The following is a 130,781-nucleotide window of genomic DNA, read 5'->3' as shown; positions in this document are numbered from 1 at the left end:
GCGTTTCCTGACTGTACAACAGAGTCACGCACTGAAAATAGACGATCTACGGCGGATGTTTACTCTGAACATACCTTCTTAAAGGAGTAGTTCACCCCCAAAAACACTTTGTTTCTATCGACTTTGTTTTTATTACTCATACCATGGAGACTTGAGTTCAATAATATTTCTAGTTTTTTGTTGTATTCTTAAGACAATAATTTGATTAAAATAAATTCACCCCCATTGATTCCGGATGGATCCCTATCCGAAATCAATTGGGGGTGAATTTAGTCTTAGGAATGCGACAAATACACAATAATAGGCTATTATTGAACTCAAGTCTCCATGGCATGAGTAATCAATAGGTAGAAAGTAATTCTGGGGGTGAACTACTCCTTTAAGTAAAAGTATCAATACTGCAATGCAGAAATACTCAATTACGAGTGCCGCGCTGCGAGCGCTTTCACGACTTTTCAAAAATAGCAGATCTACAAGCTGTAGATCTGCTATTTTTGAAAAGTCGTGAAAATGGGTGGAAATCTTTGAATATATGTATTTTTTAAGCGAACATTTGTACTAAAATGTTAGTGTATTTTTTTGTAATAACAATCAAAACCTACAAAGTAACTTACTAAGTAAAGTTTTCAAATAATTGTAGTGGAGTCAAAGTACAATATTTGCCTCTGAGATGTAGTGGAGTAGGAGTAAACGTACTGAAAATTGGGAATACTCCAGTAAAGTAAAAAAAAATGCCTAAAAATGTTTGTTAAAGGAGTAGTTCGCCCCCAAAATGACTTTTTTTCTATTGATTAGTCACGCCATGGACACTTGAGTTCAATAATATATTTTTGTATTTGTTGCATTCCTAAGACAACAAAAATTACTATTGTAAATTTACCCCCATTGATTCCGGATGGGGACCCGAATGCATGTGGGTCCCCATCCGGAATCAATGGGGGTACATTTATTGTAATCAAATTACTGTCTTAGGATTAATGCAACAAAAAAACAAGAATATTATTGGACTTAAGTCTCCATGGCGTGAGTAACAGAAAAAAATGCATTTTGGGGGTGAACTACTCCTTTAAGCGCAGTATGTGGTTGTACTTTGAGCTGCTTTCAATGCTGTGCTATAACATGATAGTTACAGAAACACGTGTGTGTGTGTGTGTGTGTGTGTGTGTGTGTGTGTGTGTGTGTGTGTGTGTGTGTGTGTGTGTGTGTGTGTGTGTGTGTGTGTGTGTGTGTGTGTTGTATGTGGTTGGGTTGTATGTTCAGCTGTCAATCGTTTTTCAAACCCCGGGCTCCAGTCCAGTAGCTGTGAATTCTGACCCTGCTACGTTGTGAGCTTTTAATGTATAGGTCAGGGGCAGGGGGGGGGGGGGGACTGAGTTACCAGGGTCCAAGGTGGATGGGGACCTTAATTATTTTATACTTTAGCTATTGAAAAATAGCAGATATACAAGCTCACAGCGGCGCTGCGAGCTTGTAGATCTGCTATTTTTGAAAAGTAGCGAAAATGTGTGCAAATCTTTGAATATAATGTATTTTTTAAGCGAACATTTTGTAACTCAAATTTTGCTACCGGGGGGGTCCCTGGAACTGAATATTTGTGACTCAGCATGACTGAGGGGCAGTCATTTCGGAAGGCAGGGTTTTTCACTACTGCTAATATGACTTTTCTTTTTCTTTTTCTTTTTTTTTAATGAAAAAAGCCACAAATGCATCTCAAAATATCTAGGCTACATTTCACTTAAACGCCAGAGCTTAACTCTGCATGTATATAAGACTTTTTTTTAATTAATGTGAGAGATCGTCAGGTCATTTGCAGGTTAGACATTTATTTCGAATTTAAATATCTCAAAAGTAGTATTTCAGCATGGCATCATTCTATAAGCCATATCTTCAAAACTGTTGGGTCAATCTCCACAACCAATTTATCATTTTGTAGCTATGATCCCCAGCTTTCAAATGAAATGAAAAAATGAAAATGAGAAAAAATGCAATGACTAACCATCAGCTGCGCCGGGACACATTTGGAGATGGGGGTCCGTGGCCAAATACATATCATTAATGGGGGTCCTTGACATGAAAAGGTTTGAGCACCACTGACATAGAAACATAGGTTAAAAAAAAAAAAAAAAAAAACTTGAAGGATTTGAAATATTCAAAGACTTGCACAAATTTTCCAGATTTTTCAAAAATAGCAGATCTACAAGTCACAGCGCGGCACCGTAGATCTGCTATTTTTCAATAGTTAAAGCACAAAATAATGCGTTGTGAATCCTTGTACCCAGGGCCCAGAATTTGGTACGACAACCCTTGGTCAGAGGGTTTTAAACAAGGGGCCCGGGACCCCTAGCGGGTCCTCGGGGCTACAACAAAAACTTTTTTTTTTTTTTTTTTTTTTTTTACACCAACCACTTCAACTCTAGAATCCCTATTCTGAGGGGAACACTTGCCAAAAAATAGCAGATCAACAAGTGCAAGGCGTTGAGAGCTTGTAGATCAGCTATTTTTGCAAATAGGTTTGGTGTAGAGGGAAGAAAAAAGAGCAGACCAAGTACAGAGTGAAAGGTCAAGTTTTAAGGCGCCGTTCACACTGCGTTTTGGCAACGTGAATAACGCAAAAGGAAAAGTCAGATAGGCCTTCCGTTCAGACGACAACGGCATTTTCGGGGGTTAAAAACGGAACGATCTGGATCCGTAGATTAGGGTGGAAAAGCTGACTCCTCTCTCCCCTCGCGTCACCGAGTGAACGGCATAAACGCAATAAGCAACCACGCATGTTAGGCTTTTTGTCTCCTACAAATAGATACAGAATACCATCTTCAGTGTTGTGTTTCGGTGGCCGAGTGGTTAACGCATAGTGTTTTCGATCCACGGGTCCCTGGTTCGCGTCCCGCTTATGTCACTTCTTTTCACCACCACGAACAACTTTTTTTTGCGGCCGTAAAGTTATTATTATTATCCATGACGGAGGCGATGAGCCGACTCAGCGCCGTTATCGAGTTATGTGAATAATGTAATAATAATAATAATAACTTTATCGCCAAAGAAAAAAAAAAAAAAAAAAAGACGTCTGCGTTGGGCAAGCGGGGACGCGAACCCCGGGCTCACGGACCAAAAGCACATTTCCTTAACTGCTCGGCCACCGACACAACACTGAGGATGGTATTCTGTATTTATTTGTAGGAAAGAAAAAGCCTAACGTGCGTTGTTGCGTTTTGCGTTTCTGCCGTTCACTCGTGACATGGACACTACATCATTTCGGCTTCATATGAACGCTTGATAAAAAGGCAAAACGCAACGGCAATATCCCGGGACCTCACCGTTTTCTCTACAGAGCGTTGCCGTATGTACGGGGCCTAAGTATTGAGGGTTATTCATTCACTGACTGATACGATCAAAAATCAACTTTCCCAGTTGCCTGCCATGAGCTTCATACAGTATGTCTATTAGCCTGGGCCAGAGCTATTGTACAAGCTAACAAAATAGCACAACATGATAGGATGCGGACTGACAGGGAAATGAATCAGCGAAAAGCAGTGGTGTAAAGTCACTTTACTTAAAGGGGCACTCCACCACTTTTCAACCTATGTTCATATAATTGGTCCTCACTCAAAAATAGCTTTTTTCTTTTTTCTTTTTTTCTTTTTTTTTCTCAGAGGAGGGCTGTGGGCAGGTCAGAAACCCATCTTCCATTTTCAAAAATAATGATAATTTTTTAATTTCTTTGGAAAATGATGATGTCACAAGACGATGGATTCTGAACTTCCCACAGCTCTCCTAGGAGACTTGGACTGAGTTGAAAAGAATTGTGATATTTCATCATGAACATTAGTGAGGACCTATTATATGAAGACAGGTTGAAAAGTGGTGAACTACTCCTTTAAGTACTGTACTTAAAGGAGGACCAGATAACTTTAGTTACTAGTTACTTTGCAGATATATGAAAAATAGCAGATCTACAAGCTCACAGCGCAGCACCGAGTGCCGCGCTGCAAGCTAGATCTGCTATTTTTGAAAAGGCATGAAAATGTGTGCAAATCTTTGAATATATGTACCGGTACTTTTTCAAGCGAATATTTGTAACTCAAATGTTGCTTCTGGGGGGTCCCCGGAACTAAATATATTGAGATGGGGGTCCGTGGCGAATACATAACATTTTGGGGGTCCTTGACATGAAAAGGTTTGAGCACCACTGACATAGGTTTTTCAAAAAACCTTAGAAGGATTTGAAATATTCAAAGATTTTCAAGATTTCTCAAAAACAACAGATCTACAAGCTTGCCACGCTGCAAGCTTGTATATCTGCTATTTTTCAATAGTTAAAGCACAAAATGTGAGTGAATCCTTGTACCCAGGGCCCAGACTTTGGTGCGACACCCCTGATCAGGAGCATGTCTCGTGTTTCTATTGCGAGAGGAAGCGTGACTCAGCGGTGCGTCCCATATATAATAGGGGTTAGTGACAGGACAGGCAGTGCTGTACAGGGACGTGCAGAGAATGTTAGAGAGGCAGGGGCTGACGTTTCTAAATATTGAACCAATGGAAATTATTAACAAGAGCGATATTTACAGTATATTTCAGTTATTGTGTGTTAGACCAGTGGTTCTCAAACCTTTTTAGGCCGTGACCCCCAAAATAAACACATTTGAACTGGGGACCCCCATCCTGACAAGCACTTGGAATTGTAGGTATAACGTTTAATGTGACTCGGTTCCACAGATAAATATTGTGAAAATAGCAGATCTACATGCTCACAACACCTCGCAAAAGGGCCTTTTGGTGGAAGCACCGAAAATAGCAGACCTCCAAGCTCACAACGCGTCGCAGACAACGCGTCGCACTGCGACGCGTTGTGAGCTTGGCTGTTTTCGGTGTGTGAAAACACAGTGAACTAAGCATAACCAAGTCAATACTGGAGATGTGGCGTAACGGCATGGATTTCTACACAGAGATGGCAATTCTTTCAACATAAGATTCTGCATTCAAGTTCAGGAGCGTTTTAACAAGGCAATTCTATTGAATGCTGCCTTCAGGTATGGCATGGACAGAGGGCATTTACTTCACCATAGTAAAAATTACATTTATGGTCTGGAAAGGGCAGTTTTTACAGACTTAAAAGGCCAGGGCCTCAAGCCCCCTTTGATGTCTATAGTTATGTTTCCATAAACTTATTTGAAAATAGGAAGAGAATTATCAGAAATTTCCATTAAGACAAAGCAAATTTAGCCTGTTTCCATTTGCGGGTGTCATTCGAATTAGCGACGGTCACATGAGCCGACTCAGTGCGGTCCAGCTGAACACAGTGAAGCGCTCCCTACCTCCTTGCCCACCACTGGTTCTGTCGGAGGTTGTCTTTGCACAAAAGAGCTACAGCTGGAAAACGAAAACTGGAGGAATTTGCACACGGTCCGTGTCACTCTGTGTGTAACAAACAACCGATTTGTTTTGTTGGCTAAAATTATTTTGGGGGGTTCCCAGATGATAACCAAATGTGCAATATTGTTTTCTCACTCAACAGTTAACAAACCAGCATAAAGATTAAAGGACCACTTCACCTCTGGGACAACCAGATCTTATTTTATTGTTGTTTGGGACACGATCAACACAATCGTATGTTATTCTTTGTGTTCAATCTGTGTTTTTAGATATTTTAGTATTTCAGCATGCTACAAAGCATCATATGATGCTTTGTAGCATGATATTGCATCATCTAATGCATCGTATGATGCAGAATGCATGATGCTTTGTAGCATGCTGAAATACTAAAACATCTAAAAACACAGATTGAACACAAAGAATAACTCAGGATTGTGTTGATCGTTTCCCCAAACAACAATACAATAAGATCTGGTTGTCCCAGAAGTGAAGTGGTCCTTTAAGTGTATAGAGGGTATCTACACATTTCTGAAGTGGCAATTTAAGGACTTTTTAATACCACTACATTGTCAAATATTAGACGCAGAAATTGTGAAAATAGCAGATCTACATGCTCACAACGTCTCGCAGCCCGAGGCGTTGTGAGCATGTAGATGTTCTATATGTTTCACAATAGAACCGTGTTATACAAAATGTATTTCCTCAACTCTTAGTGCTCGTCAGGGTGGGGGGGTCCCCAGTTAAGATATCATTATTTGGGGTGTCGCGGCCTGAAAAGGTTGAGAACCACTGACTTAGAAGACCTTTGTAGAATCGGCCTCATGTCTTAAAGATGCGGTGCCATGATTTCCCCCCCCCTCTAAAACATGATTATCAGGTATTATGATTATACTAGGAGGAAGATTTTTTCCAAAAAAGTGTAATAAAATTAGGTGTTTATGTGGCCACACCCACCCAGTTCATTAAGTATGCCTGGTTGTCATGGTGGGTGGTGACCCAGCTGAAGTTAGCCACACCCACAGTGTTGGGTGAATGGTAATTAGGGGAGGGGTTGATTATATGATATAATTGTATCTGCGTTTTTGGACCGTCACTTTTGACCCACAAGGTGGCAGCCTCCAGATAGAAACATCAAGAGAGAATACATAATTGCTCATAACAACCACACCAGGGGGTCTAATGAAGTACTGTCAACCTCCTAGACACATGAAAACCAGAAAAAGTACAAAACTATGGCACCACCTCTTTAAAGGGTCAAAGTGCAACAGTTCACACGATGAACAACAGGGCTAACAGCCACACACAAAGAGGTGTGAGGAGAAAGAGAGACCGCTGAGCAGTTGTCACAAAGGACTTTACATGTAATAACTACAACAAAAGGAACAAAAACAAAGGCAAACAGGGATACAGTAGCCTCCAGGGACGTGCAGAGAATGTTAGAGAGGCAGGGGCTGAACTAGGCATAATCAAGTCAATACTGGAAGACGTGGCGTGACGCTAACAGCATGGATTTCTACACAGAGAGGGCAATTCTTTCAACATAAGATGCTGCAAGTTCAGGAGAGTTTGGACAATTCTGGCAATTCTTTTGAATGCTGCATGCCTATATGGCATGGAAGAATTATAGAATTATATCCTATACTTCGTCATGCTATTGAGTCACACAAAAGTGCAAAAAAAAAACAGCTTGCGATGCGTTTTGAGTTGCAGATGTGTAAAAATAATGAAAGTACATTAACTCAAGGAGGCTACTGTACTAAAGTACACAATGTGAGACGCTTATAGAGTTTATAGATCAGACGTAACTTTCGCAGCACTTCCACCACTTCCGGTGTCTACAGGTTCATGCCATTCACATCGCCTGTTGTGGCCAGGGTGGGCATATGTTGGCTTGTGTGTGTGTGTGTGTGTGTGTGTGGGGGGGGGGGGCTCTGAGCAAACAGACTATGTAACATGCGGAATGATTGACAGCTGCAAGTGGCCCTTCAACCTCCCCCTCCCCCGCCCTGCTATTTTGGGTCCAAACACTTCAAAGCCTTGAAGATAAACAACACACACGTGGGACGCATGCACACGCACGCACGCACACGCACGCGCACGCGCACACGCACACGCACACACACACGCACACACACACACACACACACACACACACACACACACACACACACACATGTACACACAGACACACAAGCGTCTCTCCACAGTGCGTCCAACCAAAGCATTCTGTTTCTCTCTTGTGGGAAACTGTACACTGTGTGTGTGTGTGTGTGTGTGTGTGTGTGTGTGTGTGTGTGTGTGTGTGTGTGTGTGCGTGTGCGTGCGTGCGTGCGTGCATGTGTAACAGTAGAAGAAGTCTTCAGATGGCTGTGCACATTCCAGGAATAACAGCCGGAATACAGAGTTGTGTCACACGTTCATTTTCAACGTTTAACATTTACAGTAGACTGCACTATAGCTTCCCGGACTCTGTGTGTGTGTGTGTGTGTGTGTGTGTGTGTGTGTGTGTGTGTGTGTGTGTGTGTGTGTGTGTGTGTGTGTGTGTGTGTGTGTGTGTGTGTGTGTGTGTGTTCTGCCAAAATAAACAAGCTATAGTTCATAATATTAATAATACAACTTTATTTGTATAGCACCTTTCATGACATGAAATGCAGCTCAAAGTGCTTTACAGAGCAGAAATGAAGCACAAGTGCTTAACAGAAAAGGTTTACATGATTACAATAAAGCAGAAGAGAAAAGTAAAAATATATAAAAAAAAGAATATATATATATTTATATCAACATTTTCAGAAAAGTGCGGACATGGATAACAGCACAAGAGCACGCTTGCTTTCTTGGGTTTAAATCCTTGGGTTTAAGACCTTGTGTCTGAACTGTACTGTCCCGTCTTTTTCTCCTATGCAAACTGCTAATAAAGTGTTCAATCAATCAATCAATCAATCAATCAATCAATAAATCAATCAATCAATCAATCAATCAATCAATCAATCAATCAAGTAAACAATCAAACAAACAAAAATAACTGCCAAAGTGTCAAAGCCATTCTTCCCCATTGTTTCAGATTCCTGTGATTTGCACTGTGATTACAACTTTCGCAAGTGAGACAGATTTTTGACTGAATGAACCACGCTCACCTCATATTGATCTCTCGTCTCGAATCTGGTGATTAATCAGTAACCAACAGGATTTAATATTGTCCGTCTTTTGCTGTCTGTTTGATGTGCGAGGCGCGGTATGAATATGAAAGACATACTGTAAAACCTGAAACCCCATTCTTACCCCGACGATGCCGTAAGCCCCCGATTTAGAGAGAATGAACGTCTTTGAATGAATGTCTTTTTGCTGTCAAATAATAGTAAAAAACCCAATTTTGAACAACACGTTTGTTTGATTTAGCATACGACAATATTGTGCTACTGTAGACCAGCTGCAAAGTGACTTTGGGTACTTAATCACAGCACTTCCGCCACTTCCGTTTATGCAACGCACAGTGCATATCGTGCCCAGGGTGCCTATACCCTTAGATTACTGAGTGACATGCCCATTGTATCATGAAAACGTATGCCATGATTTTGTGAATGTATTCTTGCTGCACCAATTATACGTGTGTCCCTCAGGCATGTGCACACATAGACATCAAAGGGGGCTTGAGCCCCTGCCCTTTTATCCTGTCTGTAAAAAGTGCCCTCTCCAGACCATGAATGCTGTTTTTACTATTATATGGTGAAAGAAATGCAAATGCCTTCTTTCCATGCCATACCTGAAGGCAGCATTCAAGAGCATTGCCTTGTCCAACTTGAATGCAGCATCTTATGTTGAAAGAATTGCCCTCTCTGTGTAGAAATCCATGCTGTACACCACATCTCCAGTATTCAACTTGATTATGCTTAGTTCAATATGGTATCAAGCACCAAAAATAGCCGACCTCTAAACGTGTCGCAGCTATATTTTCACCAAAAGACCCCTTTAACCCATTTAGGCCTAGAATTATTGACTGCTTTAACCAGTGAAAAATAGCAGATATACAAGCTCACAGCGCGGCACCGAGTGCCGCGCTGCGAGCTTGTAGATCTGCTATTTTTGAAAAAGTCGTGAAAATGTGTGCAAATCTTTGAATATATGTATTTTCAAAGCGAACGTTTGTAACTCAAATTTTGCTTCTGGGTGGTCCCTGGAACTAGATATTTTGAAATGGGGGTCCGTGGCCAAATAAATATCATTTTGGGGGTCCTTCACATGAAAAGGTTTGAGAACCACTGACATAGTAGTCTCTCAAGAACAGACTAACTGAGCTCCAGTTGAGTGAAAAGGACCTTTTCTTTGACGATGGCTGGCCAGATTGTTGACATACTGTACAAACATCGGTTTTTAAAAAAATCTTAGAAGGATTCAAAAGACACTTATGTAATCAGGTCAAAAATCTAATTAAAAAATAGCAGATCTACAAGCTCGCAGCGCGGCACTCGGTGCCGCGCTGTGAGCTTGTATATCTGCTATTTTTCAATAGTTAAAGCATAAAATATTGCTTCATAATGTGTTCAGGCCTAAATGGGTTAAAAATGTCAGCCCCTGCCTCTCTAACATTCTCTGCACGTCCCTGGTGTCCCTGTATGTTTCTCCCTTATATGGGCATAAAGGAATGGTTCTAATGTGTGTGTGTTCTAACAGGTCTGTGTTCAGAAGATGAGAGTCGCTTGGTGAAGACTCTGTTCACGGGCTACAACAAGGTGGTCCGACCCGTGGAGCACTTCAAAGACCCCGTCGTCGTCACAGTGGGACTGCAGCTCATACAGCTCATCAGCGTGGTAAGACTGTGTGTGTGTGTGTGTGTGTGTGTGTGTGTGTGTGTGTGTGTGTGTGTGTGTGTGTGTGTGCAGGCCCGGATTTATATGACATGAGGCTGGGCAAGGGGAAATAAAGAGGCCCCCATGCGCGCGCAAAAATGTCACCACCGTGACCTCACCTCCGGACCGGCCCGTGCATAATCTGACTGTGTATCCTCATTGGCTCATTGGAAGTGTCTAAAGCGGATACAGAAGTGGGGTTTGTGTGCATGTGTGTAGCCTATGTGTGTGGAAAGTACCGGATACATAGAGTGGGCGGGCTTTAGACTGCACTAAGCTTTCAGAGCAGCTACATGCAGTGCGGCCAGCAGAGCAGAAGCTCTCAATGTTATTACCATAATAAAACAAAATGTACTGTAACTAAACACAAATATCACTTTATTTGGATTGCAATACTTTAAAATTTCATCATTAAATTAACTAATTCAGGGTCTTTTCAAATGGCTTCAAAGTTCCACACCGCCTCCCTCTCCAGACTTCCATGTAATTCATAGTGCAGTACGGATCATGCACGCCCATGCCTAGATCATGCACCACGTGTGTGCACACTGTTAACAGCTTTCAAACAAAGAAATGTAAACAAACATGGCTGCCATTTTTGAAAGATGGGGTTGGTATGGGGGTTAAACATGGAATTTCGTGATTGCGATCATGCCTACTACATTTTTTGGGGTCCAAATTCTTTTTTTGATTTTTTTTGGAGGCCCCCCTTCCCCTGAGGCCCCTGGGCACGTGCCCACCCTTGCCCAATGGTAAGTCCGGCCCTGTGTGTGTGTGTGTGTGTGTGTGTGTGTGTGTGTGTGTGTGTGTGTGTGTGTGTGTGTTAGACCAGTGGTTCTCAACCTTTTCAGAACGCGACTCCCAAAACAATCATATTTGAACTGGGGACCCCCCAGTTCAAGTTGAGTTGAGGCATTACATTTTGTATAACACGGTTCTATTGTGAAAATAGCAGATCTACATGCTCACAATAGGGCATTCACCAAATATTCGAATATTCGAATATCAAAGTCACTATTCGACGTTGTTCACCGAAGTCGAATATTTGCTTATTTTTATTTTTTTATTGTTTTCTCTTTAAAAAATGAAAACAATGTTGCACACTGAGTAAATCATCTGGGGACCCCCCCCAAAATAATTTGGGGACCCCCCTGGGGGTCCCGAACCACAGGTTGAGAACCACTGTGTTAGGGCATTGACCAAAAGTCGAAAGTTGAAAAAAGTAAAAAATAAAATGTCAGCTGTGCGTGCGCTCTCCACTCTGTCACACTGACAGGCTGGACAGATCAGTGCAGCGACTGCAGTCAGAAGTGGTAACAGTAGCCACCAACTTTACCCTGTTGGATCCAAACATTAGATAGGAATGAAGATTATTATCATTCAATGCTGGTTGCAGTGGAATTTATAATATTAACGTCACAACAAAAGCCATATTAAAGGGGAAGACCACCCATTTTCAACATATTAATATACCTTAGAGGAGTTGAGTAGAAATTAAAAAAAAAGGTTCCCCCTCTTCTGGGTTGCCTAGAACTGGAGGATTGTTTTGGTGGTTTGTATTGTAAAGTACAACGGGGTGATGTCATCACGTTGTGAGCCTGATAGTTGTTAACCCAAATTATACCAATTAACTGGGATGTGTTTGAATGTTGTTTGAATGTAAGTTATTGACATGAAAACTGGACTGAAATGTTACGGCAAAGTGTTGAAAATAAATCTGTTCAGGAGGCACCGTTTGAAACTCTCACTGCCTTTCTTATTTGTGATGTTATATATTGAAAAGGGGGGTTATCATAGCATCATATACTACTAGTGATGGTATTAATAGCAGTTTTATAAGGGAAATGTTGTTGTCGGGTAAAGGGGTTACTTGGATAAAAAAATCTGGGAAAGGGGGTACTCAAGCCAAAAAAGATTGAGAAACACTGTGCTAGGGCATTAACGACTGTGATTTTTGCAAGTCGACTCGACTCAGTAAACTTTTCAATACCTCTAACATGTCAAATTAAACATTGTCCAAATTGTCAAATATATAGAGGCAGAAATTGTGAAAATAGTCGATCTACATGCTCACAACACCTTTTTCTTTTTCTTACCATTTTATACGTTTGAAAAAGTGTGACACAATGAGTACTTTCTGCTTTTGGGTACTTTAAGTACATTTTGATACCAATGCTTTTGTACGTTTTACTCATTAGTATTTCTAAATTGCAGTATTGATACTTTTACATTTTTCATCTCCAGGACGAGGTGAACCAGATCGTCACCAGCAACGTCCGTCTCAAGCAGGTGAGATTATATCACTGAAAATGACATTACAATAAGATATCGTCGTGGTCGGGTGGAAACCTTGTAACTCCAAAACCGTTCGTTTTGTATTTATTTATTATAAAAATGATTTAAACTAGTGAAAACAGCAGATCTACAAGCACACAACTGTGTGCTTGCAGATCTGCTGTTTTCACTACTTTTGTGCGACGGCCTTGTATGATGAAGCAGGGCTTTACTTTGCGAAAGAACGTAACAAATGTGAAACTTACGAGGTTTACACCCGACAACGACGATATGACAGATTTATTGTAGCATTTGATTGATCGATTGATTGATTGATTGATTGATTGATTGATTGATTGATTGATTGATTGATTGATTGATTGGTTGATTTAAAAGCTGTGAGCCATTAGAGACGCTATTTTTGGAATGATTTCTTAACAAAGACTGAAATTAAAGGAGGATTCCGTGTTTTCTTACCGTAATCTATCCCAGAACAAGTGGTACAATTTAAAAAATATATATTATTATTTTCTATTATGCCAAGTCCACCGTAGCTCTGATCGCGAGCGGTGGGGTTTATCAGTAAATCACTTATTTAACACTGTGGATAGTATTTAGTCAATATGAACAACAGATATTGAAACATAAAAATACAAATCTGAGCGATACCACTCGTTGTGCAATATTATAACATTGGATTACGGTAAGAAAATGGGTAGTCTGGGATTACTTCACTTTTCGGGGCGTCATAGCTCAGGGGTAGAGAAACCATTATTAGAGCAGAGTTAATGTCGAAGAGTCCTTTAGCAAGACTCTGAACTCCTAGTTGCTCCCAGTGAGCAGGTTGGTGCCTTGCATGGTTTCCTCCACATGGTTTCCAAAAGCGCTACATAAATGTACCATTTACCATGATTCTTTTGGGGTGGCGGCCTGAAAAGGTTGAGAACCAGTGCCGTACTGAGCTGCAACGTGTGTGATTTGACTCTATAGAAATGGCTGGACGTCAACCTGAAGTGGAATCCTGACGATTACGGTGGAATCAAGAAGATCAGAGTTCCTTCAACGGACATCTGGAGACCTGACCTGGTCCTCTATAATAAGTAAACACACACTCATTCCTTTCAATTCAACATGACTTATTGTCTCTGTGCAGGGGTGTCACACCAAATTCTGGGCCCTGGGTACAAGGATTCACTCATTTTTTGTGCTTTAACTATTGGAAAAATAGCAGATATACAAGCTCACAGCGCGGCACCAAGTGCCGCACTCAGAGCTTGTAGATCTGCTATTTTGTTTTTTTAAATCGTGAACATTTGTGCGGACATTTGTTTCTATGTCAGTGGTGCTCAGATGTTTTCATGTGAAGGACCCCCAAAATAATATGTATTTGGCCACGGACCCCCATCTCAAAATATTTAGTTCCAGGGACCACCCAGAAGCAACATTTTAGTTAACAATGTTCGCTTAAAAAGTACATATATTCAAAGATGTGCACACATTTTCACCACTTTTCAAAAAATAGCAGATCTATCTACAAGCTTGCAGTGCCACACTGCGAGCTTGTAGATAGATCTGCTATTTTTCAATAGCCAAAGTATAAAATAATGAAGGCCCCTCCACTTATGGGCCCTAGTAACTCAGTCTCACTTTCCGCTCCTTGTGACACCCCTGGGTATTAGGGTATTAACGAAAAAGTCGAAAAGTCGACTGAGTCGACTTCATTACACAAGTCGACTCCCACCAGAGAAAGTCGAAAGTCAAAGTTAAAAAAAAAAAATCCTTTGTATTGTATCTATCATTATTTTTGCTCCATGTGTGTGTCTGTACAGCATTCAAACAGTAGGATTGCTTATTGTCAAGGACGGAATGATCCAATGTTACAGTGCTACATTACATTTGGTATAACATGGTTCTATTGTGAAAATAGCAGATCTACATGCTAACAACGCCTCGCGGTGCGAGGCGTTGTGAGCATGTAGATCAGCTATTTTCACAATTTCTGCCTCTATAAATTTGACAATTTGGACAATGTTTAACTTGTCATTTTAGAGGTATTAAAAAGTCCTTAAATTGGCACTTTAGAAATGTGCAGATACCCTCTATACACTTAAACTTTATGTTGGTTGGTTTACAGTTGAGTGAGAAAACAATGTCTCACATTAAGTTAATCATCTGGGGACCCCCCAAAATAATTGGGGGGTCGTGTATGATGTGATGACGTCATCAAACAATAAAGTCGACTTCAACTCAACTTTTTACTGAGTCGAGTCGACTGATAATTTTTTCTCTCCTCTATCTTCCTCCTCAGTGCGGACGGAGACTTTGCCATCATCCATGAGACCAAGGTCCTCCTGGAGCACACAGGGATGATCACCTGGACTCCTCCGGCCATCTTCAAGAGCTACTGTGAGATCATCGTGCTCCACTTCCCCTTTGACCTCCAGAACTGCAGCATGAAGCTGGGAACCTGGACCTACGACGGTCTGCTGGTGGTTATCAACCCGGTGAGTGAAGTGACCACTCATTGCTTATACCATACACTGGGCAACTGGCGGCCCCCACCTTCACCTTCTTTTCAATTAACCCATTGAGACCGGGTACGCATTATTGCGTATTATTATGTAATGCTTTAACTACAGAAAAATAGCAAATAATTATACAAGCTCACAGCGCGGCACCAAGTGCCGTGCTGCGAGCTTGTAGATCGGCTATTTTTGAAAAGTCATGAAAAATTGAATTCTTACACAATTTTGACCCGATTCTTTTGACGTTTTTTTGAAAAGCCTATGTTTCTATGTCCGTTTTTCTCAATTTTTTTCATGTGAAGGACCCCCAAAATGATTTGTATTTGGCCACGGACCCCCATCTCAAAATATTTCGTTCCAGGGACCCCCCAGAAGCAGAATTTGAGTTACAAATGTTCGTTTAATACATTGATTTTGATACAATGAACTCGGCACTGGCGCTTTGGTCAGCCTTCATAACCCGCCAAATTCGTCACGTGGCAGTGGGTGAGTTAATACATTGCAATGCATCATTTGGGTGACCATAGCTGAGTGGTTAGGGAGCCTGCCTGGTTGTCCCTGGTTCGATTCCCGGTCAGGCAGCAATGTGTCAATGTGTCCCTGAGCAAGACCTTAACCCAAAATTGCTCCCCGAGCGCCTATGTATGGCTGCTCACTGCTCCTTAGTTGTTATAGGATGGGTAAAATGCAGAGATAAATCTCACGTATGTGCAAATGTACGCGACAAAAAACGTCCCGAAGGCGCGGGACCATATTCTATTCTATTCTATCTATATTCTATTCTATTCTATTTCATTTCAGACATTTAACCACTTAAACCCTCAATATGTGACTCGACCTTTGCCTCGCTACTTGGTCAGCTCTTTTTTCCTCCCTACACCAAACCTCTTTGTCGGAAATAGCCGATCTTCAAGCTCACAATGCGTCCCAGCGACATGCGTTGTAAGCTTTTAGATCTGCTATTTTTTGGCGATTTCCCCCCCCAGGATGCTATAGGCAGTAATGGGCAAGCTACTTGGAAAATGTAGTTACCTAAGCTACAAGTTACACTCGATTCAATATAGCTAAAGCTACAGTACAGCGAAGCTATCCCCAAAGAAATGTAGTTACCTAAGTGACAAGCTACATGGCAAAAGTAGCTAGCCAAATCGACACTAATGTTTAGGTATTAAAAAGTCTTAAGTCCTTAAATTGTCACTTCGCTGTCACCTGGGGATCCCCCTTGGGAGGGGGGGGGGGGGTCAAACATCTTGAATGTCCCCTCACAATTGGGGACACTATTGCAATTGACCAAGCGTGATCGGCAAGATATTTGGACAATGTACTAAGCTACATTACTAGTTACTCTGATTAAATATAGCTAAACTACATTAAAATCTATGCCCAGAGAAATGTAGCAAATTTCCGTTACGCTACTTAGAAATGTAGTTCAGCTATGTAGCTTAGCTATTTGTAGCTAGCTACTGCCCACCACTGGCTATAGGGCAATGGGTAATGAGAAAATAAATACTAATAATTTATATACCGGTATATAAAATACAAATAAAAACGTTGCTGACCCGCTTGTTTGCTTCTGGAAAGATCTTGAACAACATACAGGAATTGAAAACACTGGGAAGTGTGTACATCTCGCCTCAATGGAATCTCATTCTATTTCTGTACCGTCTCCGTCTGTCTGTCTATCTGTCTGTCCATCGGTGTCAGCTCAGCAAAAAGCTAAGGTATGGCAACATGACTGGTGGCATGCACTTTGCGCGCATGCATGCCACCAGTCATATTGCCATACCTTAGAACAGTGGTTCTCAGCCTGTGGGTCGGGACCCCCTGGGGGAGTCCCCAAATTATTTTGGGGGGTCCCAAGATGATTACCTTAATGTGCAACATTGTTCTCTCACTCAACAGTAAACAAACCAACATAAAGTTTAAGTGTATAGAGGGTATCTGCACACTTCTAAAGTGACAATTTAAGGACGGTTTAATACCTCCAAATTGTCAAATATTAGAGGCCGAAATTGTGAAAATAGCCGATCTACATGAGCATGTAGATCTGCTATTTTCACAATAGAACCGTGTTATACAAAATGTAATTCCTCAACTCTTAGTGCTCGTCAGGGTGGGGGGTCCCCAGTTGAAATATGATTATTTTGGGGGTCGCGGCCTGACAAGGTTCAGAACCACTGCTTTAGAAATAGGTAATTAGTAGATAGTAAGAAGTAGATCATATTATTTTACAGCAGGCACAAGTAAACAACTGTCTGCCACACTGACAGGCAAACAATTGCCTTAATACATCGCACATGTGCTGACCTGCTGAACTGGGGAATAAACCGGTATTTTGTTCTAATTTGCATTGTAGTTAGTATAAGTGATTTAACAACAGAATAATGAAAGCGGATAGTCATAGAGATATTCGTGAATTTATTTTGAAGAAGTACATTTACCGTATTGGACCGAATATAGGACAACTCTGATTATAAGATGACCCCTATTTTTCAAATATAATTTTGGGAAAAAAATATGTATATCTAACCCTAACCCCGGATGTGTAATGACAATGGAAAATGTCTAGTCCTCGATTATAATACAACCCCATATTTTGAGATATGTTTTCTAGAATAAAATGTCGTCCTATGTTCGGGCCAAAACGGTATTTTGCCATATACCCGATTGACACCTCTGTGTCCGTCTGTCCCTCCAGGACAGTGACCGTCCGGACCTGTCTAACTTCATGGAGTCGGGGGAGTGGACGCTGAAGGACTACCGTGGCTGGAAGCACTGGGTTTACTACACCTGCTGCCCCGACACCCCCTACCTGGACATCACCTACCACTTCCTCATGCTGCGCCTGCCGCTCTACTTCATCGTCAACGTCATCATCCCCTGCATGCTGTTCAGCTTCCTGACCGGACTGGTCTTCTACCTGCCCACTGACTCTGGTGAGCAGGGGCGTCACAAGCAGTGACGTTTTTGACAGCAAATTTTGATTTAGTTTTAGTGAGTCTTTTGAATAAAAGGTCATTTAGTTGTAGTCATAATTTAGTCACCTGAAACGTTTTCGTTTTAGTCTAGTTTTAGTTCACTGAATATCATAAGACTTTAGGCGACTAAATTTACCGTTTATTTAGTCAACTAAAATGTATTTTGGCAGGCCTTGATGGCATCGTAATGACTGATTTTACACATGGTTGTGTGCTGAAAATAGCCGATCTACAAGCTCACAACACGGCACGCAACACCTGTGAGCATCCAAACATAAAATGATCTCTTCTAGTCCCTCCCTAACGTTTTAGTCTAGTTTTTATTTTGTTGACGAAATTGTCAATATATTTAGTCTTTGTTTTAGTCATCACAGCTTAGTTTTATTTAGCTTTTATTTAGTTATCGTCAGTGAAAAAAACACGGTCGACAAACATTTCTCGTCATAGTATTAGTCGAGGAAATCAACGCTGCTGTGTCTTTGAGACCCAGTGAGATTGATACTAATCTCTCTCTCTCTCTCTCTCTCCCTCCCTCCCCTCCAGGTGAGAAGATGACTCTGTCCATCAGCGTCCTGCTGTCTCTCACAGTGTTCCTGCTGGTGATCGTGGAGCTCATCCCGTCCACCTCGTCGGCCGTGCCGCTCATCGGGAAGTACATGCTGTTCACCATGGTGTTCGTCATCGCCTCCATCATCATCACCGTCATCGTCATCAACACGCACCACCGCTCGCCCAGCACGCACACCATGCCCGCGTGGGTCCGACAGGTACGCGCACACGCACACACACACACACACACGCACACACACACACACCAACCCAGTCTCCAGACAAAAACGTCAGTACACACACACACACACACACACACACACACACACACACACACACACACACACACACACACACGCATCAATCCACTATGCCCACCCATCTTAAAGGAGTAGTTCACCCCCAAAATGACCTTTTTTTCCTATTGATAGTGGGAGAAATATGTAACAAAAATAGGCTAATGTGTTCACTTCCGGCAGAAAGCGTGAAAATTTTCACCGAAAAACATTCCTTGGGCTAAAAATGGACCCTACAAAACTGTGAAAAGTGATGACTCATCACTAAACCATACTAAACCATTGGGGTCCATTTTTAGCCCAAGGAATGTTTTTCGTACAAAAAAAAAATGCTTGCAATGATTCAGAACCTTGAAAAACCCCTAGTTAGACCTCTCAGATTCTACTTAAAGAAGATTTTTTTGGGAGGTCTTTTTTCCCTGTATAGTAAGTGAATTAGAGCCATTTTTAATTCTCATGTTACGACCAGATCCCATGGGAAAAGTGCTTGGATCCAGCAATTTTTGAATTCAGTGCACACAAATACCTCTAGGTGCAAATGTTCACGCTTTCTGCCGGAAGTGAACACCTTTTTCACATATTTCTCCCACTATACTCAGTCACGCCATGGAGAATTTACTGTAGAATATCAACGTTCTGCTCTCACCCTGTCTGTCTGTCTGTCTGTCTGTCTCTCTCCCTCTCTCTCTCCCCCCCTTCCTTTTCCCTCTCTCTCTCTCTCTCTCTCTCTCTCTCTCTCTCTCTCTCTCTCTCTCTCTCTCTCTCAGGTGTTCATCAACACCATTCCCAACCTGATGTTCTTCAGCACCATGAAGAGACCTGGCCAGGAGATCCAGGAGAAGCTCATGTTCCCCGTGGACCGAGACATCTCGGACATCTCTGGTACGCACGCACGCACGCACGCACGCACGCACGCACGCACGCACGCACGCACAGGGGGCTAGCGCCTGTAACGGATTGCCTCAGCTGATACCGACAATAAGCCTCTCCTCTCCTCCTCTCCGCACTTCAGGGTGACATGCAATTCTTTGGCCATCTGGCCAGTGATGTATATGGGACCAGTTACTCATGGAGACCCCTTCGTGATAGTCAACAATGTTATGTCAAAACATGCCCATATATGTCCTTAATATTGATAACATAATATCCTTAATAATGTCCTTAACCCATTCAGGCCGGGTACACATTTTAGTGTATGGGAGGGGCTTACAGTACATGTACAGTATGTTGCAACATATTTGTTTTTAGGAGGAATATGGGTATGAAATGTATGTTAATTAGTAAATCCAAGCAGGGCCTTGGCGAGTTAGGGCCTGGGTTTGATGCCTGGGGATCTCCATATATGGGCTTAAGGGGGTACCCTAACAGGGCATCATCTGGGAATGCCCATACTGTAACTTATACTTACTTACTCATTACTTACTTACTCACTCACTCACTCGCTCGCTCGCTCGCTCGCTCGCTCACTCACTCACTCACTACAATGATACAATGGTGAAGGATAACACAAAAAATCCCCTAAAAGGCTTGTTTACATTTTGTCCTTTGTATTCAGATCATCAAGAAGGTTGTGTCGGCCAGAAATTGCAGGCACACGCACGTGCGCACGCACACACGCATGCTAGTGCATTCACAAATAGTGATTTTTAGTATTCTAATTATTCGACCTCAAAGTATTTGAATATTCAACAGGACTGTCCAAACTGTCAAATATTAAGTAAGCAAGAGGCGAACATTGTGAACATAGCAGATCTACTGTACATGCTATTTTCACAATAGTTATCTGTGGAACCGAGTCACATTAAATGTAATACCTACAATTCCAAGTGCTTGTCAGGGTGGGGGGTCCCCAGTTCAAATATGTTTATTCTGGGGGTCACGGCCTAAAAAGGTTTGAGAACCCCTGGTATAGAGCATTAACAAATTCATCCACCAGGGGCATTGACAACTCATTTTTATGACTTCTAGCCTAGCTTTATAAACTATATATATTTTTAAAGAGAAAACTATAAAAAATATATATATAATGAGCGAATATTCGACTTTGAATAGTGACTTTGATTTTTGAATATTCGAATAGTCCTATATGGTGAATGCCCTAACGCACACACACACGCACGCACGCACGCACGCACGCACGCACGCACGCACGCACGCACGCACGCACGCACGCACGCACGCACGCACGCACGCACACACACACACACACACACACATACGTGTAGATGTGGTTTAGGAGGACACTTTGTCCGGTGTATGTGTATTAACAGGACATCTAAAAAAAAAAGTGGATTTGGGCTCTCTAGACCAATAGAAACACTTCTGCTATTTCAGAATTTCCATGAATTAGCAGGACACCAGTCCTGTCCTGCTAATCCAAAATGTCCTGTTAATGAGGTGAGTATTCAGGCCAATTGTCCCGTTAAACCACATTTACCAACACACACACACACACACACACACACGCACATACGATACCATGCATACATCACATTCTGTGCACAGCTTCATAATGACCTACTGTACGTCCTTGCTTCCTCACGTCGGTAGGTAAGCCGCGCCCCGCCAGCGTGACCTACCAGTCCGCCATCACCAAGAACCCAGACGTCCGCAACGCCATCGAAGGCGTCAAATACATCGCAGAGACCATGAAGTCTGACGTGGAGTCCAACAATGTAAGACCACAAACCAACGCATTACATGTCACACACAGTGCCACTGTGATTGTGAGCTTATATGTCGGCTATTTTTGGTGCGCGGCATGCTTGCGAATAACTGAAATCAGTCATGGCAACATGAGCACTTTAAACACTAATAGAACACGCACACTGGGGTGTCACAAGGGCGAGGGGGGGGGGGGGGGGGGGGGGGGGAGTGGGAGTGAGTGTTACCAGGGCCCAAGGTGGAGGGGCCTGGAATTATTTTATACTTTAGCTATTGAAAAATAGCAGATATACAAGCTCACAGCGCGGCACTCGGTGCCGCGCTGTGAGCTTGTATATCTGCTATGTTTCAATAGTTAAAGCTATACTGTGTAAGTTGCTCAACTAGTGGTCTGTAGCAGTAGACCACCGCGTCCGCCTCGCCTCGCCGAGACGCATCCATAGAGATCTCTTGTGTCCCTCTACGAGCAGCGGTTGGGGAGTTACCATAGGGAGTTACATGCTAGACTTCTAGACCAGCGTAAACAAAGCTGTGGAAGCAAGCTATTTCCTGAAGAGACGCAAGATGCACTGTAATTGGCCCGTAGTGTATCATGTGTCGGTGTGTATGATCCGCAATGTGATTGGCCAACGTGTACACAACGTATATACGGATGATGCAGGTGACGTCATTTTTCCGCGAAATCCGGACCCCGGCAAGGATCATAGAAAACATATAAAGAGAAGGCTTTAGAAGCTGAAAATAATGGAGTGGGTGTTCTAAAACTTTAGCGATTTAACAGTTAGGACAATTTTAAGATTTGTTTTATAAAAAAAGTTACATGGTATAACTTTAAATCACAAAATGTGAGTGAATCCTTGTACCCAGGGCCCAGAATTTGGTGTGACACCCGTGCACGCACATTACTTGGTTGAGGGGCTGGTTTGGGTTGTAACATGAAGAAAACCAATAGACCTGCACACTCCGGTCTAATTTATTGCCAATGTTTCGAGCCAAGGCTCTTCGTTGGGTCACCCACATAAATAGACACCTACAGGTCATGTTATCAATCATAGTACAGGTATTATGGGAATTAATTGCAAATCAAACTCTTTCAACTTTTTTCGTTTCATAAATATGTTAGTAATATATCAAAAAGTCCTAATAAATCCAAGTGGTGTAACATTTGGGTGAAAAAAACAAAGAACAAACCCTAGTTTGACCCCTCACTTGCTACTTAAATCTTTAGAAAAATATATAAATAATCGGTTAACTTAAACTTGGGCACAATGGTGTTTTAGGTCCTAAAGGAATGATCTAAACTGACTGAAGTTATTTGGGTTAAAGTAGCAAAGTATAATTAATTACTAGGGTGCAATGATACATTTTAACAGCGATCACGATACATGGTTAAAGATACGATACATGGACGATATTGGTTCATTCATGGTGATACGATACGATTCGATTCAATGATTTAAAATCTATATAATAACTATTTAGCAAAGAAATGTAATCTGTGTGAAACGTGTCAAAATCTATTATTATGGAAGTAAACGCTGTGATTATCTAGCAAATACATGGACATTATATTTCAACACATAATTATGAACAAACCCACCTTGACATGAACACAGAGATTACACACATTTTCGATAGACCAAGAGTAGCTATATGGAATGGAAAGGTAATTTTCCCCCTTAAAATTGCTAAATAGAAGGCACAAATACTTAGTTCCCATACAATCAATTATTTGCATAGCAAAACGATTCGATACAGATTACCACATTTTAAAACGATATGATACCAAAGCCAAAACGTTACGATATTTTGCTTTTTCAAACGATAATGTCGATCATTGCAAATTAAAATAGATTTTTCGATTCAGTTACTATATCGTTAGTACTCATTATTAGGGGTGTAACAATATAGTAACTGTATCGAAATATCGTTTTTAACTTAACAAATCGAAGTAGGCCTATATCGAAATGAAAACAGCTAAAATCGAATTGCATTGTTTTATTTTGTATCGTATCGAATCGGCAGTGCAAAGAATCGATTGTATCGATACTACCTACTTGTGCATTGTATTTTGCATTTTTAAGAAGAAAAAATGAAAAGGAGGGGTTTCATTACTTTTCCTTTCCATATAGCTACCTATCGATAAATGTGTGTAATCTCTGGGTTCATGTCAACGTGCATTTTTGTCAATATACAATGTCCATGTATTTCGCAGATAATCACTGTGTTTATTTATTTGTATCCATAATAATACATGTTTCCCTTAAAAACCTGCACTATCCACACCTTTCACACAGATTTAATCTCTTTGCTAAATAGTTACTATATCGATTTGAAATCATTGAATCGAATCGTATCGTATCGCCATGAATGAACCAATATCGTCCATGTATCGTATCGTCAACCATGTATCGTGGTATGTATCGAATTGCTATTAAAATGTATCGCCACACCCCTACTCATTATGCATGGTTTCTTCTCTCCAGGCAGCAGAGGAGTGGAAGTTCGTGGCCATGGTGTTGGACCACATCCTGCTGTGTGTGTTCATGGCTGTGTGCATCATAGGGACGCTGGCCGTGTTCGCCGGGAGACTGCTGGAGCTGAGCAGACTGTAACACACGCTCGCTCACTCGCACACAACACACACACACACACACACACACACACACACACACACACACACACACACACACACACACACACACACACACACACACATTTTAACAACGTATGTATGTCCACACCAAAGGAAATGTATACAAGGACAAATATGTTTTGGTGCAAACAAGGTTACATCCCCAAAGTCAAGCCACATGTTCTCATGATACAACAAGCATGTCACGGCACCCAGTCCACCCATATGGGCACAGGCAGCAGTGTCTCCGCATGGCGGACTGACAATCACAGCAGAGAAAGCACAGCACTCTTGCCAACCACTCCTGCCTCATTTCTGGGCATCCCAAGTTGTGGAACAACCCCGTCAAACAACCAGTCCCCAGGCATATCCCAGGCCGGATCACCACAGGAAACAAAGTTCCCAGTCCACCCCTGCACTGCCGCCCGGTGTCAAAGCACTCCGTATCTGCTCCCACGAGACCGAAAGTCCGTCCATCGTTGTTTCCCGCAGTGACATGCAGAGAATGTTAGAGAGGCAGGGTCTGAAACTGTCTTTTGGTGAAAATATTGGAAATAGCTATTTTCTGCTATTTTCGGTGCTTGATACCATACTGAACTAACCATTGTCAAGTCAACACTGGAGATGTGGCGTGACGGCATGGATTTCTACACAGAGAGGGCAATTCTTTCAACATAAGAAGCTGCGTTCAAGTTCAGGAGAGTTTGGACAAGGCAATTCTCTTGAACGCTGCCTTCAGGTATGGAAAGAGGGGAAATTTGCATTTCTTTCACCATAGTAAAAACTGCATTCATGGTCTGGAGAGGGCACTTTTTACAAACAGGTAAAAGGGCATGGGGCTCAAGCCCCCTTTGATGTCTATGTGTGCACGTGCCTGTTCTGTACACAGCTTCAGAATGACTTATCTCTGTCTGTAAGTTAGCCCTACCAGTCTATCATAATATGGTTGTGACAGTATCAGATCATATTTATGAATTATTACTGAACACCACCCTCTACAGGCTGATTCCACACCCTGCTGCTTTTCAAGAGACTGTCTTCAGTTTTGGGCATTTTTCAAATGTGTTTTAGCCTTACATATTATCTTTTTTTTTATTCAGAAGATTGACTTTCTATAAAAAAAACCTCAACCTTCACTTGGATACAAGGTCTGAAATGAATTGCGGGAACATTTTTTTAATTTCTTTCCAGGTCACCTGCTGCATGTGGGAACCGTGTAGGCCAGGGGTTCCCAAACTTTTTTTGTCTCAGGGCACCCCATAAATATTTGTTTTAATCCGAGGCACCCCTACATTATAATTTTCACTCCCAGCACCTTATATTTAGCCTATAGCATATTGTCGTTGTTGGGTGGAAACCTTGTATGTCCAAAACTGTTCGTTTTGTATTTATCATCTATAAAATGTACTAAACTAGTGAAAACAGCAGATCTACAAGCACACATCGCGAGGCGTTGTGTGCTTGTAGATCGGCTGTTTTCACTAGTTTTGTGCGACAGTCTTTTATGATGAAGCAGGGCTTTGCTTTACCAAAAGACGTACACATTTGAAACTTGGAGATACAAGGTTTCTGCCCGACAGTGACCATATTTTAGTGATTATGTTGCGAGGAAAACATTGAGATAATAGCCATTTTGGTTAGAACTGACTGAAAATAACTTCAAGTTTAAAATGATACTAAATATTTTTTCAAGTGTCCAAATAAATCCCGAATATTATCAAATTATCTCGCGGCACCCCTGGACTGCAGTCGCGGCACCCCAGGGTGCCCCGTCACCCACTTTGAAAACCCCTGGTGTAGGCCTATGTCCAAAACAGTTCCTCTTTTTTATTATTAGACCTAAATGATATGTGTGGCACTTGTATGATGGAGTAGTATAGGACATTAATTTACCCCAAAAATAAATAAACAAAAAGGAAAATGTGAAGATACTGCACAAGGTTGCTGTCTGACTGTGACAATGTCTGGACCATGAGTCTTCAACAGGGGGTCCGGGACCCCTAGGGGGTCCTCAGAGTTACTACAGGGGGTCCTCCAAATCTTTGTGTGAAAGAAGCTTTTTCCCAACTTTTTTATATTAACCACTTGAACCCTAGTGTTCATATTCTGAGAAATTCTGAGCCAAAAATAGCAGATCTACAAGCTCACAACGCCTCGCTTTGCGAGGTGTTGTGAGCTTGCAGATCGGCTATTTTTTGGCAAAGAGCGTTGGTTTAGAGGGGAAAAGAGTAGACTAAGTACAGAGTGAAAGGTCAAGTTTATTAAAGTTGTACTATGTAACTTTTTTTATAAAACAAATCTTAAAATTCTCCTAACTATTAAATCACAAAAGTTTTAGAAGATCCGCGCCGTGAATTTCAGCCTGTAAAGCCTTCTCTGTATGTAAACTGAGATCCTTGCCGTGGACCGGATCTCGCGCCAAAATTGCGTCATCACACTACCGGCCAATCACAGCGAGGGTTATACAACTGCCGGCCAATCACAGCGCATCTTGAAGTGGGGTCGCTATGGCAGCCATATTTGTTGTCGCCCGTTTGTACCATCCCTTCTCTAGGTAATTTCGCCTACCAGGCAGGGTGAAGGAGTCCGTATCTCTGGAATTACTGAACGCACAGGAACAAGGGACCCCTTAAAAGATAGATCTCAGCGAGGTGGAGGCAGACGCGGGGGTCTGAAGGTACGAAAAACGTCCGAAAGACGCGGACGCGACCGCGGTTTGCTATAGGGCTAATGACCACTAGTTGGGCATCTTACACAGTATGGCTTTAAGTATTGACGGTTCAAGTGGTTAAATATCTGAAAACCCATATCAACATAAATCCAAAATACACTGATGATTATGCTGTCAAACGAAGAAACTATATGGAATCTGGGGGTCCCTGCTTCAACTAAGGGGTCCTTGGCCTGAAAACATTGAAGATCCCTGGTCTGGACACAATGACGAGTTGTGTAGTGTACCGTACATGTTTATTTGTATGTATATTTTTACGGAGGGGACCGTGTACATGGTCCGCCAGTATAGACACAGACGTTTGATTTTCATTTGTTTTGTGTGTTTTATACTTTTTGAAATATTTTACTTAATTTGTTCCACTACATCAGGGATCCAAATATTGTACTTTAACTCATATAAATTATAATATTATAAAACATACATGAACCACTTTAGCTCTATTTTATACCTTGGCTATTTGAAAATAGACAATTTACAAGTAGATTATAGATCTGCTATTTGGTACTTTAAGTACATTGTGATGCCAACTAGAGGGTAGCACGGGTCTTCCAGGACCCGATTACCCGAGACCCGAACCGAGAACCGAGACGTTTTGGGTCTAAAATATTGACTTGTCCCTCGGGGCAGGGTAGGGTAGGGTCTAATTGCCATGGGTCCAGGGTAGGGTAGGGTCTAATTGCCTCGGGTCCGTTCGGGGCATTCAGAAATAATGCATTTACCCATAAGGATCCGAGAGGACCCGAGCTTTAAAATATTGTGTGTTTACCCTTCAAATTAAAAATATATATTGTTTTTAATGAAACATGCATTGTAAATATGCTCCCAAATCCATATTATTGTCTGTTCTTGCATATTGAATCGATTACCCGAGACCCGAACCGAGAACCGAGCCAGTTCGGGTCTAAAATATTGACTTGTCCCTCGGGTCAGGGTAGGGTAGGGTCTAATTGCCATGGGTCCGTTCGGGTATCAGATCTCATATTCCCAATAATAGGCGGGTCCATTCGGGTCTGGGTACATTTCTCACGGGTCCATTTGGGTCCGGGTAGGTAAAATTGGACCCGTGCTACCCTCTAATGCCAACCCTTTCATACTTTTACTAAAGTACGTTTTGAATTCTGGACTTTACTTGTAACTGAGTATTTTTATATTGCAGTATTGATACTTTTACTTCTTATGCAAAATATGTGAGTACTTTTTCCTCCACTGCATTGACCCCTGAATGAAAGTCAACGGGGCTGTGGTCATTTTTTAACCTTCAGCCCATGCACATTTGGAGTCAAATACCATCTAGATATGCCATTAGTGAAGCCACATTTATCAGTGGTTCTCAATGAGAGGTCCGGGGACCCCCAGGGGTCCTTAAGGGGATTCCAAGAGGTCCAGAGCCAAATGGACTTAGAGCTTATACAGGTCTGTAAAGCCCCTATCATAGGCACCGCAGTGTAGTCTTTTTAAGTCATAAAACTACAACATTGCGTCATTACTCGCGGTGAAGAGCTATCCACCGCGAACCCCGACACATCTCTCTGTTTTTACAATCAGACAGATCGGCCCATCACCCCGTTCACTGATTGGTCGATCTAGACCAGTCAGTCACAGTGATAGGACTTCACCGTGACTGACTACGATGGCCTCCACTTGTTTTCTTACTTTAGGTGGATAGCTTTACACCTAACATTTACGGTGATAGGCTCTTCACCGCAGACTCTGATAAGGGCTTAACTCTGAGAGTGTGCAAATGGAACCACATTTGGTTCATTTGGTTCCATTATTTCATTTGTATATTTCAATTTCACATTATTTAATTTCCATACAAACCCTTGAAATAGAAAAGTTAGAGGAGCAGTATGGACTGACGTCACAAGCTGGACCCATGAAGTTTGAGATCCACAATGGATCAGGATCCACTCTGATCCCATGTGAATCCTGAGATCTACATGATTCCATTTTTTATTCATTTAGACAATATAATAGGTTAGCATGATTGAAATCCTTGATAGTCACAAGTCTTGCCCTGTTTTTAAGCTTTTATTTTTTCATGTTTTTTTTTTTATCATTCACCTTATTTCAATGTTGGGTTGAAATGAACACTTCTCATGTTTAAAGGATCAATAGGCAATATGTTTACGGAAATTAATAATAATAATAAATGTCAAAAAAAAAAACAAAGAGGAAAAAAAGAAAGGATTCTAATTGGATTGCAATCAGTTACGGACCATAAATGTTTACATTCTACTGATATGCTCATCAACAACGTTGATTTGTGATTAATTTGGCATTGCAGCTTTGTCTACATTTTGGTGTAATTGAGCATAGTTCACCTTCTAGTGGCTGAACGTTGCATTGATTCTTTAATGTGTAGTGCTTTTAGGGGATGTTGTCTTCATAAGAGAAGATTTTTTCTGTTTTTTTTTTGTTTTGTTTTTTTTGCTACTACTGTTCACTTTTAACCCTCTCATCTCTGTTTTGGAGATTGATTCAGTTTTTCCCCCAGTTTATGTCGGGTTGGCTTTAAAGCTGCAGGCGTAGAATTCACCATTTGTCAGCCTTCTGGTTGTTCCTGACTGACCAACCAGCAGGCTCTATCTGCCTTGTCCCGCCCTGGTTCCGCCTTTTTTCATGTTGAATTTGCTAAAACATATTTTTTGGAGAAATAAAAACATTTAAAAAACAAGCTGAGTCACTATACTGCCACTGAGCAGCTCCATTTTACTGAAACCAAGTTTGAAATTAGAATTTATCACAGAATAAATAACAATATGAAGCAACTGAATTAAAATGGGAGTGGATGGAGTGTCCCACCGAGTGTCCCACCAAGACACAGCAACCAATGGGTGTGAAGAGGGGCGGGACAACGGGCGGGACTGCGGGACATGACAAAGGGTGAATTGTCAGATTGCTTGGGAGCCAATTAAATGGAACAGTTCAGTTCATGTTGCATGGACAGTTAATTATATTCACAATTTACAATGTTTGGTTGAGCGCTCATTTGCATAGTAATATACAGTGGCGTCAGTTGAGCAAAAGCAAAGGTATGGCAACATGACTGGTGTCTTGCCCAGTCATGTTGCCATACCTTAGCAACAGGCATGATTAGTTGTTTGCCCCTGGCAATATAAAACATTTGACGACAGCTCTTCACCCATTTCCCCAATGGTCATTTTAAGATGACAGCACCATTTCTGTCCACTCACTCTGTGCCTCATTGGTAGTTCAGAAACCTGCCGATCAATTAAATGATTGGTGGGCAGGTTTGGTCTTTTCAGTGGGGTGGCATAGCTCAGGGGTAGAGAAACCTTTATTAGAGCACGAAGGGTTCCCGAAGGGTTCCCAGTTCGAATCCGGGCTCCCCCTGAGTTAAAGGGTCAGTTCAGGATTGTGTTGATCGTGTCCCAAACAACAATAAAATAAGATCTGGTTGTCCCAGAGGTGAACTGGCCCTTTAATGTCGAAGGGTCCTTGGGCAAGACTCTGAACCCCACATTGCTCCCGATGAGCTGGTTGGTGCCTTGCATGGTTTTCTCTGCCACCGGTGTATGAATGTGTGCGTGAATGGGTGAATGTAATGCACAATCTCTGTAAAGCGCTTTGGATAAAAGCGCTATATAAATGCACCATTTTCAAGATTTCAACTTTTTTCTTTTACTGTATTAACACAAGAACCATGAATGTTTCCTCAACCTTTCTACGAATAATATTAATGGTTTATGATTATCATGTATTTATTTATTTGCTGCTGCATTGTTGCTGCTAAAAGCAACTTGATTTATTTTGCAGCCAGTAATTCCTTGGTATGACACAATAAGTGTATTTAAGTAAATGTATTAAATAAGTAAAAAGTATTTTTACTTGAGGTATTTCTGTTTTTCAATGAATTCATTGTATATATATATATATATATATATATATATGTATATATATATATATATATATATATATATATATTATTTGACAGGCTATTTTTCAAGTTCCCTTGTAGATTTATTACAAAACCCACATTAATCACTATTTGCATTTTGTTTATTTGGAAATCAAAAAGTGATGCTTTGTGAGCTTGTTTGAGAAATGTTTAGAACATAAATGTGGCCATTCATAATGAGTACTTTTATTAGGTACTTAGTAAGTATGTTTTGATGCCAATACTTTTGTACTTTTACTCTAGTAAAATTTTGAATAATGAACCTTTATTTCTACATTGTGGAATTGATACTTTGACTGCACATTGACTGTTATTTCAATTAAATGACCATGCAGTGTAATTACACAGTTCTTCCTCTGAGTGTCACTGTGGAATTATTCATCACATAGGAGTCAATCTCAAGTGAATGGTACCTGTCTGTCTGTCTGTCTGTCTGTCTGTCTGTCTGTCTGTCTGTCTGTCTGTCTGTCTGTCTGTCTGTCTGTCTGTCTGTCCGTCCGTCCTGGCCTGGGCAAAATTCAGGCACCGTGCGATTAACCGCAAACCTGGCGTGTGCTTCTCAGTGGTTCTCAAACAAACTTCAGTAAGTCGAGGAGTCGAGGACCCCAAGTAATGTTTGTATTTGCCCGCGGAACCATATCTGAAAATATTTGGTGCTAGGGACCCATATTGCGACTGACTGGTCTATTTATTTATTTAAGCTCACAGCGCAGCACAAAGTGACGCACTGTGAGTTATCAAAACCTCCACCGGCTGTCTGTCCGTCAGTCCGTCAGTCAGTCTGTACGTAGCATCACACTTTTCCCCTTCTCATATCTCCGCCACCGTTGTCCCGATCCATGCCAAACTTTGCACACACACTCCTTGGCTGCCAAACCACAACCTCCACCCTCCAACCTCATTTCTCACATGGCCCTCTTCTAGTGCCACCATGAGGCCAATTCTTACAAGACACATTTTTGGACACTGTTCCTACAGATTTTGCCCTAAAACCACGCAAAGCCGTACACTGTATTAACACATTTGCTTGCGTACCCCCTGGAACTCCCCCAAGGACCTCTGGGGGTCCCCGGACCCCACTTTGGGAACTACACTCCCAGATGACCCGAGCAGAGAGCCAATCCGAGGGGGCACGGTGGGCGCCTGCTGCTGTAACTTGTCTGTCGAGCTTGGGCGGCCAATCGCGTTCCATCAGGAAACATTCAGGATTTACAAATATCCAGAAGATTACTGACATTAATTCCAATCTATATGCATCAGTGGCGTCAGTTCAGAAAGAGCTAAGGTATGGCAACATGACTGGTGTCTTGCACGCGCGCACACCAGTCATGTTGCCATACCTTAGCAACAGGCATGATACATTTATTTTAGGAAGTACATTCTATTTCCCCCCCGTTTCTATGGTTTCTTGGTCTGGATATGGCAGCCTGGAACAGTTGTTCAAGTGCAGCTAAACTTGGCATGTTAGTAAACGTGCCACAATTAACAATAATGCATTGCACCTGTGCAGCTGACTAGAACCTGGGAATATACCATTCTGTCAAGATGGGGAGAATATAATTATAATACCTTGTTAAAGTGACCATTTTGTTAAATTTTGCATTTGTAGTTATTTTACTGTAATTTAACAACATAATAATCAGAACAGGTAGACAAAGAGACACTCATGGATTTATATTTAAAAGTAACTTGTATTTCCCCCCCTGGACCCAGGGTATGGCAGCTGCATACACCTGCCATACCCAATTGACGCCCATGGTAACATGCATGTCTATTAGGGAGACAGCACTTCCCGGTCACGTGATCTCGCGCTGCATTTCGGGAAATGGAGTGTTTTTCATCACCGCGGTAGCCTCGTACAGAAGCTATAGTACAGTATAGTTTACTGTACAAAGCGTCGAACGCGTCAAAGGGACATCAAGTTTGGCGTGTTGACACGTTGTGGACCTCTAATGAGTTAAACAAAAGCGTCTTGACTCTGTGATGATGCGGTTCATTTGTAATAACATAAATCAATACATCATATATTATCATAAATCAGTATAATAACATCTATTATCATAACATCATATAATATCTTCATAAACAGTAAAATATCATAATCTATTTTCATAACATATTATTATAAAACAGTAGAATAACCTTATTAACATAACAACATAATATCATAAAACTGTCCTCTTGTAATCTTTACTGTCCATATATGGAGCAGTTTAACACAGTGGATCTCAAAGTGTGGTTCGGGGACCCTCGGCATCACAACGCCCCACAATGCGAGGCGTTGTGATCAAGTAGATCGGCAATTATCTTTTTTAGAAATGTGCAGATACCCTCTATACACTTAAACGTTAGGTTGGTTTGTTTACTGTTGAGTGAGAAAACAATGTTGCACATTTAGTTAATCATCTGGGGACCCCCCCCAAAATAATTTGGGGTCCCGACCCACAGGTTGCGAACCACTGCCCTACAGGAGGCCTAAATATACATTGGATCATAGCAATCATTTGAAAATAGCAGATCTACAAGATGTGTTGCTTTGAATGTATGTCTGTTTGTATATATGCAGGTATACCATACACATCTTGTTTGTGTGTTTGTTGGATGTAACTTTTCCATAGATGTCATAGCTGTTCTGAGAGCTCTATCATCAGCGTCCCCCCCCCCCCCCCCCCCCCCCCCCCCAACTCTGAGGACCCCCTGGCCCTAGGGGTCCCGGACCACCTGCTCTACCGTATATAGACCCTATTATAGTGTCTATTGTACACATCCTAAAAAGTATTTCTGCATGAATTAAATCAGTGTCATACAATACTCTAAAGACACCTGGAGACCTGGAAATCAATAAAAAAAAAAAAAATTAGAATGTAATTATAATTATATAAAAGCTAAATCTATTATTTGCCAACAATGACCCTTGGGTCAGAGGTCAGACTCAACAATGACCCATAGGTCAGAGGTCAAGTACAAGTACAGTAGTTGTACTGCAGAAAGGCACTTTGAAAACAAACTGAGTTATGTTCTTATCAAAAGCTTTGGCTTGCGGCTGCGGCCATGCTGGATACAGCATGACCATATAGGCTATGGTGTTGTGTAGGAAACAACATGACCATATATGGTATTGTGTTGGAAACAACATGACCATATAGGTATGGTGTTGTGTTGGATACATAGTGACCATATATGGTGTTGTGTTGGATACAACGTGACCATATATGGTGTGGCGTTCTCAGGACTAATTTACATATCGTTGCTGTCGAGCAGAAACCTTGTATCTCCCATATATGCTTGCTCGGCGGTATCTCGCGTGGCTCAAGGTCGCCTCCGCCATGGTCAATAGAAAAGGAGCGAGCGCTCCTGGTCTCAAAGACACAGTGACAAATCTTAGATCACATGATACAAGAACTGACTTCCAAAAATAAACAAACTACCCTGGAGATTTTACTCATATGGATATGAACAGGGGCGTCGCACCAAATTCTGGGCCCTGGGTACAAGGATTCACTGCGGGCCCCCCATGAATGTTCTTCATAGGGGGAGGGGGGTTAACCCATTTAGCCTGGGAACGCATTATTTTGTGCTTTAACTACTGAAAAAATAGCAGATCTACAAGCTCGCAGCGCGGCACTCTGTGTCTGCTATTTTTGAAAAAAATAACTCTTTTGGTCAGTGGTGCTCAAACATTTTCATGTGAAGGACCCCCAAAATGACATGTATTTGGCCACGGACCCCCATCTCAAAATATTCAGTTCCAGGGACCAACCCCAGAAGCAAAATTTGAGTTACAAATGTTCGCTTAAAAAAATCATATTCAAAGATTTGCCCACATTTTCACGACTTTTCAAAAATAGCAGATCTACAAGCTCCCAGCGCGGCACTCGGTGCAGCGCTGTGAGCTTGTATATCTGCTATTTTTCAATAGCTAAAGTATAAAATAATTAAGGCCCCTCCACCTTGGGCCCTAGTAACTCAGTCCCACTCCCCCCCCTTGTGACACCCCTGGATATGAAGCATCAACTGGTCCGGTTCCGTCCGGTTTGGGATCCCAACCCTACGGCTGAGTCAATCCGATGATTGACAGCTGTGGTCACCAACGGCTGCTCTGAGCGGCAGCCTCCATGTCCAGGATTGGAGGAAGTCTCCCGCTGGCCCCGCCCTCTAGGTAGGCGGGCTTCATGGTGGCCGTGTCCGAGCTACGCCTCTGGTTCAGGTCTGCACACAGAATGGTATTTGATAGATTTTAGGCATGCCACGATTCACTCAACTCACGATACGATTCGAATCACGATTCAAGGTTCGCGATTTCACAATTTTATTAACACAAAATTATTTTCCACAGAAATTACTTTTTTTTTTCAATTATTATTTCTCATAAACCACCCCGCCACCCGCCCCAAGCTATTAGAGAAGCACTTCCGTGTGGTCTCGGCTCAGCTCCGATAGGAAAAACGTCCTTGCGGTTGAGGCGAAGTTTTAGACTTAAAGGGATATTCCACTTTCAAATACACTTTTGGTCATTTTATCGTCTAATCAGGCTTTTATGAACACCCTGAACAGTTTTTAATTTGTTTGATTCAATATTTAGATATTTGATGTAAATGTTACCAGGCCCTCCTCCTCCAGGGCCTCTCCCCATACACACCCATTGTAACTTCAAACTCCATACCATGATAGCCATGATAACCATGATTCATTAAAAACACCCATTATTTTTTCTGGTGACTCTTAATACCCTCCTATTACATGAGCAGGCGTGTTTTGTTTTAGTTTTTGTTTTTTGTTTTGTGTTTTGTTTTAGTTTTTGTTTTTTGTTTTTTTAATATAACTTTTTTTTTCGTTTATTTTGTAATAATTCTTTGGGAAAATGGAAAAATTTAATACAAAGAAGAAGAAAAAAATATATAAAAAAAACATGGCCTTCTCATGTATTAGGAGGGTAGTAGAAAAGTTAATGGGTGTTTGTAATGAATCTATCATGGTGCCACTGAGCTCTACCACACACAATGGGTGTGTATGGGGAGAGGCCCTGGGCCTGGAGGGCCTGATAACATTTACATCAAATGAGCTGTTCAGGGTGTTCATAAAAGCCTGATTAGACAATACAATTACCAAAAGTGTTTTTGGAAAGTGAAATAACCCTTTAACCATCAAAATAAAATGACCGAAAAAGCCATTGCACCCAGACTTTAATCTTATATAATTGTATACATCTTAAATGTTGTCATAAGCCATGTTTCCATAAGCTTATTCGAAAATAGGAAGCGAATTATCATAAATTCGCATTAAGACAAAGCGAATTTAGCCTGTTAACATTTGCGGGTGTCATTCAAATTAGCGACGGTCTGATTTTTTTCAGACCGAACCGAGGCGTGAGCACTGCACGTCTGACTGCTGTGTCTCGATCGCTGCACAGTGCACACTCATCCTGCAAGTGTCAGTGTCCTCTGGAAGTGGCCGATCTGCAAGCTAGGGTTAGGGTTAGGGTAGATCGGCCACTTTTGGCACGCAACACTGTGTGATGAGGAAGGGTTAGCCACGGATGGCTTGACTCCTGGGGGTGAAAACGGGAGGATTTTACACACGGTCCGTGTCACTCTGTGTGTAAGAAACACCCAGTTTGTTTTGTGGGTTAACGCTATACAATGGACGTTAAGCGGCAAGGGAAAGTGTTAAGTTGGAGGACGATATGGACCCAGTATATTCGCATTTATTGTCTGACCCGTTTCCATTCACAAATGCACATTTAGTTTATTCGATAAAGCCTCAAAATCCACGTCCAAGCGGATAAAAGTTTTTGCGGATAATGAACGTTTTTTTGAATTTTGAAGTGTTTCCATAAAAAGATTTAAGCGAAAAAGGCTTAATGCGCATTAAGTGGCTTTATGGAAATAGCACTAGTGTGACAGTCCTATTTGTTTGTTGAAACTATTTTGTGTATGTTATGACATTATCAGTATGACATCACTATGTTATGACATCATCGTTCTCACCATATATGGCCAGCAGCATCTTGCGTCTGGCTCCGAACGTGGCCACGCCCACTTCCTTCAGGTCTTCATCAGACAGAGTGAGAAACGTCTGGAAGTCAATCTGTCACATAGACACTCATTATACAATGTAGACAATGTTAACTACACACTGTCACATAGACACTCATTATACAATGTGCACAATATGAACTACACACTCCCCCTCCTGTTGAGTGTGATTGAAGACTGAATTCCTTTGGGTTTCTGATCCGGTCAGGAGCGGATACAGCCTACGTCATTTTCTAGTCAAAACAGTCTATACACTTTGGCGGAACAACCAAACCAAAATCAATTTTAACCCAAAACAATTCCCCGCGCCCAAGGACACATTTTTAGGGCCTACCCCATAAAACCCTTGATGCGGAGTAGTTTTGGGAGTGTACGTACCTCTTGTTGTGTGAACACGTCAGTGTATTTGGCCACGCCCAGCTGCTTGAGCAGCTCAGCCAATTGGTCGCAGTCCTGCTGGGGGGAGGGGCTTCGCTGGCTGCAGGTCGACGCCCTCCTGGACGAGGACACGCCCCCACTGCTCAGAAAGCTCTCCGCTGGAAGACAAAGGCCAAAGAATGTTGATGTTAATGAAACATGCTAACATGTTAAAGCTATACTGTGTAAGTTGCTCAACTAGTGGTCAGTTGCGGTATAGCAAACCGCGGTCGCGTCTGCTTTTTTCGGCTGTTTTTCGCCACGGACCGGGCCTTCAGACCACCGCGTCCGCCTCGCCTCGCCGAGATGCATCCATAGAGGTCTTTCGTGTCCCTCTACGAGCAGCGGTTGGGGACTTACATGCTAAACTCCTAGACCAGTGTAAACACTGCAGTGTACTTCCTGAAGAGCTCGGCAGTGTATGATCTGGGCTGTGATTGGCCGGTAGGGAGACATGTGTACAGAATGATGCATATGACGTAATTTTGCCGGGAAAAACAGCCCCGGTCACGGCCACCAGGGCTCAGTAGAACACATTTTTGGGAGCTGAAATTAACAGAGTGGGTGTTCTAAAACTTTAGCGATTTAATAATTAGGACAATTTTAAGATTTATTTTATTAAAAGAGTTACATAGTATAGCTTTAACTTGCTAACATATTCAGCAGTGTTTGAAATCTTAGCTAATACGCTAACATATCTACCAGTGTCTGTCACGGCAACCACACTTACATACTGTAAATGGAGATACCTGATGTCATCAATATTAAGCCCATATCTGGGAATGGCCATATATGGACTTATTGTGTCAGTCTGTTGTTTCAGCAGGTCGCTTCCCGCCCTTAGGGCGCCTTACTGGTCTAGTATCAGAGTGACAACCCTAGTGGGGGTGTGTCCATTCCGAAACATCCCCATTCCGAAACCAGGTTAGCATTTACCAGCGTCGGCAGCTTAGCATTCACCAGGTTAGCATTCACCGGCGTTAGTTTTGACGTGTTTGACGTGTGACGCGTTATTATGATTCACATCACAGCTCCAGGCAAACCCCTCCCACGGAAGCTTTTGATTGGCTGAACCGGAGCTAGGGAGCGCTTCTTTTGCACCGTGCAGAGGTGCCGGGTGGGAGGACCACCTAAACCTAACCTTAACCTATCCTCAGTAAAACTATGCCTAAACCCAATCCTAACCCTAACCTTAACCTCAATAAAACTATGCCTAAACTTAACCCTAATCCTAACCCTAACCTCAGTAAAACTATGCCTAAACCTAACCCTAACCCTAACCTTAACCTCAGTAAAACTATGCCTAACCCTAACCCTAACCCTAACCTTAACCTCAGTAAAACTATGCCTAAACCTCACCCTAATCCTAACCTTAACCTCAGCTGGTGCTAACCTGGAGCACCAGCTGTCCCTGCTGCAAGTGCCTGCCTCCACTCGCAAGTGGATTACGGACTTTTTAACCAACAGGTCGCAGCGGGTGAAGCTGGGGAAGAACATTTCCAGCTCCAGGTCCACCAGCACCGGTTCCCCGCAGGGCTGTGTCCTGTCCCCACTACTGTTTTCCCTGTACACCAACAGCTGTGTTTCCCTCCACCCGTCGGTCAAGCTCCTCAAGTTTGCTGACGACACCACCTTGGTGGGCCTCATCTCCAAGGGGGACGAGTCGGCCTACAGGGGGGAGATCGAGCGGCTGCGAAGCTGGTGTGAAATTAACAACCTGGAGCTAAATGCCCTTAAGACAGTGGAGATGGTGGTGGACTTCCGGAAGGACCCAGCCCCGCCCCTTCCCATCATGCTGGGTGGCACTCAGGTGGACTATGTTGAGTCCTGCAAGTTCCTGGGGATGATCATCTCCAGGGACCTGAAGTGGGAACTCAATATCACTGCCCTCCTGAGAAAGGCCCAGCAAAGGATGTACTTTCTTCGGCAGCTGCGTAAATACAGACTGTCGAGGGCCATGATGACGCAGTTCTACACGGCCATCATAGAGTCCATCCTCACTCACTCCATCATCACTTGGTTCCCCGCTGCATGCGAAAAAGACCTGGTCAAGCTGCAGCGGGTGATACGCTCTGCAGAGAGGGTGATTGGCCGTCCCCTGCCCTCCCTCAAGTCCCTGCACGACTCCAGGGCGCTGAGGAGGGCAAGAAAGATCATGGCCGACCCCTCCCACCCTGGTCACGGCCTCCTCACCCTGCTCCCCTCTGGGAGAAGGATGCGGCACCTAGGGGCCAAGACAGAGCGCCACAAAAACAGTTTTTTCCCCTCAGCTGCCAGGCTGCTGGATGACGCTGGTTTCCCTTTTTCCCTTGCCCCTTAGGGACATCAGCAATATGTTGCACTATTGAACACTACTGCACTTTATTTATATTATTTATTATTTATTTCTGCACGGTGTTGTTTTGTGTTTGTTGTTTTTCATGTTATCTGTGAAAAAAATATTGAATGCACACTGGTATGTTACCAAAGCAAATTCCTATGTGTGATACACAATGGTAAATAAAGGAATCTGAATCTGAATCTGAAGTAAAACTATGCCTAAACCTAACCCTAATCCTAACCTTAACCTCAGTAAAACTATGCCTAAACCTAACCCTACCTGCCGATGCTGGTGAAACGAAACGAGCGGCTCCGCCTGGAGCTGTGGTGTGAATCATAATAACGCGTCAAGGACATAGTTCCAGACAGAACGAGCAGTGAGATCAAAGCATGTCGCAACTCTCGTCTTCGGCGGCTCTGGCTTAGCTAACATGCTAACATGCTATCATGTCCATCAGTATTTGGAAGCTCACAGGAAGTGTCGTGTCGCCCCCTGCTGGCGGAAGACGTAAACACAGGGAAGGAGTTGTGTTCTGGTGAGGACGAGGAGGGTGAGGAGGGTGAGACGGGTGAGGATGAAGATGTGGAGCCGCGTCTGTCCCTCCAGTTCTCTGAGTTACTGCCCACGATCGGACACGCCCACTGACACACGGACAGGTAGGGAGACAGACAGACAGACAGACAGACAGACAGACAGACACACACGTGAGTTACAGTTAATAGTTCTTCATTATGTCAAAAGGAAACAAAAATAACCCTATAATATGAATTATTTTGACCATGTCATTATGGGCTCAAATAAAATATTTTCCCGATATTTGTTTTGTCTAAAATGTTAAATGTATTAAGGAGTAGTTCACCCCCAAAATTACTTTTTTCTATGGATTACTCACTCCATGGAGACTTTAATATAAGTAAATCATTTGTTTTTGTCGCATTCCTAAGCCAATATTTTGAGGAGACTCTTTGTAGGCCCATCAATTAAGGTCTCCATCCAGAATCAATGGGAGTCAATTTATTATGATCAAATTGTTGTCTTAGGAATGCGACAACTAAAAAATATTATTGAACTCAAGTCTCCATGGGGTGATTAATCGATAAAAAAAGTTATTTTGAGGGTGAACTACTCCCGTGAACGTTTAAATATATTAACGGTAATAATTAGCAAGTAGCTATGCCCCTCCCCTAAAAGCTTTTGTCCAATGCTAGTTTTGCAAACCTTGGCAAGCAGGAAGTTATTCTAAGCTAGCATTGGACAAAAGCTTTTTGGGAGGGGCATAGCTACTGGCCAATTAAATATATTTGTATTGAATGTTATACCTGCACCTGTCCCTGGGTGGCGCTGTTGCTCAGGTAGGGCTTGTATGAACTGCGTCGACCAATCAGCCGCAGTTCGTCGGCGGGCATGGAGCTTCGTCGGCCAATGAGACGCAGCTCCTCGGCGGGCATGGATTTGGAGAAACCCAGACCGCTCCACGTGTCTGTAGGGGTCCTGACCTCCGAGACCACCGGGTTCCTCTGCATGGCTGCATGGATATGTTACAGGGGCGTCACAAGGGGGGGGGGGGGGGGACTGAGTTACTAGGGCTCAAGGTGGAGGGGCCTTCATTATTTTATATACTTTAGCTATTGAAAAAAAGCAGATCTACAAGCTCACAGCGGGACACCTTTGAAAAGTCACGAAAATATTTGCAAATCTTTGAATATATGTATTTTTTAAGCGAACATTTGTAACTCGAATTCTGCGTCTGGGGGGTCTCTGGAACTAAATATTTTGAGTTGGGGGTCTGTGGCCAAATACATATAATTTTGGGGGTCCTTCACATGAAAAGGTTTGAGCACCACTGACATAGAAACAAAGGATTTTCAAAAAACTTTAGAAGGATTTGAAATATTCAAAAACTCACCTCGGGTCGCCAGCAGTTTCTTCTCCTCATAATCCTGAATGAAAAAAACAGGAAATGATGTCATAATCCTAAATAACACTAACATAAACTTTTCCATGTTTTGGCCTCATTACTTGTAGTGACAGTAAGGGGTTCATAAAGGCAGTGGTGTAAAGTAACTAAGTACATTTACTTAGGACTTAGGTAATGTACTTAAGTACAGTTTAGAGCAGTGTTTCTCAACCTTTTTTCTGCATGGGCACACTTTTCATGTCCCAAGAATCCATGGGCACACCAACATAATACGGGGGTGTAAATGTCGTCCCTGTCGGGAAGAATTTGTTTGTTTCTTCGCAAAGTAAAGCCCCGCTTCATCATACAAGGCCGTCAGACAACAGTAGTGAAAACAGCAGATCTACAAGCACACAACGCCTCACGGTGCGAGGCGTGTGCTTAATGTGTGTGCATAATGTCTGGCCTAGGCCTAAAACCTGTTTCCAGAAAGGGGTTCTAAATGCGATGGAAACCATTTCCACCAGATCCACCGGTTCTGGATCCCAAGCAGGGACGTACAGAGAATTTTAGAGAGGCAGGGGCTGACATTTCTAATAGGGCCTTTTGGTGAAAATAGTAGACCTCCAAGCTCAAAACGCATTGCACAGTGACGTGTTGTGAGCTTGGAGGTCGGCTATTTTCGATTCGCTTGATTTCTACACAGAGAGGGCAATTCTTTCAACATAAGATGCTGCGTTAAAGTGAGAGTTTGGACAAGGCAATTCTCTTGAATGCTGCCTTCAGGTATGGCATGGAAAGAGAGCATTTGCATTTCTTTCACCTTAGTAAAAACTGCATTCATGGTCTGGAGACTTTTTACAGATGGATAAAAGGGCATGGGGCTCAAGCCCCCTTTGATGTCTATGTGTGCAGGTGCCTGATCCCAGCCCTAGTTTACAACAGACACCCATGCCAGGTTTTCTCTCTCACCTCAGTCTGGAGAGGCAGCGTCTTTTCTCTCCTCAAACAGTTCCTCCTCTGGCCCCGCCCCTCCTCCATGCCCCTCCCCCCCTCCATGCCCCGCTCCATGTCTGCTAGTAACATTCTGAGATGCAAACACACACACACACACACACACACACACACACACACACACACACACACACACACACACACACACACACACACACACACACACACACTCATCATTAATGTCGGGCGGCCAGAAAACTTGTATATCCAATCCATGTTTCATGATGTTATGTCTACTGTATGATAGATACATTAATACATTAAAAAGATGAATGACCTACGTATATCATACAACATTATAAATAATATCCACCAGTAAGACTCCCTAATCGGGAGATAAGCGACCGTCACGTCGCATACACAAACTTTAGAAGGCAATGGTAGCCATTCAGGAGGGAATGTGGGAATTCACTAGTTTGCAAATCCCGCCCCATTCTGCCCTGTTACTAGGCTGGGACATTAACCCTGGGCAGATTGTTTTTATAGTGGCAGTGAATGGGATTTTTTATTTTTTCATAGCCTCATTACAGCTATATAAAGTACCAAAGGAAAAACATCTAGGTGATATTAAAAAAAGGGAAGACAAAGGTACAGTAGTTACATTGCAAAACAGGGGGTTTCCCCGAAAATATATGTTTTAATTTGTTTAATCCCAGTGGGACAGAATCACTATTGCAGATTCTTTTATAGTGGAAGTGGATGGGATTTTTTTTCCTTCATAGCCTCATTACAGCTATATAAAGTACCAAAAAAAACACATCTACGTGATATTAATAAAAAGGGAAGAAAAAGGTACAGTAATTACATAGCAAAACAGTAATTTTCCCCCGAAAATATATGTTTTAATTAGGGCTGTCAAATGATTAAAATTTTTAATCAGATTAATCACAGCTCAAAAATTAATTAATCATGATTAATCACGAATCGAACTATGTCCAAAATATGCCATTTCTTTATGTATATTGTTGCGGTAATGGCAAGCTAAAGGCAAAGATAGATTAATCATACAATATGTAGGCCTATATATATGTTTATTATCATTATTGTTATTATTATTACCCTTTATGCATTTTTTTACCTTACCATTTATTGTGTAGCAATAGCAAATATTTATACAATAGGCCCATGGCTACGTCTAAAACACTGGCTTACACATGACTTTTCAGGCTGACCCCCCAAAATAATCATATTTGAACTGGGGACCCCCCTCCCCCCCACACCACACACCCTGACGAGCACTTGGAATTGTAGGAGTTGGCATTACATTAGTTTTGACTGTTTGCTTGTGAAAATAGCAGATCTACATGCTTGTGAGCATGTAGATCCACAAGCATGTAGATCTGCTATTTTCAGAATATCTGCCTCTAATATTTGATAATTTGACTAATGTTTGACCAGAGGTATGGTATAGGCCTAGTAAAAAGCCCTTAATTTGTCAGTTTAGAAATGTGCAGATGCCACACCTATACTGTATGTTGGTCTGTTTATTGTTGAGTGAGAAAACAATGTTAACATTAAGCTTAACATCTGGGGACCCCCCAAAATAAAATTGGGGATCCCCCTAGGGTTCCCAACCCATAGGTTGAGAACCACTGCAATACAACACAGAATTATTTGACATCTAGGTTACAGATAAAACAGCTGACACACGTGCACAAGACAGAGAAAACAAGCGTTTGTAACAGCTGCCATTAATGTTGTGCTGTTGATTGCCTGGGTCAAATGCGCATTTTCAACGAGGCGATCGATCGTTAAGCTAATGTCATGCCTGGCAGTGCCGTGCGTCTTTCATCTGATCCAAGTAAGTTTGGAGCACCCAGGCCAGCAGCCCAGCACCCTAACAACATCGCGGATTTTAGGAACAGAGGTAGAAGTAGGCTAGACTATATATTTTTCAGATGTATTGTATGATGATGATCAGGTATTATTCCAGTGAACGATCTAAATCCTGCTTCACTTTGAAACCGTAGCTCTGAGCTCTCCTCCGTCTCTCGCTGCTGCAGTCAGAGTGACATGCTTGTGTGTAGAAAGGGGAGGGGGGAGGGGGGGGTGGAGGAGGAGCAGTGGCAGCGCTATAGGCTACAGTAAGACAGTGTTCCACCGCAGACAGTGTTCCACCGCAGGTCGTTCTGCTTTTGGATTAATTGCGTTAAAAATTTTAACGCAATTAATAAAAATAAATAATTACCGCAGTTAACGCGATAATTTTGACACCTTTAGTTTTAATTAGTTTAATCCTCTGGATCAGAGAGAGAATAGAAATCGCGCATTGCATCTTGGGTAGGAAGAGGAGAACTATAATCTGTTCTCCTCCAACATCTCCTCACATAATAGGCTGGCTTTTCGTAATTCTGCCCATTTAAAATATATGTACCCAAACGTAACAAGTTAGACCATTGATAAGGTCCATGTGAACTAGTCTGTTGAAGCTTATTCATTACAATGATCGCAAACGCTATGGTCGCGAGCGGCCTGGCCGTGCTCCGCAGTGCGGACAGCCGGTGAAAGACGGCTCCCACTTTCTCCGACTGCAGAACTCCACCCCCGCTTGCAAAAAGTGAATGTATTTTTCTGGTTGGCCAGTCAGGGAGTCTCATGGACCAATCAGAAGGCTGACAAACGGTGAATTAGGACAGATCCCTGTTGATGACATGACTTTAGAGATACTGTGTACCACTTTGTGTGATTTTAGGGCAACATCTGTAGGAGCAGTGCATTTATCTCCTATTCTAACTTTTAAATTACATTTAAAACGCGGCATCTCTACTGGCCGTTACAAAAGCGCTGATGCCCGTGATTGTTGTGTGAAAGAAAATAATATCGTGAAAATAAACAGGACATACTCGGATTACATTTATGCAGATGAATTTTTCGCTGGTAAATGGCAGGTTTCCATGGCAACATAATATAATAATCCTGGGCACCCGATGTGTTGAGGGATTTTGAGTGACGGACAGGATCTGGTGGCTTCCATACTAAGTAGCGACATACTGTGTGTGTGTGTGTGTGTGTGTGTGTGTGTGTGTGTGTGTGTGTGTGTGTGTGTGTGTGTGTGTGTGCGCGCGCGCACGTGCGTGCGTGCGTGCGTGTGCGTGTGTACCTGTACGACAGGGCCTGCCCTGTGGAGTGTCTTCTTGGTTGAGTGAAAACCGGGGGGGCATCAGGACCCTGGAGACTCCCCCGCCGGCCCAGAAGCCCCGCTCTCACCTCGCACCCCTCCGATGATGATGATGTCATCAGCATGGGACCAGAGCTCTCGTCCTCTGATTGGCCAGACTGGTCGTCATTCTCAAGGATCTGTTGAGAAGAGAGATTTGATTGGTGAGCGACTCTTATACGTGATCTGTTAGAATGAATAGGCCTGTATGATTTAAACATGTAATGTACATTTAACTACTAATAAATACATGATATCCATATTAAAATTAATTATTGTAAGCCAAAAGAAATCATAATTATATTATATTATATTATATACTATATTTTGAAAATACGCTTTTATACAGTTTATAAAAACAAAATGTTATTGTTTTACTGAAATATCACAACATAACAACAATATATTAACATAATGATATATGTAGAACCTTCTCCAGTGTTCGGCTGTCAGACGTCTTTAGCCCCGCCTCAGTGGGAGGAGTCAGATACTTTAGCCCCGCCTCGGTCGGAGGAGTCAGGCCTGGCGGTGGGGTGGGGCGGGGTTTGAGCTGACAGTGAGAACCAATCAGCATATCAGGAGTGGAGACAGGGGGCGGGACAGGACCTGATTGACAGGAACAACAATTTAGATGATCATGTTTTTTTTGTTATATTGACTGACAATGCTGACAAAATGTAAATGGATTAGTAATAATATTCATAAATAATAATCACAGCTACTAATTGACGCCGAGACCCATGGGGTCCCGAGTCCCATGGCAGGGGTCTGCCATTACTCTACGATGTACAGTTGTACGAAACAACTTATTTTAGTAGAACCGCTGATCCAAACCAATATGCCCATAAAAGGCACACACTGAATACAAAACACTGATGCTGACCTTCAAAGCAGCCAAAGGTATGGCCCCTCCATACTTCCAAAACCTGATTAACCACTACAATCCCATCCGTTCACTCAGATCAGCCAAGACAGGGATGCTGACAGAACCCTCGCTAAAAATTCCAGGACAAAAATCCACTTGTCCTAGACAATTTGTCCTCCTAACTGTGGAATAAACTCCCTGTCCACCTAAACCTCCACCTAGCACTACTGTAACACTCCCCTTCCCTCGATGACCACACGTGAAGCTAGATAGCATTTTTTAGGTTCTAGAAACGTTTTCTTTCTTTTTTTGTACTGATTAGGTGTGTGGTCTACCTATGTTATTGTTTTTCTAGATATTCCTATGCATTTGTTGTATTGTTGTTGATGTACTGACATATTATCTTGCTTTTTATGTTGATGATGTATTATTACCTGCTAATTGTAAGTCGCATTGGATTAAAAGCGTCTGCTAAATGCCTAAATTGTAAGTTGTAAAAGGGACAAGGACTGACGGATACATAGATCTCCATATATGGGCACATGTGCGATTTACGTCACACTGACACGCACAGACTTAGTCCTACTGATGTCATCAGGGATCTGACACACTGACACACCCTCTGGAATCCCTGATCATAACCTCAAGTTGAAAGTAGACGCACCAGTCATGCTGATTAGAAACCTTCAAGCAGGTCCCGAGTCCCGCACTCTCAAGAATGGCACCAGAATGGTGGTAATGAACAGAGGTGATGAGCTTCCCTTCACCGTCATTAGATGGCAGTTCCCTCTCCGCTTAGCTTTCTCTGTTACCATCAATTCATGGGTTGCATTCGTAGTCCTAAACCGGCCATATTGAGGACCAACACAGGTGTTCAATTTGTCTGATTGGCATAGAACCAATGTTCTACGTTAATCAAAACACCTGTGTTGGTCCTCAAAATGGCTGGTGTAGGAGGACCACAAATGCAACCCATGAATAAGGGTCAGGGCCAAGAGAATGAAGGAGTCGGCATGTACTTGCCTCAACCTGTGTTCGCTCATGGCCAACTCTACAGTCTACACAGCCTTCTCCAGGGGAAAGAGAGCCAGAGCAGTAAAATGTTTTCATTGTGGATAATGACGAGGGAAACACAAATAAAGAGGAAACAATTCACAGGAGGAAAGACGTGATCACCCCATGATGTGCACTGCAATGTCATTTCAAATGCACTGCTTTTTTGAGAGTAAAAAGAAAGAAAAAAAAGACCTGTGTGACATGTGTGATCTTGGCAGGTTGCCCCAGGAAATGTGCCAATCTCAACAGGAAACAACGGTAACTCACTACATGTACACAACAGTACAACGCAACTGTGAGGGCCGGGTAGCGGCATGAACTCTAGACGTGAGGCCCGAACTTCTAGTAATAATAATAATATGTACCTTGGTCAGACAGTGTCTTCAGCAACATGCTCAGCCAGTACTGAGCCAGGCCACTGGGGGGCGCCACACTGTTATCCGCAGCCATCTTGGTTGCCATGGAAACCTCCCTGGCATCCAGTCCCAGGAGCAAACACCTGGCTTCATAGAGACTGTGTATGTTCCTCTCTAGTCCTTTAATACACACTGACTACACATCACATAGACAACCATTATAACATGTACACAACGTTATCACATAAACAACCATCATAACATACACGTCATTCATTTTCCCATAGACTTTTACAAAAATATTTATAACAGTTATGTTAAGCCTAGAACCAAGCCATCCAGGATGGCAGTGAATCATGACCTACAACCTTTGTTTCTATGAAAAGAACATTTTGAAAATCGCTAAACAAAGGGTAGTTATTAAATGTAGTATCAAATAATTCAATATTAAAATATATATTTTTAATACATTCCTTTTTTTACAGGTCTTTCAGTCCGAGTGTATCCAAAAAGCACCTCGGTTAAGGCAAGACCCGCCCGCGGAGGCTTGTGATTGGCTGCGCGGATGTGCCAAAAGTCGGGGGGACGAAGATTTACTATTCTGGCCCCCTGGTTTATAAGTTCGAGCGGCACTGAGTTAGGCTCATGCGACCTTCGCAACGCTCGACACAGCGACTCGCTCGCTACCGCTCGCTCGGCGGTGTCTCACGTGGCTCAACGTCACCGGAGACGGAGCGCCTCCGTCGTCTTCACCTTAACCGAGGTGCTTTTTGGATACACTCGGACAGGGGTGTCACACCAATTCACTCACATTTTGTGTTTTAACTATTAAAAAATAGCACATATACAAGCTCACGAGTGCCGCACTGCGAGCTTGTAGATCTGCTATTTTTGAAAAAGAAAATGTAATTTGTGCGGAGTCTGAATAGTTCAACGTTTTTTGAGGAACCTGTTTCTAGGTGCTCGAACTTTTTTTATGTGAAGGACCCCCAAAATGATATGTATTTGCCCACGGACCCTCATGTCAAAATATTTAGTTCCAGGGACCCCCCCAGAAGCAAAATTTGGGTTACAAATGCTCGCATAAAAAATACATATATTCAAAGTTTTGCACACATTTTCACGACTTCTCAAAAATAGCAGATCTACAAGCTCGCAGTGTGAGCTTGTATATCTGCTATTTTTCCAATATAATTAGGGCCCCTCCACCTTGGGCCCTAGTAAGTCAGTCCCACTCCCCTTCCCCCCCCCTCCCCCCCCCCCCACCCCTTGTGACGCCCCTGCGTGTGTACCTTGGTGGTCTGCTTGGCTTTGGGTTTGACGCTGATGAAGACTCCCAGCTTCTGCATCATGTGACTGAGAGTCAGAGCGTCTGTCTGTCTGTCCTCACGCACATCAAACATGAGACACACTGGAAGACAGTCCTGATGCACACACACGCACACACACACACACACACACACACACACTTGGTACAATAACCAGTAAGACTCCCTAATCGGGAGATAAGCGACCGTTGGTCGCTTATTGCGACCGTCAGGGAGCAGTTTACTACCAGTAAGACTCCCTAATCGGGAGATAAGCGACCGTTGGTCGCTTATCTCCACAAATAGGCCAAAAAATTTGTTTTACCTATTATCAAGACATACGGGCAGTTGACAGTTTGCCATGGTTACTCATTGAAGTTGAATCTCCATATATGGAGATAACCTACGCATCACACTAAGTCTGACCTCACCAGCCCATATTTGGGCATGAGCAACTTATGTCTCCATATATGGAGATATGATGACATCACACAGTCCTCAGCCGATGATGTGGCGTGATGTCATACAATACACAAACGAGCCCTACAGTATAAAGGGGCAATTCTTGCCAGGAAAGAAGCATTTCTTCGACTCAGACCTTATCGCCAGGGTTGGCTTATAGCAGCTGTCGGTAGGACCATATATGGATTCTGTTAGTGTGGATCTCCTAACAGGGCATCATCTGGGATACAATCCCTTTTATGCCCATTTATGGAGATACCTAACAGAATCCCTTTCATGCCCATATATGGAGATCCCTAACAGAATCCCTTTTATGCCCATATATGGAGATCCCTAACAGAATCCCTTTTATGCCCATATATGGAGATCCCTAACAGAATCCCTTTTATGCCCATATATGGAGATCCCTAACAGAATCCCTTTTATGCCCATATATGGAGATCCCTAACAGAATCCCTTGTATGCCCATATATGGAGATCCCTAACAGAATCCCTTTTATGCCCATATATGGAGATCCCTAACAGAATCCCTTTTATGCCCATATATTATGGAGAAATCCCTGCTCTGAGTATCTGACATCAGTGTGATGTCACCTGTTTATGCCCATATATGGAGATCCCTGCTCTGCGTATCTGGTTGCTATGGTAAACAGTTGGTTGCTAGGGTAAAAAAAACATGGTTGCTATGGTAAACAGTTGGTTGCTAGGGTAAACAGTTGGTTGCTAGGGTAAAACCATGGTTGCTAAGGTGGTTGCTAACGTACACTAACAAACCAGCAACAACAGACTGTTGCCACAGCAACGTACACAAAGGTTTGTGTACACATGTGGTGTGATGTCATACTGATGCGGAGATATGAGCAGGGCAAAGGTGTGACGTGTGACGTGTGACGTGTGACCGACCGACCGACCGACGGACGGACGGCCGGTGGAGGTTTTCATAGTAAACTGCTCCCTGACGGTCGCAATGAGCAGGGCAAAGGTGTGACGTGTGACGTGTGACCGACGGACGGACGGACGGCCGGTGGAGGTTTTCATAGTAAACTGCGACCTGACGGCCGCAATCATCCTATCTACTGGACTCATACAGGTAGGATACCAGTAAGACTCCCTAATCGGGAGATAAGCGACCGTTGGTCGCTTATCTCCACAAATATCACAACCTCCACCTCTCACGTCATACGGGTAGCCATAGTTACACCTGGAATGTTGAATCTCCATATATGGAGATAACCTACGCATCACACAAAGTCTGACCTCACCAGCCCATACTTGGGCATGGACGACTTATATCTCCATATACGGAGATGGCCATATATGGAGATACGATGACATCACAGAGTCCACAGCTGATGATGTGGCGTGATGTCATACAATAAACAAACAAGCCCTATATACTGATGCGATACGATGACATCACAGAGTCCACAGCTGAGGATGTGGCGTGATGTCATACAATAAACAAACAAGCCCTATATACTGATGCGGAGATATGAGCAGGGCAAAGGTGTGACGTGTGACGTGTGACCGACCGACCGACCGACCGACCGACCGACCGACCGACCGACGGACGGCCGGTGGAGGTTTTCATAGTAAACTGCTCCCTGACGGTCGCAATCATCCTACTGGACTCATACAGGTAGGATACCAGTAAGACTCCCTAATCGGGAGATAAGCGACCGTTGGTCGCTTATCTCCACAAATATCACAACCTCCACCTCTCACGTCATACGGGTAGCCATAGTTACACCTGGAATGTTGAATCTCCATATATGGAGATAACCTACGCATCACACAAAGTCTGACCTCACCAGCCCATACTTGGGCATGGACGACTTATATCTCCATATACGGAGATGGCCATATATGGAGATACGATGACATCACAGAGTCCACAGCTGATGATGTGGCGTGATGTCATACAATACACAAACAAGCCCTATATAAAGGGGCAATTCTCACCAGGGAAGAGAGCATTGCCTGGAATGTTGAATCTCCATATATGGAGATAACCTACGCATCACACAAAGTCTGACCTCACCAGCCCATACTTGGGCATGGACGACTTATATCTCCATATACAGAGATGGCCATATATGGAGATACGATGACATCACAGAGTCCACAGCTGATGATGTGGCGTGATGTCATACAATAAACAAACAAGCCCTATATACTGATGCGATACGATGACATCACAGAGTCCACAGCTGAGGATGTGGCGTGATGTCATACAATAAACAAACAAGCCCTATATACTGATGCGGAGATATGAGCAGGGCAAAGGTGTGACGTGTGACGTGTGACCGACCGACCGACCGACCGACCGACCGACCGACCGACCGACGGCCGGTGGAGGTTTTCATAGTAAACTGCTCCCTGACGGTCGCAATCATCCTACTGGACTCATACAGGTAGGATACCAGTAAGACTCCCTAATCGGGAGATAAGCGACCGTTGGTCGCTTATCTCCACAAATATCACAACCTCCACCTCTCACGTCATACGGGTAGCCATAGTTACACCTGGAATGTTGAATCTCCATATATGGAGATAACCTACGCATCACACAAAGTCTGACCTCACCAGCCCATACTTGGGCATGGACGACTTATATCTCCATATACGGAGATGGCCATATATGGAGATACGATGACATCACAGAGTCCACAGCTGATGATGTGGCGTGATGTCATACAATACACAAACAAGCCCTATATAAAGGGGCAATTCTCACCAGGGAAGAGAGCATTGCCTGGAATGTTGAATCTCCATATATGGAGATAACCTACGCATCACACAAAGTCTGACCTCACCAGCCCATACTTGGGCATGGACGACTTATATCTCCATATACGGAGATGGCCATATATGGAGATACGATGACATCACAGAGTCCACAGCTGATGATGTGGCGTGATGTCATACAATAAACAAACAAGCCCTATATACTGATGCGATACAATGACATCACAGAGTCCACAGCTGAGGATGTGGCGTGATGTCATACAATAAACAAACAAGCCCTATATACTGATGCGGAGATATGAGCAGGGCAAAGGTGTGACGTGTGACGTGTGACCGACCGACCGACCGACCGACCGACGGACGGCCGGTGGAGGTTTTCATAGTAAACTGCTCCCTGACGGTCGCAACAACTTCTATTTCAGCTCAGGAAGAGAAAAGCTGTTGTTTCTATTGGCTTGGATCGATGACGTCACTCGCAGGCAGTAGGATCTTCCATATATGGGCATAAAAGGGATTCTATGACTGAATCCATTTCCAACATCATTGTGATGTCAGAACAGGCCAGCTGAGCTGGGATGAGGTGTCACGCACGGTGACGCACTCACAGGATCTGGGAGGTTTAGTAAATGCGACCTACGGTCCCAATTACCATTAGCTGCTGTTTAACGGAACACACTCTGTATTAGGGCATTAACGAAAAAGTCGACAAGTCGACTCAGTCGACTTCATTACACAAGTCGACTCCCACCAGAGAAAGTCGAAAGTTGAAGTTAAAAAAACAACAACAAAAAAACACTTTCTATTGTGAAAATCGCAGATCTACATGCTCACAACGCCTCGTAACTATTTTCACAAGTTCTGCCTCTATATATTTGACAATTTGGCCAATGTTTAATTTGTCATTTTAGAGGTATTAAAAAAGTCCTTAAATTGTCACTTTAGAAATGTGCAGATATCCTCTATACACTTAAACCTTATGTTGGTTTGTTTACAGTTGAGTGAGAAAACAATGTTGCACATTAAGTTAATCATCTGGGGACCCCCCAAAATAATTGGGGGGTCGTGTGTGATGTGATGACGTCATCAAACAATAAAGTCGACTTCAACTCAACTTTTTACTGAGTCGAGTCGACTTGCAAAAATCACAAGTCGTTAATGCCCTACTCCAGGGGTCTTCAACGTTTTCAGGCCAAGGACCCCTTAGTTGAGAGAGAGATGAAGCAGGGACCCCCACAACCTGTTCATAGATTCCATAGTTTCATCGTTTGACAGCACAATCATCAGTGTATTTTGGTTTCATGTCAATTTGTGTTTTCAGATATTTAACCACTTGAACCGTCAATACTTAATAAACTTGACCTTTCACTCTGTATTTAGTCTGCTCTTTTTTCCCCTCTACACCAAACCTCTTTGACAAAAATAGCCGATCTACAAGCTCACATCGGCTCACGCTGCGAGACGTTGTGAGCTTGTAGATCTGCTATTTTTGGTTAAAGTTCTCAGAATAAGGACATTAGGATTCAACTGGTTAATATAAAACAGGAGAATAAAGTTTCTATATCACACAAAGATTTGGAGGACCCCCTATAGTAACTCTGAGGACCCCCTAGGGGTCCCGGACCCCCTGTTGAAGACCCTTGCCCTACTCTGTATGTTAGCTAGAAAGATGCAATTAGAAATTGCAAGCATGGTTTCCCCTTGACTAATTAATAAACTACTATCATTAATATAATAATACAAACTAGAAATATTGTTCCTATGAAACAGTGTGGGCTCGCTCCAAGCTCTTATATACCAAACTCTGCTGACATCACCAGTGGCATCACCAAGAAGGCTCGCATGTAACACCATGTATGGGCACAAAGATCTACCCTTTGGCTGCACCTCATTGGCTAAGGGCCTTTGTACTGGAGAACTTGGTAGATAAATACATAATGAAGATAACATATTGCTATGTTTTAATAGCTAAAGCATAACATAATGTTTAAAATGATAATGTGTAAAAAAAAAGAATGCGTTCCCGGTCTAAATGGGTTAATTGTCTAGATGAACGGATGTTTGTTCGACAGTTCAAAGTACTTAAAATGTGTGGGAATGTTCTCAATGTGTATTTCTCATATCTGACAAATCTGGTGTACGGGCGAACCTCAATGCAGAGAATCTGTACAGTTGTACACAGTACAATTCTCAGTTATTGTATTCATTTGTACCATGAGAATGGCAGTGAAACCAGGCCGAAACCATGTCCAAATATGGAGTCATACATCACAGATACGTCATAGATAGACAACAGGTGTCATAGACTGGCTGCTTACAAACACACAAACTGACCTTCTAATCAGGGACGTGCTGGCCATTGGGAAAAGAAATAAAATAAAATGTCGGCCTTCGTTCCATTTTGGGGGCTGGGTGGCCAACAAAGTAAATCGTCACTGTCGGGCAGAAACCTCGTATCTCCAAGTTTCAAATTTGTAGATTTTTTTTTCGCAAAGCAAAGCCCTGCTTCATCATACAAGGCCGTCGCACAAAAGTAGTGAAAACAGCAGATCTACGGTACAAGCACACAACGCCTCGCAGTGCGAGGCGTTGTGTGCTTGTAGATCGGCTGTTTTCACTAGTTTAAATAATTTTTAAAATGATGATAAATACAAAACAAATGGTTTTGGACATACAAGGTTTCCACCCGACAATGACGAAATATAACTCATGTAATTGGCCCACTGGCTTGTCACTTGTCATGATCTGAAATGGCAAATCTTTGAGTAGCAGCAGCACTATAGAGAGAGATCTCTCTCTATAGCACGCAATGAGGGCCTCTCCAACTCTTTTTCCCAGGCTGAATCAGGGGCCCAGCACGTCCCTGCTTCCAATTGTGTGCTCGCTTTAAGGCGAGACCAGTATGTTCTCTCGAATCTTTAGAGACCAAGTTTATGGGGAAATCTCGCTCTTTCGAACGACCATCATTTCGACCGGAGGGTTAGCGACTCACCCCACGGAGGTTGGGGTGAGGGTGAGGGTTAGAGTTGGGTGTCGAAAAGATGACATGTAGAAACAGCGAAGCGCTCCCCAAGTTTATTCTCCTAAAAAAAAAAGACCGACAGTACAAAGGCAGGGCCTTTAGCCAATGAGGAGCAGTGTTCTTGGAGACATCCCCACCAACAAGTGCGACCTTAAACCGTAAATAACAACAACAAACAAACTACAGACAGCCCAAAACAAACTAAGAGTAGTTCTCTACCTGTCCCCAAGGACCCACATTGGTCCTAACCATTTTTACATTGGCTCCCTGTTGAGGGAAGGATACAACAAATTCGACTCACTATGGTCTATAAAGTTTTAAAAGAGCAAAGCCCAAATTATTTAAAAAAAAACTTCCAGTATGTCAGAGAGACACACAGTTTTTACACAAGAGCTAGTATACCGGTAGCTGACCTCAAAACACCCAAACTGACAAGCAAGGTAGGTAGATCATCGTTTCAATACACAGGTGTGGAGTAATGGAACAAAATCCCAAATAAAATAAAATTTGCTCAGTCCTTAAATGTTTTTAAAAAAGAGGTGAACAATTGGCTGATTCGCAAACTAGAATAGAGTAGGGTGGGTCTAACATGACCTTGTTGGTATGGTTTTTGTTTGGTGTTAAATGCAATGTTTTATTTATTTATTTAGTTTGTTTCCTGTAATGTCTTATGTTGTTTTTATTGAATGTTTTAGTATAGGGATTTTAGAATGACATATTAGCCAGTTACTATGATTTGTTATTTTGGATACGCAACGGAATTAAGTCCTTGGACTTTTTGTGCTGTCCAGATAATTCTATGTGAATTTATCAAATAAAATCAATCAATCAACACCCACCTGAAATCTTTTGTAGTATTTTGTAGTATGTTCTCCCAAATCTTTATATAATCTTTGTGATGTTGGAGTGCCCGTTGGGCAGATCTTTATGCCTATAGCATAGCTATATTTTTGGAGTGCCTGTTGGGTAGATATTTGTGCCCATACATGGTGTTCCATGTGAGCCCACACTGTTCCGGATATTTTTTGGGGACCGGATTTTGGGGGTCTCGAGATAACAGTGAAGTAACAATTAAATAAATAAAAAAAAATATATATATATGATATTAAAATAAAAATAGCTGGTGTCTTTTCAGGTGATCTAACCAACTGAGTTACATTGATAATGCCTGTGTTGGAGCTTCATGTCCATCCTTTGGCTAATGTGAGGACCGGCCGGTGTACGGGCGGACCACGCTGCTTACCAAAGGTTTTTCTCCAGTGTGGATGCGCCGGTGTTTGATCAGATTGCCTAACTCACTGAAACTCTTATTACACTGCTTACACTGGAAAGGTTTTTCTCCAGTGTGGACACGCTGGTGGATTTTCAGGTGACCTGACTGATTGAAACTCTTGTCACACTGTTTACAGATGAAGGGTCTTTCTCCAGTGTGGACACGCTGGTGTGTCTTCAGGTTCTCTAAACGAGCAAAGCTTTTGTCACACTGTTTGCAGTGGAAAGGTTTTTCCCCTGTGTGGACACGCTGGTGGTTTTTCAGGTCACTTGACTGACTGAAACTCTTGCCACACTGCGTACAATAGAAAGGTTTCTCTCCTGTGTGGATACGCTGGTGTCTCTTCAGGGTCTCTAAATGACTGAAACTCTTGCCACACTGTGTACAATAGAAAGGTTTCTCTCCTGTGTGGATACGCTGGTGTCTCTTCAGGGACGCTAAAAGACTGAAACTCTTGTCACAATGTTTACAGTGGAAAGGTTTTTCTCCCGTGTGGACACGCTGGTGTGACTTCAAGTGAGAAATGCAACTGCAACTCTTCTCACATTGTATACAGACGTGAGTCTTCTTTCCTGTGTCAGCCAGACGATGTCTCTTGACTTCCGATGGTGTTAAAGTCCTGGTAAACTGTTGACCACTGTAAGGTATTGATTCCTCTGTGTTTCCTTGCTGCTGGCTGGTTGGCGGGAACAGTGGGTGCATGGTCAAAGCTGCTGCCATACATTGGCTGCAAAGGTCCAAGAATGTAATTATTTGTGACCTTACGATCCAGGATTGGTCACAGGGAAATTAATTACCAGTTCCTGTTGTATGATGAAGGCTTCCTCGATGTCTGCAGACTGCCATTCACACTGTGCAGTCTGGTTTTAAGCCGAGCTCAAAGCTCACGTCATCATTACGTTGTTGTTACTATGTTGTCAGCCATGCCCAAATATGAACCGCCATGTCATTTACTCCCTTGGCCTTTATGCTCATATATGGAGACGCCTGATGTCCTCGGTACATGCAAAAAATTGCATGCCCCTTTTGCGAACCATACCGGGTATATGAAGCTGACTGATTTCTTTGCAGCTGATGCCATGACGACACAGTGAGGTTAGACAACACACTCCATATTTGGGCGTAGCTGCATTGGGAATTCCTTATATGGTTACGGCCGAATCAGAGGTCTGCCCGTCCACCCGCCGGCTATAAGATGGACACGAAGGCATCGACTGACTAACTAGAAATACCGTTCCTACGAAACAGTGTGGGCTCGCTCGTGACTATATTCTGCAGCGTGCTAACTGTCATGTGAAGCTCAACCAATACTCCAGCTGACACCACTCCCAGATGTTTTTCTGCACCTCAATTGCACCTCATTGGCTAAGGGCCCTTCAGGCGAGCCCACAATTAGGGGGGTTGCTGTAAGCAACACATAATAGTTTTAGCCCAGCTTACTTTTTAATGGTCTGGATAACATTTAGCCAATCAGGAAAAAAAAATCACAACATTTAAAAAAAATAGCAGATCTACAAGCTCACAGCGCGGCGTGAGCTTGTATATCTGCTATTTTTCACTGGTTAAAGCATTCAATAATTCTAGGCCTAAATGGAATTACAAAATGTGATTACTTGTTCCACCTCAGCCCAGAACTACTAATAGTACTTACCATCAGCTGCTGTCTGGCGCTACACACCCCTTTGTACTGTCAAGGAGAACTTGATAGATAAATAATGAAGATAACATACTAAAACGTACCATCAGCTGCTGTCTGGCGCTACACACCCCCTCCAGGGGTCCCTGGATGAGCAGGGCGGGGGGGCTGAGGGGGGCGCTGAGGTCAGGGATGACGATCTGAGTCCCGGTCTGATGCATCACGCCCAGGAAGTGAGAGCCGCTCCCGCCCAATAGGAACACGTGTTGCTGGGAGGTCACGTCCAATTGGCTGCTGACCACGACCCCCCCTTGGCCTCCTCCTCCTCCGACCTCTGAACCCAGGAGCAGGTCCACCAGGATGCACACTGCTTTCTGAGGAGAGGAGAGGAGAGGAGAGGAGAGGAGAGGAGAGGAGAGGAGAGGAGAGGAGAGGAGAGGAGAGTTACCAACTTCGCCCCGTGCCCCTCGCGAATAAATAATTTGAGAGCCGTTATTACATTAATTTATTACACGGCTTGGTTGAATGCTTGATTCTGATTGGTCAATCACTGAAATCAGCTATTATATCTATACTAGAGGATCACCACGTAGCGTCTATAGGATTATATATTCCTTGCAAACAGACCCTCAGTCACAGGGTGGCTTTGAGCAGATTCCATTACAATTGGCCACTTGTAGACAACCTGGCCTGGCAGAGATATGCACTGCTGTGCACAGCTCACCAGGCTAGCGCACAGCAACACTGACTGCCTCTGAATTTCACAGACCTGGGTAGAAAACCTGGCTTGGCAGGGATATTCCCCAGCAGTACACAGCTCACATAGGCTCTACAGCAGCACAACAGCAGCTGAAACAATTGACTTAACTGAGAAAAACATCAACTGCTTAAAGGTCCTACACCATGCATTTAAAAATAATTTATATAACACTGTTTGTGTCCCAAAAACGTTTTTGAAAAGGTTTGAGGCTAAATTACCACTCCTGAATACAGAGCCCCTGTCATTTCTGCCTGGCTTTCAGAGCATTTTCAGCTGCAGTACCACCTTGTCCTGAGTGGGAGGACTGCGCTATTGAGCCAGTTTTGGCCCCACACTCCTCCCCACCCCCTGCTCAGCAGGCCTGCCCACCCCTCCCCAACCCTCTCCCAGCTCCTCCTGCCTCCTTCTCAGGCCTGTCCACCCCTCCCCAACCCTCTCCCAACTCCTCCTGCCTCCTTCTCAGGCCTTGTGACATCACAAATCTGACATTTCACAATCAGGACCGTTCTGAGACATGCTAACATAGATCTGCCCATAAACTGAGAAAGACACAATGGTCAGAAATAGGACTTTGTGAGGATAGAAGTTACTGGTGGGACACCAAGAAAATACATAAAAATTGGAAAAATGAAAATTCATGGTGTAGGCCCTTTAACAATGTCAAACTGTCATAAATCTAGCAGTTGAAAATGTCCTATTTGGATCTTGTTTTAAAAAGTAACAAAAAAAGTTACCTTTAAATATAAATCCATGAATGTCTCTGTCAAAATGGTTAATATGATGTTAAATTACAGTAAACTAACAACAAATGCTAAATTTAACAAAATGGTCACTTTAACAAGGTATTATAATTATATTATCCACACTTGTATTCTCCCCATCTTGACAGAATGTTCAATGCATTATTGTTAATTGTGGCACGTTTACTAACATGCCAAGTTTAGCTGCACTTGACAACTGTTCTTGACAACTGTTCAAGGCTGCCATATCCAGCCCAAGAAACCGTAGAAACGGGGAACAAAATAAAATGTACTTCTTAAAATAAATGTATCATGCCTGTTGCTAAGACACCAGTCATGTTGCCATACCTTAGCTTTTTCTGAACTGACGCCACTGTTTTTAGTCAAATTATGAATGTATTAATTAAGTAGCCATGTAATAAGCTCTGCGTCTGTGCCATATCAGACTGTTGGTATTTTATTACTGGATAATGACCGCTGAGGCAGACGTTATCCCTTACATAGTTAGTTTAGTAAAAAAATATATACAATTTATTCAGTGTATTACTTGGTGCTGTCCTTGCTCACTGCACATCTCTCTGGATTTAGAGCGTCTGCTAAATGCCTAGATTGGAGCTCTAACCTTCACAGCGGTGGCGCAGCCCTGCAGGCCGCGGACGGTACAGCAGCTGCCGTACAGAGGGTGCGGCGCCCCCGCTGGCTGAGGAGGGGACTGCGCTCTGAAGCTCACGCTGACGCCCAGCGCTGCTGCCACCTGCTGGATGACCGGAGAGCCTGCGTCTGGGAGGGCCTGGGGAGCCAGGGTCACCGGGAGGTCAAAGGACAAGGCCAGCGGCTGCAGCTCCTGCAACAGGTGAGTACAAATATGAAATATACTTACAGTACAAAAGTACTCAATATGCTGATTGATTGATTGATTGATTGATTGATTGATTGATTGATTGATTGATTGATTGAATACGTTATTAACAAATTAATGATTGCAAACAGTACAGTAGTGCAATTATATCATGTTAAAGGTAGGTTATACGTGATTTCACTTAAAGGGGCCCCACCATGCTTTTCAAAATATTTATATAAATATTGGTCCATAATACGGTTTTATACAGGTTTTAGCCTAAACAACCACTTGGATATTTAAATGTCACGTTCTCACTGTCTCTGATTCCAAGCCATTTCAGATGCAATACCAAGATGCCCTTTGTTGGCATGTAGAGTAGGGATGGAGCCCTAAACAAGGGTAGCTTGATAACCTGATAACAGATTTATTGAGTACCCGGTATCAATAAGCTTTGAGCTTATCAAGCTTGTTATCGAGCATATCGCACAGTCACAATAACTGGCCAATAGAAAAATATACCAGTTCTGTTCAGAATTGTTGTCTCATATCTTTCCACGAAATATTAGAAAATATACAAGCTCACTGCGAGCTTGTAGATCTGCTATTTTTGAAAAATCTTGAAAATGTGTGCAAAACTTTGTATTTTAACTCATACAGTGCCATCCGGCCACAAGGGGTGCTAGAGTGCCAGAAATGTCTCCATAGACCTTCTTTATAGCTTCTGTCGACCCTCTCCCAACTGGCTTGTGTTTTCACTCCAGTCAATGCTATGGGTGTCGAGAGGAGGAAGCTAGCTGACACGTAGCCAAAATGCTAACCCATTTAGAAGCCCGATCTAAAGCTATTTCAGCCGCAAAAAACGTTCTCTTTGGGTCTGGGGACACAATCCGGAGAAAATCCTGTCTAAAGATGTGATTATTGGAGTGGGCGGCGCGATTTGGCCGTTAGCGCGAATACGGCCCGTGGATGGCCGAGTCTAAGTCCCGGCCAAGGATGGACAACTAGACCGGGGCTTCGTTGAGGCCTCCGATAAAATAATTCATTTTATTAAATATCCTGGACATGTTCGGGATAGGCACCCTGGAATACGTCGCGCCGCCTACAATGAACATTCGGTGAACATTGGGGGGGGTCTAAACTTTATTTTAAACCATTTTCAATGGAATAAATCGTCGGAGCATCTAGCGTCTCTCGTTGGTGAGCGCTGGGCGAGCCGGGACCACCCACGTTGCTCCAAGCAGCTCGGGGTAAGTAAAATAGCAAATAAAAAATTGTTTTTGATCCCGAATATCCCGAACATGTTCGGGATAGGCACTTAAAGGGTTAACATTTATAACTCAAATTTTGCTTCTGGGGGGTCCCTGGAACTAAATATTTTGAGATGGGGGGTCCGTGGCCAAATTCATATCATTTTGGGGGTCCTTCACATGAAAGGGTTTGAGCACCACAGACATAGAAACATAGGTTTTTCAAAAAACCTTAGAAGGATAATTTGAAGATTTTTCACAATTTTTCAAAAATAGCAGATCTACAAGCTCGCAGCGTGGCACTCGGTGCCGCGCTGTGAGCTTGTATATCTGCTATTCTTTTTAATAGTTAAAGTACAAAATAGTAGTTCAGAACATTCATGGGGGGCCCACAGTGAATCCTCGTACCCAGGGACCAGAATTTGGTGTGACACCCCTGACTGCAGGTACTAGTATGCCACATTCTGGTGGCATAATAGTAGAATGAATTCATTCCCATGTTTGTGCAGAATCTGGGAATGAGATCATTGTATAAACATCAACTCATTAAGGACACTTACCACCCCAGCCATGGCCTGTTCAAACCGCTGCGGAACCCTCGGCCAGGCAAGCGATACCGTAGCATAGGGAGCAGTACCACTAGACTCTGGAAGAGCTTTTATCCAGCAACAATGAGAATGCTGAATGAGAGCTAGGCTGAACTGGATCTGTTTTCATGCACTGACTAACTGATCTGATCGGTTTTATGTTTTTATTGGACTTTTAGAGATACATTTATAACTCTTAATTATTAAGCACATGAGCCACTTTCTTTTCTGCACTTTACTCCTATCCTTAATTGAGCTTGAAACTGCATTGATGGGCCTGCACAATTAAGAGTTTCACCCATGTTCTTGAATGTGATGTGACAATAAAGTTTGATTCTGATTCTGATTCTGATCTCACCCTGATCCTCCGTCTTGCTGCTTCCACTCCTTCTACTGGTCCTGCTATGGAAACCTGAAATATACATAGAAATATACATAATGAATACATATGAATATGCACAGAAACATAGATATGAATACATATGAATATGCACAGAAATATACGTATGAATACATATGAATATATATGTGAATATACATAGGAATATACCCAGTGGTGCAGTGGTGATTCAATGTTTGGGGGGTCGCGGACGTCGCTCGACACCTACTATACAGGTCTATTGATATGCAGATAGGCTAGTTTCTTTGTTAAACAGTTGTCGAGGTGTGAACTTCGGGGGGTGCGAGACCCTGGATCAGAAAAGGTTTGGGTCGTTGGGGGCGCGCGACCCAAGACCACTGCAACACTGAATATACCTATCAATACAATTCTGCATTATATACACACAATAATTGTCACAGATGTCCCTGCCTGGTTGGAAAAAATACATTGACTCAAGCAAGAGCTTATCCCCGTGGACTATGGAGTGACTATGGAGTGAGGGTTAATTCTACCTGGTGTCTGTTAGAACAGTGGTTCTCAACCTGTGGGTCGGGACCCCAGGGGGGTTCCCCAAATTATTTTGGGAAGTCCCCACATGATTACTGGTAACTTAATATGCAACATTGTTTTCTCACTCAACAGTAAACAAACCAACATAAAGTTTAAGTGTATAGAGGGGTTATGCACATTTCTAAAGTGACATTTTAAGGACTTTTTAATACCTCTAAAATGACAAATTAAACATTGGCCAAAGTGTCAAATATTAGAGGCAGAAATTGTGAAAGATGCGAGGCGTTGTGAGCATGTAGATCTGCTATTTTCACAATAGAACCGCGTTTTACAAAATGTACTGCCTCAACTCTTAGCGCTCCTCAGGGTGGGGGGTCCCCAGTTAAAATATGATTATTTTGGGGGTCACGGCCTAAAGAGGTTGAGGACGACTGTGTTAGGATCAGGTCAAAGGTCACCTGGCTGCTTCTCTCTCTCTCCTGGTGTCGGTTGGAGTCGGGGAAATGGACGTGACAGGAAGTGACCTCCATGACCCTCTTGATGTTCCCGCCTCCTTTACCGATCACATGACTGTGTTCAGTGTGAGGGACGTCCACCTTTAGAGTCACCTTGTTCACCTAATAGACACAAAATAGAATGTACAATACACACATATTAACACACACTATGTTAACCTAATAGACACACACACACACGCACGCACGCACGCACGCACACACACACACACACACACACACACACACACACACAATGTTTTCAATCACTAGTTTAAAGTCTTTTTTAAATCATCATGATATGTGTTGTGATCCCATACATTTTTTACTTAATGATAAAGTCGGGTTTATATGTTCCTAGGTAGAACCAGCCCTCGCTGCAGTTGCAGCCAATAGCATTCATTTCTGGTCACATTTCAGACCAGAAATAGACCTGATATAGAAAGATGGCGGATTTGAAATCGCTGAAAAATAGGCTTCATTTACGGTCTGTAAAAGAAATGTTGCGACGCTGTCCATATTTCTTTCCGGTCTATGATCTAGACTCTAGAGCAGGGTTCCCCAATTAGTTTTCCCCAAGGGCAGAATTATGTCTAGGGTACCAAGCCAAGGGCCACGACATTGAATTATGTCTAGGGTACCAAGTTGAGGGCCACAGCATTGCGGGGGGCGACGGCGGCGTTCCCGCTACTCCAGCGACTGTTCAGATATACTAGTGTTGTTGCTGCTCTATACCACCATTATTATAATTATTATGAGAAATGCACTCCCTTACAGTTGAAACAAAATAAGTTAAGAACCAATTAACCAGTCTGCTTGAAAAGTATGCATCTGTATAGCTGGACACAGACACACACACTTTCCTTCCTTCTGCTCTGTCTCAAAACCAAACCTGTAACTTTCACTACTCCCCAAAATATGATTGCTTTTTTTTCTTCTTTTTTTTTTTGACTGGGGTTGGTTGGAGCTGTACAGAACCCCCCGCGGGCCGCAAATGGCCCATGGGCCGCCTATTGGGGAACCCTGCTCTAGAGGATGGTTACCACTGATCTATCTAGATAGATAGATAGATAGATAGATAGATAGATAGATAGATGTACATGTTATACAATCAACTCACCTTGGTTTCCAGAACTTGTAGAATTTTCTTTTTCGCTTCCAGAACATCTGGTCTCTTTCCTTCTACCTTCACATGAGGATCTGGTGCAAACATAGCAAAGTTATTCACAGCAATTAACTAAGTAACTAAGTAAAGTAAAGTAACTAAGTAACTAACTAGCTAACTATCTAACTAAGTTGTCTTGTGTAGTCAGACAACTATTCCACAATCGCCGAATGCTATAGAGTCTGGAACTACAGTATACCTCCCAAAGCTGCCATTCCTATTCACGATAATACATTTTCAAATATTTTAAATAAATGTAATACATTTTATTTGTGTTATTTCTATCTCTGCTAAGCAGCAAGCTATCGGTGCCGCACTGTGAGCTTCTATATCTGCTATTTATTTCAATAGCTAAAGTATAAAATAATTAAGGCCCCTCCACCTTGGGCCCTAGTAACTCAGTCCCACTCCTCCCCCCCTTGTGACGCCCCTGGGGTCAGCCCTAAACCTAATATGGTTAGGCTCACTAACAGAACTAAGTGTCTAAAACACCTTTCTATGAAAACACTGTGAAATAAAGAGGTTGAAACCTTTCTTTGACTTGGCTCCAATCTTCAACTTGGACGGCCATTTAATCTGAGTGTGGGTTTCACTCATCACCTGAGGGGGGGGGGGGGGGGGTGGAGAGAGAGAGAGAGAGAGAGAGAGAGAGAGAGAGAGAGAGTGAGAGTGAGAGTGAGAGAGAGAGAGAGAGAGAGAGAGTGAGGGAAAGAGTGAGATTATTAGATTTTTAACAACATAAGAGTGAGCTTAGAAAACAACAGTGGGTGAGCTGAAAAATAGTTTTCTGCAAAGCACCATTGTACACACACACACACACACACACACACACACACACACACACACACACACACACACACACACACACACACACACAGTGCTAGAGTCAAAGCACTTGCATTTGAATTTAAAAGGATCAGTGACAACAATAGAACACTTTGTATTGTATTGTATTGTATTGTATTGTATTGTTAAAGAACTGTTTTTTTGGGGCTTTTTATGCCTTTATTCGATAGGACAGTAGACTGACAGGAAATGGGGAGAGAGATGGGGAATGACATGTGGCAAAGGTCATCCGGATCGGGAATCGAACCGGCGATGCCGTATCGTATTGTATTGTATTGTATTGTATTGTATTGTGGATTGGGGGCTGTGAGCCTGTGTGTGTGTGTGTGTGTGTGTGTGTGTGTGTGTGTGTGTGTGTGTGTGTGTGTGTGTGTGTGCGTGCGTGCGTGCGTGCGTGCGTGCGTGCGTGCGTGCGTGCGTGCGTGTTGTTTGTAAGTCTTACAGTACCATCTCATCCTAAATGAAATGCTACTTGTTATAAGGGCTGTGCAAGCAGATATTGCTTACTGTTTTACATTGCATCTGCTTTGAAGCTTTTAATCTACGTGTGCCAAAGCCAGACAGACAGACAGACAGACAGACAGACAGACAGACAGACAGACAGACAGACAGGTTTCTGAACCTATCCGTCAAGTTGTTTAGCCCCCTAATGAGTGGATATACAGGTTTTGGATCAATCTGCAAGGTTGCCAGAGTTGTCAGGGGCTGACTGTCTTAATTCAAGCTTTGACACTCAGCGACGTCAGCGTCAATCGACGGGTTTTGTTAGCGAGGTGCGAAAACTGTGAATGTTGCATGTGCATGTTTGCGTGCAGTTTCATCATAGCTAGTGGAGCGGCACTCCACATACCGGTACAGTAGCTCCACTGTCTGCTAGTGACAGATATATTTTATGGGTAATTTTTGGCTCAAGTTACAAGTTACAAGATGTTACAAGCGAAGTTATAATTTTACATTGAAGTTTTGTTAAGATTGATGATCAAATGTCCTCAACAGATCATACATTTCTTATTGTTTTAACTTTACATTAGGAACACAGATGTTTACTACAGAAAATGTCAACCTTTTTGAAATAAAACATAAAACTCAGTTGAGAGGCATATTTTTGCTGGCATGTGACTTTTTTGTAGGATATTATCAGTGATGGGCAGTAGCTAGCTACAAGTAGCTTAGTTACATAGCTTAACTACATTTCTAAGAAGCGTAACGGAAACTAGCTACATTTCTCTGGGTATAGCTTGTAGTGTAGTTGAGCTATATTTAATCAAGAGTAACTAGTAATGTAGCTTACTACATTTTCCAAGTAGCTTGCCCATCACTGGATATTATATTTTGTTTCATATACACAAAATGTACATTCTCAATTTAACACTGGAAAAAAAGTAACTCAAGTAACTTTTTTATGTAACCTGAAAATGTAAGTTACATTTCTCCAGGGGTATAACTTTAACTTGATCAAGTTACTGCCATGGTGAGTTACTTGTAACTGTACAAGTTACACTTTCAAAGTAACTTCCCCAACACTGTTTGTTCCATAGTGAGGGGTTTGTTCCAGTGGGGTTTGTTCCAAAGCGCTTTGTTCTGTGAGCCGTGGGAGTCTGGCCGGAGCAAGCGCAGTTGACGGCAATGAACGAGGTGAAATATCCATGTCCGCCTGTATGTTTGCACAAAACGATGATTTAAGTTACTGGATTTAAGTTGGGGCGGCAGTGGCTCAGGGGTAGAGAAACCGTCATCAGAACACGGAAGGTTCCCGAAGGGTTCCCGGGCTCCCCCAGAGTTAGTGTAGAAGAGTCCATGAGCAAGACTCTGAACCCTTAGTTGCTCCCGGTGAGCAGGTTGGTGCCTTGCATGGTTTCCTCCACCATCAGTGTATTAATGTGTGCAACAGGTTCTCACCCCTATTGCGTCATACAACTGACGCGATCTTAAATACCGAATGCTTCTCACCATAGACGCGGACGGATTGCCTAATGTCTCAAGGGTTAGACGCATTGGGTGGTCTAAGAAGAAAGAAAAAAAAGTAGTTCCTGATGCGGGATTCGATACCGCTCTGAAGGCTTCTTGGTTTACCAGCCACCCGTCGCTACCGTTCACGCCACTATAAACGACGGAGCGGCGCCGTCTCAGGCGCCGATGACCCCCGTGAGTCGCCACCGAGGCGAGCGATAGCGAGCCGAGTTGCCGCGACGAGCGGTGGGAACGGCGCATGAGCCGACTCAGCCGCGTTACCGAATTACGTGCCGTTATGGACAGAATAGTAAATCTTGACCAGGGGACTGCTTCCGCCTCCGAATGTGGCTCAAAGAAGGGACTACGTTATCATTCCACGTTTTGTCAAAGATAAAAGCACTAAAAAAAAGGAACTTCCCAGTCACTCTGGTTAGCTCAGTCGGTAGAGCGTGGAGATACAAATCCAGGGACCGGGGTTCGATTCCCCGTGACGGCCGTCAGTGAAAAATATTCCAGTAAACACATGTCGGCGCATGCGTACTAAGACTCTGTCTCGTCCAAAAACTCTCCGTCTCCGTCGCACCCTAGACGCAATAGTCACTCCCAAAACTTCACAGGGGTGAAGCAAAGGAAAGAAAGACACGGCCTCGGGAGGGTGAAGCAAAGGGAGTGAGAATGGGTTGATGTGTGTGTGAATGGGTGAATGTAGTGCACAATCTCTGTAAAGCGCCTTGGATAAAGGTGTTATACAAATGCACCATTTGTTGTCCTGTGCTCAAAAGTATGATATGATACGATTGCAGCCACCTCCCTGGAATGTGCTGCTGTGCTTATAGAATCGGATAAATGTGTCTGTGTTTTTTTTACCTGGCTGCATTTACATAGACACTTTTAAAAGGGTTAAAACTAGATAAAAACTAGAAAAGAAAATTTCTAAGAAATTTTAAGTGTGCCTGCAGCTCGCTAAGTCTGTGCAACCTTGTGTAGCGGTTGGTGTTAGCATTAGCGTTATTAACATTAGCATTTTCTTGCATAAACTTTAACATTATTGTTCTTCATATGACACCACCCACATGTCTGTACGACAAACGGTTCACGAGAAAACAGGTCACTTCCTGTTTGGTGAGGGGCACTTCCTGTTTGGCGAAATAGGCCCCAATTAAGTTTAAGGACTCTTAATCTTGTCATTTGACGCAACCCGCGTGTCTGTATGACAAACGGTTCACGAGATCAAGGGTCACTTCCTGTTTGGTGAGGGGCACTTCCTGTTTGGCGAAATAGGCCCCAATTAAGGTCATGGACGATTAATGAATTAAAGCTGCAAGCAGCGATGACCGGGCCCTCGCAGCTCTACCCACGTCACAAGGCCAGCAGCCAATCAGAAACCAAACAGGAAGTCAGCCATTTCGACTAATTAGTGGCGTTTTGGCGCATTTTTGGCCGTTATCACGGGTCGCACTTTAACGACAGTTTTGTGAGAAAAAAAAAGTTTTTTGAGAAAAAAAAGTTTTTTGAGAAAAAAAAATTGAGAAAAAAAAATTGAGAAAAATAAATTTTTGAGGAAAAAACATTTTGAGAAAAAAAAATTTGAGAAAAAAAAATTTGAGAAAAAAAAAATTTTTGAGAAAAAAAAAATTGAGAAAAAAAAATTTGAGAAAAAAAATTTTGAGAAAAAAAAATTGAGAAATTTTTTTTTTGAGAAAAACATTTTTTGAGAAAAAAAAATTGAGAAAAAAAAATTTTTGAGAAAAAAAAAATTTTTGAGAAAAAAAAATTTGAGAAAAAAAATTTTTGAGAAAAAAAAATTTGAGAAAAAAAAAATTTGAGAAAAAAAAATTTTGAGAAAAAAAAATTGAGGAAAAAAAATTGAGAAAAAAAAATCTTTCAGAAAATCGGAAAAAAAAAATGTATGACACCAGCCGCGAGTCTGTACGACAAACGGTTCATGAATTATAGAGGCACTTCCTGTTTGGTGAAGGGCACTTCCTGTTATAGAGGGGGCGGGGCTTAATCAATTACAGCTCATCCCTATTGGTCGGAAAAAGACCAAAGTTGTGTGAGCATTTTACATTTTAAATGACGTTGCTAGGCAAAAGTATGGCAGAGTTATTTCGCGCCAAAGTTTCTGGGTTTTTTTCGGAGTCCCCCATTCAAAGTCAATGGAGTTTTTGGGCGTCGTTTTTTGCGAATTACGTCGCAATGGTAACGCGGATCAGAAAGAAAAGTAATAGCACACCATTCCCGGTCGAGCCGCACGTTTTGATGTATATATTGCGGCGGTGGCGTAAATTGTGCGGCAGTTATTACGTGCTGAAGTTTCCCCCATTCTAAGTCAATGGGGTTTTTGGGCGTCGTTTTTTGCGAATTACGTCGCAATGGTAACGCGGATCGGAAAGAAAAGTAATAGCACACCATTCCCGGCCGAGCCGCACGTTTTGATGTATATATTGCGGCGGTGGCGTAAATTGTGCGGCAGTTATTACGTGCCGAAATTTGTGGGATCATTATTATCACTAGAAGAGAAAATTTCTAAGAAATTTTAAGTGTGCCTGCAGCTCGCTAAGTCTGTGCAACCTTGTGTAGCGGTTGGTGTTAGCATTAGCGTTATTTCATTTGACGCAACCCGCGTGTCTGTATGACAAACGGTTCACGAGATCAAGGGTCACTTCCTGTTTGGTGAGGGGCACTTCCTGTTTGGCGAAATAGGCCCCAATTAAGGTCATGGACGATTAATGAATTAAAGCTGCAAGCAGCGATGACCAGGCCCTCGCAGCTCTACCCACGTCACAAGGCCAGCAGCCAATCAGAAACCAAACAGGAAGTCAGCCATTTTGACTAATTAGTGGCGTTTTGGAGCATTTTTGTCCGTTATCACGGGTCGCACTTTAACGACAGTTTTTTGAGAAAAAATTGTTTTGTGAGAAAAAAAATTTGAGAAAAAAACTTTTTTGAGAAAAAGAAATTTTGAAAAAAAATTGAGAAAAAAAAATCTTGAGAAAAAAAAATGTGAGAAAAAAAAATGTTGAGAAAAAAATAATTTTGAGAAAACAATTTTGAGAAAAAAAAATTGAGAAAAAAAAAAATTTGAGAAAAAAAAAATTGAGAAAAAAATTTTTTGAGAAAAAAAAAAATTGAGAAAAAACATTTTTTGAGAAAAAAAAGTTTTTGAGAAAAAAAATTGAGAAAAAAAATTTGAGAAAAAAAAATTTGAGAAAAAAAAAATTTGAGAAAAAAAATTTGAGAAAAAAAAATTTGAGAAAAAAAAATTTGAGAAAAAAAAATTTGAGAAAAAAAAAAATTGAGAAAAAAAAATTGAGAAAAAAAAAATTGAGAAAAAAAAAATTGAGAAAAAAAGAAAAGGTATGACACCAGCCGCAAGTCTGTACGACAAACGGTTCATGAGTTATAGAGGCACTTCCTGTTTGGTGAAGGGCACTTCCTGTTAAAGAGGGGGCGAGGCTTAATCAATTACAGCTCATCCCTATTGGTCGGAAAAAGACCAAAGTTGTGTGAGCATTTTACATTTTAAATGACGTTGCTAGGCAAAAGTATGGCAGAGTTATGTGGCGCCAAAGTTTCTGGGTTTTTTTCGGAGTCCCCCATTCAAAGTCAATGGAGTTTTTGGGCGTTGTTTTTTGCGAATTACATCGCAATCGGAAAGCGGATCGGAAAGAAAAGTAGTAGCACACCATTCCCGGCCGAGCCGCACATTTTGATGTATATATTGCGGGGGTGGCGTAAATCGTGCGGCAGTTATTACGTGCCGAAGTTTCCCCCATTCTAAGTCAATGGGGTTTTTTGGCGTCGTTTTTTGCGAATTACGTCGCAATGGTAACGCGGATCGGAAAGAAAAGTGATAGCACACCATTCCCGGCCGAGCCGCACGTTTTGATGTATATATTGCGGCGGTGGCGTAATTGTGCGGCAGTTATTACGTGCAGAAATTCGTGGCGAAAGACTTAATTAATGACTTAAGTATGGCGGATTACAATAAGTGTTTTGCTATTGCATAGCAGGCACACTTAATTAAGTATGGCGGATTACAATAAGTGTTCTGCTATTGCATAGCAGGCACACTTAATAAACCTGATTAAAATTCTTCATGTATAAACCTAAATAAACCTGATCAAATTAAACCCGATCAAGCCCAATTCCCGGAATATTCTTCCATGTATACACCCAACCCGATTCAGGTTTTTCCCCATGTGCTGTGCTGTGCTGTGTGTGTGTGTGTGTGTGTGTGTGTGTGTGTGTGTGTGTGTGTGTGTGTGTGTGTGTGTGTGTGTGTGTGCGTGCGTGCGTGCGTGCGTGCGCTGCGCGCGCGCGTGCGTGGGTGTGTGCGTGGGTGTGTGTGTGTGTGTCTTACTCTGGCAAAGAATTCCTCTCCGGTCAACACATCTCCGTCCTTTGGAGCTGAAATAACACACACACACACACACACACACACACACACACACACACACACACACACACACACACACACACACACACACACACACACACAGACAATAATATTAGTAATGCTATAATCCATTTTCATTTGCTAGGATTCCTTGGGCAAAATTTCGGCCCCCTGAAACTGTGAAAAGTTTTGGGGGTCCATTCCTAAGGAATGTTTTTCATGCAAAACTAATGCTTGCAATGGATTCAGAATCATGAAGAACCCCGCAGATTTATTTTTTTGCATAGTGAAGTCGATGGGACAGTTTATTGCGACCGAATGTCGCAGTTTACCATGAGAAATGTCACAGCTTGTCCGTGTAGACGTGCATGTACACATTTGTACCCATATCTCTGTGGCTGGTTCAGATAGGGATCTCCATGTATGGGCATAAAAGATATGTTGGGATGTCATGGGAACCACTCTAACAGAATCCCTTTCATGCCCATATATGGACTCCATATTATGGAGATCCCTGATGTCATCAATATTAAGCCCATATCTAACAGGGAATGCCCATATATGGAGGAAGACAGCCCATATCTGTGCGGCTGGTTCAGACAGGGATCTCCATGTATGGGCATAAAAGGGATGTACTATTGATCTCCATATATGGGTAACTGTTCCGATATACATCATCACAAAGAATTGGCGCGACCTCGCGTCGCATGTTGCCCTGAGGCGTCTTATATTGTCAAAAGTAGACATGTATTCTTTGAAGTTATATTGTTCTAAACTTTAGATCCTGTAGTTTACTGAGACACTAGCACTGTCTCCCTGCATTCTATGATCCTGTAGTTTACTGAGACACTACACTGTCTCCCTGCATTCTATGATCCTGTAGTTTACTGAGACACTACACTGTCTCCCTGCATTCTATGATCCTGTAGTTTACTGAGACACTAGCACTGTCTCCCTGCATTCTATGATCCTGTAGTTTACTGAGACACTAGCACTGTCTCCCTGCATTCTATGATCCTGTAGTTTACTGAGACACTAGCACTGTCTCCCTGCATTCTATGATCCTGTAGTTTACTGAGACACTAGCACTGTCTCCCTGCATTCTATGATCCTGTAGTTTACTGAGACACTAGCACTGTCTCCCTGCATTCTATGATCCTGTAGTTTACTGAGACACTACACTGTCTCCCTGCATTCTATGATCCTGTAGTTTACTGAGACACTACACTGTCTCCCTGCATTCTATGATCCTGTAGTTTACTGAGACACTACACTGTCTCCCTGCATTCTATGATCCTGTAGTTTACTAAGACACTATGCTGACAGACAGACAGACAGACAGACAGACAGACAGACAGACAGACAGACAGACAGACAGACAGACAGACAGACAGACAGCTAGGGGGGGGATCCGGGAATGTAAATATTTCTTAAAGGCTGTTAGGGTTCCCATGGTGATATTTATGGTGTCCGAGGGTTTGGGGGGGGGGGGGGGGGGGGGGGGGGGGGGTGTCCATCACCATGGGTTACGCTGGCTGTGGCTTAAGAATGAGAGGAGAACAGAGAGGGGCGGAGAGAGACACACACACACACACACACACACACACACACACACACACACACACACACACACACACACACACACACACACACACACACAGGGAGGGGGAGGGGGAGGGGGGGGGGGGGGGGGTTCCTAGAGACAACTTATCGTGAAGGTATTTCACTGACGCAAAAACACCTCCTTTTTACTGGAAACCCCCAAGCAATGACTTCAATAACCCCCCAGCCAGGGGTGTCACACTGGGGGGGAAAGTGGGTACTGAGTTACTAGGGCCCAAGGTGGAGGGGCCTTAATTATTTTATACTTTAGCTACTGAATAATGGCAGATATACAAGCACCGAGTGCCGCGCTGTGAGCTTGTAGATCTGCTGTTTTTTAAAAGACGAGAAAATGTGTGCAAATCTTTGAATTATGTATCTTTTTAAGCGGAAAACTACGCTAACATTTTGAGACGGGGGTCTGTGGCCAAATACATATAATTTTGGGGGTCCTTCACATGAAAAGGTTTGAGCACCACTGACATAGAAACATTGTTTAAAAAGAAAAAAAAAAAAAAAAAAAAAAAAAAAACCCTTAGAAGGATTTTGAAGACATTAAATGTCTTCAAAATCCTTCTAAGGTTTTTTTTTGGGAGTTTGTAGATCTGCTATTTTTGAAAAATCATGAAAATGTGTGCAGGTCTTAGAATATTTTTGACACGATTCTATAAATTTTATAGAATCACCGAGTGCAGAAGCACCGAGTGCCGCGCTGTGAGCTTGTATATCTGCTATTTTTCAATAGTTAAAGCACAAAATCATGCGTAATAATGCGTTCCCATTCATGAGGGGCCCACAGTGAATCCTTGTACCCAGGGCCCAGAATTTGGTGTGACACCCCTGCACCCAGCAATGAGTTAAAGCAGTGGTTCTCAACCTGTGGGTCGGGACCCCAGTTCAAATATGATTATTTTGGGGGTTGCGGCCTGAAAAGGTTGAGAACCACTGAGTTAAAGGAGTATTTCTATAGTTTATCTACTAGTGATGTCATTGAGTCACACAGTTTGTAAAACATTCCTTAAAAGCTGAATCAAGAGAACAAATCCATGAATGGAATTAATCCCAGAACCAAGGTAACAAAAGCAAAACTCTGTCCATATGAAATCCATATTTCTACCGACGTCTATGGTGGCGTTTCCACAAAGCCTCTTAATGCGCATTAAGGGTTATTCGCTTAATTCCTTTTTATGGAAACACTTCAAAATTCGAATAAACTTTCATCCGCAAAAACTTCACATAAAAAGGAGCGATTTTTTTCAATAGTTAAAGCACAAAATAATGCGTTCCCAGTCTAAATGGGTTAAACGCCCTCCCCCTACGATGAACATTCATGGGGGGGCCCATAGTGAACCCTCGTACCCAGGGCCCAGAATTTGGTGCGACACCCCTAGGGTCAGGGGTCCGAGGCGACTCACCGTACAACATGAACTCCAGCTTCTTCCTGTCGATGCGGAAGCGCTCCTCCACCCACTCCGGGTCAGGGTCTGACCCTTGACCTTTGGTCTCCACCTGCCTCGAGCCTTCCTCCTCCTCCTCCTCCTCCTCCTCCTCTGGGCAGGCCTGTCACAATGATGACATCATCGTTTAATCGCAATTGTTTGACATGATTGCAGTTATTTTGTCACAATTGTCATAATCGTTTCCACGTCGAAAAACGATCATATATTTTCAAAAATGGTGGAAATGGCCGATCTACAAGCTCCACAACACGTCGCGGTGTGACGCGTTGTGAGCTTGTAGATCGGCTATTTCCCATGTTCTTTTCTAAGTACACGGTTGTCGAATGTGTCAGTCGTCTCTTTAGCCATGTTTCCATGAACTTATTCGAATTAGGGAAGCGAATTATCAGAATTGCGTATTAAGACAAAGCAAATTTAGCCTGTTTCCATTAAACTGATGAAATGACATTCTTGGGAGATCCTGCCTGGGTCCGTCTGACCGACCTGCTGTAAATACTTCCCGCGGGCTTGCACACAGTGCACAGAGCTGGGATGGGGCTGATTTTTTTCAGACCGAGAGACGTGAGCACTGCTGTGACTCGCTGCATCCTGCAGCGTTGCGGATGCGAGCTGCTGTGAGCTTGTAGATCGGCCACTTTTGGCACGCGCAACACGGTGTGATGACAAAGGGTCACTCCGTGTGTAACAACAGATCTGTTTTGTGGGCTAACGTTGCAATGGACGTTAATTAAGCGGCAGCGGAAAGTGTTATAGGAGGACGATATGGACCAGAACGTCATAATTTATTCGCATTTATTGTCTGACCCGTTTCCATTCACAAATGCGCATTTAGTTTATTCGATAAAGCCTCAAAATCCACCTCCTCCAAGCGGATAAAAGTGTTTGCGGATAATGAAAGTTTATTAGAATTTTGAAGTGTTTCCATAAAAAATGTATGCGAATAAGGCTTAATGCGCATTTGAGCTTTATGGAAACACCAATAATGCCTATTTAGGTTATGTGTCATATCTGCCATGTGCAACTTCAAAGCCTACAAGCCAAACAGAAATGTCATTGTCAACGACAAAAGACACAATTAAGTTGTTAATCGCAATTATTTGAGTGACAAATTCATCATCAAGTAAAATGATCTCCTCCCAATCCAAGCCCTGTACGACGAACGCTGTGTCAAAAAAGCCCAGGGAATCATCAAATACTACACCATCCCAACCACAGTCTGTTCAAGATGTTGCCGCATGGAAAACGACTACGCAGTCTCAAGGTTACTAGAAAAAGTCTGCGAAAAAGCTTCATTCCACAAACAATCAGTCACATGAACAAACTGTCAAATGCGAAAACGGTCCAGGGCAAAAAAAAAAAACGCTAGCCGCCCTGCCATCCCACTCATCCCTTCCCTGCACTATGCTCTCCTACAGTACATAGATAGATACAGTGAAGCTGAACTGCACCTACTGTACATAAATATACGTTTTTAAATATACCAACCTGTTGCACATAGAACACACTGTGAAGTTGTTTACAAGAAGTTAACCCATTTAGGCCTGAACACATTATGACGCAATATTTTATGCTTTAACTATTGAAAAATAGCAGATATACAAGCTCACAGCGCGGCACCGAGTGCCGCGCTGCGAGCTTGTAGATCTGCTATTTTTGAAAAATCGTGAAAATTAGATTTTTGACCCGATTACATAAGTGTCTTTTGAATCCTTCTAAGATTTTTTGAAAAACCGATGTTTGTATGTCAACAATCTGGCCAGCCATCGTCAAAGAAAAAGGTCCTTTTCACTTAACTGGAGCTCAGTTAGTCTGTCCTTGAGAGACTACTATGTCAGTGGTGCTCAAACCTTTTCATGTGAAGGACCCCCAAAATGATATTTATTTGGCCACGGACCCCATCTCAAAATATGTAGTTCCAGGGACCACCCAGAAGCAAAATTTGAGTTACAAACGTTCGCTTTGAAAAATACATATATTCAAAGATTTGCACACATTTTCATGACTTTTTCAAAAATAGCAGATCTACAAGCTCGCAGTGCGCCGCGGCACTCGGTGCTGCGCTGTGAGCTTGTATATCTGCTATTTTTCAATAGTTAAAGCAGTCAATATGCCCAGGCCTAAATGGGTTAAAGTACAGTAGCTACTACGGGAAAATAATGCCATTGGTGTACACAATATACCAAACTTTATGCACATGTACAACTGAGGATGCTTTTTTCGTTCTCTTTGCTCTTTTGTCTTTTGCACTCTTTCCTACGTCATTATTACTTATTATTCCTATCTTTAGATGTGTTGTTTTTTTGTTCAGCTGTTATTTTATTTTATATATACCACTACAATGTCTGAAAGGAAGCCATGCTAAAATAAGTTTTACTCTTATGTACCTGTAAAACCAAAATGTGGAACGCCCTACCGAAGGCCTTAAAGGAGTGTGGTTCCCTAGCATCCTTTAACATCGCCCTGAAAAACCACTTACAGGCGGAAACCATTTGCAACTGGCAATAACAAACCTAGCCCAGCCTCCTCTTTGTATTTACCTACTGTATATATTTTTTGCACTGTTTATTTTATTTTTATTTACTTATTTTTATTTTACTATATCTACTGCATAGTACTGTGTTCTATCCATCTGTCATTCAATGTTATATGAGATATACTTCAATGGTTTCCTATGGAAACAAGCTTAGTCTTTTCTAGGATCTCCTTTTAGTTGACCTTGTACCAGTGAACTGTACCGTCATGAAACTGTACCTTTTCCTTAGTCTAGGATCACTTCACTTTTCGAGGCTGTAACCGGTCTGGAGCGGAAACCACAACACGTCATGTTGTAGTACTCAAAGGACTACAATTTGCCGGAAAGATCAAAACGGATTCAGTTTTAACCCAAAATATTCCCCTGCGCTCAAGGACATACTTTTAGGGCCTACCTAATAAACTCCTTGATGTGGAGTAGTTTTGCTTTTGAAAAGTTCGTTTGGTATATGCATCTTTTAGTCCAACTGTTAGTGACTGGCAAGACTACACTAGGCTACTCAAGCATTTTAATAGGGATTGGGGAAACAAACAGAGGGAACCAAATCAAAGTGACACTGCTTCTTCTAGTGGTTTCCGCGCTTTAGGCGGAAACCAAACGGCCTGTTGTGAACGAACACCAGGCTTTCCCCCAGAAAGTCTGGTAGGCGAGGTTACCTTTTTCCTATGCAAACTTCTAATAAAGTCTTCAATCAATCAATAACAAGAAAAGACGTAACAAATAAAGTACAACCTTGAACCTTGATGGCATAATCGTGGCAGCCCTACCTCTGGGTTGGCGCTGGGATGCTCCTCCTGCGTCTCCCCTGGAACACGGAGAACATGGTTCTCCTCTGGAAGAAGGAGCATGGTCTGTTTCTCCTCTGGAAGGAGCAGGGAGGTCTGCTAATAGAACGTTTTAAAGACTCTTATCCCCAAATACATTAGACATGAGAGAATTTAAGCGGAGTGTATATTTGGAATGTACTATATATTTTGAGAGAGACAGACAAAAGTTGAACAGTACAGACAGGGGTGTCACACCAAATTCTGGGCCCTGGGTACAAGGATTCACTGTGGGGCCCCCATGAATGCATTATTATGCATTATTTTGTGCTTTAACTATTGAAAAATAGCAGATATACAAGCTCACAGCGCGGCACCGAGTGCCGCGCTGCGAGCATGTAGATCTGCTATTTTTTGAAAAATCATGAAAATGTGTGCAGGTCTTTGAATATTTTTGACCCGATTCCATAATGTCTTCTAAATCCTTCTAAGGTTTATTAAAAAAAATATATATATATGTTTCTATGTCAGTGGTGCTCAAACCTTTTCATGTGAAGGACCCCCAAGATATTATGTATTTGGCCACAGACCCCCATCTCAAAATATTTAGTTCCTGGGACACCCAGAAGCAAAATTTGAGTTTAGTTTTTCGCTTAAAAAATACATATATTCAAAGATTTGCACACATTTTCGCATCTTTTCAAAAAATAGCAGATCTACAAGGGGCTCAAATAGCAGATCTACAGATCTCGCTGCGCGGCACTCGGTGCCACGCTGAGAGCTTGTATATCTGCTATTTTTCAATAGATAAAGTATAAAATAATGAAGGCCCCTCCACCTTGGGCCCTAGTAACTCAGTCCCACTCTCCCCCCTGTGTGACGCCCCTGAGTACAGAAAACACCTCCAATCCGATCTCAGACAAGATTGTGGTCAGACATTCATTCGTATATAAAAGACAGACAGTTAGGCGTGGGACAGTTCATAGGTTCTCACATCATAACATGGCCTAGAAAGTCCTTTTTGGATGCCCTTGGTGCTTTTTAACCCTCTCTTGGTGATCACAATGTGCTTTTAAACTTTATCTGAGCTGTGTATAATAGGTGTGCACTGTTCCTAATTTTCTGATTTAACTGTTCTGTGCCATTTTAGTCCTTTTTATTCATCTTTTTGTCGGTTTTGCTTTGCTTTTGCTTCATTTATTTGCCATTTTAATGTCGCACTTTGAGATGTTGTTTCAAAATATAAAGTGTGTTACAAATAAAATGTATTATTATTATTATTATTATTATTAACAACAAGACAGAGACACGTAGGGTCCTGATAACCTTCCACCAGCAGTGCCAGTGACATACTATAAGCATGGAAACATGGCACTATAATATATACTGTATATTTATCGAATTCAAACACTATATTAACTACAACCAAAATGATCTATCACCTGCTTCTCGTTCTGGTTCTCCCCTGAGAGGAGGAGAGTGGTCTGGTGGTGGTTCTCCTGTTGAAGAAGGAGGACGCTGTGGTTCTGTCTGGACTCAGGGGTGTCCGGTGAGTCCTGTCCTAAACGGTCAGGCTGTGGAGAGGCCATGTCAGCTCTGAGCCCTCGTCTCTGTGTGTGTGTCGGTGTGTTTGTGGTGTGTGTGTGTGTGTGTGTGTGTGTGTGTGTGTGTGTGTGTGTGTGTGTGTGTGTGTGTGTGTGTGTGTGTGTGTGTGTGTGTGTGTGTGTGTGTTTAGAGGCGTGTGATGTGTGATGTGGTGTGTGTGTGAGTGAGGGTTTGACTGAAGACACAGAGGAACAAACCCCTATAACCCCGCCTCCTAAATGAATACCCCCCCACCCACCCACCCACCCCCCATCTCTCTCTCTCTCTCTCTCTCTCTCTCTCTCTCTCTCTCTCCCAGGGACGTGCAGAGAATGTTAGAGAGGCAGGGGCTATCATTTCTAAAAGGGCCTTTTGGTGAAAATATCAAAAATAGCAGACCTCCAAGCTCACAACGCATCGCAGTGCAACACGTTGTGAGCTTGGACTTGGAGGTCGGCTATTTCGGTGCTTGATACCACAGTGAACTAAATATAGGCTAATCAAGTCAATATTGGAGATGTGGCGTAACGGCATGGATTTCTACACAGAGAGGACAATTCTTTCAACGTGAGATGCTGCATTCAAGTTCAGGAGAGTTTGGACAAGGCAACTATCTTGAATTCTGCCTTCAGGTATGGCATGGAAAGAGGGGCATTCACATTTCTTTCACTATAGTAAAAACTGCATTGTCTTTTACAGACAGTTAAAAGGGCAGGGGCTCAAGCCCCCTTCGATGTCTATGTGTGCACGTGCCTCCCCCCTCTCTCTCTCTCATTGGCATGAGAAAACATATGTTAATGTTGCCAAAGAAAAGTGGAACAAAACAATCAGAGCAAAACAATGCATGAACAATTAAATGGGAGTAAATACATGTAAACAGAGCTGTGTTACTTTGTAACTTAGAGAGAAAACTATCTTACAGAAGCATAAGAATTGTGCTTTTTTTGGCAGAAATAGTTGGAAAGGTTAGCTTGGAAGTTGGAATCAAACTTTATAAATAGTTCTACACTGTTAAATATTACCAGGATCTCACAATACTTTACATTATTATTTCACAATATAATACTGTATTCTGAATATTACTGTGTAATCACACCATCATCTGTGATAACACAACAAATGACTGTACTCTAAATTGTTATCAGGATTACACAACACTTTACAATATATCTCACAATAAAATATTGTGTTCAGAATGTTACTGTGATATCACAACAAATTACTTGTACTGTGCTGCATTGTGGGATTACATTTCAAATTTATATCCATTGTGAGAGGGAAAGCAGTGAACTGATGGTGAAGATGGAATTATGAAATTATGAAGTCAATTTCAATTCAAAGGAACTTTCAGAAGTCATGTGAAGTTCATAACATTGCTCTGATAAGGTAAGTCACGCTCCTTTTTTACCCCCTCCACCTTAATGACAACTAGTTGTGCTTTCGCGTGTGGTTCAGTCTTGCTCCAGCAATGTATGTGTGCTGCAGGCTCTGAAGCAGCACTGCTTCCCTGCTGACGTGCGCCTGTCGAGCGGCAGAAGACACCCAAGCACACCGGTGAACCGGCACCGAGCGCCACTATGAGCTTGTATATCTGCTATTAGTTAAAGCGGTGTGTGAGGGAAACACACATTTAAACTGTCGAGTTAAATGTGTATTTCCCTTACAAACCACTTCAACTAAATAGCAGATATACAAGCTCATATTGGCGCGCGTCGCTCGGTGTATACGCCAAGCCATTTCACCAGTGTGCTTGTGTGGTTTCTGCCGCCGATAGGCTGCACGTCAGCGGGGCTTATTTATATCATGTCGGCTGCTTACTAGCTTGCGGACCGTGGTAGGGAACGTTCCCTGCCCGGTTCAATACGGCCGACGCGCGTGGAAGAACTCCCCGCGACGCACGAGTTACAGACCCACACGGGTCCATTTGGTTCCTATATCTATCATTTAGCTGTGGACCATCTGGAACTCCATCACTCGGACGCGATAATGACCGGACACTACTTTGAGAACCACAGACAATCCTTGTGTCAGTTGTACGTATCCTTACGCCGGGTCCATTTGGTTCTTCTCAACTATATCAATGATAATATTTGCACCGGGGGAGGTTTTATGCTCCAGTGTGGCTAAAAGTTGCTGTTGTAAAAGCAACCGATCCACAAGCCAAGCGTCACGACAAATGGGAGCCTGTAGATCATTGGTTTTCAAAGTGGGGTACGGGACCCCGCAGGAGTCCTTCAGGGAGTTCCAGGGTCCCTGGCTAAATTATAACAGGTCCATTTTGTTCCATTTGTACATTCTGAGAGTTAAATTAACATATATCATCTCAGAGATAGAAATACCATTACATATGTCCTGGGGGTCCTTGAAATTAAAATGGAATCACTACAGAGCCTTCAAAATCTTCTCTTATGGGGGTCCCTGGCGTATATCTTTTCAAATGGACGTCCACTGGCTGATAAGTGTTAAATTGGGGTTTGTGGAACCACAAGTTTTGAGAACCACTGCTGTAGAGATGGTCTATATTCGACGGGTGACACCATCAGATTAATGATTGATCATTAGCCTACCTGTGGTGTCCACTGCAGTAGGAGCTTAATTTCCGTCAAAAATCCCGTCATAAGTATAATGTCCTTAAATCTTTATGCATGGATTAAATGTATATATTTAATTGCCTACATTAAAACTTTGTTTTGACTTTGATGGAATCTCCTCGCCCAGTCGCCCCTCCCCTTTCCTCCACATGTGAGACATTATGGTCATTAGGGTGACATAGGGTGATTTTTTTCCCCTTAATATCATAATGTAAGCATACCTAGAAAATAATGTAAGTCAGAAAAATACTGGAATGTGTCTGAATAGAGATTTTATTTTTTATATTATCTTCATCAAATAATATTAAAGTAAAATAAACTGAACATTTTGGAAAGATTTCATTTATTTTAAACTGTACCAAAACAGTACATGCCACAGAGTGATAAGCCACTCTGTGGGCATAAATACATTGTGTGTGTGTGTGTGTGTGTGTGTGTGTGTGTGTGTGTGTGTGTGTGTGTGTGTGTGTGTGTGTGTGTGTGTGTGTGTGTGTGTGTGTGTATTGTGGAATGCATTTAGCATTTCACCTCTTAACAATATCACACAATGGGTATCTCTGTTCAGGTGATATAATGAAGGATGCTGTCCATTGAATAATAAGATGGGACCACGTGATGGCTACTGCAACTTCAATCTGCAGTATCCTTCCTGAGGATGGCACTTGTACTCTGGAGTTTATCCAAAGGTATTATACTTATAGGCTACTGAAAATGTATTATACTGAATTTAACATTGCTAATAGAATTTGGCATAGAATAATACAAAGTAGATCTAATGTGATTGACAGATTGATTGAGGTTCTAGATAAGGTTTTAGAGGTCCTGGAGAGAGTTTGGTGTCAGCTTGAGATCTCTTGGGCATGGTCAATCATTGAGGTGGTTGTTGTCTTGTCTTATTTATTTTACAGCTGTGTGCCACAGCCACAGATGTGCAGATGACGGAGAAATGACCAAGCACCCCCTGCTTGATTGTCCAAGGTAGATCAAAATAAAGTGAGTTGTGTCACAGTTTGTGATGTTGCTGATCATTGAAATTCTACTCTTGTTCAATTAGCATTTCACCTCTACAATATCACATAATGGGTATCTCTTTTCAGGTGATTTAATGAAGTCTATGGCCTGGATGCTGTCCATTGAAGAGCAAGTGTGATGGGACAACATGATGGGATCATTATTGGATAGCTGTGGTTTTCGCGATCTACTACAACTTCAATCTGCTCCTGAGGATGGTGTGTGTACTCTGGATTGGAGGTATTGTAACACTGAAATTGTACTGAAGCATTGTACTGGATTGCTTGCAACATTGATACTTGAATGTTACTTACTCTCAGTACTACTTTCTTTCTGTGGTGTAGGGCAGGGGTTTTCAAAGTGGGTGACAGGGTGCCGCGAGATCATTTGATAATATTTGAAATGTATTTATTTGGACAAATATTTAGTATCATTTAAACTTGAAGTACAGTTATTTTCAGTCAGTTCTAACCAAAATGGCTATTATCTCAACGTTTTCCTCTCAACCTAATCACTTTTCACTAGTTTAGTACATTTTATGGATGATAAATACAAAACTAACGGTTTTGGACATAAAAGGTTTCCACCCGACAACGATGATATGCTATAAATATAAGGTGCTGGGAGTGAAAATTATAATGTAGGGGTGCTTCGGATTAAAAAGATATTTATGGGGTACCCTGAGACAAAAAAATTTGGGAACCCGGTGTAGGGTTTACTTAAGGGAAAGGGGAACTGCTGCATGTACCTTGTATAAACGATGCAATATATGTTTATGTGAAAGTAAAAGTTGTTGTCTTGTCTTATTGTTTACAGGTGCTTCATGGGCATTAACCCTGAGAGAGGCTCCAAATCGAAGAAGCGTGGCGTATCAACCCACACGTGAGCACACTTTTGAGACAACTTGTGGACTTTGAATGGTCGATGGTATTCAGGACTCCAATATGAGACACACTCATACGCATTTGAGAAAACTTGTGGACTTTGAATGGTCGATGGTATTCAGGACTCGAATATGAGACACACTCATACGTGTTTCAGATGCCCTACTCTTGTTTGTCCAACTCCACCAGCCATTATTCTTATCTGGATATGTAAAATTGCCAATATTCTTTGCTGATGCCCTGTCACTTCATTCAGCAATGCTCGCCTCTTCTGTCTCGGCCTGCATTTTAGCAAGGTGCATACTGTAATCATTAGTTTGCTTTGTTCTTACCACTACTGTGTTGCTTTATACCTTCAGGACTTATGTGACTGAGTGCAAAGTTGAGGTGTACTTCACATACTTCGTGCCTGCTGAAGTGTGTTCATATAACACGCAGGAGGGTTGCCAGATTTCTCCCCAAGTTGTGAAGGCAACCTCCATTTGTGTTATATGGACACATTTCACCTCTGTTCCAGCTGGCATGAGGGTGAGTAGATGAGTTATTTTGCAGTTAAAGGAACAGTTCACTCAAAAGTGAAAATGTTGTATCTACTCACCACCATGCTGATACAAAGTCAGGTGAAGTTTTTTTAGTCCACAAAATCACTCCTGGAGTTTCACAGGAAAACAGTGTTGCAGCCTCCTAAATAACTAAAGTCTATGACAACCAGTTTTCAAACTGGCTTCCAGACACCAGACCAAACTCCAGGAGTGTTTGTAGACTTAACACTTCTACTGAGTAAAGGCTTCATGTGTGGTTCTTCTTTGTCCATTTGAAATGTTGCACTTTGTATTGGAATTGTACAATAAAAAGTTTAAATGAATGAAGTTGTTTTTCCTTTCTTTTTTTCTTTTAGCATGTTTGTGTATGTATGGTAAAATCACAGTTAAGGCCCATTCCCACTGAGCCAGATAACAGATAAAAAAATCTCTTTCTTCAGATATTTTTCCATTCAAAGTGGATGATAGATAGTTAGATACAGATAAAACAATATCTGTCACAGATAAAAGAAATATCTGTGGCAGATATTTTTTATCTGTATCTACCATCCACTTTGAATGGAAAAATATCTGGAGAAAGAGCTTTTTTTGTATCTGTTATCTGGCCCATTGGGAATGGGCCTATAAATTCAAATTTACAACATTTTACTGTATTAGATACAATTTACTGTAAATTTACAGTAAATTACTGCCTACTGAGCTGCCTTACATTCACAGTAATAGTGTAAAAATACAGGCAACTACTGTAATATCACAGTAAATAACTGCAATACATACTGCTAAATCACAGTAAATTACTAACATTTCACAGCTGTGAAATTACAGTAATTTACTGCGCAATATTTACTGTGAAAATTACTGTGAAAGTAATGCAATTATTAGCCAGTAATTTACTGTAAATTTACAGCGAATTATTTTACAGTGTACATCCACATACAATCCAAATGACGGTAGTATGTCAATGTTTTACATTCACTCACTCCCTCAAAATGGGAGAGGACCTGTGATGTTCTGCCGCACTTTTTATTTCTGTTTTATCTATTAGTTTGGTCATTAAGGTCCACAGATTGAGAGGCCTGCTCTGCCGGAAAAATCGCGAAAAAAAGTTATGGCCATTACGGAAAAGTGATGTTGGTCCGTTTTCAAGCCCAAGGAATGTTTTTCGTGCAAAACAAATGCTTGCAATGGATTCAGAATCATGAAAACCCCACAGGTTCAACCCTATTCCTTGAGCTTTTGGGCATGTGTTAGTTAAAATATCATCATAAAATATGATTATGTTGGGGTCCCCCCAGTTAAAATATTATCATTTTGGGGGTCGCAGCGTGAAAAAGTTGAGAACCACTGCCTTAGAATATATATAACGATTAGTATTTTTTTTTTTACATTGTACACCCAACACACCCAACACACACACGCACACACGCACACACACACACACACACACACGCACACACACACGCACACACGCACACACACACACACACACACACACACACACACACACACACGCACACACGCACACACGCGCGCACACACACACACACACACACACACACACACACACACACACAGTGAGAGAGAACAATGGTTGTGAAAGTAGAGTAGTCCCTGCAATAACTAATGCCCCCTCCCCACCATTGCCTGGCAACCCGTTTGTTTACGAACAAGCAGGTGGCGAGAAAGTACTACAAGAGAGGAGAGGAGAGGAGAGGAGGAGGGGGGGGGGGGGGGGGGGGGGGTCACCAGGGAGATTGACCTCTGGCTTAGAAATGTCATTTAGCAGAGCACGACGTGTTGATATTGACTGACAAATAACCCTTCTACTAGGCTACTGTATGTCTATGTAATGTGTGTCTGTACTGTATATCACATTCTCCCCATAGACCATACATGGGCAACTGGCGGCCCGGGGGCCACATGCGGTCCCCACCTTCACGTAATGAGGCCCACAGGTTAATACCGGAATACTGATATAATATTGATTTCAGCTGTTACAATTTCATTTCCAACCATGCAAACTGACTCGCTATAGTCTATATTAGTAGCTTAATGACTAGTGTAGTAGTATTACAATGTTTTTTTTATGTCCAATGTATTTGTATTAAGTTCATAAAGTTAAAATGAGTATGTAACTTAATGTGTTGAAATTGTGTGTGAAATTAAATCAAAATTAGGCGGTATTGCGTTAAAAGGAAAAGTGCTTAGAAAATGAATTTCGTTCCCACGTCTGGGCACTATTCATTCAATGCATTTTTGCATAGACAATACCCCTGTGGACTTTGGGTTAAAAGTTCTCTGCACGAAACCTGCACGACTTTTGTCACCAGACAGAATTGTATATAAAAGTGAATAACAAAAAAAAACGAACATTTTGTGCTGCTGTTTTTGCTTGTAAAATGTACTATATTGATTTTGGCAACCCAAAATCTTTCTCAAATGTCATAAATACATCTACTTAAGCCAATCACGAATATACTCGGGATATATTACCGCATTCCATAGTGCCAATCACGAGTATATTCAGGATTTAAAAAAAAAAAAAAAAAAAAAAAATTGAATTTTTTTTTAATTTTTTTTTTTTTTGACCCCATCAAATCTAGTGAACATGATTTCAATCGCGATTTTGCATGTTCCACCCCCATACAACCCCATCTAACATACAGGGCAGCCATGTTTGTTTACATAACATGTAAAACATAATGGCTATTATCTCAAGAATGCCTGAACGGATTTCCAATCGGATTTTTTTGTTTGAAAGCTGTGAACAAACTGCACAAATCCACTCCAATGCAATCCAGGATTGCATTGGATTTTTTAGAGCTCATTCTTCTCTGTTTTTTTCCCATGCATGAGGTGTGCAAGCAGTGGCGCTGAAGGGCCTAGGAAAGTTAGACTGAGGTAGGGGGGCCCAAGGTGCCAGGGCTCCCGAAAAGTCTGGAGTAAAACATTTTTTCCCCCCCAATTATAATAATAACTATTATCATTATCAGTTGTGTCTAAACTTAAAATTTCCGCCGCCGAAATAAAACCAATGAGCGACTGTTGTATTGGGTCTCTATATTGTGCACACCCCTATAGCCCAAAAATGGTTTCTCCTGCTTGTTGTTTTGAGTACTGTTTTTGGCCACTAGATGGTAGTCTTCCCTAAGGTATGAGTGACCAGTTTCTCCCTTGTCATATGCTTCAGTAGACAGCAAAAAGTACATTCCTATGTCAATTGATTGATTGATTGAAGACTTTATTAGAAGTTTGTATAGAAAAAGGTACAGTTTCATGACGGTACAGTTCAACTAAAAGGAGATCCTAGGAAAGTCCTACATTGCTGCAGTTATTTACACAGGAAACCATTGAAGTATCTCATATAACATTGAATGACAGATGGATAGAACACTTTGTCCGCCCCCCCCCCCCCCCCCCCCCCCGGGGGCCCATACAGATTTCTGTCCTAAGGGCCCAGAATTTGGTGCCACGCCCCTGTGTGCAAGGTTTAATCATGGCTAAGTTGACGAAAATAAGGCTTTTAAAATGCTTGGTAGCCAATAGCTAACTTCAAGCTAACTTCATCCTCTTCCTGTACATGCACAAAGGAAAGTGTTCAGGCAAGTCATGGCTGCAGGGCTTCTGCATATACCAGCATATCTCTATGGGATTTTCTATGGCACACTGGGCACCCTCTAGTGGTGAAAGGGTGGCATTAAATGAGTTAAAGCTATACTGTGTAAGTTCAACTAGTGGTCAGTAGCGGTATTGCTTTTTTCGGCCGTTTTTCGGCCGGAGTCGTCGCGGACCACCGCCGCGGACCACCGGAGCGGCGTCGCAAACCACCGCTACCGATAGTAATCCGTGGAGGGGTAGAACGCATGGTAGAACGTAATTTTCTGGCCAGGATTTGTGGATTAAGAGGTTAAAATCCTTCACCATGGTAAACACTGTAGCCAAGCGGAGGCGCTTCCTGGAGACCAGAGCAGATAAGCTGTGATTGGCCGGTAGTGTACTATGTGTGCATGATCGGCGATGTGATTGGGCAACGTATACACAACGTATACAGATGATGCAGATTACGTCATTTTGGCGCGAAATCCGGTCCACGGCCAGGATCATAGAAAACATATAAAGAGAAGGCTTCAGAAGCTGAAAATAACGGAGTGGGTGTTCTAAAACTTTAGCGATTTAACAGTTAGGACAATTTTAAGATTTGTTTTATAAAAAAAGTTACATGGTACAACTTTAACATCTGAAACAAGTATTGGTGCCTTTGTATTCTCATAAGTGAATTTAGATCGTGAAATATAGCAAATCTGTTGAAGAAAACGCCTCAATGTACAGTATGTGATTGGCACCCAGCAAAATGAAACATACACATAGTAAATTTAGCTAAAAGCTGGCCTCATACATAACACATCTCACAGCCAACTGTGTAATGAAAGGTACCTTGGCCAGAAAAGGATGAAAATCAATCAAACTGCTATCACACACCCTTAAATTGGAAAAAAAATCCCAAAATGGACAAGACTATAATAAATGCACAAAAGGTCATGTCAGGTATATGTCAGATGTGTCCCAACATCTGTCATTTGTAGGCTACATCAAGACACCCCCCAACTAGTCTCGCGAGGCCAGACTGTTGCCTCTGCGATTTGGGCAAATGCTCCCGGCATACAGTCTGGCAAACGGAAATAGAAACGATGAGTGCGAGATAAAGCGGATGTGATGCAACCATCCATGATGTTTTCAAACGTTTTCTTAAACTATACACCCATAACAAGAATAGGCCGCTCGAATGACTTTGTCTGAGCTATTGTGTTTCTGTTATGTTTCCAATGGGACTACAGTTCAGTGCAGCACTGGCTACTTCCGATACTCGCCGTTCGGGAGCTGCCGTTCCAGACTCCATATAGCATTCGGAGATTGTGGAATAGAGTCTACCCCCCAACCAAAACAAAAACGCATACAAATGTTGGCAGCATAAGTTAACGTAAGGCTGTGCTGTGACAAAATACAGCAAATGTTAAGCTTTTTCCTCCCACCTATGTATTTAGCTAATTTTACATGCTGACATGGTGCGTATACCGGTATTACTCATCCCTATCACGTTCATCCAGGGGTCATCAATATGTCTGTACTACGGACAAAATGTGTCAGTGGCTGATTTTATATCTTATAATGTTCTTGTTTTTGATCATTAGATCCAATTACTGAATTCGAAGTCGACAGGTTTTCTTCAGAATATCTATGACATTGTGACATTTTGGCATAGTAGGAGTCCAACCAGCACTAGTACGCCCTTAACTCTGAGATTGTACAAATGGAACCAAATGGTTCTCAGAGTTACACACATGTTATGGTAATTCAGGGCTTGCTCTTCTATGTGTTTCTGGTATATATTATTGTCCACTCATTTAGTATGTCCGTGGCAAAAAATAAATTTCAACATAAATCTCAACCAAAAGCCAGCATGGTGATGAATGACCCTTGCTTAATCAGAGTCATCATCCCATAAAGCTTGTTTCTTTTGAAACATTCTCACACTACACTACTGACATGGTGTGGGTTGGAGGGGTGGAGGTGGAGCATAGACTTGAGCTCTGCGGAGACAGGGCTGAGTGTAATGCCATCCAGACTGCTTGCTTCCTTGGCATCAGCATTATATGTCTGTTCCAGTACCATGTCAAAAGAAACACTACTGTTGTGGCTGCCATCTGCTCGTCTGCCAACAATACACCTGCCATCAGTGCTTCATGTACCTCTGAAGCTGTTTCCGGTAATTTCTTCATCTAAGGCAAATACAAAGGTAAAGATTGCTGCCCGTACTTGTAGTGGCCTACTAAAGTGAGGTAGGGTAGCATTCTTGCTGATTCACAGAGATGTCCTGTCCAGTCACCTTCCCTCTCGTAGTAGATAAACCTTTGGAGAATATCTGACATCTCCAGGAAGTTTGCCCAGAGGACTGCAGTTGATTGCCCATTGAATGATTCCTGAAAAGCAGCAGCTGATCTCCTAGGACTGCCATCTCTGGATGCCTCGTCATATCTAACTTCTGCCAGTTATCTCTTTTTCAAACAGGACTTTGAGGGCATGTAAAGTTTGGTAGTATTATGTCTTTTCAACAAACAATAGCCTTCATGTTCAGTAGTTGTGAGCTTGGTGGAAGCCTCCCAGCAACAGGACTACATTGCCAAACTCATCTTGGTGCTGTCTGATCTCCAGTGATAATGGTGTACTTATGTAGTGAAGAGTCGTTTCATCTCTTTTCTGAGGACAGAAGGATCAGTTGGCGATGCTGGGATGAGTGGAAGGTAGCCAATAATGCTAGCATGTGGGTGAAAGTTTACACAGAATGCTGAAAAGCCAGGTAAACCAGCTTCTGTATCTGGAGGAGCATTCAGCAACTGTGATGTTGGAAGCTATTCTACCTACAGTAGGTGCCACACAAGTAAAAGTTCTTCAGCCAAGCCATCTGATGAAGTCTCTAGAATCTCCAACTTCCCAGTGCTCAGGAGACCTGGACTTCTGTCTGTCTTTGCTTGCTGACAAGAAACACTTGGGAGTAGGTGGTTCAGCAATGTGATGAATTCAAAATGTCATCTTTAAGATACATTTAGCTGTATGTACGTTTTCTCCGATTTTTCTCCGCAATCATCCCCACAACTCTTGATAGAGGTAAACCTGACCAAATGTGTTCATATTGCATTTGTCATAACAGCCAGCTGTCACTGTAAAAGTGTAAAGCTGTTTCAGATGTTAGGTAGATGTATTTATGACATTTGAGAAAGATTTTGTGTTGCCAAAATCAATATATCAAAATTTACAAGCAAAAACAGAAGCACAAGATTTTAGTTTTTTTGTTATTCCCATTAAATACATTTCTGGCTGGTGACAAAGATTATGCAAGTGACACGCGGAGAACATTTTGTTTCTTACTTACTATCAATAGATCTTTCTAATGAAGCAAAGTTTATGTAGTGCCCATGGGGCGGGAACGAAACCGAACGATACCAGCCACGCAATACAGCCTAAATGATAATTTTCAGGATTCCAATTCAAAAATAACAAAAAAAGAATTCAGGATTCCAATTCAAAAGAAGCAAAAATAGCCGATCTACAAGCTCAAAACGCATCGCAGCGCGATGCGTTTTGAGCTTGTAGATCTGCTATTTTTGCTTCTTTTGTATCAGATACTAGAAAGACAAAGTAGGACGTAGCAATATGCAATGTGGCCCTCTGGATTAAAGGTGGAAATTAAAGGTGATGGCCCTCGCCATCATCAAAGTTGCCCACCCCTGCCATAGACAGTGCTGTAGTGTAGCCTTCCCGAATTGTACGACAAATATAGCCTATGGATCTCAACAAAATCAGCACATTTCAGCACTGATTCTCAAGTGCCAGTGGTGGAAAAAGTACTCAAATGTTTTACTCAAATGTTGTAAAAGTATCAATAAAGTACTCTGTTACAAGTAAAGAATTCAAAATGTACTTGAGTAAAAGTACAAAAGTATTGGCATCAAAATGTACTTAAAGTACCAAAAGTATATGTGACAATAGCCTATACTGAGTCTGAGAAGTATCAGAGCAAAAACCACGCTTAAAGTGACTACACATTCAGGAGTCATAGAATCACCTTACACTTACAGCTTCATTAGCAAGCCTAAAGGTATCAAATAGCAGAGCCAGAAAAAAAAACATGAGAACGATAAATGGTACGATAATGACTGTAGGGGAAAGTGGGGTAAACTGAGACACCGGGTAAACTGAGACACCCCCTGTATCTTGGCAATGGAACACATTTGTTGTCATGTGACCATTATATTTTCAAGCCCCTTAAATTTCCCACTTGCCATGAAGAGAGAGACCTGATAGTGCTGTAGAAAACATGCTTTTTCACAAAAAAGTAAATTTTCTTGCTGTCAACATAATCAGCTGTTGTGTCAAAGCAAAATGATGCAGGGAGAAAATGTTATATCATACATGTTGATGAACTGCTAACTTATAAATCCATGTGATAGATGCTATCTGAAGATTACCCTGAATTGATGAAAGATATCCCTATTCTCAAAATTAGGCTGTGGGGTAAAGTGAGACAATTGCTTCGGGGTAAAGTGAGACACTATCTCACATTATCCCAACTTGATAGACATGGAGAAAGCTGTAAAAACCTCATTAAAGGGTGTACCAAACTTTTCTCAGTTGATTCTTATGTATTTTCCCCTGTAGAATCCATTTCTGATATATATTTGTATGTATTGCGCATAATTAATTAGATAATTAGCATATTTTACTAAATTTTACTAAATATGCTAATTATCTCATTAGTTATGCACAATACAACAATATACTTTAAAGAAATTCATTCTACAGGAAGAATTACATAAGGATCAACTGAGGAAAGTTTGGTAAACCCTTCTATCAATTTTCTTTATGGTTTTTAGTTTTTTCTTTTCACATTATTTTACACATGGGTGGAAATGACAGGACAAACCCTATTAAAAGAATGTCTGCTATGTACATTTTTGTATTGTGCATATTTAACCAGTTTTTATGGTAGTTTTAAAGTGAAAAGAAGCGAGTGGATCAATTTTCCCCCGTTGATTTCTCTGGTCTCTCTCAGTTAAACTGAGACACAAGACCACGTTTTTTAAAACAATCATATTTTCTCTGCCTTTTGTCTTGAATATGTTCTGATAACTTCCATTGTTAGGAAACATCCCAAATTACTGGGAAATGTGTACTTTTTTACTGATATATCTTTTAGTTTGCCTAGAGGGGAGCAAATGTAAAAAGACCACCAGAACACACGTCTCCAATATGGGGAAACACTGAAACAATACAAGAACACAATAAGAGAAAAGTGAGATCAACACGTCAGAAACCAACTACAAGATATTGAGGACTCCATACAAACAGTTTCTGTGAAAACTGTAATAAACGTAACAAACTAAAACAGGACGAACTACCCATCCAAAATGGAGACACATGGGTGAACCACTTTTCCAGCCTCTTTGGCCCAATAGAGAAAAACAAAGAGCAAAAACAGATACAAGATAAACTGCAAAACCTAGAGTCAGCCATAATAGACTATCAGAACCCACTAGATTCCCAAATCACCCTAAAAGAACTCCAAGACAAAATAAAAACAATGAAAACAAAAAGGCCTGTGGGGTTGATGGCATTTTTAACGAGATGATAAAATTCACTGACCTCAAATTTCAACTGGCCATATTAAAACTCCTTAATATCGTGCTCAGCTCTGGGATTTTCCCCAATTTGTGGATCCAAGGGCTGATAATGCCACTCCATAAGAGTGGTGACAAATATGACCTAAATAACTACCGTGGGATCTGTCTAAACATCAACCTCGGTAAAATTCTCTGCATGATCATCAATCACAGAATTCTACATTTCCTCACAGAAAGCAACATCCTGAGCAAATCACACATTGGCTTCCTTTTGAAATCAAAGCAAATCCCATCCCCCTCCCTTCCAGAAATCGCCCACAATAGGGAACAGTTTCCGACTACCGCGTGAACTGAGTCGGAGATCAGGCTACTACAAATGCAATTAATGCCAATCAATAGCCAGACAGACCGGTTATTAGACGGATTGAGAAGTAATTGGAGAATACAGGTATTGATACCGTCACGTCTCACATGCTAAGTGAGCACTCTACCATCTGAGCTAATTTCCCTTCGGATGAGCTGTTCCACAAGGTAGTTCAATGTCGAGGAATGGTCCCAGAATTGTCCAAAAACACACAAGTGAACCAATGCCACGTGGGCTCAACTCTAACTACAGTATATAATCAGAGTTCTAAGCAGTACGATAAAAGGTTTCAGGGAAAAAAGAGCCATGTAAATTTGATCCCTGTATGTGGCTCCAAAGGGATGTCTAAGCAGAGCCTGGATAGCTCAGACAGTAGAGCATCAGACTTTTAATCTGAGGGTCCAGGGTTTAAGTCCTTGTTCAGCCATTGCATACATGCTTGGAACACAATGTGAATGTTTGAGAAAACAATCTTTTCACCCACTGCACACCAAATGTAGTGGAAACTGAGCTACGCCCTCCTAACTGCCTGTCCACTGTACTGAGACATCAGAGACACATACTTCCCACAGATCATAACCACACAAGGAGAGTATGAAAAGCTCCCATACCTGCGGAAAAAATGACACCATAGCAGGGATAAAACATTGGTCAAGAACCAACAACCTACTTAACTCAAGCCTGGTGGGTTTAGGAAACATGCTTTTTCCACTCATAGACTCCAATGCATTCCGTGAACTTCCGGTTGGCGGCCCTATGAAGTGAACCGAGGTGACGCGACTCTCTTTAATACAAGGCTCTGGTTTCAACCAATCATCTGACTTTACTAGAACTCCGTGACCGGAAGACATAAACACACAGCCCATTACCCAGCATGCTATGCGTGCAGTGTTTTGCTAAAGTAGAGAAGTGGTCGTATAACTGGGGATTTAAACTATCTGTTAGTAAGTCTTGCTATATGCTATTTACGAAAAAGAGAGGGATTGGAAATCAGAGTTTGAAGCTATATGGCCAAAACATGGAAAAGGTAGACCATTTTAAGTACTTAGGAATATGGTTAGATGAAAAGGGAACATGGAAAACTCATGTAGAAAAAACAGAAGAAAAATGCAAAAAGGTACATAATTTAATGAGAGCAATAGTAGGGCAAGAATGGGGTGCCGACAAACAAGCACTAATATACATATACAGAGCTCTAATGAGATCAAAAATAGATTATGGTTGCTTTGTATACGGTGCAGCAGCTAAAACGCATTTAAATAAAATTGACAGGGTGCAAAACAAAGCACTTCGAATATGCACAGGAGCAATGCGAACGCCAACTAAGGCAATTCAAGTTGAAGTAGGAGAAGGACCCATAGATCTAAGAAGAGATAAACTTCTGTTGACATATTGGTACGTGGCTGTGGTGAGGAAAATCCTACCAAGAGTGTAGTGCAGGAGTGCTGGGAGTACAGTACATTCAAAGGTAACAGTCTGGGATGGGTAGCCAATGAAAAGGCTAAACAATATAAAATAGAAAATATTAGGTTCACTTCCCCTACACCAAAGAGTAGCACTCCCCCCTGGCTCTTTCCAAAACCAGCAATAGACTTAAAGATTAAAGATCTTAAGAAAGAATGGGAGAATAACGAAACAGGACAAAGGGCAAGCAGCTATGTCAAAAACAAATATTACAGCTACTTAGATATATACACGGACGGATCCAAAGACCAGAAAGAGAGAGTAGGCACAGGCATATACATACCAATGATGAACATTAAGATAGGTAAAAGGATCCCTGACCAGTTGTCTGTCTATACAGCAGAAATGATGGCAGTCATAATAGGGCTACAGTGGGTGGAAGAGGTTAGGCCAGACAGAGTGGTATTCTGTGTGGACTCAACATCTGTGCTATTAAGCTTGAAGAGTCTTAAATCTACCAGGGAAGACTTGGTCATGGAAGTTCACCAAAGTCTATATAGATTATATAGGACAGGTGTGGAAGTATGCTTCTGCTGGGTACCTGCTCATGTAGGGGTAGAAGGGAACGAGGAGGCAGACAAAATTGCCAAAAAAGCAACAGAACAGACAGATATAGTAGAGGTTCCTTTTGGCAAAGGAGAAGCTAAAGCCATACTAAAGAAAGAGATGCAAGAAATGGCAGGATAGATGGGAAAATGATAACTGTGGAAGGACATACTACAATATACAGAAAAGCATCAATGCACAGGGTGTAGTAAGAGGCAACAGAAGGGATGAGACCATATTGACAAGACTAAGATTTGATCATACAGGGCTAAACAAAACTTTATTTCTGATAGGGAAAAGTGAAACGGATGAATGCTCAGAATGCCGTAGCACAGAAAACACTGAACATGTACTGATGCACTGTAGGAAGCATATGGATGAAAGGACCAGGCTCAAGCAGACCATAGTTGAGGCAGGTAGGCAGTGGAACCTACTGGGGATATTGGGAACAACAGGGAGAGGGGTGCAAGTCACACAGAAAGCGGTGTTGAGCTATTTGAGGGAGATAGGGGTGCACCCTAGGATATAGGGTGCAGTAGGCCACTATAATAAATAGGTACAATACTATACTAGAGAGAAATGATTAATGACTAAGCAGTGTAGGGAGTCAGACTACATACTCCGGTACAGTAGGTGGCGGTATGCACCTAAAAGCATTCGGTTGCAACCCGCCATAAAACCCAAAGAAGAAGAAGAAGAAGTGCAGCGTTTTAAAGAATATAATCGTTTTTTAACGTATTTCTACGTGTGTTTTATCAACACCATACAGTGTTATAACAATAATAATAATGAGATTACAAAACGTGTAAAATGCATAAACATGTCAGCACCGTGATAGTGTATGGTGTTGCAGTGAGTCATTCTTTCCAGCAAACATACAAACCTCATTTTCATGACGGTAATTACTGGTACCTTCCTGGTACAAGGTCAAAACATTACCCAATTTTTGGAGGGCCTAACATTTTATTAGGCCACTTTCCATTGTTAAAATAAAGTAGATAATAAAATATGATTTTGTTGTGTACATTCGTATGAGCAGTAAATCATTATTTAAATATTGAGGTTGGTCTGCGCCAGCCTGACTGCAAGCACCAGACTCAATCACACACTTTGTTTTGGGATTGAGTCTGAGCCTGGGGACGGAGATTCTACTTCAGCGGGGGCGGGGTAAAGCCTATTGACGTCTCACACACACACACACACATACACACACACACAGCCCGCGTGTCGCCGACGGCGACGCGGCGTGACATTGCAAAAATACGTTATTTCTCATAACATATTATATGACTGCAAAATGGTATTAAAACGTAATGAAACGGCACTATTGTATTGTTTATTAAAAGAAGTCGAGTCGAGTCTGACTCCGCCATGACAGTTTTCACGGACCAATCAGAGTCCACTAGCGGCTCACGTGGGCAGAAGAGCACAATCAGAGTCCACTACGGAATCTCACGTGGGCAGAACAGCTCCGAAGGGAGGGGGCTGGGACCGGACCAGCATACCACGTGCCTCAAGTCTACAGCCCTGATTGGCCCATTCAATGCGCCTGCTCTTCAGGCGCGCTTGAAATAAAATAAAATATCTCCGGGTTCAGTCCACACTACACACCACCCACCAACAGGGGGTGGTGATGTGCGGACTGAAGTATCAGGCTAAGTCTGCGCATGTTCTGTTCTAGTTAGCCCGGAATGGAAAATAGAAGATTGAAAAGTTAAATATTATTGAAATGAAAAGACATCATCATAGAAAGGATAAAACATTGGTCAAGAGAACCTATACAACCTACTTAAACATATTATTACACTTAGTTTTTTATTTTAACACGCTATTCGTTCCAACCAATCATCTGACTTCATCCAGAACCCGTGACCAGAAGAGACAAACATAGACGTTACCCAGCATGCATTATTTTTTTAAAGAATATTATAGTTTTTTACAAGCTTGTGTATTATTTATTCACATGTTGTATTAACACCATGGATAATGGATAACGTTTTGTAAACAATAATAATATAAGTATATGTGCAATGCATAAAATATTTCAGAACCGTGACAGAGTATGGTGTTGTAATGGGTTCATATTTCCAACAGACACCATGATATCTTTAATGTCTATGGGCATGATGGTAATGGCTGCATCTAAACAATGTAGACATTATTCAGTTTTGAATTTTTTGATGTCCCTCTCTGGCCAGAGATGGGCTTACTGTCCTGTTAAACCATAATACAATACAGTATGTAATTAGATGAAAAATATATGTCATACCGTTACTCTTGCGCAGAGGCAATTTTGTAGTCTATGAAGTTCTACTGAGATGCGATTATTGCTAATTGAAAACTTTACCCAATACCCCGCCAGGATGACTTGAAATATAGTCAGCCATGGCAGGTTTTGCCAGTCTCTCAGGAGACCTTATAACCGTGAACAGGAATATAATTTGACTTATTCATTTGTGTGAAACTGGTTTTATGAATGTCAAATTCATAGTTGTTTGTTGTTTACTGAAGTCTGCATTGCTGTCACAGTTGTAGAGTTTCTGTGGTGTAATAACCCTAGGCTTTGAAACCAGCAAATCCCTTTTACCAAGTGTTTTAATATCAAAATGAAATGCACTTTGGCTATTCTGAACAAGCACCTCTACAAATGTAACCTGCTTCCAAACCAAAGACCCCGCCCACTATCAGAGTGGACTGTTTCTCTGGTCTGGAGCTGAGTACATGAATCGGCAGTTATCAGCCAAAAATTTCGGCTGCTCCAATGAGTGCGGGGGTGGGGGTGGGTCTAACGAATATCCAATCCGCACAGCAGCCTGTTTTTTCAAGCAACGCCATCATCAGAAGACGAGGTGCTCACGAGGAGACCTGTAGTGATAGTTTTCTTTAAATCAAAGCAAATCCCACCCCCCTCCCTTCCAGAAATCGCCCACAATAGGGCACAGTTTCAGACTACCGCGTGAGCTGAGTATGAGATCAGGCTACTACAAATGCAATTAATGCCAATCAATAGCCATAGAGACCGGTTATTAGACGAATTGAGAAGTAATTGGAGAATACGGGTATTGATCCCGTCACCTATCACATGCTAAGTGAGCACTCTACCATCTGAGCTAATTTCCCTTCGGATGAGCTGTTCCACAAGGTAGTTCAATGTCGAGGATTGGTCCCAGAATTGACCAAAAACACACAAGTGTACCAATGCCACGTGGGCTCAACTCTAACTACAGTATATAATCAGAGTTCTAAGCAGTACGATAAAAGGATTCAGGGAAAAAAGAGCCATGTAAATTTGATCCCTCTATCTGGCTCAAAAGGAACCTCTTAGCAGAGCCTGGATAGCTCAGACGGTAGAGCAACAGACTTTTAATCTGAGGGTCCAGGGTTCAAGTCCCTGTTCAGGTGTTGCATTCATGCTGGCAAGACTATGTGAATGTTTGAGTAAACAAACTGTGCACCCACTGCGCACCAAATGATGTGGAAACTGAGCTACACTTCCTAACCACCTGTCCACTGTACCAAGACATCAGAGACACATACTCCCCACAGATCCCATACCTGCTGGGAGAAGTAAAACAATGTGCAAACACAGCAGCATGATGTTGAGGTCAGTTCCTAGTGGAGGACATTAGCAACCCATGCATAAGGTTACGTTAATGCATAAGTGGCTGTGTGTTTTACACTCTTGCAAATCTAATGCAGTGCCATGTAAATTTGATCCCTCTATCTGGCTCCAAAGTGGCCTCTAAGCAGAGCCTGGATAGCTCAGACGGTAGAGCATCAGACTTTTAATCTGAGGGTCCAGGGTTCAAGTCCCTGTTCAGGTGGCACATTTGTGCTTGCAAGACTGTTTGAGGTGCTAGGATGCTTTGCAAAGTGATGTTGCAGTCAGGTCCTAGTGGAGTTTATCAGTCTCTGCTTAAGGTTACATTCATGCATAAGTGGCTGTGTGTTTTACACTCTTGAAAATCTAATACAGCATTTATTGACTCAACTGCAAAGTGAAAGCTTTCAAGTATAATATTGTCTGGAGAATGCGGGCATCGGTCCCACCACCTCTCGCATGCAAAGCGAGCGCTCTACCATCTGAGCTAATTCCCCTCAGAAATGGGAAATGTTAATTGGAATCTTCCCTCTGACCAAGTGTTTTAATATCAAAAGGAAAATCACTTTAGCCATTCTGAACCTGCTGCCCATCAGTAATGAGAGAGCAGTTATTACACAAGTTATTACACAGCTGAACAAGCAATTGGAGAATACGGGTATCGATCCCGTCACCTCTCGCATGCTAAGCGAGCACTCTACCATCTGAGCTAATTCCCCACTTGCTTGGTAGTTCAATGTAGAGAATTGGTCCTAGAATGAACTCAAAGCACACAAGTGTACTAAAGCCATTAGTGCTTAACTCACACTGTATAATCAGAGTTCTAAACAGTACGATGAAGGCTTCGAGAAAACATGCCATGTAATGTGCTCTCAAATTTGCTTTCTTTATGTGGCTCCAAAGTGCATTGCTGTAAGATATGGGAGAAAAGGACAGATACTGTATTGAACTTAGTGAATTCAAGGGACCCCACCCCATTGTGTGTGCGTGGTCAACGTAAACTATAAGAAAATAAAGCGCAAAGAGTTGTGAGAGAGGCAGTACGACAGCCAGCCATCCACAACTCCAATGTGCCATCTACAGCTTGTATGTTTCCTTAACGAGCGGTCGTTCACGTAGGCCTATGTGACAATAGCCTATACTGAGAAGTATCAGAGCACCCACCACGCTTAAAGTGTCTAGACATTCAGGAGTCATAGAATCATGTGAGCTTTCAGCTCTACTCTTGCGCAGAGGCAATTTCGTAGTCTATGAAGTTCTACTGAGACGCGATTATTGCTAGTTGAAAACTTTACCCAATACCCCGCCAGGATGACTTCAAATATAGTCAGCCATGGCAATTTTTGCCAGTCTCTCAGGAGACCTTATAACTGTGAAAAGGAATGCAATTTGTCTTATTAATAGGTGTGAAACTGGTTTTATGCATGTCAAGTTCACAGCTGTATGTTGTTTGCTGAAGTCTGCATTGCTGTAACAGTTGTAGAGTTTCTGTGGTGTAATAACTCTAGGCTTTGAAACCAGCAAATCCCTCTGACACAGTGTTTTAATATCAAAATGAAATGCACTTTGGCTATTCCGAAGACGCAGGTCTACGCATGCAATTAATGCCAATCAATAACCAGAGAGACCAGTTATTACACAGATGAAGAAGTAATTGGAGAATACGGGTATCGATCCCGTCACCTCTCGCATGCTAAGCGAGCACTCTACCATCTGAGCTAATTCCCCTTCAGTTGAGCTGTTCCACAAGGTAGTTCAATGTCGAGGATTGGTCCCAGAATTAACCTAAACACACCCTCATGAGCTCAACTCTAACTACAGTATATAATCAGAGTTCTAAGTAGTACGATAAAAGGTTTGGGGGGAGGGGAAGAGCCATGTAAATGTGATCCCTGTATGTGGCTCAAAAGGGACTTCTATGCAGAGCCTGGATAGCTCAGTCGGTAGAGCATCAGACTTTTAATCTGAGGGTCCAGGGTTCAAGTCCCTGTTCAGGCGTTGCATTCATGCTGGCAAGACTATGTGAATGTTTGAGAAAACAAACTGTACACCCACTGCGCACCAAACGATGTGGAAACTGAGCTACACTTCCTAAACACCTGTCCACTGTACCAAGTCATCAGAGACACATACTCCCCACAGATCCCATACCTGCTGGGAGAAGTAAAACAATGTGCAAACACAGCAGCATGATGTTGAGGTCAGTTCCTAGTGGAGAACATTAGCAACCCATGCATAAGGTTACGTTAATGCATAAGTGGCTGTGTGTTTTACACTCTTGCAAATCTAATGCAGTGCCATGTAAATTTGATCCCTCTATCTGGCTCCAAAGTGGCCTCTAAGCAGAGCCTGGATAGCTCAGACGGTAAAGCATCAGACTTTTAATCTGAGGGTCCAGGGTTCAAGTCCCTGTTCAGGCGTTGCATTCATGCTGGCAAGACTATGTGAATGTTTGAGAAAACAAACTGTGCACCCATTGCGCACCAAATGATGTGGAAACTGAGCTACACTTCCTAACCACCTGTCCACTGTACCAAGTCATCAGAGACACATACTCCCCACAGATCCCATACCTGCTGGGAGAAGTAAAACAATGTGCAAACACAGCAGCATGATGTTGAGGTCAGTTCCTAGTGGAGAACATTAGCAACCCATGCATAAGGTTACGTTAATGCATAAGTGGCTGTGTGTTTTACACTCTTGCAAATCTAATGCAGTGCCATGTAAATTTGATCCCTCTATCTGGCTCCAAAGTGGCCTCTAAGCAGAGCCTGGATAGCTCAGACGGTAGAGCATCAGACTTTTAATCTGAGGGTCCAGAGTTCAAGTCCCTGTTCAGGTGGCCCATTTGTCCTTGCAAGACTGTTTGAGGTGCTAGGATGCTTTGCAAAATGATGTTGCAGTCAGGTCCTAGTGGAGCTTATCAGTCTCTGCTTAAGGTTACATTCATGCATAAGTGGCTGTGAGTTTTACACTCTTGAAAATCTAATACAACATTTACTGACTCAACTGCAAAGTGAAAGCTTTCAAGTATAATCTTGTCTGGAGAATGCGGGCATCGGTCCCGCCACCTCTCGCATGCAAAGCGAGCGCTCTACCATCTGAGCTAATTCCCCTCAGAAAAGGGAAATGTTAAGTGGAATCTTCCCTCTGACCAAGTGTTTTAATATCAAAAGGAAAAGCACTTTAGCCATTCTGAACCGGCTGCCCATTAGTAATGAGAGAGCAGTTATTACACAAGTTATTACACAGCTGAACAAGCAATTGGAGAATACGGGTATCGATCCCGTCACCTCTCGCATGCTAAGCGAGCACTCTACCATCTGAGCGAATTCCCCACTTGCTTGGTAGTTCTCATGACGGTAATTACTGGTACCTTCCTGGTACAAGGTCAAAACATTACCCAATTTTTGGAGGGCCTAACATTTTATTAGGCCACTTTCCATTGTTAAAGTAAAGTAGATAATAAAATATGATTTTGTACATTCGTATGAGCAGTAAATCATTATTTAAATATTGAGGTTGGTCTGCGCTTGCCTGACTGTAAGCGCCAGACTCAATCACACACTTCGTTTTGGGATTGAGTCTGAGCCTGGGGACGGAGATTCTACTTCAGCGGGGGCGGGGTAAAGCCTATTGACGTGTCACACATACACACATACAGCCCCGCGTGTCGCCGACGGCGACGCTGCGTGACATTGCAAAAATACGTTATTTCTCATAACATATTATATGACTGCATGTTTACGTTAGTGCAAAATGGTATTAAAACGTAATGAAACGGCACTATTGTATTGTTTATTAAAAGAAGTCGAGTCTGACTCCGCCATGACAGTTTTCACGGACCAATCAGAGTCCACTAGCGGCTCACGTGGGCAGAAGAGCACCAATCAGAGTCCACTACAGAATCTCACGTGGGCAGAACAGCTCCGAAGGGAGGGGGCTGGGACCGGACCAGCATACCACGTGCCACACAAGTCAACCCATTCTCACTCCCTTTGCTTCACCCTCCCGACGCCGTGTCTTTCTTTCCTTTGCTTCACCCCTGTGAAGTTTTGGGAGTGACTATTGCGTCTAGGGTGCGACGGAGACGGAGAGTTTTTGGACGAGACAGAGTCTTAGTACGCATGCGCCGACATGTGTTTACTGGAAGATTTTTCACTGAGGGCTGTCACGGGGAATCGAACCCCTGTCTCTGGATTTGTATCTCCATGCTCTACCGACTGAGCTAACGAAAGTGACTGGGAAGTACCTTTTTTTTTGTGCTTTTATCTTTGACAAAACGTGAAATGATAACGTAGTCCCTTCTTTGAGCCACATTCGGAGGCGGAAGCAGTCCCCTGGTCAAGATTTACTATTCTGTCCATAACGGCACGTAATTCGGTAACGCGGCTGAGTCGGCTCATGCGGCGTTCCCACCGCTCGTCGCGGCAACTCGGCTCGCTATCGCTCGCCTCGGTGGCGACTCACGGGGGTCATCGCCGCCTGAGACGGCACCGCTCCGTCGTTTATAGTGGCGTGAACGGTAGCGACGGGTGGCTGGTAAACCAAGAAGCCTTCAGAGCGTATCGAATCCCGCATCAGGAACTACTTTTTTTTCTTTCTTCTTAGACCACCCAATGCGTCTAACCCTTGAGACATTAGGCAATCCGTCCGCGTCTATGGTGAGAAGCATTCGGTATTTAAGATCGCGTCGGTTGTATGACGCAATAGGGGTGAGAACCTGTTGCTCAAGTCTACAGCCCTGATAGGCCCATTCAATGCGCCTGCTCTTCAGGCGCGCTTGAAATAAAATAAAATATCTCCGGGTTCAGTCCACACTACACACCACCCACCAACAGGGGGTGGTGATGTGCGGACTGAAGTATCAGGCTAGGTCTGCGCATGTTCTGTTCTAGTTAGCCCGGAATGGAAAATAGAAGATTGAAAAGTTAAATATTATTGAAATGAAAAGACATCATCATAGAAAGGATAAAACATTGGTCAAGAGAACCTATACAACCTACTTAAACATATTATTACACTTAGTTTTTTATTTTAACACGCTATTCGTTCCAACCAATATTCTGACTTCATCCAGAACCCGTGACCAGAAGAGACAAACATAGACGTTACCCAGCATGCATTATTTTTGTAAAGAATATGATAGTTTTTTACAAGCTTGTGTATTATTTATTCACATGTTGTATTAACACCATGGATAATGGATAAAGGGTTGTAAACAATAATAATATAAGTATATGTGCAATGCATAAAATATTTCAGTACCGTGACAGAGTATGGTGTTGTAGTGGGTTCATATTTCCAACAGACACCATTATTTCTTTATTGTCTAGGGGGATGATGGTAATGGCTTCATCTAAACAATGTAGACATTACTCATCATTGAATTTTTGATGTCCCTCTCTGGCCAGAGACATAATGCAATACAGTATGTAATTAGATGAAAAATATATGTCATACCGTTACTCTTGCGCAGAGGCAATTTTGTAGTACGCGATTATTGCTAGTTGAAAACTTTACCCAATACCCCGCCAGGATGACTTGAAATATAGTCAGCCATGGCAGGTTTTGCCAGTCTCTCAGGAGACCTTATAACCGTGAACAGGAATATAATTTGACTTATTCATTTGTGTGAAACTGGTTTTATGAATGTCAAATTCATAGTTGTTTGTTGTTTACTGAAGTCTGCATTGCTGTCACAGTTGTAGAGTTTCTGTGGTGTAATAACCCTAGGCTTTGAAACCAGCCAATCCCTTTTACCAAGTGTTTTAATATCAAAATTAAATGCACTTTGGCTATTCTGAACAAGCACCTCTACAAATGTAACCTGCTTCCAGACCATAGACCCTGCCCACTCTCAGAGTGGACTGTTTGTCTGGTCTGGAGCTGAGTCGGCAGTTATCAGCCCAAATTTTCGGCTGCTCCAATGAGCACGGGGGTGGGTCTAACGAATATCCAATCCGCACCGCAGCCTGTTTTTTCAAGCGACGTCATCATCAGAAGACGAGGTGCTCACGAGGAGATTATTGTTTTTTTTTTTTAAATCAAAGCAAATCCCACCCCCCTCCCTTCCAGAAATCGCCCACAATAGGGCACAGTTTCAGACTACCGCGTGAGCTGAGTCTGAGATCAGGCTACTACAAATGCAATTAATGCCAATCAATAGCCATAGAGACCGGTTATTAGACGGATTGAGAAGTAATTGGAGAATACGGGTATTGATCCCGTCACCTATCACATGCTAAGTGAGCACTCTACCATCTGAGCTAATTTCCCTTCGGATGAGCTGTTCCACAAGGTAGTTCAATGTCGAGGATTGGTCCCAGAATTGACCAAAAACACACAAGTGTACCAATGCCACGTGGGCTCAACTCTAGTAGTATATAATCAGAGTTCTAAGAAGTACGATAAAAGGTTTCAGGGAAAAAAGAGCCATGTAAATTTGATCCCTGTATGTGGCTCCAAAGAGACTTCTTAGCAGAGCCTGGATAGCTCAGATGGTAGAGCATCAGAGTTTTAAACCGAGGGTCCAGAGTTAAAGTCCCTGTTCAGGCGTTGCATACATGCTTGTGTAGTGATACGCGGAAGCGGGGATTGAACCCGGGACTTCCACTCGCCAGTCCAACGCACAACCAGTCGTGCTAATAGGGCTGAACCCGATTAGCAGGGCTGTTGTCACTGGTTCATGGCTGGGTGCTACACTTGCAACACTATGTGAATTTTTTGAGAAAACAAACTTTTCACCCACTGCACACCAAATGAAGTGGAAACTGAGCTACGCCCTCCTAACTGCCTGTCCACTGTACTGAGACATCAGAGACACATACTTCCCACAGATCATAAACACTCAAGGAGAGGATGAAAAGCTCCCATACCTGCGGACAAAATGACACCATAGCAGGGATAAAACATTGGTCAAGAACCAACAACCTACTTAACTCAAGCCTGGTGGGTTTAGGAAACACGCTTTTTCCACTAGACTCCAATGCATTCCGTGAACTTCCGGTTGGCGGCCCCATGAAGTGAACCGAGGTGACGCGACTCTCTTTAATACAAGGCTCTTGTTTCAACTAATCATCTGAGTTTACTAGAACCCTGTGACCGGAAGACATAAACACACAGCCCATTACCCAGCATGCTATGCGTGCAGTGTTTCAAAGAATATAATCGTTTTCTTTAACGTATTTCTACTGTTTATCAACACCACAGATACAGTGTTATAACAATAATAATAATAATGAGATTACAAAACGTGTAAAATGCGTAAACGTGTCAGCACCGTGACACTGTATGGTGTTGCAGTGAGTCATTCTGTCCAGCAAACCTACAAACCTCATTTTCATGACGGTAATTACTGGTACCTTCCTGGTACAAGGTCAAAACATTACCCAATTTTTGGAGGGCCTAAGATTGTATTAGGCCAACTTCTACTGTTAAAATAAAGTGCATATTAAAATATGTTTGTGTTGTTGTACGCTTGTACGAGCAGTAAATCATTATTGAAATATTGAGGTTGGTCTGTGCATGTTCTGTTCTAATTAGCCTGGAATGGAAAATTGAAGATTGAAAAGTTAAATATTATCGAAATGAAATGACATCATCATAGAAAGGATAAAACATTGGTCAAGAGAACCTATACAACCTACTTTAAACATACTATTACAGTTACTTTTTTATTTTAACACGCTATTCGTTCCAACCAATCATCTGACTTCATCCAGAACCCGTGACCAGAAGAGACAAACATAGACGTTACCCAGCATGCATTATGTTTTTAAAGAATATAATAGTTTTTTACAAGCTTGTGTATTATTTATTCACATGTTGTATTAACACCATGGATAATGGATAAAGTGTTGTAAACAATAATAATATAAGTATATGTGCAATGCATAAAAAATGTCAGTACCGTGACAGAGTATGGTGTTGTAGTGGGTTCATATTTCCAACAGACACCATTACTTCTTTATTGTATAGGGGGATGATGATAATGGCTGTATCCAAACAATGCAGACATTACACATCAATGAATATTTAATGGCCCTCTCCAGCCAAAGATGGGCTTACTGTCTTGTTAACCCATAAGAAGTACAGGATGTAATTAGATGAAAAGTATATGTCATACCGTTACTCTTGCGCAGAGGCAATTTTGTAGTCTATGAAGTTCTACTGAGATGCGATTATTGCTAGTTGAAAGCTTTACCTAATACCCCACCAGGATGACTTGAAATATAATCAGCTATGACAAGTTTTGCCAGTCTCTCAGGAGACCATATAACTGAGAACAGGAATACCATTGTACCTATTCATTAGTGTCAAAATGGTTTTATGAATGTCAAATTCACAGTTGTTTGCTGAAGTCTGCATTGCTGTCCCAGTTGTAGAGTTTCTGTGGTGTAATAACTCTAGGCTTTGAAACCAGCAAATCCCTTTGACCAAGTGTTTTAATATCAAAATCAAATGCACTTTGGCTATTCTGAACAAGCACCTCTACAAATGTTGCCTGCTTCCAGACCACTCTCAGAGTGGACTGTTTCTCTGGTCTGGAGCTGAGTACATGAATCGGCAGTTATCAGCCAAAAATTTCGGCTGCTCCAATGAGCGCGGGGGTGGGTCTAACGAATATCCAATCCGCACAGCAGCCTGTTTTTTCAAGCAACGTCATCATCAGAAGAAGAGGTGCTCACGAGGAGACCTGTAGTGATAGTTTTTTTTTTTTAAATCAAAGCAAATCCCACCCCCCTCCCTTCCAGAAATTGCCCACAATAGGGCACAGTTTCAGACTACCGCGTGAGCTGAGTATGAGATCAGGCTACTACAAATGCAATTAATGCCAATCAATAGCCATAGAGACCGGTTATTAGACGAATTGAGAAGTAATTGGAGAATACGGGTATTGATCCCGTCACCTATCACATGCTAAGTGAGCACTCTACCATCTGAGCTAATTTCCCTTCGGATGAGCTGTTCCACAACACGCTTTTTCCACTAGACTCCAATGCATTCCGTGAACTTCCGGTTGGCGGCCCCATGAAGTGAACCGAGGTGACGCGACTCTCTTTAATACAAGGCTCTTGTTTCAACCAATCATCTGAGTTTACTAGAATCGAGGATTGGTCCCAGAATTGACCAAAAACACACAAGTGTACCAATGCCACGTGGGCTCAACTCTAGTAGTATATAATCAGAGTTCTAAGCAGTACGATAAAAGGTTTCAGGGAAAAAAGAGCCATGTAAATTTGATCCCTGTATGTGGCTCCAAAGAGACTTCTTAGCAGAGCCTGGATAGCTCAGATGGTAGAGCATCAGAGCTTTAATCTGAGGGTCCAGAGTTAAAGTCCCTGTTCAGGCGTTGCATACATGCTTGTGTAGTGATACGCGGAAGCGGGGATTGAACCCAGGACTTCCACTCGCCAGTCCAACGCACAACCAGTCGTGCTAATAGGGCTGAGCCCGATTAGCAGGGCTGTTGTCACTGGTTCATGGCTGGGTGTTACATTCACCCCCCTGGTCTTTTGGAGCGCGCCCTCGTGCTTCACACATCACGCCGCGGACCGCCGCACACGACGTGGCACTGTTCCCTCACGCGAGGACATCACGCTCCTCACCCTACTCACAGCGCCAGATGTAGTGATACGCGGAAGCGGGGATTAAACCCGGGACTTCCTCTCGCCAGTCCAACGCACAACCAGTCGTGCTAATAGGGCTGAGCCCGATTAGCAGGGCTGTTGTCGCTGGTTCATGGCTGGGTGCTACACTTGCAACACTATGTGAATTTTTTGAAAAACAAACTTTTCACCCACTGCACACCAAATGAAGTGGAAACTGAGCTACGCCCTCCTAACTGCCTGTCCACTGTACTGAGACATCAGAGACACATACTTCCCACAGATCATAACCACTCAAGGAGAGGATGAAAAGCTCCCATACCTGCGGACAAAATGACACCATAGCAGGGATAAAACATTGGTCAAGAACCAACAACCTACTTAACTCAAGCCTGGTGGGTTTAGGAAACACGCTTTTTCCACTAGACTCCAATGCATTCCGTGAACTTCCGGTTGGCGGCCCCATGAAGTGAACCGAGGTGACGCGACTCTCTTTAATACAAGGCTCTTGTTTCAACTAATCATCTGAGTTTACTAGAACCCTGTGACCGGAAGACATAAACACACAGCCCATTACCCAGCATGCTATGCGTGCAGTGTTTCAAAGAATATAATCGTTTTTTTTTAACGTATTTCTACTGTTTATCAACACCACAGATACAGTGTTATAACAATAATAATAATAATGAGATTACAAAACGTGTAAAATGCGTAAACGTGTCAGCACCGTGACACTGTATGGTGTTGCAGTGAGTCATTCTGTCCAGCAAACTTACAAACCTCATTTTCATGACGGTAATTACTGGTACTTTCCTTGTACAAGGTCAAAAAATTACCCAATTTTTGGAGGGCCTAAGATTGTATTAGGCCAACTTCTACTGTTAAAATAAAGTGGATATTGAAATATGATTGTGTTGTTGTACGCTTGTATGAGCAGTAAATCATTATTGAAATATTGAGGTTAGTCTGTGCATGTTCTGTTCTAGTTTAACCTGACTGCGCCAGATGATAGCAGCAGTGCATTTGCCTGGCTGCATACCGCTCTGCTACTAGCATCTGGGATTGCTCCGGCAGACTCGATGTAAGGGGCGGGCCATTTTTCTAAATTATTTAGCAGGTGATTGGATGGGGCCATCTGTCTATCATAGTCTGGGAGTGCCAACTCCAACCACTCATATTGGCTTGTCTGCATGACGTTACACCCAGAATCCGCCTCCTGTGTTTCCACGTGGTCTGCAATCAGACTCTATTGGCTCAGAGCCGCTCAGAGCCCGCCCGTAGCTGCCGCTGATTGGTCCGGCCCGGGGCTTTACGAGCGTTATCAACTCCCTACGAGAGAGCTCAGATGGTAAAGTAGGGCAGCGCACTACTGCCACCATCTGACGAAAGTCAGGTTAGTTCTAGTTAGCCTGGAATGGAAAATTGAAGATTGAAAAGTTAAATATTATTGAAATGAAAAGACATCATCATAGAAAGGATAAAACATTGGTCAAGAGAACCTATACAACCTACTTAAACATATTATTACACTTAGTTTTTTATTTTAACACGCTATTCGTTCCAACAATCATCTGACTTCATCCAGAACCCGTGACCAGAAGAGACAAACATAGACGTTACCCAGCATGCATTATTTTTTAAAAGAATATTATAGTTTTTTACAAGCTTGTGTATTATTTATTCACATGTTGTATTAACACCATGGATAATGGATAAAGGGTTGTAAACAATAATAATATAAGTATATGTGCAATGCATAAAATATTTCAGTACCGTGACAGAGTATGGTGTTGTAGTGGGTTCATATTTCCAACAGACACCATTATTTCTTAATTATCTCAGGGGATGATGGTAATGGCTGTATCTAAACAATGTAGACATTATTCAGTTTTGAATTTAATGTCCTTCTCTGGCCAGAGATGGGCTTACTGTCCTGTTAAACCATAATACAATACAGTATGTAAATAGATGAAAAATATATGTCATACCGTTACTCTTGCGCAGAGGCAATTTTGTAGTACGCGATTATTGCTAGTTGAAAACTTTACCCAATACCCCGCCAGGATGACTTGAAATATAGTCAGCCATGGCAGGTTTTGCCAGTCTCTCAGGAGACCTTATAACCGTGAACAGGAATATAATTTGACTTATTCATTTGTGTGAAACTGGTTTTATGAATGTCAAATTCATAGTTGTTTGTTGTTTACTGAAGTCTGCATTGCTGTCACAGTTGTAGAGTTTCTGTGGTGTAATAACCCTAGGCTTTGAAACCAGCCAATCCCTTTTACCAAGTGTTTTAACATCAAAATTAAATGCACTTTGGCTATTCTGAACAAGCACCTCTACAAATGTAACCTGCTTCCAGACCATAGACCCCGCCCACTCTCAGAGTGGACTGTTTGTCTGGTCTGGAGCTGAGTCGGCAGTTATCAGCCCAAATTTTCGGCTGCTCCAATGAGCACGGGGGTGGGTCTAACGAATATCCAATCCGCACCGCAGCCTGTTTTTTTAAGCGACGTCATCATCAGAAGACGAGGTGCTCACGAGGAGATTATTGTTTTTTTTTTTAAATCAAAGCAAATCACACCCCCTCCCTTCCAGAAATCGCCCACAATAGGGCACAGTGTCAGACTACCGCGTGAGCTGAGTCTGAGATCAGGCTACTACAAATGCAATTAATGCCAATCAATAGCCATAGAGACCGGTTATTAGACGGATTGAGAAGTAATTGGAGAATACGGGTATTGATCCCGTCACCTATCACATGCTAAGTGAGCACTCTACCATCTGAGCTAATTTCCCTTTGGATGAGCTGTTCCACAAGGTAGTTCAATGTCGAGGATTGGTCCCAGAATTGACCAAAAACACCAACCCATTCTCACCCCCTTTGCTTCACCCTCCCGACGCCGTGTCTTTCTTTCCTTTTGGGAGTGACTATTGCGTCTAGGGTGCGACGGAGACGGAGAGTTTTTGGACGAGACAGAGTCTTAGTACGCATGCGCCGACATGTGTTTACTGGAATATTTTTCACTGACGGCCGTCACGGGGAATCGAACCCCGGTCCCTGGATTTGTATTTCCACGCTCTACCGACTGAGCTAACCAGAGTGACTGGGAAGTTACTTTTTTTTTGTGCTTTTACCTTTGACAAAACGTGGAATGCTAACGTAGTCCCTTCTTTGAGCCACATTCGGAGGCGGAAGCAGTCCCCTGGTCAAGATTTACTATTCTGTCCATAACGGCACGTAATTCGGTAACGCGGCTGAGTCGGCTCATGCGGCGTTCCCACCGCTCGTCGCGGCAACTCGGCTCGCTATCGCTCGCCTCGGTGGCGACTCACGGGGGTCATCGCCGCCTGAGACGGCGCCGCTCCGTCGTTTATAGTGGCGTGAACGGTAGCGACGGGTGGCTGGTAAACCAAGAAGCCTTCAGAGCGGTATCGAATCCCGCATCAGGAACTACTTTTTTTTCTTTCTTCTTAGACCACCCAATGCGTCTGTCCCTTGAGACATTAGGCAATCCGTCCGCGTCTATGGTGAGAAGCATTCGGTATTTAAGATCGCGTCAGTTGTATGACGCAATAGGGGTGAGAACCTGTTGAAAACACACAAGTGTACCAATGCCACGTGGGCTCAACTCTAGTAGTATATAATCATCATATAATCATCAGAGTTCTAAGAAGTACGATAAAAGGTTTCAGGGAAAAAAGAGCCATGTAAATTTGATCCCTGTATGTGGCTCCAAAGAGACTTCTTAGCAGAGCCTGGATAGCTCAGATGGTAGAGCATCAGAGTTTTAATCTGAGGGTCCAGAGTTAAAGTCCCTGTTCAGGCTTTGCATACATGCTTGTGTAGTGATACGCGGAAGCAGGGATTGAACCCGGGACTTCCACTCGCCAGTCCAATGCACAACCAGTCGTGCTAACAGGGCTGAGCCCGATTAGCAGGGCTGTTGTCACTGGTTCATGGCTGGGTGTTACATTCACCCCCCTGGTCTTTTGGAGCGCGCCCTCGTGCTTCACAACATCACGCCGCGGACCGCCGCACACGACGTGGCACTGTTCCCTCACGCGAGGACATCACGCTCCTCACCCTACTCACAGCGCCAGATGTAGTGATACGCGGAAGCGGGGATTAAACCCGGGACTTCCACTCGCCAGTCCAACGCACAACCAGTCGTGCTAATAGGGCTGAGCCCGATTAGCAGGGCTGTTGTCGCTGGTTCATGGCTGGGTGCTACACTTGCAACACTATGTGAATTTTTTGAGAAAACAAACTTTTCACCCACTGCACACCAAATGAAGTGGAAACTGAGCTACGCCCTCCTAATTGCCTGTCCACTGTACTGAGACATCAGAGACACATACTTCCCACAGATCATAACCACTCAAGGAGAGGATGAAAATCTCCCATACCTGCGGACAAAATGACACCATAGCAGGGATAAAACATTGGTCAAGAACCAACAACCTACTTAACTCAAGCCTGGTGGGTTTAGGAAACACGCTTTTTCCACTCTTAGGGCCCTATTATGATCCAGGTCTTATGCCGTATGCCTTAACTTCTTTACCTTTTTTTTCACTACTTTTTTAAATACTTCAAATGCTGATCTACATCTGCACGTTGTGAACTTGCAGATCAGCTATTTGAAATATTTAAAAAACAAAAACAAAATAGTAAAAAAAAAGGCAAAGAAGTTAAGGCATAAGGCATAAGACCTTGATCATAATAGGGCCCATAGACTCCAATGCATTCCGTGAACTTCCGGTTGGCGGCCCTATGAAGTGAACCGAGGTGACGCGACTCTCTTTAATGCACGGCTCTGGTTTCAACCAATCATCTGACTTTACTAGAACCCCGTGACCGGAAGACATAAACACACAGCCCATTACCCAGCATGCTATGCATGCAGTGTTTCAAAGAATATAATCTTTTTTTTTTTTTAACATATTTCTACTGTTTTATCAACACCACAGATACAGTGTTATAACAATAATAATAATAATGAGATTACAAAACGTGTAAAATGCATAAACGTGTCAGCACCGTGACACTGTATGGTGTTGCAGTGAGTCATTCTGTTCAGCAAATATACAAAGCTCATTTTGACACATGACGTCCGATGATGGATGGGAAGTCAGGACGACGGCGGTGTGACGGATGAGCGGAACGCGCGGTTTTCGAGCGAGCCAAGGCGAAAAGTTTGGGACTGAAATGGAATCGGCAGAGGAAGATTGCGAAGGGGATGAGAATAGATCAATAAACCAAAAGAAAAGGAAGAAAGAAGGAAACAGAACAAGTTCTGAAAGCGATGAGCAGGAAGAGAAGTGTTTCTATGGAATGAGAGCAGAGGCTAAAGCTGACGGCATTTTCAGTGACCAACATGCAGTAGGAAAGTTTCTTGTGAAGCAAGTAGGACCCATAAAGTCATTGAGGATTACCAGGACCGGGCTAGTTATATTTGAGTGTTCACATGCTGCCCAGTTTGATAAAGCCATGAATATATACACGTTTGGGGAGTGCCCAGTGGAGGTCTTTCGGCTTGGAGTCAGACAGTACTGTAAGGGAGTAGTAAGTGGAGTGCCACTGCGCGTGAAGCCAGAGACATTTGTGGAGCTTGCTGAGGAAGTGTGTAGTGCAAAAAGAATGACTAGGTTTAAAGACGGGAAACGGGAGGAGAGCACATCAATTTGTTTGACGTTTTTAGGGAAGGTTGTACCACAGAGTGTTCTTAGATTACCTATGTTATCGTGTCAGGCCCTATGAAAGCGCACCACTAAGGTGCTTTTGTTGTCAATTATACGGGCATGTAGCGTCCGTTTGCAGGGAAAAAAGGAGATGTGGGAGGTGTGGGGAAGAAAAATGCAAGGGGGACTGCGAGGAAAAGCAAGAAAAAGCCAGGTGTATCCATTGTGATGGGGAGCATTATGCGGGATCAGCCCTGTGTCCGAGGAGAGAAAAGGAGAAGAAGGTGTGCAGAATTCGGGCAGAGAAGAAGGGTTTATCATACGCTGAAGCGGCAAAAAGAGTGGAGAGGAACAACACAAACAGGGACAGCGATCTGGAAGTACAGCAAGAAGCAGAGGAAAGCAAGGTCACAGAGACAAACATCTGTATGGATAAGACACGGTTCTTGGCGTTCATTTCTATGGTCATTAATTGTGCAGTGGAAATTCAGTCAAAATCAGAAAGGATCAAAATGGTGCAGGAAGCGGCTAGGCGATTCCTAGATGTTCTGGATGTCACTGGAGAGGACTTGGATACTATGCTAAGGGAAGGGTTCATGCCACCTCAGGCCTTAGGGGCTGGGGTGTAGAAATGGACACGGGGAATGGACTATATTTGGGTGGATTTTTAAATAAATTAGTGAACTTTTAAGTAGAAATAATGTACTACAACAAAGAGTCAAGTTTACACTACAGTCCAGTTGGTGGCGGTAATGCACCCTCCAAGGGTTGCCAACTGCCATAAAACTCGAAAGAAGAAGAAGAAGAACAAAGCTCATTTTCATAGAAAGGATAAACAATTGGTCAAGAGAACCTATACAACCTACTTTAAACATACTATTACAGTTACTTTTTATTTTAACACGCTATTCGTTCCAACCAATCATCTGCCTTCATCCAGAACCCGTGACCAGAAGAGACAAACATAGACGTTACCCAGCATGCATTATGTTTTTAAAGAATATAATAGTTTTTTACAAGCTTGTGTATTATTTATTCACATGTTGTATTAACACCATGGATAATGGATAAAGGGTTGTAAACAATAATAATATAAGTATATGTGCAATGCATAAAATATTTCAGTACCGTGACAGAGTATGGTGTTGTAGTGGGTTCATATTTCCAACAGACACCATTACTTCTTTATTGTCTAGGGAGATGATGATAATGGTTGCATCTAAACAATGTAGACATTACTCATCATTGAATTTTTGATGTCCCTCTCTGGCCAGAGATGGGCTTACTGTCCTGTTAAACCATAATACAATACAGTATGTAATTAGATGAAAAATATATGTCATACCGTTACTCTTGCATAGAGGCAATTTTGTAGTCTATGAAGTTCTACTGAGATGCGATTATTGCTAGTTGAAAACTTTACCCAATACCCCGCCAGGATGACTTGAAATATAGTCAGCCATGGCAGGTTTTGCCAGTCTCTCAGGAGACCTTATAACCGTGAACAGGAATATAATTTGACTTATTCATTTGTGTGAAACTGGTTTTATGAATGTCAAATTCATAGTTGTTTGTTGTTTACTGAAGTCTGCATTGCTGTCACAGTTGTAGAGTTTCTGTGGTGTAATAACCCTAGGCTTTGAAACCAGCCAATCCCTTTTACCAGGGCCGGATCTCCCCATAGGCAAGGGGGGGCATTGCCCCCCTAAATGCCCTGTCTGCCCCACCAAACAAGATGGCATGAAAAAATAAAAATATATATATTTCGTTTTTTGTTTTGTTTTTTTGTTTTTAATATTATGCTACAGCTGTCGCACCACCAAAACCAACACCATTTCATTATATATACATTTTAAAAACTCCGATCGCCAATGCCATCTCTCTCCCTCTCTGCACCTCAAAAGAAGTAAAACAAATAATAATGTTCCAGCCAGGCCAGCAGCTCCGCCCCCGATATGCGTTGAATGCGTAGGAGGGAACAGCAGTCAGTCTCGTCTCGACAGACAAGTACACGCACCACTTCTGGTTGCCAACTAACTTCAGTTTTGTCCAGTGCATTAAGGAACTAATCGAGAGAAGGAACAGTTTGTTTTTTAGTTGTGCTTGCAGCTTGTTTCACTTTAACTTCTGTTCTCTTTCTCTGGCTCTTTCGGTCAATATGCGTCGATTTCTGGTTTCTAAACCTCGCGACGCGAGTAGCACTGCTGCTACGGCTCCAGTCAGTCCAGAGGCAGGCTCCGAGCCGTCGTCGACTCGGGGTACAGCTGCTCCTCGACCCGACCCAAACCCTAACCCCCAATTGAGTTCCACAAGCACGGCAACAAGCTGAAAGCGTCGCCGTTCGCAACGCAGCAGCGGCCGCCGACAACAGCACACAGGGAGCAGGAGGTAGAGCTGCTGCTCCTCGACCCGACCCAAACCCTAACCCCCAATTGAGTTCCACAAGCACGGCAACACAAGCTGAAAGCTTCGCCGTACACGACGCAGCAGTGGCTTAAGCACAACAGCACCATCACAGCCCGCTCTTGTGTTTCCAAAACGTCATTTTGGCAAGACAGCACGCGCATTCAGCCCGGGCTGGTACCGTGGAGGAAGACCATGGCTGGAATATTCAGTGAAGCTAGATGCGTGCTTTTGTTTTCCTTGTCGCAAATTTGGAGGAAATATAATGTCATTGTCTGTCTAGTGTCATGTCTGTCTGTCTGTCTGTCTGTCTGTCTGTCTGTCTGTCTGTCTGTCTGTCTGTCTGTCTGTCTATCTATCTATCTATCTATCTATCTATCTATCTAGTGTCATATCAGTGTATCAATCTATCCATCCAGTATCATATCTATCATCCATCTAGTGTCATCTCAGTGTCTCAATCTATCCAGTATCATATCTATCATCCATCTAGTCTCATATCAGTGTATCAATCTATATCTATCAGTTTATAGTATCATTTGCATTCATCTTTGTCAATCACATCAGTTTATATAGCTATCACACCAGTAACATGTCTGTCTTTTGTCATCACATTATTTATCATTTCTTTAACCTTTTGTTGTTTTTTTTTTGTGTTTTTTTTGAGCGGTGGTCACAACGCTCCTATACGTGGCCGTGTGTGTGGGTCTGTCTGTCTCCGTCCGTGTCTGTATGTAGCCTAAACTTCGGCGCGTAACTAGTGCCGCACCATTTACGCCACTCGCGCAATATATACATCAAAATGTGCGGCTCGGCCGGGAATGGTGTGCTATTACCTTTCGTTCCGATCCGCCTTACCATGCCGACGTAATCGGCAAAAAACGACGCTTAATTGTCCCCATTGACTTATAATGGGACAATGCAAGAAATCACTTTCAAGTATTTTTCTCTCGTAAACCATTGGAGCTACAGTTTCAAACCTCGGAGAGGAGATTCATAATGATTTTAAGAATGAATCGAAAAATAATTACATCACTCGGCCTCATGGTGGCGCTATAACGGCCCACTTTACGTTTTGCCCCGTAACTCTTGAACCGTAGATCGGAAAATTCTTTTAAAATTCTTTTTTCCCTGGATTCCTTGGGTCAAGACGCATCTCCCCATATAGGCCACGCCCATTTGCGCCAGGATAGATTTTCCGCCATCTTGAATTTTCTCCAAAACACACTTTTTGCTCCTTTTCCTACATATTTTCTTCAAATGTCACAAAAATCGGTACACATGATCTATGAGGTGGGTAAACCACCGCTCAGTTCACACGGGTGTGATTGTTTTCTTTTCTTTTTTTTTACTTTTTTGTGTATTTTATTTCTTAAGTTCTGTGACTTGTACTGTACACAGCATGGTGTGGTGTGTCATTGGTATAAGTGTGCCAAAATGCATAGGTTTATATGCATTTCTGGCGTTATGACCCCCTAAAAAGGTTGCCCCCCTGGCATTTCCTCTCGCCCCACCTACTACTAGAGCTTACATCCGGCCCTGCCTTTTACCAAGTGTTTTAATATCAAAATTAAATGCACTTTGGCTATTCTGAACAAGCACCTCTACAAATGTAACCTGCTTCCAGACCATAGACCCCGCCCACTCTCAGAGTGGACTGTTTGTCTGGTCTGGAGCTGAGTCGGCAGTTATCAGCCCAAATTTTCGGCTGCTCCAATGAGCACGGGGGTGGGTCTAACGAATATCCAATCCGCACCGCAGCCTGTTTTTTTAAGCGACGTCATCATCAGAAGACGAGGTGCTCACGAGGAGATTATTGTTTTTTTTTTTAAATCAAAGCAAATCCCACCCCCCTCCCTTCCAGAAATCGCCCACAATAGGGCACAGTTTCAGACTACCGCGTGAGCTGAGTCTGAGATCAGGCTACTACAAATGCAATTAATGCCAATCAATAGCCATAGAGACCGGTTATTAGACGGATTGAGAAGTAATTGGAGAATACAGGTATTGATCCCGTCACCTATCACATGCTAAGTGAGCACTCTACCATCTGAGCTAATTTCCCTTCGGATGAGCTGTTCCACAAGGTAGTTCAATGTCGAGGATTGGTCCCAGAATTGACCAAAAACACACAAGTGTACCAATGCCACGTGGGCTCAACTCTAGTAGTATATAACCAGAGTTCTAAGAAGTACGATAAAAGGTTTCAGGGAAAAAAGAGCCATGTAAATTTGATCCCTGTATGTGGCTCCAAAGAGACTTCTTAGCAGAGCCTGGATAGCTCAGATGGTAGAGCATCAGAGTTTTAATCTGAGGGTCCAGAGTTAAAGTCCCTGTTCAGGCTTTGCATACATGCTTGTGTAGTGATACGCGGAAGCGGGGATTGAACCCGGGACTTCCACTCGCCAGACCAACGCACAACCAGTCGTGCTAATAGGGCTGAGCCCGATTAGCAGGGCTGTTGTCACTGGTTCATGGCTGGGTGTTACATTCACCCCCCTGGTCTTTTGGACTGCGCCCTCGTGCTTCACACATCACGCCGCGGACCGCCGCACACGACGTGGCACTGTTCCCTCACGCGAGGACATCACGCTCCTCACCCTACTCACAGCGCCAGATGTAGTGATACGCGGAAGCGGGGATTAAACCCGGGACTTCCACTCGCCAGTCCAACGCACAACCAGTCGTGCTAATAGGGCTGAGCCCGATTAGCAGGGCTGTTGTCGCTGGTTCATGGCTGGGTGCTACACTTGCAACACTATGTGAATTTTTTGAGAAAACAAACTTTTCACCCACTGCACACCAAATGAAGTGGAAACTGAGCTACGCCCTCCTAACTGCCTGTCCACTGTACTGAGACATCAGAGACACATACTTCCCACAGATCATAACCACTCAAGGAGAGGATGAAAAGCTCCCATACCTGCGGACAAAATGACACCATAGCAGGGATAAAACATTGGTCAAGAACCAACAACCTACTTAACTCAAGCCTGGTGGGTTTAGGAAACACGCTTTTTCCACTAGACTCCAATGCATTCCGTGAACTTCCGGTTGGCGGCCCCATGAAGTGAACCGAGGTGACGCGACTCTCTTTAATACAAGGCTCGTGTTTCAACTAATCATCTGAGTTTACTAGAACCCTGTGACCGGAAGACATAAACACACAGCCCATTACCCAGCATGCTATGCGTGCAGTGTTTCAAAGAATATAATCGTTTTTTTAACGTATTTCTACTGTTTATCAACACCACAGATACAGTGTTATAACAATAATAATAATAATGAGATTACAAAACGTGTAAAATGCGTAAACGTGTCAGCACCGTGACACTGTATGGTGTTGCAGTGCAGGGCCGGATGTAAGCTCTAGTAGTAGGTGGGGCGAGAGGAAATGCCAGGGGGGCAACCTTTTTAGGCGGTCATAACGCCAGAAATGCATAAAAAGTAAACCTATGCATTTTGGCACACTTATACCTATAACACAATACAGGTGTTGCCTTTTGTCTGTCCTCTACCCTGAAAATCTATCTATCTATCTATCTATATAGTGTCATGACACTAGACTAGATACTGAGACTAGATACTGACACTGATATGACACGAGACTAGATACTGGATGGATAGATTGATACCATCCAGTATCATATCTATCATCAACCCATTCTCACCCCCTTTGCTTCACCCTCCCGACACCGTGTCTTTCGTGACTATTGCGTCTAGGGTGCGACGGAGACGGAGAGTTTTTGGACGAGACAGAGTCTTAGTACGCATGCGCCCACATGTGTTTACTGGAAGATTTTTCACTGACGGCCGTCACGGGGAATCGAACCCCGGTCTCTGGATTTGTATCTCAATGCTCTACCGACTGAGCTAACGAGAGTGACTGGGAAGTACCTTTTTTTTTGTGCTTTTATCTTTGACAAAACGTGAAATGATAACGTAGTCCCTTCTTTGAGCCACATTCGGAGGCGGAAGCAGTCCCCTGGTCAAGATTTACTATTCTGTCCATAACGGCACGTAATTCGGTAACGCGGCTGAGTCGGCTCATGCGGCGTTCCCACCGCTCGTCGCGGCAACTCGGCTCGCTATCGCTCGCCTCGGTGGCGACTCACGGGGGTCATCGCCGCCTGAGACGGCGCCGCTCCGTCGTTTATAGTGGCGTGAACGGTAGCGACGGGTGGCTGGTAAACCAAGAAGCCTTCAGAGCGTATCGAATCCCGCATCAGGAACTACTTTTTTTTCTTTCTTCTTAGACCACCCAATGCGTCTAACCCTTGAGACATTAGGCAATCCGTCTGCGTCTATGGTGAGAAGCATTCGGTATTTAAGATCGCGTCAGTTGTATGACGCAATAGGGGTGAGAACCTGTTGCTATCATCCATCTAGTCTCATATCAGTGTATCAATCTATCCATCCAGTATCATATTTATCATCTATCTAGTGTCATATCAGTGTATCAATCTATCCATCCAGTATCATATTTATCATCTATAGTATCATATTTATCCCTAGTTCCATCACTTTTAATGCAAAACCCAGCATGATCTGCTTTGTTATATTTATATTTTACCTTATTTAAAACCATTTTTGCTAGTGTATCAATTATTTCATTTTGGATGTTGTGAGATTTGTATTTTGCAAATTCTGGGATGTTTTTGTTAATTTCATTAAATTTGGGGTCCTTTGCCAGAGTGTATTCAACCATTTTTGAGCGGTGGTCACAACGCTCCTATACGTGGCCGTGTGTGTGGGTCTGTCTGTCTGTCTGTCTGTCTGTCTGTCTGTCTGTCTGTCTGTCTCCGGGTATGTAGCCTGCAGTAACCTTTTCTGACCACACATGTTAAGGGAGGGGCGCTGTTGTTCAGGATAGGCCAGGCATAGGCCAGGCACACTCACACACAAACACACACACACAGGGGGCACACACACACACACACACACACACACACACACACACACACACACACACACACACACACACACACACACACACACACACACACACACACACACACAGGGGGCACACACACACACACACACACACACACACACACACACACACACACACACCACCGCTCAGTTCACACGAGTGTGATTTTTAAGAAGAGTCCTGCAGAGAATTCCAATTCTTGTTCATCATGTGAACTTTTCCAGAGTGCCACGAAGTGGGAGTTCATTAACTACAAGGAACTGAACTACTTCTCCTATGATTTTAATGTAGTACCTATTTTTTTCTATTTGGGTTGGCCCTAGGAGATTTTCAATGTAGATTCTCTTTTTATCATTTCAGACCAGGCGTTGGCATTTTTCACGTGACATAGACTAGATTCGTGTTTTGTGAATCCCTTGTCTTTCTCCAATGCAGTTTTCCAATTATTAAACCCTTGTTTGGTGAAAACCAAATCCCTGTCATTATTTCCTCCAAATTTGCGACAAGGAAAACAAAAGCACGCATCTAACTTCACTGAATATTCCAGCCATGGTCTTCCACGGTACCAGACCGGGCTGAATGCGCGTGCTGTCTTGCCAAAATGACGTTTCGGAAACACAAGATTAGCGGGCTGTGATGGTGCTGTTGTGCTCAACCAAGTGCTGTTAGCAGCGGCCACTGCTGCGTCGTGTACGGCGAAGCTTTCAGGCTGTGTTGCGGTGGTTGTGGAACTCAATGGGTCGGGTCGAGGAGCAGCAGGTCTACCTGCGTGCTGCTATCGGCGGCCGCTGCTGCGTTGCGATCGGCGACGCTTTCAGCTTGTGTTGCCGTGCTTGTGGAACTCAATTGGGGGTTAGGGTTTGGGTCGGGTCGAGGAGCAGCTGTACCCCGAGTCGACGACGGCTCGGAGCCTGCCTCTGGACTGACTGGAGCCGTAGCAGCAGTGCTACTCGCGTCGCGAGGTTTAGAAACCAGAAATCGACGCATATTGACCGAAAGAGCCAGATGTTAAAGTGAAACAAGCTGCAAGCACAACTAAAAAACAAACAGTTCCTTCTCTCGATTAGTTCCTTAATGCGCTGGACAAAACTGAAGTTAGTTGGCAACCAGAAGTGGTGCGTGTACTTGTCTGTCGAGACGAGACTGACTGCTGTTCCCTACGCATTCAACGCATATCGGGGGCGGAGCTGCTGGCCTGGAACATAATTATTTGTTTTACTTATTTTGAGGTGCAGAGAGGGAGAGAGATGGCATTGGCGATCGGAGTTTTTAAAATGTATATATAATGAAATGGTGTTGGTTTTGGTGGTGCGACAGCTGTAGCATAATATAAAAAAAAAAAAAAGAAATATATATATTTTTTATTTTTTCATGCCATCTTGTTTGGTGGGGCAGACAGGGCATTTAGGGGGGCAATGCCCCCCCTTGCCTATGGGGAGATCCGGCCCCGTTGCAGTGAGTCATGCTGTCCAGCAAACTTACAAACCTCATTTTCATGACGGTAATTACTGGTACCTTCCTGGTACAATGTCAAAAAATTACCCAATTTTTGGAGGGCCTAACATTTTATTAGGCCACTTTCCATTGTTAAAGCAAAGTAGATAATAAAATATGATTTTGTTGTGTACATTCGTATGAGCAGTAAATCATTATTTAAATATTGAGGTTGGTCTGCGCTAGCCTGACTGTAAGCGCCAGACTCATTCACACACTTCGTTTTGGGATTGAGTCTGAGCCTGGGGACGGAGATTCTACTTCAGCGGGGGTGGGGTAAAGCCTATTGACGTCACACATACACACACACAGCCCCGCGTGTCGCCGACGGCGACGCTGCGTGACATTGCAAAAATACGTTATTTCTCATAACATATTATATGACTGCATGTTTACGTTAGTGCAAAATGGTATTAAAACGTAATGAAACGGCACTATTGTATTGTTTATTAAAAGAAGTCGAGTCGAGTATGACTCCGCCATGACAGTTTTCACGGACCAATCAGAGTCCACTAGCGGCTCACGTGGGCAGAAGAGCACCAATCAGAGTCCACTACGGAATCTCACGTGGGCAGAACAGCTCCGAAGGGAGGGGGCTGGGACCGGACCAGCATACCACGTGCCTCAAGTCTACAGCCCTGATTGGCCCATTCAATGCGCCTGCTCTTCAGGCGCGCTTGAAATAAAATAAAATATCTCCGGGTTCAGTCCACACTACACACCACCCACCAACAGGGGGTGGTGATGTGCGGACTGAAGTATCAGGCTAGGTCTGCGCATGTTCTGTTCTAGTTAGTCCGGAATGGAAAATAGAAGATTGAAAAGTTAAATATTATTGAAATGAAAAGACATCATCATAGAAAGGATAAAACATTGGTCAAGAGAACCTATACAACCTACTTAAACATATTATTACACTTAGTTTTTTATTTTAACACGCTATTCGTTCCAACCAATCATCTGACTTCATCCAGAACCCGTGACCAGAAGAGACAAACATAGACGTTACCCAGCATGCATTATTTTTTTAAAGAATATTATAGTTTTTTACAAGCTTGTGTATTATTTATTCACATGTTGTATTAACACCATGGATAATGGATAAAGTGTGCAATGCATAAAATATTTCAGTACCGTGACAGAGTATGGTGTTGTAGTGGGTTCATATTTCCAACAGACACCATTATTTCTTTATTGTCTAGGGGGATGATGGTAATGGCTGCATCTAAACAATGTAGACATTACTCATCATTGAATTTTTGATGTCCCTCTCTGGCCAGAGATGGGCTTACTGTCCTGTTAAACCATAATACAATACGGTATGTAATTAGATGAAAAATATATGTCATACCGTTACTCTTGCGCAGAGGCAATTTTGTAGTCTATGAAGTTCTACTGAGACGCGATTATTGCTAGTTGAAAACTTTACCCAATACCCCGCCAGGATGACTTGAAATATAGTCAGCCATGGCAGGTTTTGCCAGTCTCTCAGGAGACCTTATAACTGTGAACAGGAATATAATTTGACTTATTCATTTGTGTGAAACTGGTTTTATGAATGTCAAATTCATAGTTGTTTGTTGTTTACTGAAGTCTGCATTGCTGTCACAGTTGTAGAGTTTCTGTGGTGTAATAACCCTAGGCTTTGAAACCAGCAAATCCCTTTTACCAAGTGTTTTAATATCAAAATGAAATGCACTTTGGCTATCCTGAACAAGCACCTCTACAAATGTAATCTGCTTCCAGACCATAGACCCCGCCCAGGCGCCCACTCTCAGAGTGGACTGTTTCTCTGGTCTGGAGCTGAGTACATGAATCGGCAGTTATCAGCCAAAAATTTCTGCTGCTCCAATGAGCGCGGGGGTGGGGGTGGGTCTAACGAATATCCAATCCGCACAGCAGCCTGTTTTTTCAAGCAACGTCATCGTCAGAAGACGAGGTGCTCACGAGGAGACCTGTAGTGATAGTTTTTTTTAAATCAAAGCAAATCCCACCCGCCTCCCTTCCAGAAATCGCCCACAATAGGGCACAGTTTCAGACTACCGCGTGAGCTGAGTATGAGATCAGGCTACTACAAATGCAATTAATGCCAATCAATAGCCATAGAGACCGGTTATTAGACGAATTGAGAAGTAATTGGAGAATACGGGTATTGATCCCGTCACCTATCACATGCTAAGTGAGCACTCTACCATCTGAGCTAATTTCCCTTCGGATGAGCTGTTCCACAAGGTAGTTCAATGTCGAGGATTGGTCCCAGAATTGACCAAAAACACACAAGTGTACCAATGCCACGTGGGCTCAACTCTAGTAGTATATAATCAGAGTTCTAAGCAGTACGATAAAAGGTTTCAGGGAAAAAAGAGCCATGTAAATTTGATCCCTGTATGTGGCTCCAAAGAGACTTCTTAGCAGAGCCGCCTGCTGTGACTTCTCTGTCGAGGTTGGCGGGCCAAACGCTGTCCCTGTTTCCCTGGAATGTGCTGTAAAACGGACCAGTCAAATCTCCCGCGCGTCTGACAAAACGGCCAATCGCGGCGGCGCGATCGTTGTTTCCCTGGACTTTGCTGGAAAACGGACCAGCTGCGGGATTACCAGCAATCAAGCCCCCCCACCTCCAGAATCAACAGACACTCACTCAGACAGCCATTCTTCCGCGTTCCTGGACGCAGAAGCCAGCCAAGGAATAAATACAAAATAACGTTTGATTTTGATAGATTTTGACACTTTGTCAGCATGTTCTTTTGTCATTCTATGGTCTAGTTACTGTGTTTTTTAACGTGACCCTATTTAGAAATCATTTGGCTCTTCATTGCAACGAGGAAATGTTATTTACAAGCCTTTCTCATTGCGTGGGAATCATTTTAATATCCAATTTGATTGACTGATCATTAATGTTACAGGTTTACAGCCGATCGCTTTGATTATGGACTGCTGCTGCTGCTGCATGTCGCGCATGAACACTTTATTTATAGATTAATAACTCCACATGTCATTCTATGGTCTAGTTACTGTGTTTCTTTAATGTGACCCTATTTGGAAATCATTTGGCTGTTCATTGAGGAAATGCTTTACAAGCCTTTATCATTTGTTGTCATGGCTTGCTAGTGCTGCAGTATGTGATGCACCGGACCTCCCAAACACACACTGTGGGCATCATTTTAATATCCAATTTGATTGACTGATCATTAATGTTACAGGCTTACAGCCGATCGCTTTGATTATGGACTGCTGCTGCTGCATGCCGTGTATTGCATCGGAAAACATTGGTTGAAAGTATCACCCCTGGAATTAGTAAATTAATAACTCCTGCTGCAGTGCCCCAGTTATTTTATTTGTGTAGTCTGTTTGAGAAGAAGCTATGAGCACTTTATTTACATTCTAATAACTCCGCAGGCCGGGTTTCGTTATTGTGCGATTTGGAATGGTGCACATTAATTAATGCTTGTTTTTGCCTTCAATTTAATTAAAAATAAATCAAACCAACCACTCATTCAGTTAATAATAATAGCCTACCTAGAATACCTATATACTGTAATTAGCAGAAGTGATAGAGTGTCAGTTCCTCCTTGTGTCAATTCTATTCAAAGAAATGATTAGCGAAGCATTGCCATTCACTCTTAGTTTCAGTTTGATGAATTCATTGCACAGCAAATAAAGACCCGATTACAAACGTTTTCTATAACAAGTAATTGTAGATGATAGTTATAATTTATATCATATCAATTATGGTATTATATAAAGGCAAGCAAAGCTCAGAGCTTTGAGAATCAATGTCGGGGAATATCCATTTGGAGCGCAACACTGCATGGAGAGCTGGTAGATGGCTATTTTCCAAATGCCAACGTTTCAATATTTACAGATTTAATAGGGACACAATACAGCCATTGGTCATGCTGTGCTTTCCAAGGAATGAGGAGACATTTTTTGTTTTGTTTAAATCGCTTCATAATGACCAACTTGACCAAGCCATGATTGAATAGACGGTATTGCTCCCTTATGCGTAATGCGCGCCCCGCCACACACACACACACACACACACACACACACACACACACACACACACACACACACACACACACACACACACACACACACACACACACAAAACAGAGTTACAAGATATCAACGCATTGCGTCATGGCGTGTCGACAGCTTATACATCTGTTATTTTGGACACATGGAGAGATTTGGAGACGGCAGCGCATCAACCCGACATTTCGGTGACTCCAGAACGCAAGTATATTGCGGTTAATATAGAATAAGGCTACAAAACACTTCATAGACTATTTGATTTATTTCTGAGCTAGTAAGACACTTCATAGATGTTTCCTGAATCTAAAGAACAATCAATGACAACGGCTTAACAGAAATAGTGTTTTATTAGGCTATTAGGCAACGCAACAAATGCAAATGATCACGCATGGTTTAAGTGGTGCAGTGGTGATTCAATGTTTGGAGGGTCGCGAAGTCGCTCAACACCTATTATACAGGTCTATTGATATGCATATAGACTCGTTTCTTTGTAAAAACAGTTGTTGAGGTGTGAACTTGGGAGGGTGCGAGACCCCGGCTGAAAAAAGACATGGGTTGCCGGGGGCGCGCGACCCAAGACCACGGCAACTGTTTAACCATATCCTATAAATAGCCAAACATTTCATTATGAAATGTAACAGTAGGTATATAGGCCTATAAAGAAAAATATAGGCTGACAGCCTATAAAGGCAATAAAAAACTATAGAGTAAAGGTGGTTTGGAGGTTAATGTTGTTCGCCCGAGCTGCTTCAATTCCCAGACCCATGGTCATTTCTCAAACAATTACTCTTAGTCAAATTTGTTTTCTGTGAACTCTCTATTTATTTTCTTGTATGACATGCGCCAGTAGGACGGGACCTATCTCCCTTTCTATTTATGCTATCAATTAAACATCACGCCTATGTGGCTGCGCGCTCTGGCGCGCCATGGACATTGTCTTTGTTAAACTTTTGCAAGAAATATAACCCCGATTGCAATAACAGTGGTCAGTAGGCCTACATGCAGGCTATAGTGTTGTCTGTCAAAATATATTTTATTTCAAGACTATAAAAAGATTAGGCTATATGGTCACCGCATATCCTATACATGATTATGACATGATTATGTGCCTATTCATATTTTTTTCAAACAAGCAAACACATCTAAGAAATTACATATAAAAAGAATATGAGAAGTAGGCTAGGCCTAGTGAAAATAGCCAATCTACAAGCTCACAGTAAGTTGAGACATGTTGTGAGCTTGTAGATCTGCTGTTTTCACTAGTTTGGGTCCCGGCCGGGAAAACTTCTAATCAATTTGTGTCGGATATAAATTGTGTCTGCTATCACGATAATTGGACAATATTTAGGTGGTTGTCAGAAAGAAACGTTCATGCACGCACTGTGGCGCACGCACTGTAAGTCACCCAGATAAATCTCTCGTTCTTTTGATTGAATACTTTAATTTGCATATAAAAATCACAGGGACAGGGCAGTAGGCCTATTACTTCATGTGCACGTTCATGTGTTATACGTTATGGTATAAAGGCTCCGTCTGGACTCGAACTTGATGTCCGGTGTGTGTGGTTTACTATGATTGGCGGAGCGTATCATTTTCTGTTGCCGCAACCTCGACAAACACGCGATGGCCTAGAGCCTGGATAGCATCAGAGTTTTAATCTGAGGGTCCAGAGTTAAAGTCCCTGTTGAGGCATTGCATACATGCTTGTGTAGTGATGCGCGGAAGCGGGGATTGAACCCGGGACTTCCACTCGCCAGTCCAACGCACAACCAGTCGTGCTAATAGGGCTGAGCACGATTAGCAGGGCTATTGTCACTGGTTCATGGCTGGGTGCTACATTCACCCCCCTGGTCTTTTGGAGCGCGCCCTCGTGCTTCACACATCACGCCGCGGACCGCCGCACACCACGTGGCACTGTTCCCTCACGCGAGGACATCACGCTCCTCACCCTGCTCACAGCGCCAGATGTAGTGATACGCGGAAGCGGGGATTGAACCCGGGACTTCCACTCGCCAGTTCAACGCACAACCAGTCGTGCTAATAGGGCTGAGCCCGATTAGCAGGGCTGTTGTCGCTGGTTCATGGCTGGGTGCTACACTTGCAACACTATGTGAATGTTTGAGAAAACAAACTTTTCACCCACTGCACACCAAATGAAGTGGAAACTGAGCTACGCCCTCCTAACTGCCTGTCCACTGTACTGAGACATCAGAGACAC

At 42.7% G+C, this 130,781-nt stretch overlaps 2 protein-coding genes across 2 annotated transcripts; one reads left to right on the top strand and one right to left on the bottom strand.

Moving 5' to 3' along the window:
• Window positions 1-10,034: 10,034 nt before the first annotated feature.
• chrna1 (cholinergic receptor, nicotinic, alpha 1 (muscle)) lies at window positions 10,035-24,115 on the top strand (the record flags this gene model as incomplete). Its single annotated transcript, XM_080739719.1, has 9 exons — window positions 10,035-10,175; window positions 12,459-12,503; window positions 13,479-13,588; window positions 14,797-14,992; window positions 17,712-17,949; window positions 18,535-18,758; window positions 19,604-19,718; window positions 21,387-21,511; window positions 23,987-24,115. Coding segments are annotated over 9 exons (1,323 nt in total), but the record flags the coding sequence as incomplete, so codon positions are not given.
• Window positions 24,116-34,875: 10,760 nt separating this feature from the next.
• Window positions 34,876-80,228, bottom strand: bicc2 (bicaudal C homolog 2; the record flags this gene model as incomplete). Its single annotated transcript, XM_080740895.1, has 20 exons — window positions 34,876-35,000; window positions 36,779-36,878; window positions 37,205-37,362; window positions 40,036-40,204; window positions 40,883-41,088; window positions 41,470-41,503; window positions 45,682-45,771; window positions 46,062-46,237; window positions 47,918-48,104; window positions 49,201-49,332; window positions 58,458-58,727; window positions 60,476-60,697; window positions 62,887-62,940; window positions 63,879-64,037; window positions 65,035-65,114; window positions 65,610-65,679; window positions 72,245-72,291; window positions 75,298-75,442; window positions 78,643-78,759; window positions 80,082-80,228. 20 exons carry the CDS (start codon window positions 80,226-80,228, stop codon window positions 34,876-34,878), a joined length of 2,688 nt encoding a protein of 895 aa, XP_080597021.1.
• Window positions 80,229-130,781: the final 50,553 nt, after the last annotated feature.

The sequence above is a fragment of the Nannobrachium achirus genome (genome assembly GCF_963921795.1).
Source record: "Nannobrachium achirus genome assembly, chromosome: 13".
NCBI lineage: Eukaryota > Metazoa > Chordata > Actinopteri > Myctophiformes > Myctophidae > Nannobrachium > Nannobrachium achirus.
This window is presented reverse-complemented; position numbering and strand designations above follow the sequence as displayed.